At 29.4% G+C, this 144,179-nt stretch overlaps 2 protein-coding genes and 1 long non-coding RNA gene across 3 annotated transcripts; 1 reads left to right on the top strand and 2 right to left on the bottom strand.

The window, feature by feature from the left end:
- Positions 1 to 46,293: 46,293 nt before the first annotated feature.
- LOC129971667 (uncharacterized) lies at positions 46,294 to 61,783 on the bottom strand. The gene is made up of 7 exons (XR_008784819.1): positions 61,697 to 61,783; positions 60,210 to 60,373; positions 58,186 to 58,296; positions 53,296 to 53,468; positions 49,667 to 49,768; positions 49,415 to 49,570; positions 46,294 to 46,743 (listed from the first exon to the last, which is right to left on the bottom strand). It is a non-coding gene; the product is annotated as an uncharacterized LOC129971667 (long non-coding RNA).
- Positions 61,784 to 80,614: 18,831 nt separating this feature from the next.
- On the bottom strand, positions 80,615 to 88,766 carry LOC129971664 (techylectin-5A-like). Its single transcript, XM_056085635.1, has 7 exons — positions 88,685 to 88,766; positions 87,314 to 87,477; positions 85,889 to 85,999; positions 84,120 to 84,304; positions 83,328 to 83,430; positions 83,055 to 83,210; positions 80,615 to 80,966 (listed from the first exon to the last, which is right to left on the bottom strand). Coding segments are annotated over exons 1-7 (951 nt in total). The 5' UTR covers positions 88,687 to 88,766; the 3' UTR covers positions 80,615 to 80,736.
- A 25,560-nt stretch (positions 88,767 to 114,326) lies between these two features.
- LOC129971665 (techylectin-5A-like) lies at positions 114,327 to 124,903 on the top strand. The gene is made up of 7 exons (XM_056085636.1): positions 114,327 to 114,409; positions 117,409 to 117,572; positions 118,783 to 118,893; positions 121,590 to 121,774; positions 122,502 to 122,604; positions 122,723 to 122,878; positions 124,574 to 124,903. Coding segments are annotated over exons 1-7 (951 nt in total). The 5' UTR covers positions 114,327 to 114,407; the 3' UTR covers positions 124,804 to 124,903.
- Positions 124,904 to 144,179: the final 19,276 nt, after the last annotated feature.

The raw sequence follows: 144,179 nt of genomic DNA, 5'->3' as shown, positions 1-144,179 counted from the left end.
TTGTCATTAAATTTATTGTAATAAATTATTGTGAATATCGTAATTCTTGTCATTTTAAAAATAATGTGTGTAATCAATTATAATTTGAGATTTGAGAAATTGCTAATTGATACAATAGCACTATAGAATACAGTAAATGTTGTTTTTTATGTTCTTATCATAACTTTTAATATTGGTTTTTAATAGTAATAATATTAAGCAAAATCTTTATTCTCTTTATTTTTATAATCTTTATTAATCTTTTATTCCATACAACGTTGCCATTAAAATTATTGTAAATATCGTAATTTTTGTAATTATTGTAATTTTAAATTTAATTTCGTAATTTTGTAATTATTGTAATTTTAAAATCAATTATAAATTATGATAATTGAAAAGTTCCTAAATGTAAGAGTACTAAAGAATATAGTAAATGCTTTTTTATGTTATTATGCTATAATTTTTGACATTTGGTTTTAATAGTAATTATATTAAGATAAATCTTTAATTCCGTATAACTTTGCCAACATTCTGTACTGATTCAAAATATTCTTTTTAATTATCGTTATGATTTACGTATTCTTACTTTATTACTTCAGTTCCATGATTTTTATACTGACTTTATCAAAACTATAAAAGTTTATTCGTTGTTTGTTAAGATTTTTTTGTTAATAACAGTGTAAAAACAAAAATAGTAGCTTGAATCAAATTTATAGAACTGCAATTGTTACTGATTGAAATGCATGAATGATTATTTATGAATTATGAACATGTTTTGATGAGATAGAATAAAAATGCATTCCTGTAAATTTGGATTTGTTTCATTTATATCTCTTTAAATTTTATCAATTGCATGAATTTTCTTTTACTATTAAAGCATCGAAAAACAAATTCATCCAGTTAAAGAGAACTGAAAGGGATTTAGTGATAATTTATAAGTTTCAGTGATAATTATCAGGGATAATTATCAGATAAGTTATCAGTGATAATTTATAAGTTTAATCACATTGTATAATAAGTATATTTATAAAAACTCGGTTATTCTTTGAAAATTGTTTGATAGATCTTTTATATAAATAACGTAGTCAAAAAATATTTAATGTGATTTTTTATTATTAAAATGCAATTTAAGTCATTTCTGATAATTAATTCAAGATGATTAGGCTTCTAATAGTATTAAAGAATTAAATTTATTCACAAGAGAAATGTTATTTCATTCATCCAAATATTTCACATCTTCATTCATGCAATTATTATATGTTATATTCTTTTTAATATTTGATTATCTAAATATTTCTAAATGATAGAACGCTGAAAATTCATTGTGCATGATATTCTCATTATTCTTTTGTCAGTCATTTTCTATTTTTTTAAATTGCATTATGTACAATTCACATTACAATATTTGTTCTATTTCTTCTACTGACAAAACTATGAAAGCTTTTCTTCGATTAATAAACCGATAAAAAAATCTAACAGTATAAACGGAACTTCTTACTTGAATAGGAATTTAAGAATATAGAAACTAATGAAGGGGAAGACTTGTTAAACATTAAATCAGTAGTAATAATTCATTTGAATAAATTTTATTTTAATCTTTGATGAAGCCAAAATTATCGTTACTGAAAGCACGCTTGTAAAATATCGCCTTCTCTATCAATATATACAGCAGAGATAATCCGTAAAATACAACAATAAAAAATAATAATAATTAGAAGAAAAAAATAAATTTTTTATGTGAAATACTGAATAAAAATGTCATAAAATTTTTTTTACTAACAGCATCTTTGAAAATATAATTAAAATGCATCATACGAAGTGAAATTCTTTTTTAAATAGATAGTTTTATAATTTTCATTAATTAATTGCAAATTTTTATAAGTAATTTCAGATAGTTTTTTAAATTAAATTTTAAATATGAAAAATTGAGACACTTTTTGCAGTTCTTAAAATTTGGTGACAAATAATCACCACTCTTTAATTTTGGATCTATTGAAAATCTTTTAAAATGATCTCTTATCCATGGTTTTATCCGATTTTCTCCAATGATAAATTTAGAGTTTTAAAATATTTCGATTTGGAATTGTTTCTCTTCCTCAAAGTCATTGTTATAATGTAATTGATAAACGTATCGGTTATTTGATAAGTTGAATTGCGGATGAAATGAATATTTCTCGGATAGATTATTTAATTATTGATGCAATTCGATTTATTGAGTAATTAAAATTAAATTAAATAAGCCAAAATTTTGAATTTATTTGATAAACGGACACAGGCTGAATGTTTGTAAAGCAAGCTTTTTATTTTCCTGCTTCCCGTAGGACAATGATCAGCGGTTTCTAAAAATTTCTTTTCCAAAACCGATCATAGCATGAATCAAATGTAATAATGTACCGGAAATACACAGAGAAAGTTGATTGTCACATAATAAATATCAGCGAAAACGAAATTAGAATATCATTAAACAAAAATGTGAAAACATAATATATATAATAGTATTAGGTTTGAATGTTTATCTTTCTTCGAAATAGAGCTGCAAACGATAAAAATAAATAAATAAAAATAAAGAAATACAGTGGTGAGAATAAAAGGCAGAGCCAGCAAAAACACATTTGTAAATTTTAAACTATATGTTGTAGTGTATTTTAATTTTTAAAACAATGAGAGTATATATATATATATATATATATATATATATATATATATATATATATATATATATATATATATATATATATATATATATATATATATATATATATATATATATATATATATATATATATATATATATATATATATATATAAAGGTAATATTTGAAATTATTTCGAATAATATTTCATTTTAAAAAATTACAGCTTAAATCATATTTAACTTTTAAGCAGAAGGGAAATAAAATGGGGCCGGTGATAAATTTGGCTCTCAAAAAGTTAATCATTCCGAAATTTGCCCTCTTTTGTACGGTATACATTAATCGAGATGCCATAGAGGCCACAAGTCTTTCAAAAATTATTTTGATATTTTTTCCCACCAATTTTCGATCGAATATTGTAATGCATTTTTAGAATGCCCGCCTGCATAAATATCACAATACATTACGCCTTACAAATTTTTCATAAAGTTCAAGTCGGGGTTTTTTGTTGGGCAATTCAATAATTCTACTTCATTTGATGATAATGACACGTGGATAGAGTTATTATCTTGTTGTATAATATCCCACACCAAAATTTAAGAATTTATTAAATAGTGTTTTTCTAAAATTCAAAAATTTAATGTCTAAAATTATTGCAAGTTCTTTTTTTAAATATATACATTTTTAGAAGCTTTCTTTGATTGTATGTTTAATATCTTTGCATAAAAAAAAGTAAAAGCGTGTTTGTGTTTGCATATACTTGTGTTGGTGCTAAATATTTTACCTAGAACTGCCATACGTGGCACATATATACGTATTTCGGAGAGTAGGAATGCTCACCTGAAAGTAATTATTTTATATTTTAATTAGAATTCTATTTAATTAAAAATTAAAAGTAAATTTACATTTTTCGCAATATTTTCAAAAATATTTTAAAAAATAAAATTAAAAAAACGATTTTTGCTTCATTTTAAAGAGCAAAAAATTATTGCTTCAAGGATACCTATAAATTCTATCTAGCCTATTCTATACCTATAAATTCTATCTAGGTATAGCATTCTATCTATACCTAGTTTCTATCTTCAGTGATTTAAAAAAAACAATTAAATTTTATTTTCCGGCAATTTATTTCGTACAAAATCAAAAACTTTAATTTGCACTAGTATGTTGTTACACGTGCATTGAAAAAATTAACCTTTATCAAAGTGTTGCTATCGCTTTGACTAAATCACACGTTAAAAGATTTAATAAATTCTTACTGAAAGCTAAATCTAGAAAAGTATAATTTTCATCAAGTGTCTGAATGAAATGAAATAAATATGAAATGTGATATTTTATAAAAAAGTAAACGCAAGACACCTTTAAATTATCTATATCATTAATTCAATAATTCAGTTTCATTTAAGACATTTAAAATATTCAATCTAAACAGGACCCAACAGCTAAATTTTAAAAGTTTTATAATGGGAATATACATCTAATAGAAAAAACTATTTTAAATATAATAAATAATTATACAGGTATTTTATGTAGATTGAATCAATATTCCGCTGAATTAGGAATTTGAATATCTTATTCTTTAAAAACATACAATTTTGGACATCTGAATCAACCGTCTGAAAGAAAATGCGCTAATCAGAACCTGGAATTTCTGGAAGGCTTGCTGCCTAAAATAATAATATTCAAAGTTTATAACTCAGTTAGACTTGATTACAGAAAACTGAGATGTTAAATTGCAAAAATTATTTGACTGTATATGATTCATAGGACCAAAAGATAATAAGAAATTTAGACTTCTTAATTGTTTTAAGAAGTACTTCTTTTTGCTAAAATGAAATAGAATACTGCTTACAGGATTTAAAGCCTTTTGAAAATAAAATTGAATTTCAAGAAGAATTTGGAAATTTTTATTGAATAATTCCTTGAGATGTTGCATAAATTATAAAAAGTATTCTGTATTCATTTGACTTCAATGCTAAAGAATTCAAATTTTCGAATTGAAATTAAAAAAAAAGAAAAAGATTTTTGCTTTTATTGAAGTTTTATCACTTCTGCTTCCATTTCACGTTCAAATTTTGACAGAAAATTGGTGAGTTACATGGTAAAATGAACAGAATATCGCAAGACTTCCATAACAATATTTGTTATATGACTTTAAAATTTGAAGCTTATAAATATTTTCCTAAACAAACTTTTAAATTACCAAATTGTATAGAATTTGATTGAAAATTTTAGCAATGCTTTAATTTTGGTAAACCAGCTGGGCATCGAAGGCAGTTGACACTACTCAAAAAAGGGGGTTTCTTTTTACTGCCTGCATTAAATAATCACGTTAAATTTTTATTACTGAAAGCATACAAAATTCTCAAAAAATCACTAATTTTATTAATTACCAGTTAAAGTCAAAAAAATTACTACAAATATGATTGCTAATTCCATTTACAGTTTTATAAAACAGCATTTTTGAATATTCATATAAAATTTCTCACTTCTACATCAATTTTTGTAAATTCTTAGAGATGCGAAGAATAGTATATGAGCTAAAGTAGTGGAAAATAGGGAACGGAAGAGAAATAGATATTTTATTTAGACTTTTCGTCCCATGGTTAAAAGAGCGCAGTAAAATTGTTAAAACTAGACTTTCCAATTTCGTCCAATTAGTTGCCAGCGTTTTTCTGTACATACATCAGCATTTCCATGGAGGGTAAACAGACGCTTTCTTCAGACCATTTCATTCCATGGTTAAAAGAAGTCAGCAAAAATGTTACATTTTCAATTTCCAAATTTCATCCAGCAAGGTTCATGTAATCACTAAATTCCATTTTCTAAATTTCAACTTCTCTTAATAATGTAGTAATTTATTAAAAAATTTAGGTAGCATTTCAGTTGCTTCTAAAAATTTTCTTCGTTATTTGAGTGATGGATAGATGGCAGCACGAGTTGAGCATTCAAAATTTAATAATTTCAAAATTTTGAACCATCGTATTTTTTAAAATTTTTTGTTACTTTCTCGCATATAAAATGCATACAAAATCTTGCAGATGCCAAAAAAATTAGAACTTGAGACTGACACTGTCATCAAAATACCAGTGGGATTGGTCACGTCGAACAATCTCGCATTCACTCTAATATCAGCTATTAATACCCAAGGATATACATATAATTTTAGAAATAGGGAAAGTCGTGAAGATACTCAATACTCAGATTTTTATTTTCAGAGTCTTGTATATAAACATTCTGGACTTCTTAATATAATGAAGAAAATTTTGTATGCATTTTGGTTATTTTTATTACTTAGTGAAACTAATATTTGACAAACAATTACAAATTTAGTATAGTTAAATAACTATATTTTCGAATTATTTCATTTACATGCTTGAGAATGTAGAGACTGAGAGATGATCAATCACCAAAAGATTTAACTTAAAATTCTATACAAATCTACGTTTTGAAAATTAAAATTATATCCCAAATTTTACTTATCTGAAACATAGTGTGTATGAAATTATTGTATTTACATGCATTCGAAATACAGACCGAAAGCTGGCTAACCCATTTTGCTTTAATTCAAAATTTATTACAGATCTGTATTTTAGATGCTGAATATCTGTTCTAGTTCTATATGTTTGCAATAAATCCAGCTCTTTACGTTTGTAATAAATCCAGCTCTTTAATCACCTAGCTTTACGTTTTATAGATATCGTGTTCACATATTTTCGGATATATAGACAGAAATCTTATAAATGCATTTGTTTAAAAGTTTGATACCAATCTCCAAGTTTGTTGTAAAGAATATATATACCAAATTTAATTCGTCCTACTCAAAAAGTTTTTGATTTTATCGTGTTCAAAGACAGCAAAACAGGTATAATTCCAAAAATGAGCTTTTTGGACTCGGAACGATTTAAAACAACAATATTTGTTAAAGACTTAAATTCGAATATTTTGGCGATTGAAAGATTTTCTATGTTTGCATTTTGTATATTCGAGAAAGAAATTGAAAATAATAAATACAATAATTCAAAATACAATAATTAAATCATTAATTATGTTGACATCTGCTTTGTGCTGCCATCTATCCATCACTAAAACAGTAAAGAGTAATTCTATAAGCTATTGAAATTCTTCCTGAATTTTTGAACATTGGAGGATAGCAAATCAAATGCAGTAGCCACAAGTAACTAGATTGCTGAAATTAGGAAAGTACAAATTTAAAAATTTTAAATACTGCTTTTAATGATGGAATAAAATGGTCTAAAGAAATTATCTTCCAGCTATAATTCCGGGAAAATGTTGACATAAATATGGAAAAAAAAAAAAAAAAAGACTAACGGCTGGTCAGATAAAATTTGGAATTTTTAATAATTTTCTTACTTTTGATAACGAATGAAATGGTATAAAAAATGCATATATTTTCCTTTCTTAGAAATGAAAATGTGCCTGTGAAGAAGCTAAGCGAAATTTAATGCATGAATGAAGAAATTCAGAAAGTGTAGTTTTAACAAATTTTCTACTTTTATTCTTCGGATGAAGATGTCTGCTATCTTTCATCTCTCTATTTTCACTGTTTTAGTTCTTATACGATTCTTCGTATTCTTAAGAATTTTTAACAATTAAAGTAGTGATGTCAATTTTTTTTTTTTATGATTATTCAAGAATGCATGCGTTAGAGAATTGTGTATGGAATTAACTGTAAGATATGTAGAATTTTGTATTGATTTTTTGAGATTGATATGCGTATAATAATAAGAAATCAATAAAACTATTACATACAGGCAGAAGGAAGTTCAAAGGTTTCTAGCCGCCTTTGGCGATCCGCTGACTTACATATAAAGGGATGATTAGCCAGGATTAATGCCTCACTAAAAATTGCAATTAAATATTTTATGTAACATTGTATCTTAATAGATTCGTTAGGAAAAAAAAATAAGCATCAAATTTCTATAGACACATAACTGATATTATTGTAGAAAATTCTGCTAATTGTACTACATACCCCTCCAATTTCCTGTCAGCTCCTGTAAACTTTGAAGTTGAAATTAAAACAGAGGTGATAAAACTTCAATAAATGCAAAATCCATTTTTAGCTGAAATCAAATATTTAAAAAAAATATGATTATGAAAAATCAAATCCTTTAACATTGAAATCTTATGAGTACTACGGAATACTTTCTTTTATAATTTATGCAACATTTTAAAGAATTATTGAATAAAAATTCTTTGGTTCATCTTAAAATTTAGTTTTCAGTTTTACTTTTAAAAGGATTTGAATGGCGTTAGTAATATTAAATTTTATTTTAGTCAATAGATATACTTCTGAAAACAATTAAGAAGTCTAAAATAATTCCAGTAATATAATCTTGACAATTTAACACTCAGTCTTCTACAATGGAGTTATAAAGCTATAAAGCTTTGAATGTTATTATTGTGGTGACACACTGACGTCTTGAATGGAGAATTGCTCCTGCTCACCAACAAGTTTTACGGACTCGACCAGAGATAGAGGAGTTGGAAGAGAGACTTCATATAAGACGACGAGCGACGAAGACGCTTCTGAGAAAGAAATTAACTTTAATGACGATAAGCCTTGAGGAAATTCCAGGTTCTGATTATGGAATTTTTTTTTTCAGACGGTCGGTGCAGAGGTCCAACATTGCACATTTATAAAGAATAGAGATATTCAAATTTTCATAACTCAATCAGTTTTAGTTGCAAAAGAACGCAACTTTTTTCGTTTAAAATATTGATGTGTCAAGAGCATTGTATTAAATATGACTCATAAAACCTAAGATATGTATAAATTCATTGGTGATTCATTGGAATATTTATTGATTCAAATTGCATAAAATAATTGTATAATTATTTACTTCATGTAAAAAATTTTTCTGTTAGATGTATGTGAGGGATTTTCGGCGGCAATAATCACGATTATTAAATTGCAGATTTTTGACTGCTTTAATTGATTTTACAGATTTGGAGTTAGGAAATGAAATAAAAATAAAAATATTAGAAAATGAAAATACAGTTCGCCATCGTCATTAAAGTTAATTTCTTTTTCAGAAGCGTCTTCGTCGCTCGTCATCTTATATGAAGTCTCTCTTCCAACTCTCTATCTCTGGTCGAGTCCGTAAAAGTTGTGGGTGAGCAGGAGCAACTCTCCATTCAAGACGTCAGTGTGTCACCACAACTCGGCTCTTGGATTCGGTGGATTTCTCTTGGACTAGGCGGACCTCTAGACGACACTACAAATATACAAAACACCAAGCAGAAAAAAATAAAAAAATTGCAGAGTTCTGAAATAGAAGTATTCACGATATTAGAGCTCTGACGTTATGTTCCAAGTTTCAGGTATTTTACATATGCCGTTGTGCAGTTGGGTCCTTACTCTTTGAAAACGTCATACGTCTTTCTTCCTTTCAAGCTGGAGATCTTGTAGGATCCTAGATACTTCGGCTTTAGTTTTAGGTGGGATCCAAACTGAGTTTTTTGAATGGCAACGAAGACTCCAGCTGTAGAAGAATTTTAGTGCAGGCCCTCTTAAGTTGTATTTCTTATAGTTTTAATCTTGAGTCTTGAATATCTGCTTTTTCGTATTCTTTCTCAATTCGTATCTTCGAGATTAAAAATTGGTTTTAAATTCAGTTTCGATTATTTCTTTGAGCTAATCCAGGCCTCCAATATTCATCTTCGAACCAAAAAGCAATTCAAAGGGTGTGGTGCATTGATATGTAGAATTTATCGTTTGGTGGTTGGATTTTCCTATTATAATTTGAAAGAATTCATGTGATAGTCTTGTTAATTCTTACAATTTGTTCATTATCTCTTGGCAGGCAAGTAGTAATTAAATGTTTTATTCCTACTTTGGCGCAATGATCGGCAAAGTCGCTAAAGGCAAAAGCCGTTCCTATCTCTATTGGAGATGAGATTATTTGGGAAGAACTTCCAAACACCATATTTTGTATTTTCAATTTTGCTATTACTTCGGCAGATATTGCGCTTTTCGTAGGAAAAATCCATACAAACTTAGTAGATGCGTGAATGATTGCTAAAACATGCCTATAGATTTTAAAATTTTTGTCTAAAGGTCCAAGATTATCTATATGATTTGCGTGTTCGGCGTATATTCCTCATGTAGTGGGTACAACAGAGCCTTTTTCTCTTCTCTTTTATTATTTACGAGAATATAATAGATGCAGTTTGGTATGGCATTCCCTACTTTCTATCTCATTTTAGAAATGAAATAACAGTCTTGAAGGTGCTTCTCAGTGTATTTAATTCCAGTATGTCCTTTCCCATGTGTATTTAATTCGAATATGTCCTTTTCCATGTGTATTTTTATTAATTTTGGTTTGCATACTGTCATGTACAACCACTGACTGTCAACAAATTTATGCAAAATTCCGTTTCGATTGCAATAGCCCTCGTAATTAGGGCGCAATTATTAGTAATTCTAATTGCTTTATTCTTGATCAACGGTTGATTCTCATTTACTTCATTTTATTATCTTGGGCTGATTTTAATATTGGTAAGATGTTATTGCATGAGAAATACTTTTTGGGAGATCTAATCAGGGCGTCAACATGACTCATTCCTGCATCGGAGAGATGTTCAATGAGGTAACTGAATACTTGTAGCTATAGAGACCAATGTTCAACGCCAATGTCCACATGACTCATTCCTGCATCGGAGAGATGTTCAATGAGGTAACTGAATAATTGTAGCTATAGAGACCAATGTTCAACGCCAATGTCAACATGACTCATTCCTGCATCGGAGAGATGTTCAATGAGGTAACTGAATACTTGTAGCTATAGAGACCAATGTTCAACGCGAGTTGACAAATCTCTCTCCTGCATAGTTTGTTTGAGCGAGGTACATACAGTTTGTAATAATTTTTGTGATTTCAAATAAGTATGCACGAAATTTCTTTATTGCTTCTATAACGGCAAAGACTTCAAATTCATAATTAGAACACTTCTTTTCGGCATTTTTTGTTTTCTTACTCATAAAGTAGGTGGGGCGAAAGTTTTTGTAGTTAGAGAGTGTTTGTTTTAAAATAGCTCCGTATCCTTCCACACGTGCGTCGGTTTGTACTTCAGTTTCGTAACTAGAGTTGTAAATTCTTAATACAAGTTTTTCAGCTAATAGTGACTTTAAATGATTAAAAGAGCCTAGTTCCTCTTTGCAAGATTTATACTTTTGGTCTTATTTCAAGAGATCACTCAGCGGTTTAGCAGTAATGTAGTATTTCAGGATAAGCTTTCTGAAGTATCCAGTTAGTCTTTAGGAACTGTGAATTTGTATAAATTAGTTGGTTTAGAATAATTATGGAAGCCAGCTTTACTTCTTAGAGAAGATGGGAATATTTTACATTCTTATATGAAAATACCTAAAAATTCAATTCGGTTTTAAAAAAAAAATTGATTTTCCAAATCTGATCTGAAAGTTGATTTCAAAGTTGAGTCCGTATTCACTGGCAGTTTATAACTCGATCAATTCGTTCAATTCCATCTTAAAATAAGGAAGGAAAAATTATAATATTGTCCAAAAAAGACAAAACAATACCATCATTAATCAAAGGTCAAAAAATAGTGTTTATGTACCTTTGAAACACTGTTGGAAAAATACAGATTCCGAAAGGAACCTTCAGAAATTGGTAATGACCCTCATGAGTGACGAATTAGGTATATCTTCTACTATCTTTGCTTGCATCAACATGGAAGAATGCATTTTTAAAATCGATGGAACTAAAAATGCTCGATCCCTGCAATCTGACCAATATATCTTCAATTAGTGGAAGAGAAAATCTATCCTTCACAATGACTTTGTTTAATCTTCTATAATTGATGGAAAGGCTGATGACTTTGCTGAAATTCCTATAATTGATGGAGAGGCTGATGACTTTGCTGAAATTCCTATAATTGACGGAGAGGCGGATGACTTTGCTGAAACTCCTATAATTGATGGAGAGGCTGATGACTTTGCTGAAACTCCTATAATTGACGGAGAGGCTGATGACTTTGCTGAAACTCCTATAATTGACGGAGAGGCTGATGACTTTGCTGAAACTCCTATAATTGACGGAGAGGCTGATGACTTTGCTGAAACTCCTATAATTGACGGAGAGGCTGACGACTTTGCTGAAATTCCTATAATTGACGGAGAGGCTGACGACTTTGCTGAAACTCCTATAATTGACGGAGAGGCTGATGACTTTGCTGAAACTCCTATAATTGATGGGGAGGCTGATGACTTTGCTGAAACTCCTATAACTGACGGAGAGGCTGATGACTTTGCTGAAACTCTTATAATTGACTTAGAGGCTGATGACTTTGCTGACACTTCTATAATTGATGGAGAGGCTGATGACTTCGCTGAAACTCCTATAATTGATGGCAAATTCGAGGGGTTCCATCTTCTTTTGTTACGATTACAACTGGGTTACAGTTTTCTGAACAACTAGTTTCTACAGACCCTTGTTCTAGCATTCAGCAGCTTGAGCTGGGGCAATCTCATTTTTTGAAACATAGCTTGTGAAACATAGGTTTGTTATTTTTTTTTTACCAAAATATTTATTTTCAACATTTGTGCATTTTATTCAGTGTTTTCGCGGAATTTAAAATTGATTGGTATGCCTTATCTTTAAAAGTATTTGGAACGTCAGGTTCTATGATCGATTCATCTTCGTTAGGAGTCACCTCAATTTGTAGGACGGTTAATGTGTTAATTTCCTCTGCAAGCTGAAATTTATGTTTGATCATAATTCAATTTCATTGATGAACGTTTCACCCTGAATTATTAAATTAAGATCAACGATCACTTCATAAGATATAACATTATTTTCTTCAATGCGTATATCTAATTAAACTGAAAATCATCAATTTTAGATTACATTTAAAACAATCAATTTGAATGATCCCTTTAAATTAAGCCAATGGTTTTAACCTACACTTGCCCAGGTAGAGTTCAATGGGGACAAGTTCTTTACATTTATTATTATTTTTTTTTATCAAACATTGATTTACAAAGAAATATCGCTTAACTTCTGATATCGGTATTTGAATTAGTAGTTAAACTATCACTCATTATTTTATTATTAAATATTGGTTTGACCTTCACATCCAAGATGGCTACTTCTGGCTTAGGATTTGCTTTTGGGCAATCTGAAGCTTTATGGCGTTCTGTAAGAATATAAAAGAAGATAACTGCTAGATGAAGAGGGTTAGATAGATAAGATACGGTGTACAAATTTAACATCTTTAGTATAGACTTCTGTCAAAATTTGAGCCAAACCAGCAAAATGTTGACTATCTGCCGTTCTGCACTTTAAGAAACATGTTAGCATGATCATTCAAAATCGTATTTATTTAAATGTATCAAATTATTTATGGAATTTTATGACTACTAGGGCAGTTTTGTGTCAAATGTTTATTTCAATCGCTTGTGAAAAGCGAGTGCCTAAAACAAAAATTCGATTTTTGAATACTATTAGTTGCATGCGAGGGATTAATCGCCGGAAAACTCGCCAAGGATGGCAGGATAGATTCATTAAAAATGCTAAATTCATGCCAAAAGTTCGTACTTCATAGCTATTGTCCTCCAATGTCATGCAAAACATTTTCTAGCTTGACAAGTTTATTAAAGAGTGTGCGAGATTGCTTTGGGGAGACCCTAGTTCTGGTTTAATATATTAACAAACCTGAATTTCATCCATATTAAAATATGCGTTTTTATTTTTAGAAAAATGATGTTTTTTTTAATCGCAATATCGGCGAAACTCCAAAACTTTTTCTCGAGCCAGAATTTTTTTGATCACGTGACTATTGCATTGCGCAATCATTAATTTTTAGAAAAGCGAGGTTTTTTTTTTTTTTTTTCCCCATCTCAAAATCTTTTGAGCTCCAAAATGTTTTTTGTTAGGTAGAAAAATAGTAAATTAGAGCATAGCAAATTAGACCATAATTTAAATTAATTTAGACCATAGTAAAATTTTCTCTTATTTCGTGATCCAATTCCACTTTCGGTTTAATTAATTCCTCTGCAAAAAAATAATGCACCATCAGTACTACGTATCAAATGAAAATGATACTTCCGTTACTCTTCTCAAGGTCAACATATGTATTCCCTTGGAGTTTGGCCAGAAATCCAATGTTATATAAGACTAGTTCGCCCTTTTTTCCTTCTGCTTCTGTGCCGCGTTTGCCTTCTTGTAAATAATCAAGTTTGCCTCCCGAGAGAGAATAAAACGAAATTAAAACTACAAAGTCCCTTAACTTGGCAAATTCGAGGGGTTCCATCTTCTTTTGTTACGATTACAACTGGGTTACAGTTTTCTGAAGAACTAGTTTCTACAGACCCTTGTTCTAGCATTCAGCAGCTTGAGCTGGGGCAATCTCATTTTTTGAAACATAGCTTGTGAAACATAGGTTTGTTATTTTTTTTTACCAAAATATTTATTTTCAACATTTGTGCATTTTATTCAGTGCTTTCGCGGAATTTAAAATTGATTGGTATGCCTTATCTTTAAAAGTATTTGGAACGTCAGGTTCTATGATCGATTCATCTTCGTTAGGAGTCACCTCAATTTGTAGGACGGTTAATGTGTTAATTTCCTCTGCAAGCTGAAATTTATGTTTGATCATAATTCAATTTCATTGATGAACGTTTCACCCTGAATTATTAAATTAAGATCAACGATCACTTCATAAGATATAACATTATTTTCTTCAATGCGTATATCTAATTAAACTGAAAATCATCAATTTTAGATTACATTTAAAACAATCAATTTGAATGATCCCTTTAAATTAAGCCAATGGTTTTAACCTACACTTGCCCAGCTAGAGTTCAATGGGGACAAGTTCTTTAAATTTATTATTATTTTTTTTTTTATCAAACATTGATTTACAAAGAAATATCGCTTAACTTCTGATATCGGTATTTGAATTAGTAGTTAAACTATCACTCATTATTTTATTATTAAATATTGGTTTGACCTTCACATCCAAGATGGCTACTTCTGGCTTAGGATTTGCTTTTGGGCAATCTGAAGCTTTATGGCGTTCTGTAAGAATATAAAAGAAGATAACTGCTAGATGAAGAGGGTTAGATAGATAAGATACGGTGTACAAATTTAACATCTTTAGTATAGACTTCTGTCAAAATTTGAGCCAAAACCAGCAAAATGTTGACTATCTGCCGTTCTGCACTTTAAGAAACATGTTAGCATGATCATTCAAAATCGTATTTATTTAAATGTATCAAATTATTTATGGAATTTTATGACTACTAGGGCAGTTTTGTGTCAAATGTTTATTTCAATCGCTTGTGAAAAGCGAGTGCCTAAAACAAAAATTCGATTTTTGAATACTATTAGTTGCATGCGAGGGATTAATCGCCGGAAAACTCGCCAAGGATGGCAGGATAGATTCATTAAAAATGCTAAATTCATGCCAAAAGTTCGTACTTCATAGCTATTGTCCTCCAATGTCATGCAAAACATTTTCTAGCTTGACAAGTTTATTAAAGAGTGTGCGAGATTGCTTTGGGGAGACCCTAGTTCTGGTTTAATATATTAACAAACCTGAATTTCATCCATATTAAAATATGCGTTTTTATTTTTAGAAAAATGATGTTTTTTTTAATCGCAATATCGGCGAAACTCCAAAACTTTTTCTCGAGCCAGAATTTTTTTGATCACGTGACTATTGCATTGCGCAATCATTAATTTTTAGAAAAGCGAGGGTTTTTTTTTTTTCCCCATCTCAAAATCTTTTGAGCTCCAAAATGTTTTTTGTTAGGTAGAAAAATAGTAAATTAGAGCATAGCAAATTAGACCATAATAAATTAGACCATAATTTAAATTAATTTAGACCATAGTAAAATTTTCTCTTATTTCGTGATCCAATTCCACTTTCGGTTTAATTAATTCCTCTGCAAAAAAATAATGCACCATCAGTACTACGTATCAAATGAAAATGATACTTCCGTTACTCTTCTCAAGGTCAACATATGTATTCCCTTGGAGTTTGGCCAGAAATCCAATGTTATATAAGACTAGTTCGCCCTTTTTTCCTTCTGCTTCTGTGCCGCGTTTGCCTTCTTGTAAATAATCAAGTTTGCCTCCCGAGAGAGAATAAAACGAAATTAAAACTACAAAGTCCCTTAACTGTTTCGAACCTGCATTCTACTTAAACGAAAAATAATGTAACATATTATTTAGCCGACAGGATTCACAAATTATTACATATTATTTATTCCAAAAATCATTACACACACACACACACACACACACACACACACACACACACACACACACACACACACACACACACACACACACACACACACACACACACACACACACGCACGCACGCACGCGCACACGCACACACACACACACACATATGGTTTGAAAAAGCTCAGACCAAAACAACATACACCATAATACACTTCAAAATTTGAAGGAAAATACGATTTAAAAATATCGCAATTTTCAAATATACTGATAAGTGTAGTGTATCAGGGCTTTCCAAGATGCGAATACCTAAGGAAAAAAGATTCTAAAATTTCTCCTAAAATGGCGTATTTGCTTGAAAGAAGTAAATATTATTATTCGGAGAACTTAGGAACTAAGCACGGTGAAGTTATTCATTATGTGTATTCTGTAACTCGGGAAATATTCTTCTTCTTGGAAACATGCACGTTTTCTTGTGTTTCATGAGAACTCCATATTTCTTACTTTCTCTTATTCATAGTATAATTAAGGCATAGTAATCGTCGAAAAATTCGAATTCGTGATTTTGATGGATCTTCAATTTTTTAGACCTTCCAGAGCTCAAAAAACACATTTTTGGAAAGTGTCCATCTGCCCGTGACAAAGATAACACATAAATGGTTCAAGCTAGACAGTTGAAATTTAGTATACGGTTTTTACTCCTAATTTTCCGATTTTCAACAAATTTTGAGTAACATATATTCAAGATTTAATATCTATAATGTAGACAAACATCTATAATGCGAAATTTAATTTAACTCCATAATGCGAAATTTAATTTAACATCTATAATGCGAAATTTGGAGTCAAATTCAACTGCGGGATGACTGTCTGTCGGTCCGTGTTTCATAAGAAACATGTAAACGCATTAACTCAAAAAGGAAAAGACTTAAATATATTAAATTTGGTAAGTGATTTTGTGATGTGAATTTTGTGATGTTTGGATACCATAAATCGCACGACAGGGATTAATCGCCAAATTTCTCACCATGGATACAAGATAGATACAATGGAAGTGCTAAATTCACGCCAAAGTTTAATATTTCCTAACGTTTGTACGCCAATCCCATGTAAGGCGTTCTCTGGCATGACAAGTTTATTAGAGAGTATGCGAGAAAGTTTTGCGGAGACCATTCCCGTCGGTTCTTTCAAATGATTATCGTTAACGTAGCTAAAATGATATATTTCTTTTTATGCGATCTACAATTTACCTTTTTAATAGAATTCATTGAAAACTAACTAAGGTATGAATCGAATGTCTTCAAAAATTTTGTTCTATACTTTAAAGATCATAAATACACTTGTTTAATCTATATAAAAAAACTATATTTTAATATGTGATTTTATCAATGTTCTTTTTCCCCAAAAAACGAACGTATAAACAAGCTTTATAAACACTTTATGAAGTTTGTTTTGTTGTTGTACTGATCATATTTAAACAAATTTTATTAGCGTTTAGTGTACTAAGATATTTCTCTAAGATAATTAGAATATCAATAAAAATTTAAATTCTAATGAGGTTTCAGGAATTCCGTCATAATATTTGCTGTTGATTGGTTTTCGTTCAATATTATTTCAAAATCTCATTCCTTAGACATTTTATTGATTTTTCCACAATTTCCAGCAACATTAATCACTATTTATGTTCTTTTAAATATTTTTTTTTACAAAACACCGTATTTAATTATAACAATTTCTGCTTTTAATGTTTATTATATTTGTTTTATTATAAATAATTCTGAATCTGAAAATAATTATTTAAAGACAATAATTTCTGCTGGCTTCACTAAATAATAACATTATTGGAAACAAACATTTCATTAATGTTATATATTTATAATTAATTTTTGAAATAATTAAAATATTGTATTAACTACAAGAACACAACTGTAAAATAATTTCAGAAATCTAGCAGATCAAGAACGGAACGAAAATTTCAGTCTTTATAAATAAATCTTTCTCTTATAATTCTCTTATTTCATTTCAATCTCGAGCATAAAATGCTCTTATAATAGATTTAATGTTTGAAACAAATTATAGAAAATTATTGTAATTTTTATCCCTTTAATTTTCTGATAAATTTTTGATTAATTTATGTTACTGACAATACGAAATACAAAATTATAATGGAAAACCTTTTAAGGAACTTAAATCTTATTAACTGACAATAATAAAAATATTTTTAAAATATCTAATACGACATCTTTGGATATTCACACATTATACATTAGTTGAACACTGAGTATATAAATACATGTCTAAACCCTCATGATCTTCTTTCTAGTAAGTTATATAAAAGAAAAATATACATCAGACAAAACTTTCAATTCAAATGTATTAGAATACAAATTTTTAATAACCATACAGACCACTGGTACGAATAAGAGCTTGAGAAATGTATATTATTTCAAGCGGCAAGTGCTTTGAATATTTACTTTATCCACCAAAATTTTGCTATTGACACTGATTCCTTCTTACGTTTATCTTATAAGTACCTTTCGCATGACGAGTTATTTTTTTTATCAAGTTGTATCGTTGTAATATTGTGTATTTGTATTTCATTAAAAATGTGCTAAATATATCTTGTTTTTACTTAATACAATGCCGACGTCATGGCATAGGGGTAGCGCGTCTTCCCCGTGATCTGTGCGCCCTGGGTTCGAGTCCCGGTTTGGGGCGTGGTTGTTCTTCCGTTGTTCTAACTGTGAGATGTGTGAATGTGCCCTCCTGTAAAAAGGGGTTGTGCAAGCGAATGAGTGATGCGTGAGTAGCAAAGTCGCACTCTTGGCCCTAGTTGGCGCTACTAAAAAAAACAAGAGACGCCCCCCTCCCCCCGGCTTAAAATCGCTGTCTTCGTAACAGCGGGCTTGTCCATGGCAAGTGCCATAAGAAACAACAACTTAATCCAATAGCGAACATGCATTGAATATACTTTCTCAAAAAGTTTTAGAAGGATTCCCATTTTAATTCCAACCCTAAACTCTATTATTAAAAATGACAGTGTGCCTGAACTATACTCAAAGTATGTAAAAGCGTTCGAGGAATAACATGTATATTTTTTCAATAAAAAGTAAGATCATAGCATATAGTGATTAATCAATTTATTTTGCATAGCATTCTGCAATACAGAAATGTATTGATCGCTCAAACATAATAAGGATTCATCCCCCCCACAAAATTTCATTTATTTAGCTTACTACTTATTTCATTTATTTTATATATATGAACGTAATTGGATAAATAAGAGTGTAAAATATTATTTAAGCTAAATTTTTAATGCAAAAGAAGTCTATATATTAGCTTCTTAAGACAATCTGACGATTACATCATTTTACCAATGACTACTTAGCATGGGAAAAAAGATCTAAATAAATTATCACTCGAACAGATAAATTTTAGCATGGCGCAAGTCTGTTTGCGATAAAAGAGTATTTGAGAACTGCCGCTTCTAAAAAAAAAATGATGATAAGCATATCTTATCAGCATTTGCATGATGCGAACACTTCAGGAAAAGATATCCTGATATTTAAAACAAACAAGACTATTTACATGAAGATATGATATGATTCGCTATACATGAATTAAGCACTTTGAGATAATATTGCAAGTGTCGTCATCTGTACGTCATCTTACCCTTAAAACATGTAAGTTATATCGCTTTTTATTATAATTTCTCTGTTTTTAAAAAGAATCGCCATATTTCCTCTTCCCTTTTTTAAATATTCTAAGTTTTTATATTTATTTAATATTTTATGTATTGAATTCAGTGTTCGAAAGAACGTTAAAAACTTGAAACAATGCTTTGTTCAAGTATTTATCAATTTATATGCTGGTTTAACCCTTTAAAGGGCCATTTTTTTCTAGTCATATTATTTTAAAATATTTTTAGGCTTGAAATTAGAATAAGAAAAGGGATTCAGTTTGCTTATTAGATAAATTTAATTTGATTAATTAATTAATTTGGTTAATTAATAATTAAGAAAGAAATCAAGACACATCATTTTGTCTGAGATAAAAAACTGAAGCATCTAAGTTTCCGACTTACTAAAAAATTTTGTCAGAACTTAGGCCAACTTACAAAATTTCATACAAAGATTGATAAATTTGGTGGGAAGCATACTTCGCACTGACCTAGAAAGAGTTAAAGCTTTTACAGTATATTTTCTATAACTTTAAATTCACTACATTTGAATAGGAAAAATAGAATTAAGTATACATTATTGTTAATGAATTAAAAGTATAGAAACTTCTTATGTAACATGGTAACTTCCGGATAAATTTGTTAAAATCAATATGTTCCGGCATTTGAATAGGTAAAATATAATAAAATAAAATGTATATTATTGTTAAGTGATTAAAAGTATAGAAACTTCTTATTAAAACATGGTTATTTTAAGATAAATTTGTGAAGTTCAGTATGTTCAATCAAATTGGAATTTTAATAATGTTTATAAGGCATTTGAAATTTTAAGGAATGCTTATTATATTCCTTTATTTTGATATTCATTGTTTCATTTTCTTACTTTATTGTTAAGGAAATGAAAATAATGTCTAGACAAATTAACTATCTGGCTTTGATGTATTTTCTAGATAAAATGATTTTCTTTTTTTTTCATATACAAATAAAATTTTGGTTTATGAAGTTTTATATATTTTTTTTATTTTATGTTATCCAATACTTTATGTACTTTATAATTACATACTTTAAACACATTGGAACAGTGGAATAAATTATCTTTCCAGATCCATTAAATAATGATTTTGTTTTGTGAAGTATACAAATATTGCCTTGTCTTCTATGACACACAATTTTACAGAATTTCGTAACTGTAGCATTTCAGTGGGAATCAAAAGTTAATTTGTACAAATAAGTCAAGTCAAAGGAAATTGAAAGTCATTCAAATTTATTTGCGAAAGTAAAATGTGTCATGTATTGGATTTTAAAGAAGCAGTTTTAATGTTTACAATATTTTTTTAAAAAAATATCGAATCTCTAGTTGGAAACAACATATCTTGATAAAATTACAGGCTTTATGCACACACTTTAATTTTATGTTTATAAATTATTTTTAATAATGCAGAAATTATTGAGTGTACACTATGCTTTTAATATTTTCGTAAAATGTGTGCATATTAAAGCATTACAAAAATAGCGAGAGATTTGGTTGTGAAAATACTTACCTAAAAAAAAAATCTGAAAATTAATTGAAATTGGTGATAAAAATTGAAGTGAAAAATTATTAGTTTCATTGAAACATTTTAATTTTGAAAAATGATTTCTTGGCGACCGAAAAGCATTTTAAATATCTAATTTTACATTACGCTTTTCAAGTTTTCATACCCAATAGGGAAAATGTAAATTCGCCAACGATATATTAAATCACATATAATAATTTTTTTGAACTTAGAGGTTTTTTTTTGCTAGAATGGGCATTTAGTAAGAAAAATTAGCAAACCGAATCAATTTTATGATTTTGTACCATTTTCTTATTTAATAAAATATTAGATCTAAGTTTGGTAACGCTACATAATCCCTGGTAACACAATACAAATTGTTTCTATATTTTCTTTAATAATGTTTAAGTCATTCATATATTTATAAATATAAAAATTCGCGCTTGATACAGAATTTTGCTTAAGTCCTTTTTTCATTAATTTAACAATAAAAAATCATTTTTAAACCTATAAGTAATTCTTAACTTTTGGAAAGGAAAGTTCTCTTGAAATGTATGTGGTTATAGAATTGTAAAATCTATTATATGTATCAATCTTTTTTTCCTTTACTTAAAAAAAAAGAAATAAAATATCATAATATAAAGTACCATGGAAAGCTAATATTTGATTTCTGTTAAATTTTAGTTGTTTCTTGTTCTCAAGGATCCTTTTATAAAGTTGAATCCCCCCCCCCCCTAAATAAAAAACCAGTAAAAGTGGAAAGGCAGTTACTTTGAAGATTTTTGCTATTTCTACATATTGTTACAAACTTGTTATGTTGCTTCCCAGCACAGTAGGTTCAATCACGGAAAGACCGTTATATGATCAGCTCTGTTGGGTGTTGATCGGGAATTGCGTACGTGATCTCAGAGCATGGCTACTATTTTGCAACTTGGTAACGAATTTGGCGATTTTGGCGCCAAAATAGATATTATTGAAAATTTCCAGAATTTTAGCAACTAAGCCAATAGAAATCGAGTTACGCCTGATTGGTTCAGAACCTTCTCAGCCCGCCCCCGGGAACTATAAAAGGCCAGCAGTCTCAAGCCGAAATCAGTCGTAGTCGTGAAACGAGTCGTGTAATCAATCGAATAAGGAGTCTACTGCGAAATGGTTGGATCAGTCCAGCGAAGAGTTCAAGCGATTGGTGAATTGAGCCGTATGGCGAGTCCTGATGCTTATTGTGGAAGCAGCATTGAGTCGTCTGTGAAGTAGCAAGTCGTGTAGGTAGTGAGTCGGGAGTTGGAGACAGTGCAGAATTGCAAACGTTTGGAGAGTAAAGCTACGTAGATTCCTTCCTTCTGCTGAATTCTATTTGGCCGCTTTCTGAACTGTGGTCATTATCACTACCATTTACTACTTGCGGGCAGCTGTTTGTTGTAGGGTGCTGATGTGTGTTTCTTGTGTTCGTCTAGGCTCTTCGTGTTAATAAAAGTCGTCGTCTGTCCCTAAAAGACTATTTATTTCATCGACCTACAAATCGGTAAAAAGAAAGAACCCCGAAGGAGACTTCCGTAATAATATCTTTAAAATTATTTGATCGAAGTAAATTAATTATGGAACTATGATGTTTTAAGTCTTGCATTTTTGATTTCCAGAATGTTTGTGATTGTTTTAATTCAAAACTTTAATTTATGAATTTAAAAATTTTTAGAAACTATAAAACATATTTTCCTATTTTAAAAAATTCGTAATTTTTAAATGTAAAATAAGAATTATGGACACAATTAATTGTTTTTTTAATTTATAGAGAAAATTAGAATTTGAATTTAATATTAGGCTTTCATTTTCAATTCTTTATAATTTATCTATTGCTTACTAAAAATTTCAAAATGCTTTATGTTTTCTAATCCTTTTAATTGAGAATAAGGCATGCAATCGAAATAGAATGCTGTGATTTGAAAAAAAAAAGATCAATTTATGAAAAATCCAAGTATGCTGGCAACCCCCTACTTGATAAAATATTTCCTATAATTGCAGAAAATATATTTCTATAATGATGGGTGTTTATAATTTTATTGTAGAAAGTTTAGTTTAAGAATAATAAGTAGTGAATGGATATTTTTTGACGTATTGGGCCTCATAATACTCTACAAGATCCTTCCATTGTTGAGGTATTAGTATGTAGTAATTGTCATTTGCTTTTAAATTCATTTTTTAATTATCTTCTTCTGTTAAATATTTTTCAGGAGATTTTACTAAAATATTCTTGAAACCATCAGGTAAGATTTTGATATTTATCTTTATATGATAATTAAAACAAATATTTGTGACAATATTATTAGATTCTTTTATAGAAGTATGATGTATATTGAACAAAGAAGAATGAGGTAAAAATTAAGAAGATAAATGAACTTCTTTATTAAATTATATTAATGGATATGAGCACATAAGTCCTCCTGATACTTTCTAATTTATTTATTTATCACTATTATTCACTAATGACACAATTCCTTATGAGAACTGCTCTGGTAAGTAATCTTCGTTTACATTTACAAATATTTGTCTATTCTATAGCTTGAAATTGCTTTCACTAATTCTAGAAAGTAATTTATTAATTTTTAATTATAATGAAAATTTTTGGAACAAAATATATTTTGGCATTTTGCACAATTACTAAAGACTATTGTCTACGAGTAAAAAATTTCTTTATTTCTTTATTTTTATTATTTCTTCTTAATTTTTTTTATGCTCTGGTAAGTAAGCTACATTTACATTCATAAATATTTATCTATTCAATAGCTTGAAATCGCTTTCATGAATTCTAGAAGGCAATAATTAATTTTTAATTATAATGAACATATTTGGAACAAAATATATTTTGGCATTTTACATAATTACTAATGACTGTTGCCTACGAGTAAAACATTTCTTTATGAAAACTGCTCTGGTAAGTAAACTACATTTACATTCAGAAATATTTGTTTATTCAATAGCTTGAAATCGCTTTCACGAATTCTAGAAGGAAATTTATTAATTTTTAATTAGAATGAAAATATTTGGAAGAAAATATATTTTCGCATTTACTAGCAGACTATTGTCTACGAGTAAAAGATTTCTTTATGAGAACTGCTCTGATAAATAATCTTCTTTTACATTCACAAATATTTGTCTATTCAATAGCTTGAAATCGCTTTCATGAATTCTAGAAGGCAATTTATTAGTTTTTTAATTATAATGAAAATATTTGGAACAAAATATATTTTGGCATTTTGCATAATTACTTAAGACTATTTTCTACAATTCAAACATTTCTTTATGAGAACTGCTCTGGTAAGTAAACTACATTTACATTCATAAATATTTGTCTATTTAATAGCTTGAAATCGCTTTCATGAATTCTAGAAGGAAATTTATTAATTTTTAATTAGAATGAAAATATTTGGAACAAAATATATTTTCGCATTTACTAGCAGACTATTGTCTACGAGTAAAAGATTTCTTTATGAGAACTGCTCTGATAAATAATCTTCTTTTACATTCACAAATATTTGTCTATTCAATAGCTTGAAATCACTTTCATGAATTCTAGAAGGCAATTTATTAGTTTTTTAATTATAATGAAAATATTTGGAACAAAATATATTTTGGCATTTTGCATAATTACTTAAGACTATTTTCTATGAGTCAAACATTTCTTTATGAGAACTGTTCTGATAAGTAATCATTTACATTTACATATATTTCTCTACTTAATAGCTTGATAATCGCTTTCAAAAATGCGGAATTTTAAAAATTACAAAATTTTGGGAAGTAAACTTTTACGAAAGTGAAATGAACACGTTTTTGTAGAGAAGTACAGTTAGACTTTCAGGTCAAAAAAATACTTCAGAATTTGTCAAAAACCTACGTTTCTAAGAAATATCGCGTCTTTTAGATATACTTATAAGTAGATATTCTGCTAATTTATCAGCAGTTTTATAAGAGGTATTTTACAAAATTTTTCACGAATTTCTAATTTTTCACAGCGATATTAAATAGCATTTTCTGGATATATACATATACATATGAAAAGGAATTAAGCATATGGATCCCAGTGTTTGTCACCTTTTCTGCTTACTAGATGTATGTTTCTTGATTTTTTTCACTATGGTTCCGTACTTTTTCACTAAAGTTAATTGTTAAATGGACGAAATTATTTGAATTCTTTAAATGTTCTAATATGATTTGCAGAAATTTATGCATTAATATTGATAAATAATAATCAATGCTTTTTACCAAATTGCCACAGTTAAATGGTCAAAATTATTTGAGTTCTTTAAGTGTTCTAATAATTTTAAATATTATATAAAATAATTAATTTGAATAGTTTAAAAGAAATGATTAAAAAGTGTAAACTATATATTCATCAATATTTTAAATTCAATATTAGTTTAATATTCTAATAATAATCAAGATGTTCAATATGTTTAATATTTTTTAAATTTTATGTTTCACAAAATATAATGGATGAAGATTTAATATTAGTATAAATATAAATTATTCTTTTCTAAAACATGTACTTTAATTAGTGCTTGCCGTTTCCTTTTATTGAAAATACGAATGTCGAAACAAGCAAGTAGATGCTTAATACACTGATGCAAATATACTATTGAATAAATAATATAAATCACATTTTAATATATTTTAATTTTTTAAAACTGTTCAGGAATTTTTTTTATCATAATATTTGCTGTAACTCGATTGTATTATTTCAGCGTGTCATGTTTTCAGTATTTTAATGTTGTTGCCACAATTATAAGAGATTTTAACTTTTTTGTATTTATTAAAGATGGGTTTTAAAAACTTATTTATTTAGATAAATATTTACTTTTTAATATTTACTATACTTTGTATTATATTATTATAAATAATACTAAATTTGTAAATTTTTTTTTTCAAATTTACTAGTTAATAACTCTAACAACGTATAAATAAATTTAAGTAACACTACCTATTAATTTAGAATTAATTTTGAAAATAGTAAAATACTGTATTGAAAATCAAAGAACATTAAAAATGTACAAAATCATGAATGAATAGTAAATTTTGTTGTCTTTATTGCCAAATCTTTTTTTTCTATTTATAATTTTTGCAATGTATTTTAATGTAAAGAGCTAATTAAAACCTTCTGAAAAGAATTTGAATTTGGTGCCGAAAATAAAACATTCTTATAAGCATTTTATCTTGGGAATTTCGATGCTCGAATAAATGTAAAACATTTCTCCCTTATATTTTTTAATTATATCTTTCATTGAAGTATTATTATTTGTAATAAATAAATAAATATTAATTAATAATAATAATAATATAATAATATTGAAACTATTTCTTGGAACCGAAAAATTCTTAACTTATACATTAAAAAATATACCTAAAACGGTGTCAATTGATGCTTAGGCATTATGTATCAAATTGGTAGTATAAATTTAAGTTTGGAATGGTATCTAAATTTAGTTGGAATACTATACAATAAATTTTGTTTTGTCGAAAAAGATTTGGCTTGCTATCATATTATATTTTGAAAATTCTGTAGATTTTTTTGCATGGAATCCATAATAGAAAAATCTATCAAACCATTTTATTGTTGTTAGGAATTCAAAAACTCTGAAACTTAAATGGAAAATTTTTTCAAAATATTTTAATCGTTTAAATAGGTATAATATTATTAATTTTATTAAAAAATATGGCATAATTTTATTAAAAAATATTGTTATCCTTTAGTATTAACATATCTAAGCATTAGATGATGCTAACAATTTATGTTACCATAAATAGGGTATAATGTTGTCAATTTATTGCATAGGGCAATTAATTTATTACAAAATCATGTTGGGCTATAAAAATGTATCTGAACATAACACTACTGATTTGATGAGTATCAAATTTAGCGATACCTTTCAAAGGGTTATTTTAATGCATGTTTCCTCTAATGCAAATCCAATAAATTCAAATATTTAAATGAAATTTGAGATTTTTTATTTTCACGAAGATTTCGTAATAACGTCATATTTTACACCAAATTGCTGAAATATAATGTATCCAAAATACAATTCTTCGCATGATATGTGCCAGAAAAAGTATTAATGAGAAATTCGAAGAAGTTATTTTTCCTTTCATTATTTTATTGTTTCTCTGTGCAAATTTAAGAAAATTACTATCAAAAATAATTTTTCAAATGCTAAATCTAAAATTACTATCTAACATAATTTTTCAGATACTAAATCTAAAATTATTATCAAAAATAATTTTTCAGATACTAAATCTAAAATTATTATCAAAAATAGTATTTCAGATACTAAATCTAAAACTACTATCAAAAATAGGTTTTCAGATACTAAATCTAAAATTACTATCAAAAATAATTTTTCAGATACTAAATCTAAAATTATTATCAAAAATAGTATTTCAGATACTAAATCTAAAACTACTATCAAAAATAATTTTTCAGATACTAAATCTAAAATTATTATCAAAAATAGTATTTCAGATACTAAATCTAAAATTATTATCAAAAATAATTTTTCAGATACTAAATCTAAAATTATTATCAAAAATAGTATTTCAGATACTAAATCTAAAATTATTATCAAAAATAATTTTTCAGATACTAAATCTAAAATTACTATCAAAAATAATTTTTCAGATACTAAATCTAAAATTACTATCAAAAATAACTTTTCAGATAATAAATCTAAAATTACTATCAAAATAATTCTTTTTAATAGGCTTACTTTAGAACACATGAATATGTTCCCTATTTTCAATAAAGGGTATATGTAGGGGGAAAAAAAAATTAAAGTTGTATTTTTATTTTTCTAATGTAAATCGCTATGATTAGGAAAACAAACGAAGCAATTCACTTCTTATATATTCTTACTACAATAAATTCAATTATTCTTTATCCTCAAATGTAAAAAAAAATCAGTTGCACATCTCACATTCAGTTTAATTATCTCCGTTTTTTAATTATACTTATATTATAAGTATAATTAATTTTACATGGCTGTTTCAAAGATTTTCAAGCATTCTGAGCTTGTTTAGATACTATAATGAAATTCTTGATGACGCTTTGCAGTTTAGATTAAGATCAGGTTTTGTCTTGTTTGACACAATTTTTATTCGACATCAGATTTTTTTGGAGAGGCGAGGACTATGCAATTTTCAGTCATGTTTCGTTCAGTTTTCTGACTGTGCACTTTTCAGACATGGAAAGATAAAGGCCAATTCAATTAACAATATAGGCAACTTCTTAGAACTCCGGTATGTTTAGAAAAGTTTTTTTTACATTATTATCAATTGACTAGGTTACTTTACATTACAGTTGATATAATTTGATATAATCTTTCAGTTCCATCAAAGTGGCAGGAGAGCCCCGGTAGACACGAGACTTCAAGTATTACCACAACCAAAAGTCCGCTGGAGAAAGATCTGGCGATCGTGAGGGCCACTCATTTTTACATCCTCTGCTTATCACTCTGTCCTCACTGAATGTGTCTAGGAGGAACGTCTTAACGGAACTAGCAACGTGGGGCGGGGCACCATCCTGCATGAAGGTGACGGAAGTTAACGCATGTCTTTGCTGCAAAGCAGACATAACGTGGTCTCGCAAAAGCCTAAGATAAAGTTCTGCAGTGACGGAACAGGTTTTTCCAACCGGACACAGGACAACGCTCTTCAAAAATGAAAGGACCTAGAATGAAGGACGCAGTGAAACCGCACCAAACAGTCACATATGGAGAATGCAGTGGTTTGGTCTTGTACGCACGAGGGTTTGATGCTGCCCATATACGACTGTTTTGCGTATTGACGTCACCATGCAATGAAAAGTGGGCTTCATCTGTCCACATGATATTCAGTAACCATTGTGGGTCACGTTTCATTTGTGCTAGCGTCCATGTTGCAAAGGCTTGTCTTTGCTCGCAATATGCTGGCAACAATTGGTGAAATGCTCTATCTTGTACGGATGCAGCTTCAAGATTTCGTGCAATATGCATCGGATCGACCTTTCCGGAATTCCTGTTATATTACCTGCTTCACGTGCACTGGAACTCCCCATTGAAGTCTCGGCTGCCACATTTCTCATGACCCTTTGGACAACAGGGACGTGATCAGCGCTGACAGATGGTTTGCCACTTCGTGGACGATCCTCTAATCTTCCCGTTTCCTCAAAACGGCGAACTAAATTCAATATCCCAATCAATAAAATTGGGTTTTTCTTCGCATTAATTCCTTTCACCGTCTGTAACTGTCGCAATGCTTTAGTCACGGATTCACCGTTCTTATAGAACAGTTTTATCCCTAATGCTCGTTTCGGTAGCGATAGCATGCTACTGGCATCGAATAACAGATCTATTTCCAGCTTTGTGTTTTATAGCTATACTGATTTGCATAAACAGTCTCGGTATGACGTGTGAGCGCCATCTATCAGTCATTTTTTAAATACATTTTTTAAATGGAAATAACAAAATTCAAAGGTTCTCTGAACATATTCCCGCAAACCGCAATTTTTTTCTAGCATTACTTTTTTTATTTTGATTTTTTGAAGTTTGCACGAATTTATGCCGAACCCGGTATTTAAGAATAGTAATTGTTCTTATGAAATTGCATTGTACTACTAGACTATGTATCCTCGCAATTTGATTAGGTGAGGAATATTGAGATTTAATATGAAAGCTATAGAATTTAACGAATCTAAATATTTGATATTTGTTATTGAGAGATTTAATTTTTTTCTATTCCATACAGAATGAAAACAGATGTTTGTCATTTTATTAATATATTTAGGAATAGTAATTGTCCTTATAAAATTGCATTGTACTACTAAACAATGTACCCTCGCAATCTCATTGGGTGAGGAATATTGAGATTTAATCTGAAAACTATAGAATTTAACAAATATAAATATTTGATATCTGTTCTAGTGAGATTTAATTTTTTTTTATTTCATACAGAATGAAAACTTGTTTGTCATTTTATTAATATATTTAAGAATAGTAATTGTCCTTATAAAATTGCAATGTAATACTAAACAATGTATCCTTGCAATCTCATTGGGTGAGGAATATTGAGATTTAATCTGAAAGGTAGTAATTTTATGAATATAAACATTTTATATCTGTTATAAAAAGGTTTTAATTTTTTCTATTCCATACAGAATGGAAGCAGATGTTTGTCATTTTATTAATATATTTAGGAATAGTAATTATCCTTATAAAATTGCATTGTACTACTAAACAATGTATCCTCGCAATCTCATTGGATGAGGAATATTGAGATTTAATCTGAAAGGTAGTAATTTTATGAATATAATCATTTTATATCTGTTATAAGAAGGTTTTAATTTTTTCTATTCCATACCCAATGGAAGCAGATGTTTGTCATTTTATTAATATATTTAGGAATAGTAATTGTCCTTATAAAATTGCAATGTAATACTAAACAATGTATCCTCTCAATCTCATTGGGTGAGGAATATTGAGATTTAATCTGAAAGTTAGTAATTTTATGAATATAAACATTTTATATCTGTTCTAAGAAGGTTTTAATTTTTTCTATTTCATACAGAATGGAAGCAGATGTTTGTCATTTTATTAATATATTTAGGAATAGTAATTATCCTTATAAAATTGCATTGTACTACTAAACAATGTATCCTCGCAATCTCATTGGATGAGGAATATTGAGATTTAATCTGAAAGTTAGTAATTTTATGAATATAAACATTTTATATCTGTTCTAAGAAGGTTTTAATTTTTTCTATTCCATACAGAATGGAAGCAGATGTTTGTCATTTTATTAATATATTTAGGAATAGTAATTGTCCTTATAAAATTACAATGTAATACTAAACAATGTATCCTCTCAATCTTATTGGGTGAGGAATATTGAGATTTAATCTGAAAGCTGTAGAATTTAACGAATAAAAATATTTGATACCTGTTCTAGGGAGATTTAATTTTTTTTTTATTCCATACAGAATGAAAACTTGTTTGTCATTTTATTAATATATTTAAGAATAGTGATTATCCTTATAAAATTGCATTGTACTACTAAACAATGTATCCTTGCAATATCATTGGGTGAGGAATATTCAGATTTAATCTGAAAGTTAGTAATTTTATGAATATAAACTTTTTATATCTGTTCTAAGAAGATTTTAATTTTTTCTATTCCATACAGAATGGAAGCAGATGTTTGTCATTTTATTAATATATTTATCATGCCACATTTCTCATGACCCTTTGGACAACAGGGACGTGATCAGCGCTGACAGATGGTTTGCCACTTCCTGGACGATCCTCTAATTTTCCCGTTTCCTCAAAACGGCGAACTAAATTCAATATCCCAATCAATAAAATTGGGTTTTTCTTCGCATTAATTCCTTTCACCGTCTGTAACTGTCGCAATGCTTTAGTCGCGGATTCACCGTTCTTATAGAACAGTTTCATCCCTAATGCTCGTTTCGGTAGCGATAGCATGCTACTGGCATCGAATAACAGATCCATTTCCAGCTTTGTGTTTTATAGCTATACTGATTTGTATAAACAGTCTCGGTATGACGTGTGAGCGCCATCTATCAGTCATTTTTTAATATTTTTTAAATGGAAATAACAAAATTCAAAGGTTCTCTGAACATATTCCCGCAAACCGCAATTTTTTTCTAGCATTACTTTTTTTATTTTGATTTTTTGAAGTTTGCACGAATTTATGCCGAACCCGGTATTTAGGAATAGTAATAGTTCTTATGAAATTGCATTGTACTACTAGACTATGTATCCTCGCAATTTGATTAGGTGAGGAATATTGAGATTTAATATGAAAGCTATAGAATTTAACGAATCTAAATATTTGATATTTGTTATTTAGAGATTTAATTTTTTCTATTCCATACAGAATGGAAGCAGATGTTTGTCATTTTATTAATATATTTAGGAATAGTAATTATCCTTATAAAATTGCATTGTACTACTAAAAAATGTATCCTTGCAATCTCATTGGGTGAGGAATATTGAGATATAATCTGAAAACTATAGAATTTAACGAATATAAATATTTGATATTTGTTATTGAGAGATTTAATTTTTTTCTATTCCATATAGAATGAAAACAGATGTTTGTCATTTTATTAATATATTTAGGAATAGTAATTGCCCTTATAAAATTGCATTGTACTACTAAACAATGTACCCTCGCAATCTCATTGGGTGAGGAATATTGAGATTTAATCTGAAAACTATAGAATTTAACGAATATAAATATTTGATATCTGTTCTAGTGAGATTTAATTTTTTTTTATTCCATACAGAATGAAAACTTGTTTGTCATTTTATTAATATATTTCAGAATAGTGATTATCCTTATAAAATTGCATTGTACTACTAAACAATGTATCCTCGCAATCTCATTGGATGAGGAATATTGAGATTTAATCTGAACGTTAGTAATTTTATGAATATAAACATTTTATATCTGTTCTAAGAAGGTTTTAATTTTTTCTATTCCATACAGAATGAAAACAGATGTTTGTCATTTTATTAAAATATTTACGAATAGTAATTGTCCTTATAAAATTGCATTGTACTACTAAACAATGTATCCTCTCAATTTCATTGGATGAGGAATATTGAGATTTAATCTGAAAGTTAGTAATTTTATGAATATAAACATTTTATATCTGTTCTAAGAAGGTTTTAATTTTTTCTATTCCATACAGAATGAAAACAGATGTTTGTCATTTTATTAATATATTTAGGAATAGTAATTGTCCTTATAAAATTGCATTGTACAACTAAACAATGTATCCTCGCAATCTCATTGTATGAGGAATATTGAGATTTAATCTGAAAGTTAGTAATTTTATGAATATAAACATTTTATATCTGTTCTAAGAAGGTTTTAATTTTTTCTATTCCATACAGAATGGAAGCAGATGTTTGTCATTTTATTAATATATTTAGGAATAGTAATTATCCTTATAAAATTGCATTGTACTACTAAAAAATGTATCCTTGCAATCTCATTGGGTGAGGAATATTGAGATTTAATCTGAAAACTATAGAATTTAACGAATATAAATATTTGATATTTGTTATTGAGAGATTTAATTTTTTTCTATTCCATATAGAATGAAAACAGATGTTTGTCATTTTATTAATATATTTAGGAATAGTAAGTGCCCTTATAAAATTGCATTGTACTACTAAACAATGTACCCTCGCAATCTCATTGGGTGAGGAATATTGAGATTTAATCTGAAAACTATAGAATTTAACGAATATAAATATTTGATATGTGTTCTAGTGAGATTTAATTTTTTTTTATTCCATACAGAATGAAAACTTGTTTGTCATTTTATTAATATATTTAAGAATAGTGATTATCCTTATAAAATTGCATTGTACTACTAAACAATGTATCCTCGCAATCTGATTGGATGAGGAATATTGAGATTTAATCTGAACGTTAGTAATTTTATGAATATAAACATTTTATATCTGTTCTAAGAAGGTTTTAATTTTTTCTATTCCATACAGAATGAAAACAGATGTTTGTCATTTTATTAAAATATTTACGAATAGTAATTGTCCTTATAAAATTGCATTGTACTACTAAACAATGTATCCTCGCAATTTCATTGGATGAGGAATATTGAGATTTAATCTGAAAGTTAGTAATTTTATGAATATAAACATTTTATATCTGTTCTAAGAAGGTTTTAATTTTTTCTATTCCATACAGAATGAAAACAGATGTTTGTCATTTTATTAATATATTTAGGAATAGTAATTGTCCTTATAAAATTGCATTGTACAACTAAACAATGTATCCTCGCAATCTCATTGTATGAGGAATATTGAGATTTAATCTGAAAGTTAGTAATTTTATGAATATAAACATTTTATATCTGTTCTAAGAAGGTTTTAATTTTTTCTATTCCATACAGAATGGAAGCAGATGTTTGTCATTTTATTAATATATTTAGGAATAGTAATTATCCTTATAAAATTGCATTGTACTATTAAAAAAGTATCCTTGCAATCTCATTGGGTGAGGAATATTGAGATTTAATCTGAAAACTATAGAATTTAACGAATATAAATATTTGATATTTGTTATTGAGAGATTTAATTTTTTTCTATTCCATATAGAATGAAAACAGATGTTTGTCATTTTATTAATATATTTAGGAATAGTAAGTGCCCTTATAAAATTGCATTGTACTACTAAACAATGTACCCTCGCAATCTCATTGGGTGAGGAATATTGAGATTTAATCTGAAAACTATAGAATTTAACGAATATAAATATTTGATATCTGTTCTAGTGAGATTTAATTTTTTTTTATTCCATACAGAATGAAAACTTGTTTGTCATTTTATTAATATATTTAAGAATAGTGATTATCCTTATAAAATTGCATTGTACTACTAAACAATGTATCCTCGCAATCTGATTGGATGAGGAATATTGAGATTTAATCTGAACGTTAGTAATTTTATGAATATAAACATTTTATATCTGTTCTAAGAAGGTTTTAATTTTTTCTATTCCATACAGAATGAAAACAGATGTTTGTCATTTTATTAATATATTTAGGAATAGTAATTGTCCTTATAAAATTGCATTGTACTACTAAACAATGTATCCTCGCAATCTCATTGTATGAGGAATATTGAGATTTAATCTGAAAGTTAGTAATTTTATGAATATAAACATTTTATATCTGTTCTAAGAAGGTTTTAATTTTTTCTATTCCATACAGAATGGAAGCAGATGTTTGTCATTTTATTAATATATTTAGGAATAGTAATTATCCTTATAAAATTGCATTGTACTACTAAAAAATGTATCCTTGCAATCTCATTGGGTGAGGAATATTGGGATTTAATCTGAAAACTATAGAATTTAACGAATATAAATATTTGATATTTGTTATTGAGAGATTTAATTTTTTTCTATTCCATATAGAATGAAAACAGATGTTTGTCATTTTATGAATATATTTAGGAATAGTAATTATCCTTATAAAATTGCATTGTACTACTAAAAAATGTATCCTTGCAATCTCATTGGGTGAGGAATATTGAGATTTAATCTGAAAACTATAGAATTTAACGAATATAAATATTTGATATCTGTTCTAGTGAGATTTAATTTTTTTTAAATTCCGTACAGAATGAAAACTTGTTTGTCATTTTATTAATATATTTAAGAATAGTAATTGTCCTTATAAAATTGCAATGTAATACTAAACAATGTATCCTTGCAATCTCATTGGGTGAGGAATATTGAGATTTAATCTGAAAGGTAGTAATTTTATGAATATAAACATTTTATATCTGTTATAAGAAGGTTTTAATTTTTTCTATTCCATACAGAATGGAAGCAGATGTTTGTCATTTTATTAATATATTTAGGAATAGTAATTATCCTTATAAAATTGCATTGTACTACTAAACAATGTATCCTCGCAATCTCATTGGATGAGGAATATTGAGATTTAATCTGAAAGTTAGTAATTTTATGAATATAAACATTTTATATCTGTTCTAAGAAGGTTTTAATTTTTTCTATTCCATACAGAATGAAAACAGATGTTTGTCATTTTATTAATATATTTAGGAATAGTAATTGTCCTTATAAAATTGCATTGTACTACTAAACAATGTATCCTCGCAATTTCATTGGATGAGGAATATTGAGATTTAATATGAAAGTTAGTAATTTTATGAATATAAACATTTTATATCTGTTCTAAGAAGGTTTTAATTTTTTCTATTCCATACAGAATGAAAACAGATGTTTGTCATTTTATTAATATATTTAGGAATAGTAATTGTCCTTATAAAATTGCATTGTACAACTAAACAATGTATCCTCGCAATCTCATTGGATGAGGAATATTGAGATTTTATCTGAAAGTTAGTAATTTTATGAATATAAACATTTTATATCTGTTCTAAGAAGGTTTTAATTTTTTCTATTCCATACAGAATGGAAGCAGATGTTTGTCATTTTATTAATATATTTAGGAATAGTAATTATCCTTATAAAATTGCATTGTACTACTAAAAAATGTATCCTTGTAATCTCATTGGGTGAGGAATATTGAGATTTAATCTGAAAACTATAGAATTTAACGAATATAAATATTTGATATCTGTTCTAGTGAGATTTAATTTTTTTTAAATTCCGTACAGAATGAAAACTTGTTTGTCATTTTATTAATATATTTAAGAATAGTAATTGTCCTTATAAAATTGCAATGTAATACTAAACAATGTATCCTTGCAATCTCATTGGGTGAGGAATATTGAGATTTAATCTGAAAGGTAGTAATTTTATGAATATAAACATTTTATATCTGTTATAAGAAGGTTTTAATTTTTTCTATTCCATACAGAATGGAAGCAGATGTTTGTCATTTTATTAATATATTTAGGAATAGTAATTGTCCTTATAAAATTGCATTGTACAACTAAACAATGTATCCTCGCAATCTCATTGGATGAGGAATATTGAGATTTTATCTGAAAGTTAGTAATTTTATGAATATAAACATTTTATATCTGTTCTAAGAAGGTTTTAATTTTTTCTATTCCATACAGAATGAAAACAGATGTTTGTCATTTTATTAATATATTTAGGAATAGTAATTGTCCTTATAAAATTGCATTGTACTACTAAACAATGTATCCTCGCAATTTCATTGGATGAGGAATATTGAGATTTAATCTGAAAGTTAGTAATTTTATGAATATAAACATTTTATATCTGTTCTAAGAAGGTTTTAATTTTTTCTATTCCATACAGAATGAAAACAGATGTTTGTCATTTTATTAATATATTTAGGAATAGTAATTGTCCTTATAAAATTGCATTGTACAACTAAACAATGTATCCTCGCAATCTCATTGGATGAGGAATATTGAGATTTTATCTGAAAGTTAGTAATTTTATGAATATAAACATTTTATATCTGTTATAAGAAGGTTTTAATTTTTTCTATTCCATACAGAATGGAAGCAGATGTTTGTCATTTTATTAATATATTTAGGAATAGTAATTATCCTTATAAAATTGCATTGTACTACTAAACAATGTATCCTCGCAATCTCATTGGATGAGGAATATTGAGATTTAATCTGAACGTTAGTAATTTTATGAATATAAACATTTTATATCTGTTATAAGAAGGTTTTAATTTTTTCTATTCCATACCCAATGGAAGCAGATGTTTGTCATTTTATTAATATATTTAGGAATAGTAATTGTCATTATAAAATTGAATTGTACTACTAAACAAAGTATCCTCGCAATCTCATTGGATGAGGAATATTGAGATTTAATCTAAAAGTTAGTAATTTTATGAATATAAATATTTGATATCTGTTCTAGTAAGGTTTGAATTTTTTCTATTCCATACAGAATGGAAACAGATGTTTGTCGTTTTATTAATATATTTAGGAATGGTTATCGTCGTTATAAATTATTTCTTTGTAACATCTTATTTAATTTATTAGCTGACAGAAACTTTATTTTATATTAAATGGAAACGCTGAAAATGATTAACCGGAAATCAAAGACACTGAATTCTTAGCAAATTTGTTATATTTGCTAAGAACAAACAGAAATTACTACTAAAAACAAATCATCAATCAATCAAATTAGCCTGCAAATATATTTATTAATTTTTAAAGTTTCTTCTTCAAATACGTAAAACGCAAAAAGAAATTACTATTAGAAACAAATCATCAATAAATTAAATTTGCCTGCAGATATTTTTTTTTTATATTTTCTTCTACTAATACGAAATTACAAATTAAAATTACTGTTAATATAAATCAATAAATGAAATGTGCCTGCAAACATATTTATTAACTTTTTTCTTCTAATATGAAATAAAAAAAAAAAGAAATTACTATTAAAAAATCATCAAGCAATCAAATTTGCCTGCAAATGTAATTATTTCCTTTTAACTTTTTTCTTCTAACGCATAAATAACAAACAGAAATTACCATTAAAATAATCAATAAATCAAATTTGCTTGTAAATATGTTTATTATCTTTTAACTTTCTTCTTCTAATATTAAATCTGTTGGGATGAAGCGAGCGGACTATTTTTCTCGCGTAGGAATATCTGTGTGACTCCGCTTCTGGCGCTTCGTTCCGGCACCATTCCTCCCGCGAACAAGATGCTGTGTGCTTAATTGTAAATACCTGTGTTCTTTTCTTTTCGTTTTCTATGTCCAATAAATGTGCTGTCTTCAAAAACCATGCTGAGATTATTGAAAAGTAACAACAAATTGGTAGCAGAGGTCCGTGGTTCTGGTTCGTGGTAAATGTTTCGTTAAAATTTCTAAGTGAACTGTGTGACTGAAACGAAACTGTCAAAAACGAAATTGCAAGCATGGATAAAGTAAATGTCCCTGAGCTGAATGGAACTAATCATTTCATTTGGGCATTGAAAATACAGGCAGCGCTGAGTTTGAAAAGATTGGACTCTGTTATATCCGCGGTGAAACCAGATAATCTAAGTGAAAAAGATGCAGCAGAATGGAACCAGAAAAATTCTGACGCCGTTGCTTACATTAAGTTATCATTGTCAGACGAACAGGCCCTACAGTTCGCAGCAGAAGAAAATGCAAAAATTCTTTGGGATAAAATAAAGTCAACATTTACGGGTCAAGCAGAAGACCGCAAGATAGATGCCGGCAATGAATTGAAAAATCTTCAAATGAAAAATAATGAATCGGCAAACGATTATGTTGCCAGAGCAAGAGGAATTGCTATAAAATGTCATTCTTTAGGACTGAATGTCACACATAGGGAGCTCGTTTATTATACAGTGCGCGGGCTGAAAGGAAAATTCTCTAAAGTGCGAGAAATTCTCAAAACCCAACGTGACAAGTCAATGGAAGAAATATTAGAAATTTTACGTGAAGAAGAAAATACCTGTTATTCGCCGAAGAGTACTCGCGCTGAAGGAATCAGTGCGGAAGTGTTTTATTCTAGAGAAAACAAAAGTTCTGGTGTAAGGCTCTGTTACATCTGCAGACGCCCAAATCATATCGCCAAGGACTGTTTTTATAGGAATAAAAATGCTAGTAGAAGTGCTCCATGTAATGAAAAAAATCTCTGGAGAAATGCGCAACATCGTGCCAATTAATCAACAAAACGACGAAGTGTTAGTGATGTGTTTACTACTTCTCATCAAGAAGAAAGCCTAAGTGATAAAATATGGTTGCTGGACAGTGGAGCTTCTTGTCATATGGCCAAAGACAGTATGTGGTTTGAAAAAATAATCCCTGAAACAAGGGATATTTATTTAGCTGGTAAAGATTCTAAAATTTTGTGTGAGGGAATCGGAACAGTTAAAACAAAAACTGTAAGTATTAATCCTAGAAATTTAACAATTACTAATGTTAGCTATGTTCCTGAACTAAGATATAATTTATTGTCAGTAACTTGTTTGATGGATAAGGGTTGTAAAATTAAATCGAATAATAATTACATGTTGATTTTTGATAAAGATAATAATTTAGTTACTAAAGCCTTTAAAAATAACAATAGATTAGAATTATATTTGGAACCATTGTATAATTCAGAGTGTTATTTTTCTAAACAATCCACTAGTAATTATGAGATTTGGCATTACAGATTATGTCATTTAAATCATAAATATATGCTTAAAATGAAAGATTATATTGATATTAATGATATAAATGATTTTAGATGTGAAACTTGTGACATAAGTAAGATAACCAGAAAAACTCCTCCTAATATTGATGTAAATCAAAGTTCTGAAATTCTTGAATTGATTCATGCTGATCTGTGTGGTCCTATTAAACCTGAATCATTAGGTGGCGCAAAATATTTCATGATATTGGTGGATGATTTTTCTGGCATGTATTTTACTTCTTTCTTAAAAAATAAAAATGAAGTGTTTAATATATTTTCACAATTTAAAGCCAAATATGAAAATTTAACCGATAAAAGAATTAAAAAATTAAGAACTGACAATGGCTTAGAAATTGTAAATGAACAACTTGATACTTATCTTGCTAATTCAGGAATATTTCATGAAAAAACTATTCCGTACAATAGTGAAAGTAACGGTAAAGCTGAAAGGGCGAACCGCATTCTTTTAGAAAGGGCTAGATCTTTGTTATATGAAAGTGAGCTTCCATTAAACTTTTGGGCCGAAGCCATTAATTGTAGCACCCAAGTGTCTAATGTAACCCCACGTAAAGGAAAAGAAAAAATACCCCTTGATATTTGGACAGGTAGAAAACCGAAATTAAATTATCTTAAAAAATTCGGCTGTGTGGCTTATTTTCACGTTCCGAAAGTAATGAGAAATAAATTTGAAGTTCCAGGGAAACGTGGTATAATGCTAGGATACGCTAGAGAAAGAAAGGGTTATCGAATTTATGACATCAAAAGCAGAAAAATAATAGAAGAGAGATCAGTTAAATTCAATGAATCTTTAAAAGGTAGTACGTATTTGGGGAAAACGAAAGAAGAAACTTGGGATATTAATTCACTTCTTGAAACTTCTCCAGCGGCATGCGAGATAAATCAAAAAACAAAAAGTGAAATATCTAGTTTAGAAATTCCTGATGAATCGGCAGAGGATGAGAATAGTGATTCATCAATTCTATACCATAGTAGAACTTCGCGTCAGACAGACGCCGCTATAGGGGATGAAAACGAAACACCAGATATTGAATCAAGTAGTAATAATATCGTAAATCAGATTCCAGTCAGACGTTCGGAAAGGCTCAAATCTAAAATGTCAGCTAATGTAGTTTATAACATTCCGAATACATACTTAGAGGCAAAAAATAGTGCTGATTGGAAGAACTGGGAAAGAGCAATGAAAAATGAATTGGATTCGTTAAATAAACATGAAGTTTGGGAAATAGTAAATAAGCCTGCAAAAACAAAATTAATAAAAAGTAAATGGTTATATTCTTTAAAACAAGATAAGTCTGGTGAAACAAAATATAAAGCGAGACTTGTAGCAGCAGGTTTTAATCAAATAAAAAATAAAGATTTTTCCGAGTCTTATTCACCCGTTGTGAACATCGAATCTTTCAGAATGTTAATGGCACTTGCATCTAAATTAAATTTATTTTTTAAGTTCTTTGATGTTAAAACTGCATATTTATATAGTGATATTGAAGAAACTGTTTATATGTTACCTCCACCTGGTTATGAAAAATTAGTTGGAGATGAAAAAGTTTGTAAGTTGCAAAAGAGTGTCTATGGCTTACCACAATCTGGTAGAAACTGGTATATGACTATAAAAGGTGAATTAGAAAAATTAGGATTGATGCAACTGGCCTCTGACAATTGTGTATTCATTAAAACTGTTGGTAAAAATATTTTTATATTATGTATGTATGTAGATGATTTAGCAATTTTTTCTAATAATGATGAAATGTATCAAGAGATTGTAAATAGCATCAAAAGCATATTTGAATTACAAGAGAAGAAAACCGGTAAATTTTTAGGTATAGAAATTGTAAAACATGAAAATGGTATTGGTCTGTGTCAATGAATATATTGAATCATTATTGGTTAAACATAATCTAGAAAAATGTAAAAGTGTTAAAACTCCAATTGTAAAAGGAGAAGATAAGAGTTTCCCTTCCACAAATGAACTGGTTGACATCACAATGTATCAAGAATTAATTGGTGAACTTTTATATTTAGCTAATAGAACGCGGCCTGATTTATCATTTGTAACAACATATTTGTCACAATTTAATCATAAACCAGAAAAAAGGCACTATAATTTAGCTAAAAGAGTTCTAAGATATTTAATGGGTTCAAAAGATAAAAAATTGTTTTATGACAGTAAGTTTGGTTTTCTTAATGCAAGTTCTGATGCTAGTTGGGGGAATGCAGAAAATGGCAAATCATTTTCTGGTGGTGTAATTAAATTAGGTAATTCATTAATTTCATGGAAATGTCATAAACAAAAAAGTGTCAGTCTGTCAACATGTGAAGCTGAGTTATTTGCTATTTCTGAAATATGTAAAGACATTATTTGGACTGTAAACTTATTAACTGAGTTAAACTGTAAACAATTTATAAATAATGCTGTAACCTTAAATTCAGATAGTCAAGCAGCAATTCAGTGGATTAAGTGCACCAGGTCTTCAAATAAATCAAGACATATGAATTTACGTTTTCATTTTGTGAAAGATTTGTTGAAAGATAATGTAATTAAATTAGAATATGTTCAAACAGAATGTTTAATTGCAGATTTTTTTACAAAAGCTGTTAGTGAAGAAAAACTGGTATTCTGTGAAAAATATTTCGTTAATTTCTTAATTTTTGTATTTACATATAATTTTTTGTATTGTTGTGTGCATTTAATTTTTATGTGTATTATAAATGCTCGAAAAATGTCACTCGCAGGAGGGGTGTGTTGGGATGAAGCGAGCGGACTATTTTTCTCGCGTAGGAATATCTGTGTGACTCCGCTACTGGCGCTTCGTTCCGGCACCATACCTCCCGCGAACAAGATGCTGTGTGCTTAATTGTAAATACCTGTGTTCTTTTCTTTTCGTTTTCTATGCCCAATAAATGTGCTGTCTTCAAAAACCATGCTGAGATTATTGAAAAGTAACAACAAAATCACAAAAAGAAATTGCTATTAGAAACGAATCATCAATCAAACAGATATGCCTGCAAATATATTTTTTTCTTTCTTTTTCAAATATGAAATCACAAACGGAAATTACTATTAAAAACAAATCAAATTTGCCTGTAAATATATTTATTACCTTTTAACTTTCTTCTAATATGTAAATCAAAAACAGAAATTACTACTAAAAATAAATCTTCTACCAATCAAATTTGATTGCAAATATATTTATTCCCTTTTAGCTTTCTTCCTTTAATGTGTAAATCGCAAACAGAAATTAACATTAAAAACAAATAATCAATCAGTCAAATTTACCTGTAAATATGTTTTTTAATTTTTAACTTTCCTTCTTCTAATACTTAAATCTTCAATAGAAATTACTAATAAAAACAAAGCATTGTTTATGAATTAAATACATATTCATAAAAGCTGCTAGTATTGATTATTACTGAATTACCTGAATTGCTAGAATTCATTACTTCTTTTTTAGTTTCTTTAATCTTTCATATTAATAATGAGAACAGTATACGTTAACAAAGTTCCAATGATCGTCAGAAGCGTTCTTCTTTTAAATGAAATGATATCACATCCTGTGAAGCAGAACTCTGTAACTTCAAATAATTCCTTTCTTAGATGCAATAAACCTTTCTTCTGAAAAAAGTATAATCTTTGTCTTTCTTTTCTGTAAAATGCTTCCTTCAATTTATGCAATTGAATGGGAATTCCTCCAGCAAACCACAAGACCACAGCTAGACTACCGAAAGAATTGACTCCATTAAATACAGATCCGATTACTCCATGAGATCTATAACTTTTGGAATGATAATAAAGTTGCCAGCCAATTACTGTGGCACAGGATAAGAAATTCTTAGCGATTATCAATAACGATGGCACAGAGAAGATGTCCTGGATGTTGCTCAAAATGTCATCCAGCTCTGCTTTGCGTCTGAGTATTTCCATCTGTTGTGATGACCCAAAATCCTCGATTGGTATCTTTTGAATGCCATTTATCAGGTTGATTATTTTAGCACTACATCCTTTGCATAATGTGCAGTAGAGAAGTGCAATCAAGTCTGGGAAAATCATTTGGATAAAGAAGCGAAGAAAATACATGAGGCTTACTAGCAATATTTGAGCCAAAGGATTTTCTATTTCGTTATTATATGCATTCGATTTCGCTACTTTCTTTCTATTGCATGTAAGCGTTATTAAAATCGAATATACGACAGGCATGCAACAAAGTATAAATGTGAAAAAGTTAATTTTTTTCTGAAGAGAAGGTTGATAGATGTCTTTCAGTTTACTTAGGACCAACTTCAGACGCTTTCTTTTGTAGCGTATCGTAAAGTATATATATAAAATAAAGACATAGCAGATGAGATCTGGCAGCCTCATCATAAGTTCTTGAAATGAGAACAGAACTGCACACGTTATCCAGAAATTCAAGCTGAAGACAATCATAATAAAGCAAAAAATATAGCTCGTTATGCGATAGATGCGATTTCTGCCTGGATATTCGATCATTCCAGCAAAACGAAGGAATTTATATAAAATACTAGGAAAATTCCAATGAATTAATTTGTTATTCCGTGATAAAAGAATTCTTACTTGATATTTTGGATTACTACTTGATTTCAGAAGGTTCGTCATTTTAATGAGTTCATTATGTTTCGAAAGTATGATACAACGTTAGCTTTAGATTAATTTGTTGAAAAAGTGAAATTGATTATTCGAAACTAAAAAAATGAATGTAAATTTTTACTGATCTTATATTCCATTTAACTTTAGAAACAAAACAATGCAATGTTGTATTCTAAAGAATGGTTTCGTCAGTAAAATTTATCTGTTACTCACTTCTCTGTCTCCTTGTATAAGAATAAGAATTTTAATCTTTTTAGTACGTTGATCCAAATCCAAAAAAATGTAGAGGTAGGTTTTAAATATTTAATGAAAACAGAACTGAAATGCAACATCTCAAAAGAATTTCTGATAAAACATTCTGTTAAGGCCTATTGTCAAACGATATATTTATTATTAATTCAGTCATTAACAAAATCTTTCAAAACCGTTTTTTTATTTAGAATACCATTGTGATAAACATGTATTATAATTGAAATAGCTCTTTTGATAAATGCATCAATTGCATATTTTCCAATAACTCACATTTTATGGAGTTGACGTGCTACCAACAAAATCGATTCATGATTAATATTCTTTTGAAAGGACCATTTGGAATAGAATTCCAAATAAAATGTTTTTAGTTTTGGCATATGGCAATACTTTCCATTCTAAATATCTTTACAATAGAGAAATTAAATAAAGTACTGTTGCTTATTCTATTAACTCTTAGAATTATACCATTTAAAGTACAATAATTTTGAAACGTAATTCATATATTGCAATTCAAAGCGAAGAAATAGGTCTTTTAGAAGTTCTTTAGAGAATATAAAAAACATTTAATAACGTCATAAGTTTCCAATTCCTACAAGCAAGGTAAAAAACAACAACAACAACAACGAAACGGATAAATGTTTTGCTCAGTATACTTAGCATTCATATAGTAAAATGAAAGAAATTATTCGGAAAAAAGACGACGATGTTCTTCCTTTTCAATGACTATCTTTAAAAATTTCATCGTAGCCAGGAATTATTTCATTTGTATACCCATGAATTTATCGAATTCTGATATTTTAACTGCTCTTTTCTGTCTGTTTTATAAGAAAGAACATCATTACATTCCAACGAAAAGTTTTTCAAACATGTTTCTAGCTTGTTTCATTGCATTGTATGCTAGTTCCTTTTAAAATTTGCTTACAGCATATAAAATGATAACATGTAAAGAAAAATAAAGATATAAAATATAATTCATATATTGCAATATAAAAAATAAATTATATTTGAACATTTGAATTCTGTACGGTTAAATGATAGACCATCTAAAAATCCAGAGAGGTTATATATAGTGTGTTTCTTTCCCATCTTTCTGATTTTCTACTAATTGAAAGATTTCTGAGAGGTTATATATAGTAAGTGCCACAGATGGTCAACCACTGACCTTTCTTCTCGTCTTTTTCTACACTTGTCATCCTGTATTATGAGCAGCATGCCAACACTTTGAGAAAATCTTCTCAAAAATTCTCTGTAGTCCTCCAAATGTGCACTCCACATCAGAGGAAAGGCAAGCATTTTTAAACTTTTAAATAGTTGGAAAAAAAACCGTGTCAATTTTTAACATTATGTCTTTCAGTATCTTAAGATTCTCTGGCACCATTAGCAACTGAGCTTAAGTCATTATTTTCAACTTTTGATTCTTCCTAAGTTCTGAGATTTCTATTCTACCTTTGAATAATGGTAAACAGAAGAGATGCATTTATTTTCCAGTATTCTTCCAAATCTTTGGAAGTGTGCGGGAAATCTTCCATGTCCTGATATAATTTGGTATATTTTATATACTATACGGAAAATTCTAAGAATGATTACTTACAATTTTTCGTATAGCATAGCTGTATTGCAATTGTTTTTAAATAGTATCATGAATAAAAGAGAAGCAAGCTAGTTACTATTTTTATTTTTCAAAAAAAAATCACAATTCTTGATTACAATTCAATTTGAAGACAAATAAACACATTTGTATTACTTTACAGCTACGTTATAACACAAATCAAGACAAATAAACACATTTGGATTATTTTATAGCAATGTTTTAAAACAACAATAAGAGTCGTCAGAATCACAAAAGCATTTTAATTTTTCACGTATTTGGTATTGGATTTATTTTGGCCTGACTTTTATTTCCACGCTGGCCAAATTTTCATTTTGTCGCCAATTCGACCAGTGAACGGTTTTCTCGTTACTTTCGCCAGGTTGATAAACTCCATTTAGATTACAACGGTGGAGAACTCCATACCACCATCCTCCCTGATATTTCTTTGCATATTCCATTTCACCCTTGTCTTTCGTAGAGAAATTATCAGCATTATGATAATTCATTGCGTCACCTATAAATGGAAAAATTAAATTTTTAATATCAGTTGCTTAGCATAGACTTCAATTTGTAATAATCTGTCCTTTTCATTTTCGCGCCTTTTTTACTTTTTCGTAGTAATCATCAAAAAATTCGAACTCGCGATTTTGGCGACCTCTCTCAGTTGGATAAAAACATTTTTGGAATCTGTCCGTCTGTCTGTGACAAAGATAACTCAACAACGCTTTGATTTCGACGGCTGAAATTTAGTAAATGGTCTTTATTCAAATTTGTAGAATTCTGTCAAATTTTGAGAACAATCTGTTAAGAGAAGGTTCATCTGTTCCAATATAAGTTAACACGTTAATTACAAAAGGAAAAGAGCTATGTAGATAAAACTCGGTACACAGATCTAACATCTGTAGTGTAGACACTGTCAAATTGTGAACGAAATCCAAGTTCGGGGTGATTCTTTATCGGTCTGTACTTTCAGAAACATATAAAGCGATAACTCAAAGACTCAGTGACTTAAATGTAGCAAATTTGGTATGTGATTTTGTGATTACAAGTGCAGTTATGAATCAAATTTTTCTTTCAATTGGTTTGGAAAAACGCGTCTAAAAACGAATTTGATTTTCGGATACTATTGACAACATACCAAGGAATAATCGCCAAAACACTCGCCAAGGATCACACTATAGATTCAGCGAAAATACTAAATACATGTTTGAGGTTAATATTTCATAACTATTGCACGCCAATGCAACACAAAAACGTTCTCTGGGATAACATCTTTATTAGAGTGCATGCGAGAAAGTTTTGAGGAAACAACTATCGCTGGTTTTTGATTAAAACCGGAGGAAGTGCTCTCTCGAATACTTTCTTGAACACTTTCTAACAAAGGTGTTATCCTGGAGAACGTTTTGTATAGCATTGGCGTACAATTGTTTGTATACATTGGCGCACAATACAAAAAAATTTGAACTCTATATTTTGACGTATCTTTACATTTTAGACTTCACTGAGTTAGAAACACACATTTTTAGAAAATGCCTGTCTGTCTGTGACAAAGATAACTCAAAACCACTTTGAGGTAGACGAATGAAATATGGTATATGATCTTTACACCAAATTTGCAGATTTCTTTCGAACTTCGAGTGAAATTTTTTCAGAGGAATTCCGTCTGCCTGACTGTCGGAATATAATTTAATATAATAATTACAAGATGAAGAGGGCTAGATAGATAAAATTTGGTACACAGACTTAACATCTATAGTGTTGACATCAGTCAAATTTTGTATCAAATCTCGCTACGGGTTGGCTGTCTGTTGAACCCGATAAAAAATAAATAAATAAATAAAAAAGAACCGAAGAAAAAAAAGGCCTAAAAATATTAAGCTTGATATTAGATTTTGTAAATGTAGGTGCAGTTTCGTATCGGATTTTTGTTTCAGTCGGTTGAGAAAAACGTGTCTAAGACTCTAATTTGATTTTTGGATACTATTAACGTCAGGGATTAATCGCCAAATAGCTCGCCCAGGATAACCTGATAGATTGAAAATGCTAAATTCACGCCAAAGGTTAATATTTCGTAACTATTGTACTCCAGTGAAGTCGTTGTCTGGTGTGTCAAGTTCATTAGAGAATGTGCGAGAAAGTTTTGGAAAGACCACTCCTGCTGATTTAGTTTTAATTTCTTTTTCCTTTTGTAAAGCGGGAAGATGATTCTTTCTTTTTCAGCTTTCAACCATGTGTGAAAAATTGACAACAAAATACCATCTTCACAAAGATGAGACAAAACAAGTTCGATAAAAGTATATTGAATGAAGATGTAAAAGCTACTATGAGTTTTGAGACGAAACTTTTTGTAAATGCTTTCATGCTTTTAAATGTTTTTAAAATTAATTTTTTTTTAGGAATTGATTCTTATTTTTTAAAATTCTTGTTCTGTGATACGAAATGAACAATATATTTTAATCACAATAATTTCTAGAAATGGGATGTGATGGATATCAGATCAAGATAATAATAAAAAATTATTAATCTCGTCATTTTGCTATTAATAAAAATCTGCATATTGATATAAAATGATATTTTGTGCGTTGCAAGTTTAAATAACATGGAATTCATTCAAAAAATTAAATATTTCAAAATTTAAGGGTTTTGATTCTTTTTGGCTTTAAAAAGTCAACATATTTTCATCATCAATTTTTAGTATTGATTTGCTTGATGATCATATTTTCGTTTATAGCAGCTCATTTCTGATTTTAACAAAGCCGCAGTGGCGTGGTGGTAAGGACTCGGCTTCGCGGTCGGAGGGTTAAAGGCTCGAGATCCGATTCACCGAAGATCGTCATTTAAGTAAATATGTTGCACATTCAATCCGTCAGGGCCAAATGTTCTTCCGGTATTGTGGTGAGGCATTATGGGGAGAAGGTGCCAGCTCAGGTGTCATGCTCGTCATCTGATGGCGGTCCGAAATTAGGACCCGCCCCAAAATAGCCCCAGCACTATCTTAAATGAGGACGTTAAAATAACTATAGTTTAAATTTTCATTAAACCTTACAGTAACTGATGCGCATATCTATTTCTATTTTCACCATTTCTTCTGATTTTGAAATTACGTAAATTTATTCAAAAGAAAGAATTTAACATACAATTTCAAACAATTATGCAAAATTTCAAATTTCATTAAAATTGCTTACCCGCATTTCCTGTGTAATTTTGGATCAGAATGAGGTACTCATAGCTAGACAAGTAAAAACTCTTATAAGTTGCGAAGCTTTTCTCTCCATTTTTGTCTTGCAGATCGAAACGTATTTCACATTTTTCATAGCACAATATACGTATGTTCTCATTACCTAGCAGAAGTGGAGAAACAAGAAGTCAATGAGATGTGGGAATATTTTTTCATTATACTTTAGCATAAAAATTGTAATAGATTCAAAAGTACGTACCTAACCAAAACTCTTGTGTGATATTTCCGAAACCATCCTTGTAGCTTCCCAATCCCTATAGAAATCTTCTTGAACTGGGAATTTTCCTCTTCTTTGAATAACCTAGAAATCAAATCTGAGTTATTACGAATTGTGAACGCATTTCTATCCTTTTTCTACGCTATAATAATACAGTATAAAAGGTAAAATGAATATTTTTTTTTCCTTTGCTGCCTGATAGAATACTGCAAAATTATAATGCATTATAATAATTATATACAAAAAAGTAAAAAAAATAATCTTTAGTAATATGAAAAACATTTTTGTCTACTTCATTATAATATAATAAAAAGAATATTTCTTGTAATATAACAAATACATTTCCCCACATTCTATATATTGTACATTCTCTACATTATTGTAGCGTTTTCATGTAATTAACATATTTCTCTACTTTATAATAATCTAGTATATAAAATAAAAAGACATTTCCCTGCATTCTACATTTTGTACATTCTCTACATTTTGAGTGCAGCAATATAAAATAATTTCTGACTTATTATGACAAAAAAATTTTGACTATCATAAATGAAACCAGGGTAGTGGTCTTTCAAATTTTCTTCTGTAAAGGTCTTTTCTCGTTTCACAGCAAAAAACTGCAGATCTTGGGTAAGGACAAGAGTTCCTTACAACGGTAGACAAGAAATATAGATCATTAACATGAATCTGGTATATTTACTGAAGTTATAGCTAGTTATATTTTCGAAGCACCACTTTTGCCAACTGATTGACACCAAAATTTGACACAAAATTACAATTGTAGTCACGCGATAATATGACGAATTTCATTGATTTAAGTCATTCCGTTTATAAATTATTGCATTTATATTAATCTAAAAGTACTGACTAATCGACGGATTTGCTTCAAAATTTAACAAATACCAAAATTTATTTGCTAAACCTGAGTATGAAATTTTATCTGCTCTTCTGTTTGGGTTTTGTAGCTATCGAGTTCACGTGCATTCGAACAGCCGAGCAAGCAGATTTCCTATTCATGGAAATTTATACAAAATTTGACAGAAATCTACCGATTTCATAATAAATCCATAGTCCAAGTTTCAATCGTCTAGATCAAAGAATGTCTGAGTTATCGTGTTAAGAGATGACAGATTAACTGACAGGCAGAACAGAGAGAATGCCAAAGATATGCTTCAGGGAGATCTGAAACATAAAAATTCGTCAAAATATCAGGTTCGCTTTTTTTTGACAATTGCAATACTTTTTAAATACTTCGCATACGAGAAAGTAAAAATTGGCCTTTTATTAATAAAATTTTTATCTCTGTCTATTTTTCTTTATTTCTAATGTATTATTAAAAGTTTTATATACAATTTCTATCTGTGCTCCTTATCGTTATAATGAAATCTGAAACTTTTTTTCCATTAACAATTTTTTTCCCACTTGCGCTCTTTCATCAGTGTTAATTTTTCATTAAAAAATTGTTTTCTTGGGACACTAAATCCAAAATATTTTTTACGTTTTTATTTATGTAATAAGATTACCAATTTGTTTCTTTTAATAATTGATTGAATATTAGTAATGCAAAATCGATCCAGGACTGCAGAATGAAACGATTGATATAATAAAAATGAAAGAACATAACAGAAAAACCAAGTTTAAAACATTACAATGCTGTGGATACTTGAATTAGAAGTTCAGAATTAATGGGCATCTTTTTTTTCTCTTTAACTAGGGAATAATTAATAAAAATTGCATGTACTTGAATAAATTGCTAAACAAGACAAAGTACTTTACTTTTAGCATGATTACTGATCGAGTAATTTTGTCGTATTACTATACTACAATACGACGAATAAGTACATCTGCCTAAATGGTAATTAGATTACATATCGATAAGTTCTCCTTGAAGAATTAACCCTATTAATTTAATTTTGCAATATTATATCAGGAAAATTTTAAAATGCTAATTAAGTTTTGATTAATTCCACATCATATAAAATTTTTAAAAACTCCTTTCTTAATCATTAGCTACTATCGAAGCAATAATGAGATGAAGCAAATGGGTATGATATGTTATAGTTGATTTGCTTGGTTCAACTATACATCCTGTATTTCCTGCTTTTAAAGATCTTATCTTCCCTGAAATGGTTCATTATCCCTAGATTTTACTGGAGGCAGTTCGATTCTAAATCATCTGACTAAGAAGACGCAGATGACATTTGTTTCCCAAATAGCCATGTTTTTTCTGGCAGATACATGGCATGCTCTTTCTCTTCTTTTTGTTACAATGGTATTGCTCTTCTTGTGGTACGAAAATAACGATATGTAATGTGGTTTCTTTGCTGAAACAGTTCTATTTTACATCCCACAATTTTCTAAAACTATGCGAGCCGTACATTTCAATATTAAAATAAAATGTTTACAAATCGAAGTAACATAACACAAACTTACTCAGCAGTCTTGAAGGCTAGTTCTCTCTGAAAATATTATCATGGCTAACTAATAATTGTGTTTAAGTTTTTTTATAAATGGAATAAATATCTCATCGGATTCTATATCTTTGAACATTTCGAACCATTTTTTACAGCAACCACTTCCATTTTTGCTGGATCAGGGCATAAGGTCTGGTTTTTATAATAGTGATTTGTTCAGCTTCTGTTTGCATTTCTGCTGAATCTGGGCTTACGGTTTGGTTTCTGTAATAGCGATTTGTTCGGCTGTCATTTGCATTTCTGCTGCATGTGGGCTTAAGTGGTGATTTTTATAATAGCGATTTGTTCAGCTGCTATTCGCATTTCTGCCAGGATCTCGGCTTAAGATTTGGCTCCTACAATTACGAGTATCTTTTTTCATCTGTTATTAACAAACAATTTCCTACAATGTGAGTCTGACTACAACATTATTACAATCATCCAAATCTATTTGTTTTCAAGATAAGAAATTTCTTTCAATACATAAATAACTTAGACGTAATGTATATGTTTATACAAATGTATTTTACTTTTATGAATACGCATTTCTACAACATTCTTAAAACTGAAAATATTAGAACTGAATGAAAGATAAGGTTTTGTGAAAGTTTGAGTTCAAGAATGCCAGAACTTTTATCGTTCCAAATGGAAGATAAAAATTCTTGGTAATTATAGACACTTCCAAAATAATTAAAGATAACAAAGATAAATTTTTTGTCTTAAAAAAAAAAAGAAGAAACGCCTACCGGTTTAAAGATTTTTTTTGAGAATTTATCATCCGGATATATTAAATCCCCAGTCAGTTTCCGGATATTCTACAAGATCTTTGATACCTTTCGGCACATATTGTGATTCAGTTTTATCTTAAACCACAGATTAAGTCGAAATATAGCAATTATATATGACATTAAATTATATAAAACAAAAGAATTTACTGTCTACAAGTTGATTCCTAGAAAAAAAAACAATTCCAAAAACAAACAAACAATTCCAAAAACAAAATTCCATATAACAATTAAATATTTCTTCTTTTCTTATCAAATATACAGTGTGCTATTCAAAGTAAGATTTCACCTTTCTTTTTTGCAGCCAATCATTTATAAACCCATCCTAAAAAGAAAAATGTTAAAATTTAATATTCATTCCAATTATACTGACCGTCCAACCTCCATTATCTGTCTTCATATCACAATAGACTTTCAATGGTTTTTGAGTTGTTGAATGGGGTATACGCGGCCAAATTGTGTATACCCCATTCTCTTTACGTCCGCTTGCTAGAATTTCAGAGCAGTCTTTGGGCTTACAATATTGCACAACAATATTCTTGGAACCTAAAAGCATTTTCGAGTTTTAAATTCTATGTAAATTTAATAAAGAAAAATAGAAGAATTCCATTGTAAATGTTCTTTTGTAAATTTGATAGAATTCTATGCTCCACATCATACCACATGATATTTTCTGATAAATAGTATAATAACCTTTTAGAATATGTGCTAGTGGTCAGTCAGTTTATCTGTTCACGAATATGAGAAAATCATTATAAAAAATGTAACCAACTAAATAGAAACACTAATTTATATGATTTTACAACATAATCATAAGAATTTTATCAGAAAATTAAATTTTCCTTATTCCTACATTTTCACCTAATAAAATCAGGCTAGGCTACTTTAAAAATGTGGCTAAAACTTCCAGTCTCTGCAGAATAAATCTTTCATATTTCAAATTCAATGAAAATTAATCGGAAATTTCTAGAAATAATCTATCTAAAAATAATGAACAATTTTCTTCTTTGCTTTTCTTGATTTTTTTAAAAATAATAGCCGTAAATAAATTTAAAGGCAGTAATATTATATTATTATTCAGAAATCTGTATTGCTATATTATTAGAGTCAATGAATTGTTTTTGAAATATTACAATGTTTAAAATGCATAATGCTACTACTGAAAAGTAATTAATTTTTTTGTATACTTCAAACGAATAAAAAAAAAGCCAAGATGTATTCTTTTTTAATTTTATAGAGAAGACTTGGAAGTAAGAAGAATTTGAACTTCAATTCATAAATATTTTCTAATTCATTGAATGTCCGATTAATAGAGCACGATTGTCACGATGTTAAATGATTAAATATTTTGTTAGAAAAAAATTATTGAAAATATCTAATGTTTTTGAAGACATAAATATGACACAAATAAACTAAAGCAAAAACATACTGCAAAAAATAGAACAGTTATAGAGATGTGTATAGTGTTAAAAAAATATTAATTCATATTTTTGGAGCGAATAGATAATGATCATAAGAATTGGATTGCTATTTCTTTTATGAAACCTAACTAGGCCATTTTCCCATCTTTCATTTTAATGCAAGTATGGAATCAGTTATACATACTATTGACCCGATTTTGCTAGAAAATTTAATGCAAATTCTGCTACTTCTTTTTAAAAGCCACAGTAAATCCTTTTGGATCAAACGATATAAATTGTTTTCTGTCGCGCATTTATCAAGTTTATATCATAAATGTATTATGGAATTATAATTAGTTTAGTAAATTCCATTTCCTTCATTCTATGCAACCCTCATGACATTCAAATATTAGTCAGCACTCATCACAGTGTAAAGTCACTCATTATGATCGTTGGTGAAGGAATAATTTCCTTAATTGCAATTAAAACTGCATACATGAAGGGATACAATTTTCTGTTCATAATGATTATTTTATTCATTATTGTGATTTTTAAATTACGAGAGCCTGTTCAACATTCTGCCTGCATCAATTTTATCATCATCATCTCTATAATGGCAACTAACTAGATGTTGGTGAATGAACAGATAGTTTTAGATCCCCACTTTCGAGTGGGTTCAAAATATAAAAAACTAAGCATGAAACCTAATTAGCTTCTTTTTGCAAACAATACATTTTGTTCATTTGTCGTTAAACAAACTAAATTACATGTTAACAACACCAATTATTTATCATTCGTTTGTTAGAACTGTTTTGCTCATGATAGCTCACAAGCAATCATAAACAGCTATTTTGATCCGCTATGAAAGCATACGAAAAAACAAATGAATACCGCAGTAATAGCATCCTCGGAGATTAAGGTTGAACCCAAATGGCCATCACCGGTCACAGTACAACCCCTCCCATAAGAGGCACCTCCCGTCATCAGTAAGGAGCCAGTATCCTCACACTATTTTTATAATCATAGGGCTGCAAGAACCAACCAAAAATTACAACTAATCAACACAATTGTACTAGCTTAAGACTAAATAGCCAACCCTTTTAATATCTTTGTTTCAATTTGTTGTGACATTCAGTTACATGAGCTTATATGCATCCTTTGTGAATATTTGACAGCGGTTATCTGATTATCTCTTTTGCTAGTGATCTCTACATAATGATTTTCATATGCAGAAATTTTTGATCGGAGACCAAAACTGTAGCATGTAGTAAATATTCCAGTGTCATTAATTTTGTCCTTGGCCATGTATTTATGACTTTGACAATCCGAATTTACAAACGACATCTCTGGTTAACCATTCATTTAATTTATCCATAATAACTTCTTAAGGTAAAATCATCTACATGCCCTTTATGAGTCATATCTTTTGACATATTACAGGAAAGATTCGATATTCGAGATTTTCTTTCACATTGTACTACTTCAATTGCTAAAATTTTTGTGCATCATTGATGCCAAATGATTGAAAATAGTTGCAAATTCATCAAATTGTCAATATATCTTATTTTTAGAGACTAGAAATAATGCCGGTATAATTTGGTTTCTTACGTTTTATTTTTGTTTACGAAAAATCAGCATTTTATGTTAGTCTCTAAAATTACGGATACTGCAACAGATAGAAATATAGTCCTCTAGCGGGGATAGAGAGAAACATGCAGTCAGCCAGTAGCAGTCAGAAATGAAGCGCCATTAGAATTTGTCTAAAATGTTTTATGAGCTAATTGTGTTGTATCTGTAGCTCTTTGTATTGTATTTGTTCGTGACTGTAGCTCATTAGATCTTAAATGTAATTTTATTTGAATTAGCCGGACAAATGAGCCAAAACGAATGGAAGAAATGAAACCCCATTTCTTATACAGACTGTGGAATGCATGGAAAGATGAATTCAGCAGAAAAAAAATAGTGCTAACAGTTACTGATAGGTTAAATATTGGCACTGCAGTCACGTACAAACGAGGAGCACGCCTCACTTTTGCTTTAATGTTTCTTGTCCGAATGGAGATCGCCATAGACTGGCCTTCGAAAATATTGTGGGGAGTTGAACCTCATTATTATTGTAATGGGTCTATCAATACTCAGAATTACCGTATTGGGCACATGAACGTCCCACAGGGATCCAAGAAATGAGATTACATTCTTGGATCCACGCGGTCACATTTAGGAAGAATACGGGTTCACGGCCAGTTTCATAACAAGGACTGTACTTTTTGGAGAATATCACTCAAACAGGTATGATTACCTGCATCATCAATGGCGAAAAATATGGGCAAATGCTGAAAACGTTTGTTATTCCGGAACAGCAGCAAAGACAATGCTTAGATTCAATGATTTTACTTTATAATGGAAAACGGCCACATATTCATCGTCCAGGACAGAGCCTTTTACCACAGCATTTATGTACTGAGAAAGTTTTCAGTCAATATTTTCAGACAGAATGGCCTCCCCGTTCCCTGGACATCACCCATAACCCATTTTGGATGCGGGGGTACATGAAATCCATAGTGTATACTGGTGGCGTTCCGAGCCTAGATGTCTCGAAACAGAACATAAGACGCTTTGTAATGAAGTTTTCACAGTCTGTATATGAAATGTGGTTTCCTTCGTTTTGGCTGTAGAGGCCGCGAAATCGAAAATATTGTATTAATATGGAAAGTACTTTTAAAAATTCAATTGAAAAGACTGAAAAGCATGAATTTACGTAAATCAGTTCTACTATAAATTACAGCGATGGCGCATTGAAAAGCGAATATATCTGCAAAAAATAGAAGTAAAAATATTACTTACCTTGAGAATAAAAAAAAGCAATTTCTCTTAAAATTTGAATTTTAACTCTGGAAAAAGCACTGAACTGAATTGTTTGATTGGTGATATTGAATTCCATAATAATATTAAAAAAATACAGATTATCCATTTGAATTAAAAATATTCAAACGATGAATGAAATTATATGGAAATTTAACTGATGCTATTTAAAAGTTAATTTTTTAAGTTTGAGGATAATGAAAATTCTCTTTTATAAAATACATTTTTTTGGAAGAATTGAACATACATTTTCATAGGCAAATTACAGCGACTACTTATGTGTCGACGGTAAACATGTTCATGTCATGATTCCTGCCTGACACTCAGATTCATCCATTTGATTAGATGACCCTTAATATGCTATCTGTAATTAAAATAGAAAAGAAATAATCTAAATAAATGCATGTTTCGGTACAATTAGATAGCAGGTTAGAACGAAGGTGAGTAACAACCAATGTATTAAGCGAATTTGCTCAATTAAAATTATTTGACATCTATTTGTTATCTAAATTACTTTTATAACTCCTTTCCTCCGACTAAATGGAAATTCCATCGAGCTCTCTTCTGATCATTTCTTCTAATATTCTGTAGTTTCATTAATTAATGAATCAAAGCTTCAAATAAGTACAACTATAAGAACGTTCAATGAAGCAGTCTGAAATGTGCGTGCGACGTTTGTTTATATTTGACTGCTGCCATTCGACAGCAGGAAATAAGAAAAAATTTTTGTGTCATGCACATTAGCATTTTTATAAGTGTGTTTCTTTGTTTATTAAGAAAAGACGCATATTAAATTAAATTAAAAAAATTATAGGCATTTTCTTTCTTTTTTTTGTATTTATTCCTAGCTTTAGAGTCTCTATAATCGAATTTTTATATAGAAAAGAAATTTGATTAGAATTCATGCAATTATCCCATTACTTTTATATTAGATAAGTTATTCGAATTTGAACTTAATACCTATTTAAATACAAATACAAGATTCTGAAATTCTGACGCACATGTTGGAAAGATTTCTCTAACATCGGAAATCAACTTCTTGGAAATTTCAACATAAGCCAAGGACTTTTCACTTCCGCATCCTACCGGGTCTGTAGAATTTAGTTCCTTTTCTGAAAAATAAATTATTAAATGAAGATAGAAGATGAGTTGAAATACATATTCAAATATTTTAGAAATATTCAAATTTGAATAGTAGTTAAATTTTTAAATAACTTTAAAAATTAAAATTCGTATTGATTTATTTTAGAAATTAAGAGCGCATTTCAACACTTTAAATCGTAGTCTATTTGCAACACCTTAAATGTTCTGAAATTTCTTTCAGATTTTTTTCTGCTGTCAAGTCACTAAAGGGCATCTTCAAAATCAGACAGGTGGCTATTTATATAACCAAGAGCTCAAAATTTGCATCTGAATGAATAAAGACGCCAACGTAAATTTACAGTTCCCACACTTTAGATCATATTAACATATTAAGTTTCGAAAAAAATGACAGTCAGCTATTTATCTACATCATTTCAATAAAGAAAGTTCTGTAAGTAATTTAAGATCGAAACTAGAAAATCTCTAATCATTTTCGAAAAATGAGCACGCAAATATACTAGTTGAGAAGAAGTGGACTAATTTTAATATCAGTAGCCCATGAATTGAATGAGTGGGAAAGTGACTGAAAAATAATAAACTCAGCTGGATAGATGATCCTTCGAAGAATTACTAACCTTTACCAGAAGACAAAGTGGGCTTCTTTTGCACATTGAATCAACAAAATCCAGTGTTTTAAGAAGTATTATCAATGAGGAAGTTCAGTCAAAGGAATATAAATAATTACTAAGTAATTTCATTATCATGCTATTACTCTGCTCAACTGTTATGTCCGGAGGTTAAAACCCTTGAATTCAAGAACTCCATGACACTACCCTCAAATCGGCAATATGAACAATCTGCCAGATTCTAGACAGTTTATCAATTTAACTACCTTTCTATATACTTTCTCAAAAAGTAAATAAAATAGAATAAATAAATAAATAAAATAATCTGTTTGATCAGGATATTTAAAATATGCATCTCGATTTTTCGACGCATAAAAGTGACTTGGTAAATTCTCATTTGGGACATATTTGAAAGAGGTAATAAATCTGCCTTATACAACACCTAGAAAACTGTCAATATTGCAAGACTTTTCCTAAAAAGAAACCTCACAATTTAACTAAGAAAGAAAGAACAGGAAAATAGAGTAAAGAAAAAGAAAAACTCTGTATCCTCCTGCAATAAGTCCAGCCTCATGGGGAGAAGGTAGATATTATAATCTCAGCAGGAAATAAAAGTTTTAACTTCAGATTTAGTGACAATTGCGGCTCTTATTTTTGTTATTATTTTTAATATTTCATTTCTTTTCATAAAATTCACAAATATACTACACAAAAGAATTTCTTCAGGTCTTATATGTTTCCATATGTCTCTTAGTGCATATATGTCTTTGTAACTATATGTAACCTTTTCATTTTCAAACAAATCCGGAGCAAAAAAGCACATCTGTGACACTGTGGCCCAAAAATTTCGATATAAAATATTATATTATATTATATGTTGTTATATTATTATGTTATATGACATATTATATAATGGCTCTGACATTTTGGTCAGATTTAAGGCTGTTAATACCTCTCATTACAGCATAGACTATACAACGGATGAAGAAACTTAATGTTCCGAAATGGAAAATTAACTGTGCTACTGATTTATATAAGCATTTTAGTACAGTACAGAAGTATCATTATAATAAAATATAGAGCTAACAATGAATTAGGATTTTGGATCATACAATACTAGCCACCTTTGGTGACCAGTTTGTTTGCCAGATCATCGATATATATATATATATATATATATATATATATATATATAATTCTTTTTTGATGGTTTAATGAAAACATAAATCTTTATAGTATTCGAATATTTAAAAATCTGATTTCATTCAGTAATTAAATAATACGATAACTTTTAATGAAAAACTTTTCAAACTTACTGCAAGAAGGATAAGAGTCTTTTGCTTTAGAAAGAAAGGTTTCAGCTGTTTCAAGTAAAACAAGAGCTTTTTCCTTCAATAAGCAGTCAGATTTTACTGGTTCTGCAGCATGTCTTATTGCCAAGAAATTGAAGATGAAAACGCAAAATAAATAAAATTTTCTCCTAAAAATGTAAAGAAATTAGAAAAAATAAGATCAAAGATTAAATGAAATAATAAAAAAAATATTAAATTATGATTTCACCTATTTTGATATTAATTTTCATCAAAAATAAATTGCAAAAAATGTTTAAAAGCGCAAGTAATTTATAAACAATTGTAGGAAATTAGAATATTATCATATTTTTAATATAGTTTTCTGGAACGTTTAAAAATTTCCTGACCTTTATATCCATTATTTCTAAATTTCCTTATTTTTTTTTCAACTTCTTACAAATCAAAATCAAATCTCTTCAAAATCAATTGTATAAAATAATATATAATCGATTAATAATAATATATAAAATAATAAATACATAATACATAATGTATATATAAATATATAATAAATACTATGTTTTTTTTTTTGATTTTAGTACACTTAAGAAAATTTTTTTAAAATGTTAAATTATATATTTTTATACTCAATATATTTCCGAATTATAAAAACATCAATGAATAAAACATCGATTAAGACTTTTCATATGCATGAAAGAAATAAAAGTAATAAAACCATACGAAATTTGCTGATGTAGCCAAAAGAAAACAGATTTCTTCTGAGAACCATACTGTAATATAATAAAATCAAATTTCCTTTTTATTCTGTCGTTTAAAATATTGCAGCCGATACAAGTTCCTAAATGTATGATAGCATGAAATTACTACATATAATATTAAAAAGAAATGAAACATTATCAATTATTGTAGTAAATAACAATCATCAATTATTGTAGTAATAATATTATAATTGTATTCACTATTGTAGTAAATAAATATCCGTTTAACATGGCAGCACTGCATAAATATATTTTCAACTCAATTTCAGTTCGTTCAGATCAATTTATAATATCTAGCTTATGCTTATGATTTCGTTTAGCTGTTTAAAATCTTAATCAAAGAGTTATATATTTATTTTTTAGTTAAAAATGTTAAGTTATTTAGACTAATAAAAGCTTAGTTTTGTAAATTATTTTATTTATGTTATTCATTTGTCACTGTTTAAAAATCTTAATTCATATACATAAATATACTCCATATTCAAACCATTATAACGATAAATAATATATTAGTTACGTGGTTTCAGTTTTCAGTTAACCATTTTAAATTAATTACTTTTAATCTGGAAATATAAAAAATTATTATTTTAAATTTATTAATATTAAATTTATCGTATTTTTTAAAATTTTAAAATATCAGAATTTTTTTTTAAATAGACTATTTTAAACTTCTTAAGCCGAAAAATATTACGAAAACCTTACCAATGTAAAGGGAAAAATAAGACAACTTACATGTTTCCAGTAGGCGGAATTCAAATGCGCCTTGAGAAAAAGATTACAAATGATGAATAATTTCTAAGTGCTGCATTGATATTTAAATCTTCAGATGAAATTATCTATTACCTTTGCTCTAATAAGACTATCTGTGATAAATTTCAGAATCTCTTCTCCTGATGTATTTGAATGCTACAAAAAAAATGCTGATAGGTTGTACTTATCAGCATTTTTTTTAGTAATGCCTTTGTTCTTTGTTTTGTAGATATCTTGAAACCTCTAAAGTGTTATTTTTTATCTTAAATAGAGTGCCGACCTTTACTGCACTTCTAAGATAATATTGTTTCATTGCGAAAGTGCACTGTGCGTTGTTGAGAAAGCTCCTAAAGTGAAAGTATCCAAGTTTGTATGGGGTTTACCTACTGAACAATGATATCGCTCAAAATATCCCCATTGACTCATTTTTTGAATATTTAAAATTTCAAATGCAAATTTTTATGACTTTTCATTACATAATAATTGTTATAAATATTTTTTACAGTGCATCTTAATAAAATCATGCAAATTTTATGAACGTTATTCAATTATACTATAATAATCATGAGAATGTATTGTAAATATTTCAGAATAATATATCCATTTAGTGCTATTTGGCCAAAGAAAAAAATTTTATTTTCTCCTGTGATTTTTAAAAAAAATAACGATATGTTACAGGGACTAAAACTACACGATTAAAAAAAAAGATATTTAATTAAAAACATTTCCAAATTAAATTGTAATATTTTTATTGTTTAATTAAAATTAGATAACATCCTTTCCAGTGGCACATGAGTGACACATTAATTAATTATGGTGCAACTTGCAACATTTGCTGAGTTTTAATTATAAAATGTTCTGTCTGCACATTTTTAGCAAAATTAACCTCTAGTATAATATGCTTTCAAAGTAGATACACCAATCATTACTCTTATGTTTATAAAATTGGTAGTCGAGAGCGAAATTTTTCTCCCTTAGTATCGTGGGTTGAGTGATTGTATACTTCAATCATGCAACTAAACTTTTTTCAATTTTCGGGCATTGATTGTAACGGCTAGCTTAACTCAACAAACCTACCCGGGGGTGAGGTAAATCGGGTCTGATGATATTCGTTAGCTCTCTGGGAAGCACATATACTTTAACGCATTCCGACGGCCTGTGGCCTTTACGGTCATGGATGTAAATATAGCAACTGACCCATTGTTGGACCACCCCCGTCTGTGGACGTCGATCCGGAACGTCCCGCAAATTATCAGTAAAATGAACAGACATTAAAGGACCCTAAAAAACCACAAGAGGGAGGAAAAAGTGCAAAATTCGCCAGTCTCAAGGCGCGCACAAGTGATCGGAACTCGGACTCGGATGGGACAGAACCGAAGAGCTGCTGGCATGCGGGGTTAAATGTCACTTATCTCTGTTGATTCTTTAAAGACTTTAAACTCTAAATGGTGTAGCTTCTGTTAGCTTAGATATGTAGGCAGTCGTTTTAAATGTTATTGCATCGAATGTAACTGAAAATTAAAAACAAATTTTAAAACTTGCAATTTAAATCTGGTTACGAATTCATCTCAACAAGAATGCTAGAAATAACGATGTTCTTTGTAAACATTGAACATGGTAAATATTTGAAACCATCAATAAAGCAACGCAATAGCTCAATGAAATGCCTGAGGAATTCTCTTTCGTGAAAATATTTTGAGATTTGTGGGTTGAAATTTCATGGATCCTTAGAACATGTGGCCTATTCCAAGGTTCCAAATTTGAGGACCTGTTTCAATAAAGGGAAAGCGGAATGCGTTTTGATGGTTATTAATAATGTTTTTTTTAAGGGGGAGTTGCAAATTAAAAACTACAAACATCATTTGGTGGTTATGTGCTTCCGTATCAGACAGTCAGCTGTAATATTTTTTAAAAGATTCACTCACTGGATTCTGATAGAAATTTGTATTCTCCAAATAGCAATGACAGTAAGATGTATGCCGAGCGTTTTTTGGATGTGATTGTTAAGTAGCAATGATCTAAAGAAGAGTGGTTCAATTTCATGCTTTCAGTAATGGAGAGTTTTAAGGAAGGTATCTGAAGTGAAATATAGCCTAAAGACAAGGTATAGTAAATTTTCAAAAATCTATAAATTCTTGTCAAAGGTATGTTACGTAAAAGTGTTGCAGTTTTCTTTTCATTCGTGTTTGTAATTGGACATACGTACTTCTTTAGGTTAAAAATTCATTCAAAAATCTAACATATACAGGATGACCGCTAAATTCCTTTTAAGTCCGTTCAATTTAAAATGGCGACTCGTATAACTGCACCTATAATATAAGGACTCTATTAAAACAGGTTACAGCACACCTAGCGTCGAAATAAGAAAATTACAAAAAGTAACAAAAAAAAAGAAGATCAAACAAAATGTTTAGTTAGAAAAATGTACGCTGTATCATAATAAAAACACACACAAAAAAAAATTGAATAAAATTATTTGTAAAATTTTTGAACATATTTGAAATTAAAATTATGAATTTTCTGTAATTTGAAAAAGTATTCGTCCTAAAATTGAAAAATGTATGCATCAGTATCTTCATAGAGAATTTCGGCGCTAAGAAACAGAGGAATGACATTTAATCGAAGAAAAAAAGTAAAAATTAATAAGTAAAAAAAAAATATCTGAAAAACGCATTCGGGTAGGTGGATTTATCTGGGGATGCATTTCTCATTTTTAGAATGAACCCAAAGGAAAAGGAAAGTTCACAAATTTAATCGCAAATATATGTGCCGATTTTACATATAATTCCATAAAGCATTTTCTTGTTTTTAATGTGGTTAGTGTAGATTTTTCTTGCTAGAGTAATTGGCCAATCTCCCCTATTTTTTAAAATTTCCGTATTTCCCTACTAAGGGAACTGCACTTTTCTCAATAAATTCAGTATAGATACTTAGCAACAATGCACGTTACTTCCCTGGTTATAAAAGACACCGTTTAGAATTCAATGGGCCTTAAAAGGATTCTGCCGATCAGTCGTATGCACAAAAATGTTAAAATATTTAATTTTGATTTATCACGATTAAAGTTTTGAATTTGATCAATTGAAATATATTTAAATTCTAATAAAAATTTGATTATAAAATATTTTACGTAACTGTTAAATATTCGATGATTTTATGAAGGTATTTATGCATTCTTCTAGCAATAATTTTAAGAAAATACCTCATATTAAAATATTATTGTTATTATTATGGCAAATATAGATTTTTTTTCAGTCATATTAGTACTAACTCAGTACATCAAATACATTAAAAGTTGATATATCAGTATTCTGAAAATCGTTGATTTTTGCAGTATTCTCATTTGCTTTTTTTCTCTTAATCGAAGTATTCATAGTTAAAGTATTGCAATCTTCAAAAATATGGCCTTAAGAAATATAATATCTACTGAATTGGAAAGAATTTTTTTTTTTCGAATGAAGTCCCGGAATTCATGTACACCAAATATATTACACTCAACGACAAAAAAAAAAAAAAATCCTTTATTAAGCTTGAACAAATTTCAGAACTGCGTGGCATCTCTATAAGTAATTCGAATTTTTTTTTTATCATGTGAAAATCTCTTTTCTAAATGATGATATGTAAATTCTATGATACTATGATACTGATGATATTCTATGATGCTGTAAAATTACTGTGGCGATGATTTTTATATGTCGGGAATAATAAATCATACAAATAATAAATCAAAACGAATTATTTATGTATATATATGGCAAAACAAAATGAAAAAAATTTGCAGTGAGATTCTCATAATACGATAAACATCTTAGCTGGGACTGTAATGTATTACTGGAAAAAAATGCTGATGAAAAAACTTCTATTAAAAGCTATCTTTTTCGTCAAAACGAAATAAAATAATTTTGCAAAGAATATGGAATTCAAGGAAGTTCTAATTTTTGAAAGTAAGGCTTAAAAGATTAAACGAAAAAATAGAAACCTTACATAGAATATGAGAAATTGAGTAAAAGAAATTTATATTCTCAAGAATATAAAATGAATGATGGCAGCGCCATCTATTATGTTGAAATAAAAACTGAAGTGAAAAAATTAAAAGCTTATCTTCAGTTGTGAAAATATTATAATCAAAAGTAACTTCCAAAAAATTCAATAAAAAATAACACATTTGCATAAAATAGAAGAAATTTAATAAAGCCAAATTATATTTTCAAGAACATAAAATGATCTCAGCGCCATCTGTTATGTTGAAATAAAAACCGAAGTGAAAAAACAGAAAACTTATCTTCAGTTGTAAAAATATTAGAATCAAAAGTAATGTCCAAAAAATTTAAAGAAAAAATAACACATTTGCATAAAATATGAAAAGCTGAATAAAGAAAATTTATATTCTCAAGAAAACAACATGAATGATCTCAGCGACATCTACTAAATTGAAATAAAAACCAAAGTGAAGAAAATAGAATGCTTATCTTAAGTTGTGAAATTATTCGAAAATAGGTTAGAAAGTAAACAAACCTTCTCTTATTGAAATTTTAATTAATGCAACAGATTTTGGAAAAATCATTAAAATTTAAATTTTTAATAAGATTGTTTGCTGCTTCAATATAAAAAAAAATATTATTACAATTTCTTAATCCTTATAAGTTGAGAGAAAATAAAACTTTTGAAAGAAAATAAAACTTTTGAAAATTTTAGAAAAGTTATTACTAATGGAAACTACAAAGTTTAATTACATTGAAGTCAAATACATCCCTCTTATCATAAATAACTACGAAAGTTTTTCTATTAGAAATGCCTATTTTTATATCTAAAGAAGTAGCTTTGCCTTATTTTTCGTTCGTTTCAGTTAAGCTTAATACCGGGTGGACAAAAAGTTCGTAAAAACTTTAAAAATTCATTAAAACCCGTAAAATTAAGCAAGATAAAAAACGGTTTGCAGATTTGGCATCGATAAACCACGGGTGTTTTTTTAGGTAAATAATAATAATAATCCAAAAAATAGCCGATAGGTGGCGTTGGTATAAATTACTTAGTAGGGAATATGCAAATGAGGCAACCGTTTTTAAATACTTACGCTTTAGATCCATAATCAGTTTTCCGTTGCATGCTTTGTTAGTAAACAAGGATGCTAAGTGGAAAAGATAAAGCTTTGTTGGTGAAGCTGTTTTACCTGAACGAGGAATCAGCGACTGTTGCACGGCATAAATTCCGACTTCAGAAAAATATGAAGAATGGGAAAGAACCTTTAACCCTTAACTGGAAACGTGCGGTCTGTGAGACCGTTAGCGATGGATTTTTGGTCACCAGTATTCTATTTTTAGTTAGGTTGAGTGGATTGACCCTGTAGCTTCCTGTTTTGTGACCTTCAATACACGTGCACTTTTTCAATCGATTTCTGCGGATGCTTTTTAAATAATTCAGTTATTTCTTTGAGCGCAGTCTCTAAGACCGAACCTCCCTGTTAGTGTCCTAGTGATAAACAAGGCTTAGCAGATGGTGCTAAAACTTGGGCCCCGAAATATCCTCCATTTTACTGATCCAATTATGAAGCAGTGCTCCAGACACTTTTAAATGAAGCAGAAAGGGATTTTAGTGATAAGGATAATTGTACAGAGGAGTTTTTCGATGAAAGTTCGCATTCAACTGATTTTGATATGTATGTTCAAACACAATTGATTTTTCTAGTGATAATGTATTTTGAAAAATTTATAAAATATATTAATATACCAAGAGATACATATACATAATTTATAGGTTGATTTTTATACTAGTTCTTAACTTGTATGTTTAAAATGCCCTAGAAAACCGTGCTATGAAAGTCACACAAGCCGACAAAAAAAAAGGGTCAATATTTTTATTTTTCATATATTTGTTCAATTTTACATTATATCGTCTTCTATATACTTTCATATACTGTAAAAATAAATATGATTTAAAAAGTAAAAAGTAATATGTTTTTCAAGAATAATATTTATTGCAACATGTAATTTGAGAAGAAAATGTATGTTTCAATGCATTTACTTTTTTCAATGATCATATATTTTGATAAATTTCTAAAATATATCTATATATCAAGAAAAATATCGGCAAAATATATTGGCAATTTTTCACACTAATACATTCATTAGAAAACTTAATTTGAGTGTAAATGAAATGCGGTCTCATAGACCGCACCTCTTCAATTAAGCCCTAAAATTTCACCTCCACAGTTAAGGATTAATAGTGGCAGACCTCATAAAGCTTGTTCAGCAATTTGAAGAAACTGGATCGCTGGAAGATCTTGTAAAGTCCGGACGGCCATATCTAATGCAAACACGTTCGGCGCGCTTTGCAGCCAAAATGTAAGCATTAGCTTCCGAAACCACGGCAGGGACTCGCAGTGCATGGAATGCTGGCAGACGCTTGGAATTATCAAAATCCTTGATATGCAACATTCTTGATGGAGGTCTTAATCAGTATCCATACAATTACAGTCTTATCAAGAACTTTTAGTATTGGATATTGAAAGAGAGCAATATTTGCGAGGTGGGCTCTCTCCAATTTAGGATGTAGGGGATCCAATGTAGGACGTTCGGGGAAGAGAGAATCATTAGTAGACGTTACAAGTTTCCATGGCCTTCTCAGTCACCAGATAAGACACCAGAAGAATTTTGGTTATGGGGAAATTTAAAACCCGGATGTATCGATCCCGTCCATCAATCTATCGGAATTGAAAAATTCAATCTGCGGAGAGGTCACGTATACAGCAGGACATGCTGCACTCTGCTGCTGCTGGATTTATGACACGCCAGCAATGGGTAATCACTTGTGGTAATGGACATGTTGAGCCCATTTCCATCGTTGCAATAATAAATGATTTGATAACGTTATTTTTGTTATTTGCGTGTCTATTCTTTCACTTACGTGCTAAACTCCACCTATCGGCTGTTTTTTAATAAATTTGTTTTTCTTTCCTAAAAACAATTCCATGACTTATCGATGCTAAATCTGTAAACCGTTTTTAACTTTGCTTGATTTTACTAGTTTTAAGAATTTTTATAGTTTTTACGGTCTTTTTGCACACCCGGTGCTTTTGGATAACAAACAATAATGCATTAACATGATCTATGTTGACAAAATTAAATCCTTAATCTAACTAAAACTATTTTTTAAAATGTGTTTAGTTGTTTTCTCATAGTATTGTAGAAAAATATTAATTAAAGCACTTGAAAAAGTCTGTTCCCATAAGAATTTCCTTCACTTGAATACAAAAATTAATTCTGTTAAAAACATAATTTTCGAAAATGTTAAATTTATATAATTTAAGATAGTTATTTTTTATAATAAAAATGGTCCAAAATATTTGTTAGATACGATAATGCTAACATCTATTAATTTCTTGTGTGACAGATTTGAATACAAATTTTCAAAATCTTAATTATTAAGCTTATTAGTATTGTTATATTTAAGGAGATCAAGAATTTCGTTGTTGTAATTAATTATAAAGTTATCCTCACTTTACTCTGGATTATTAAATAGAGATTTTATTATTTTATTGATGTTTTTTGGTTTTATAGCTTAATAACTGGGTTGTAGGGATTTGATTTGATTCGATTTTGTTGTGGTTTTGCTTGGAAATTAATTTGGAAATAATTTTATACTAAATTAATATTTTGTTTATTATTGTCTAATTTTGACTTCATTGGACTGTTTATATTAATTCCTGTTTCCTATTTTTTAAACTGAATTACTTTTGATTTTTGGGTCTTGAAGAGTCAATACTTGGACGAAAGTCAAACCCCACACAGAAAACAAAGCCCTGGTTTGATTCGTTGCCTAAGCGTGACTTGATAAAGTTTTCAGACCATATACATCTTTTTCAATATTTTTTTTTTATAATTTGAGCTCCATAGTTATTTCTAACTTGATTAAATTGTGTTTTAGATGTAGCAGCATCTACATACAATATATCTTCTTTTAAATAGTTTTTGATCCAGGAAATATTTTCTTTATAATTTAGTTTCATATATGGTTTAATGTTATAGGTTATAGTTTTTTATTTGCATCCGAAGTTTCTTTTGTACTGATGGATTTGGCCTTTCAAAGTTATGGACCGATTTCTTGCAATTTATTTATTATAGCGTCTTTAAAAGTGTAGAATGCATTAATTGTTTGTAAGTGATTGTTATAAATAGACAAAAATGCGAGATAGTTATTCCTTGTATTAAAAGAATCATAAAGCTCTCTTTGAAGACTAATGAAAGCATATAATATTATTTTATTGCTATATACTGGAATTGCATATAACGAATTAGATTTGCATATTATTGAATCAAATCGTTTAGTTTTCTTTATGTGATTCTATGGTACGTGAAAGGAATTCACATTTGTGAACAGAAACAGAAAGTCGTATGTTTGGAAAGGTGACACAGAGATGAAGTTTACCCCAGAAGAAAGAGACAGTTGTAAATAAAACTGAATTACTGGATTTTTATCGCCAGTAGAGGAGTTGTTTTTCTAACGATTATTGGAACCAAGTAAAACAACACTTTCCCCATTACAGTAGACTCCCGATTATCCGCGGGCGGGTTATCCGCGGTGCGGATTATCCGCGCCTGTCGCACAAAGTTTTTTTTTTTTTTTTTTGACTGATTTTTTCAAAAAGGTGCAGTTTTACAGTTATGCTTTTGTAATTACATAATACATTACAGTATTAAAACAGTACATATGTATTCATTTTTCTGTGTATCCTTGCCGCCTCTCGTAAATACAAAACACTTTTCCGTTTTCATTAACAAAATGCATTTTAGGTTAGTTTTGAGTGATATAATAAAATATTAAGCGTTAGTTAAACATTTCCTGCTGTTTATTTTACGTTTTATTGTACATAAAATGATTTTTCAAAGTTGGAATGACTGTTTTCTTTTTTGCTATACCCGTTTTTAGCTTTTTTCGGATTATCCGCGATTTTTGTTATCCTCATCAGCCGCGCCAGCCAATTCCGCGGATAATCGGGAGTGTACTGTATTAATATAAGAAATTATGTTGTTGTTGTTGTTTATAATGGCACGTGCCCTGGACAAGCTCGCTGACGAAGCAGCGATTTTAAGCCAAGGGAGCGTCTGTTGTTTTAGTAGCGCCAACTAGGGCTAAAAGTACGTCTTAGCTACTCACGCATCACATTCGCTTGCACAACCCCTTTTTACAGGTGGGCTCATTCACACATCTCACAGATAGAACACATGAAGAACAACCATGCCCGAACCGGGACTCGAACCCAGGACGCCCAGATCACGCGCTACCCCTATGCCAGGACGCCGGCATAAGAAATTATAGGAACTAGAAGTGAATTGCATAAATTAAGACATAGTTATCAGTTCGAACATTGCTTACAATTTTCTTTTATAAATGTTCATTTAGATCGTATGAGCAGTTTACTTTCAATATGGAGCATGTCTAATTTTTATTATTCTAAGATATTTAAAGGTTTCCATTTCAATAATTTAAAAATTATTGGTAAGTATTAATAGATATATTTTTTGTATTTAGTGGTACCAGATAATGTAAGTTTATAATCCAATAGTGTTTACAGGGCTGACAAAATAAATAAAAGTTTCATTATAACTAAATGGACTTGCCTCACTTTCAAAATTAATGGAATTATTGTAAACATTAATTTGACTGGGGAATATTTCAGTTGCATCAGCCTTTTTTTAATAATAAAAGCAAAATACTATTCAAATTCTTATATATATTTAACCATTTGATAAGAAGTGAAACAAAACAAACAATATTATTGCAGAAAATATAACAAAAACAGTTCAGTTTTATTAAGAATTTCAATGAAATTATACATTTTCAGTTTATACGCTGGTATAATTAAATTGAATTTTATTCTGGATTTAACATTTTAAAATGTTCATGATAAACGGGTGGTTTATATGGTAATAAATACAACATGTCCTTGTATTTTTCAGATGTAATAAATCCTCAGTTTTTATACATAAAACATAATTTTATATTTCTGAAATTACTTGGTCTTCCTCGTTGTGGTAACAAATCGATAATTTTAAATTCAACATCTCGTTCTATCGAAGTTTTGCAGAATATTTTGTGTGGTGCATCCCTTGTAAATCAGATTCAGCATATAGTTAACAAATTCACGGTTTCTCCATCGGTATTTTTCTTTCTTTTTAAAACCGCTTTCTTCAGACGGTGGGTTGAAAATAAATTTCCGCGTTTCATTTCATGTACTAAACATTTATTATGTTTCCGACACTTTCGTATTAGTAATCCTGGGGAATATACAAGGAACTAGTTTTCCGGATTACCATTTCTATCACTCCAAAATAACGATCGCTCAGTAAAAATGAATGTCCTGACAATAAAAATTTGTGATCAATGATATTTATTTTATTGTCATTGGACTGAAGAATAGGTGTTGGAAGTAAACTTACTATGATCGAAACACAAAATTAAGATATTCTTTTTGTTTATTAAATACTGTACAACCACTGATTTTCAATATCAAAGATAGATAGATAGAAACACCTTAGATTACAGACATAATGTCAATTTTGCCGTAATATATTCGGTCAAATATAATTTCAATCTAAGAGGGACTTGTACATATTTCAAAATAAACACATTTTCAAACTTCCATCTGCCAAATACCATAATCTTAATTTTTTTTACTATAAATCGTTTACGCATAAAAACATCATAACAAGTTATATCTATAACAACTACTATTATCCCCATTTTTTTTCAAAAATGGACTTAATCCACTTTTAAAATAAATGGCTCATATATACTGTTATAATTTTTGATATTGATTTCCGCTTATGCATTGCATGTTAGACAAAGTAAATGGAAAACTGGTAGGCATGATTTTATGCAAATTTTTACATGATTTTTTACAGCAAATATGTTTTAATATCAATTCAATATTAATTGTCTTTTAAAAATAATATTAATTTGTAAGAAAGGTCTAAAAAGAAAGGGAAAATAAATATCTTTGTCTTACATCTTTTTGATCTGATAAATTTTATATTTAGATACTTCTTTTGTGTACAGGCGACCACCCAGCTACCATTAAACAAAGCATTATCGACAGGGTTTGTTGTAGCCGACTGCTCTCTTTATCATGATCCATCCGTATTACTGGAAAATTTTCATTTTGTCGCCAATACCACCAGTGAACCAGTACCACCGCCAATATCGCCAATACCACCAGCTTTTTTCGCTACTTTCGCCAGATTGATAAACTGGCATCCAATGACATCTATTTCGGTGCGGTTGGCTTTTAGCCACAGGTGGTCAATCACTGACCTTCCTTGTCATCTTTTCCTACACTTGTCATCCTGTTTTATGAGCAGCAAGCCGACACTTTGAGAAAACCTTTTCAAAAATTCTTTGTATTCCTCCAAATGTGCGCTCCACAACAGGAGAAAGGCAAACACTTTTAAATTATTGGCAAAAAAAAAAAAAAAATGTCAATTTTCAACATCAGGTTTTTCAGTATCGCAAGATTTTCTGGCACAATTAACACTGAGCTCAAGTCATTATTTTCAACTTTTGTATTTTTCCTTAGTTCTCACATTCTATATATTTCTTTAAATAATGGTAAACACCACAAATACATTTATTTTCAAGCATTTCTTCCAAATCTTTGGAAAAAATCAGGATATCCCTCATGTCCTGATATAATTTGGTATATTTTAGATCCTACACGAAAAAATTATAAATGATTATTTACAATTTTTCGTATAGCATCGCTGTATTGCAATTGTTTTTAAATAGTCATCATGAATAAAAAAGAAGCATGGCAGTTGCTATTTTTATTTTAAAAAAGTCACACTTCTTGATCACAATTTAATTTGAAGTCAAATAAACACATTTGAATTATTTTACAGTAAAGTTATAGCACATAAAAAAGCAGATAAACACATTAAATTTATTTTACAGATATCTATAACAACATTTAGAGTCGTAAGAATCACAAAGGTATTTCAATTTTTCACATATTTGGTATTGATTTTGGCCTTACTTTTATTTCTACGCTGGCCAAATTTTCATTTTGTCGCCAATTCGACCAGTGAACGCTTTTCTCGCTACTTTCGCCAGGTTGATAAACTCCATTTAGATTACAACGGTAGAAACTTCCATACCACCATCCTCCCTGATATTTCTTTGGATATTCCATTTCATCCTTGTCTTTCGTAGAAAAAGTATAATAATCATGATAATACATAGCGTCACCTATAAATGAAAAAAAAATAAGTTGCTTAGAATAGATTTCAATTTGTAACAATCTGTTGTTTCGTTTTCGCGCCTTTTTTTTACTTTCTCGTATATGTGCAATAGTATAGAGAAAATATATTTATCATCAAAAAAAATTCGAACTCCAGATTTTGACGAATCTTCACGATTTGGACCTAAATTAGTTTTATAAAAATCTTTTTGCGAACTGTGCGTTTATATGTGACAAAGTTAACACAAAAACGCTTTTGAGCTAGACGATTGAAAATTGGTACACGATATTTACACCAAATTTATAGATTTCTGTCAGATTCTGAGCAAAATCCATTTAGAATAAATCTGTCTATCAGGTTATTCGAATATAAGTGAATGCGATAACTACAAAACGAAGAGAGCTAGATAGAAAAAATTCGGTACACGTATTTAACATCTATAGAGTAGACATTTGTCAAATTGCGAGCGAAATTCAAGTAAAGGTTGATATTTTGTCTGTCTGTATCACCAGAAACATGAACACACAATAACTCAAAGATGCAAGGACTTAAATGTGTAAAGTTTGGTATATGATTTTGTGACTATGTGCAACTTTTTCTTTCAATCGGTTAGGAAAAGCGCGTCTAAAACAGGAATTTTATTTTCGGACATTATTAACAACATATCAAGGAATAATCGCCAAAAAACTCGCCAAAGTAACACTATAGATTCAGTGAAAATACTAAGTATATACCTAATATTATTATAACTATTGTATACCAATGCTACACAAAGCATTCTTTGGGATAACACCTTTAAAGAGTGCATGGGGGAATGTTTTGGGGAAACAACTATCGCTGGTTTTTGATTAAAACTGTAGGAAGTGCTCTCTCGAATACTTTCTTGAACACTTTCTAACAAAGGTGTTATCATGGAGAACGTGTTGTATAGCATTGGCGTATAATTGTTTGTATACATTGGCGCACAATACAAAAAAATTTGAACTCGATATTTTGACTTATCTTTACATTTTAGACTTCCCAGAGTTAGAAACACACATTTTTAGAAAATGCCTGCCTATCTGTGACAAAGATAACTGTAAACTGCAAATTTGAAAATTTCTAATGAAATTTGTTCAAAGGAAGTCCGCCTGCTCGGCTGTTTGAATATAATTTTTCATAATAATTACAATACGAGAAGAGATAGATAAATTTAATTCGGTACATAGATTTAACATCTATAGAGTAGACATCTGTCACATTTTGAATCAAATTCCGCTATTTTCTGTCGGTTGACCGTCTATCGGCCTGTGCTTTCAGAAGCAGATAAACCAGGTAATTCAAAAATATAATGGCTTGAAAATATCAAAATTGATATGGGATTTTGTAAATATAGGTGCAGTGTTTTTTTTCAAATTTTCTCTTCATTGGATTGAGATTGAATTTTGATTTTGGAAACTATTAAAGCATGCGAGAGATTAATCGCTAAATACCTCACCAAGTATGACTCAGTAAATTCAATAAAAAAGTTCATTTCACGCCAAAAGTTAATATTTCGTGAATAATGTACGCCAGTGCCATGTAAATCCATTTTGACATGTCAAGTTTATTAAAGAATATGCGAGAAAGTTTTGGGGAGCCGACTCCAACTGAATTAGCGTTAGTTTCTTATTCCTTTTGTAAAGTGGACAGATAATAAACATATTCTTTACTTTTCAGCTTTCAACAATGAGGGAAAAATTGACTACAAAATACCATCTTCACGAAGATAAAGCAAAGCAAGTTCAATAAAAGTATTTTGAGGGAAGAGATAAAAAAACTACTATGTACTTCGTGAGAGAATTTTTTAAAATGCTTTGATACTTTTAGAAATTTTTAAAATTAAAAAAAAAATTAGAAACTTATTCTTATTTTTCTTTAAATCTTATTCTGTGATCTTATCTTATTCAAGATTTCTCTAGAAATTGGATGTGATGGATATAAAATCAAGATTATAATATTAATAATGATAATAAACTGTTAATCTCGTCAATTTGCAATTAAAATAAAAGATGATAAAAATCTGCATATTGATATAAAATAATATTCTATTCTGTATTTTGATATTGTGCGTCGTTACAAGTTTAAATAACATCAAATTTCTTCAAAAAAATTCAAAATTTTTTTAAATCTTTTTATTTTTTTTATTTTTTTATTTACGTCTGAAGTTTCATTTCACTGATGGATTTTGACTTTCAAGGATGTGTACCGATTTCTTGCAATTTATTTCTTACAACGTCTTTAAAAGCGTAGAATGAATTAATTTTTTCAAGTGATAGTGATAAATAGACCAACAAGCGAGATAGTTATTCCTTTTATTAAATGAAACATAATGCTCTCTTTGAAGACGAAAAAAAAGCATTAATATTATTTTATTGCTGTATAAGAATAATTTTGTTTGCTTTATAAGTAAGCTTCATAAATGGTTTAATTTTATCGTTTGTAGTTTTTCTTTTTCTTTCGTCTGAAGTTTCTTTTGAACTGATGAATTACGCCTTTCAAGGTTGTGAACCGATTTCTTGCAATTTAATTATTATGCAATACAGTTTATTTGTTTTTTATGCAATTCATTGTGTCTTCAAAAGTGTAGAATGCCTTAATTGTTTTTAAGTGATAGTTATAAATAGACAAAAAAGCGAGACAATTATTCCTCTTATTAAATGAAACATAATACTCTGTTTGAACGAGAAAAATAATCATTAATATTATTTTATTGCTGTATAAGTATAATTTAGTTTGCTTTGTAAGCAAGTTTTATAAATGGTTTAATTTTATTGTTTGCAGTTTTTATTTACATTTTCCTCTGAAGTTTCTTTTGATCTGATGGATTTTACTTTTCAAGGTTTTGAACCGATTTTTGCATTTTAATTATTATTCAATAGAATGTGTTTATTTTTTAAGAAATTTATTTTGTTTTCAAAAGCGTACAATACATAAATTATTTTTACGTGATATTTATATATAGACAAAAAAGCGAGAGATTTATTCATTTTATTAAAAGAATCATAATGCTCTCTTTGAAGACGAAAAAGAGCATTAACATTATTTTATTGCCGCATAAGTATAATTTAGTTTACTTTATAATTAAGCTTCATCAATAGTTTAATTTTATCGTTTGTAGTTTTTCTTTTTATTTTCGCCTGAAGTTTATTTTGAACTCATGTATTTAACCTTTCAAGGTTGTGAACCGATTTCTTTCAATTTATTTATTATAGCGTACTCAAAAGCATAGAATACTTCAATTGTTTTTAAGTGAAAATTATAAATATAGAAAAAAGCGAGATAGTTATTCGTTTATTAAAAGAATGATAGTGCCTTCTTTGAAAAAGAAAAAAATCATTAATATTATTTTATTGCCGTATAATTTTATTTTACTTTGCTTTATAAGTAAGCTTCATAAATGGTTTAATTTTATTGTTTGTAGTTTATCTTTTTATTTTCGTATGAAGTTTCATTTCAACTGATGGATTTTGCCTTTCAAGGTTGTGAACCGATTTCTTGCAATTTATTTCTTACAGCGTCTTCAAAAGCGTAGAATGCATTGATTTTATTAAGTGATATAGATAAATAGACAAACACGAGATATAGTTGTTTCTTTTATTAGAAGAAACATAATGCTCTCTTTGAAGATGAAAAAAAGCATTAATATTATTTTATTGCTGTAAAAGTTTAATTTAGTTTGCTTTATAAGTAAGCTTCATAAATGGTTGAATTTTATCGTTTGTATTTTTTATTATTTTTTTTTGTCTGAAGTTTCTTTTGAACTGAAGGATTTTGCCTTTCATGGTAATTTCATTTCATTTTTAATTTTACTAGCTGACAAAGTTTTGAAGCACGACCGAAAACCCATCGTTTTTCTAAATATTGGCGCAGGCGTAATTTGAAGTCTCGTGATTGTTTAAAACCGGTTTAAACTGATTAATGACTTAAATTAATTAATACATTTCTTAAGAATTCAGAGAATGAATAGTTTGGAAATCATGTCATGTTATAATTTTTGTTGGCGAGAAATTTCCAAATGTGACAACTTTCTGCATTATTTTCTTATAAGCCTAAAAGCAAAAAATTGATGCCTTAAAAGCGATAAATCACCAATATGTTGCATATGCATTTTGAGGCTTCAGAAACCTCAAACCAAAACAACATCATGTTCTCACATGATAAAAAAAACAGACATCCAAGAGGTTATAGATTTAATCGAGGCATCATTTTTCAGTAATGCTAAGCCTCATGATTTTACTTAATGATTTTAAGATTTTTGCACATTTACGATAACAACTTGAAGATTGTGTGGTTTTCAAGTCTATTTCACACTTTGGAGAAATTTAGAAGAACGTTTAAGCATTTAACAAAACGCTTTTAACGAAATGTTTATTCCCACATAGAATTTACCTTTCCATGAAGTTATTAAATTTATAAAAAGAGTGATATTTAAAAGATATATCCCATAACACATATATCCTATTAAAAATATATCCCATATCCCATAACAAAAGAATTTGGGAACAAAATGTGTAAAATCGCAGATGTTTCAAGTCACACTAAAGATATGAGAGCAAATCTTGGTAAAGATCAATTAAAATAAAACCTTTCATCTTCTAAATCATACAAAATTATGTATACAATGTTAGATGTGTGTAAGACAAAGAATTGTATATGCAAAATAGCATATAGAGTGTTAGATGTACATAAAATAAATGTTTCTAGATACAAAATTGTATACACAGTGATAGATGCGTGTAAGATAAAGGATTGTATATACAAAATTGCATATATAAAGTTAAATGTGTGTAAGATAAAGGATTGTATACAGAACATTAGATGTGTGTAAGATAAAGGATTGTATATACAAAACTGTATATACAATGCTATATGCGTGTATGATAAAGTATTGCGTATACGATGTTAGTTGTGTGTAAGATAATGGGTTGTATATATAAAATTGCATATACAGTATTAGATGTACGTGAGATATAGATTTGTATATACAATGTAAGATGTGTGTAAGATAAAGGATTGTTTGTACAAAATTGCATATACAGTGTTAGATGTATGTAAGATAAAGAATTGTATACACAATGTTAGATTGCATGAGTTAAAGGGCCTAAGTGTTTTACAAGCAAATTCATTTCCTCCCAAAATCTTATCATTATGTTTCAAACGGAAAGAGATTAATTCTTATGAAATTATACGATAAAATAGGAAATATTTTTTGAAGGATTCAGTCTCATTCAAAAGGAATCAAAGCCATGTTGTGAAAATATACAAGAAAGGACAGTCTTATCCTAGTAAGATAAAAGAGAGGTTTATATGTTGAACAATATACACTGACCCAAGATAAAATTTATTGTTAAATGAGAAATAAAAAAATAAATGAAAATTTGAAGATGTAATAGCTGAATTTGGAAAAAGAAAAATTAATAGCCATAAAACCAAAAATAATGGGAAATTGCAACAAACACATATGACATGATGAATTACCGAACTATCTGGCTCCCTCCTATATTTTCACTCAGCAAACTAGAAAATGGACGAAAGAATTATCGGACTGTTTGGTCCTACTTACATTTTTACTCAGCGAACTAGAAAATGGATGAATAACCTACGATATGTTGAATTACCGAACTGTCTGGTCTCACATATTTTCACTCAGTAAACTAGAAAATAGAGGAAAAGTTTATGATATGTCGGATTAACCGGACTATCTAGTCCGACTTATATTTTCCCACAGCAAACTAAAAAAATGGACGAAAAATTTATTCTTTATACTTAGTTATGTTGATGTTTTGAATGGTTTCAGTTGATTAAGTCAAAACGAAATTTGATAAAATTTAGTTTAAACGAATTTGTAGCAACAATCATTAAACTAGGAAACCTTCAGTTATAACGAAATAAAAATAATGAAACCGCAAAATTTTCTTATTTGTCAATTGACTGAAAGCGGAAAAGAAGGAATACAGGTTGCGCTAAATAACATATACAAAAAAGTACCATTCTTATTTTTAAAGCATCCTGCTCAGCACTTAGTAATGGTCAGATATATTTTAGTGAATGTTCCTCAATTTATTCAAAAAATAACACAATAGGAAAACGAATGTAAAAAATAATCGATTAAAGCAATTTAAAGACAGACGCAATCTGAATGTGAATAGGAAGTAAATGATGAAATTAACAAGTAAAATAAGGCTCTAATAAGATACAAACAGTGAAAGTGAACAATGAAAACAGTTTAAAGTGAAGATCTCGAATTTTTAAAACAAGTCTTTATAAAATAATTCCATAAAAACAAATATTTCTAGAAAATATATTGTCGAAAAGGAAGATAAGAAGGTAAAGATAGGAAGATAAGAAGATTCTTTCCAACATCACATATTCTTATATTTTAAATTTTCTTTGAGTTTTATTGAGTCAAAATTTAATAATTATTTGTCATAGATGACTGCAACGGAAGAGAAAATTAATACTTTCGCCTTAAGAAATTGAAAACTGATGAATTTTACCTTATACTGCAACAGCATATATGCTCTAAAATTTCTTTGTATTGTACCTACAACTAAATTTACAGAATCGTTTGTTTCTTATGTAATAAAGATAAATAAAAAGTGGGGAATTATAATTATAATTTTTTTATTTAAAAATAATTATACTTTCTGTTTTAATACAAAAATACAAAATAAGACAGTTTTATTGATTTAAGAACATTATAGCATAACAATAAGCATCTACATGAATACAAACACATTGATGTTTTTCACATATTGCGGATTCGGTTTAGTTTGGCTTCACTTTTATCTCCACGGATGCCAAATTGTTATAATCACCGCTATATTTCCACCAGTAAACGTATTGTACGCCATTTCCACCTGGTTGGTAGATGCCGTTTAAGTTAGTAATGTAGGAATTTCCGAGCCACCATCCTGAATGATATGCCTTAGCTCTGCCACTGCTGTCTCTGTCTTTTGTGGAAAATTCATATTTATTATGATACTGCATTGCGTCAGCTACAAATGGAAAAAAAGAGAAATTTTTGAATAAATTGCTCGGCTCAATTTTCATCTCATTGGCATAAAATTTTAAATCATTCAGTTATTAAAAAATTCTTGTTTTGCTTTCTTTTTATCTGATGTAGTCTATATTTGTAATATTTTCATACAAATAATATTTAAATTTTGTCGGCGTATTTTATTTTTAAATCTTGGTACAAGATGTGGGTTCATGATTTTACCATCACTTCATAATCGTACGTATTCGGTAAACTTCAACCATATGGGGGTATTGTATCAAAAATACAGGCCGGGATAGCCTGGTCAGCCGAAGACTCTCCGTGTATACGTTGGCTAGTGCGCGTATAAATCTGTCGTGGTCCTCCACTAAGTCCTCCAATTCGAGGCAATATGACTGGACGTAGTGATTCAGAGGCGATCGTTCTTTGATTCAGGTCTAAATTATGATATGTGGTTGAGTGAATGAAGTCCGCTCCATAAAAAAGGGTTTTGACACGTGAGTAGCTAAGTCGCACTCTTGCCTCAAGATGGTGCTACTGAAACAAGAGACGTTATTTTGTCGGCTTAAAAACGCTGACTTCATCAGTGGGTTTGTCTGTGACAAGTGCCATAAGAAACAAAAACAACATATGAAAAATTCTGCTGATATGATAAAAGATATAAGCGATTAGTATTAACCATAAGAGATCAATATTTTACCATTGAATGATAAAATTATAAAACAAATGTAATTAAATTCAACAGAAAAATTAAAAAATCTATTGTCTTAAAAAATAATTCAATTTCTTCTCAAAAAAAATCACAGTGCTTCATAGGGTATAATCAAATAATTTTTAACAGGGGCATGTACGAACTGGAACATTTTGAGTAAATTTTTTTGTGGAAAAAAATAACTGAATTTTATCCCAAAATATCAAACTGCTTCATATGGAGTAAGTTAATAATCTTTAATCATCAGCAGGAACGATTTGGAATATTTTTTTTTAACTATTGTGTGAAAGAATAACTCAATTTCATCCCAAAAAATCCCAGTGCTTCTTAGAGAGGGAGTGAATAGTCTGTAAATATCAAAAGTAATCAATTGGAACATTTTGTGTAATGGTATGGGCAAAAAAAATTCAGTGCTAAATTTATTTCATGCAATCAATGCACAAAAATCTTTAAATAGGCTTATCGCATGTCGGCATTTAAGCTAATAAAAATGCACCCACATTTTTTGAAGTCGATTTCACAATGATGATACAGAATATATTTAATATAAAGACACAATTGCAGAATAGAAATAATAAAACCTCATTTCTAAATTAAAATTTAAAAAATGCATTTCAATTGAAACTATTGCTCTTCATATGCCTCAATATTACCAGAATATTTCGGCTGTCGAAAGTATCTGTTCAAATTAGAAAAACAAATGTTTCGAAAAATTTGACATTTAAATTTTCCGAAGTTTTGATCATGAAATTTAGTTTCATTCCTCTAGAATATTGGCATAACAACAGTTTGTTTTGTTTCATGATAATTCGTTAAATCACAAATTAATAATTTTTCGCAGATTTTTAGAAAAATCACTATCCATGTGATGGATCATCCACAATATTTGATTCTATCGAAATGCCTTGATTTCTAAAATAATAATAATAAATAATAATTTATATTTTATCCATACAAGCAATTCCAATAATGAATTAAAATAATTGTCAGATAACTCTAGAAAGTGCTTTGAAGTCACAGGAAAATGTTTTGAATATAAATGTAAAAAATATGTTTAATTCCCATTTTATTTTACATACAGTACACAAATTTATCTGTGATTTTTTTCCCTACCAAACACCCTCAATAGTAAAGAAAAGAGTACCAGTTTTTAAATTATTAGTAAACAAAAAAAAATAAATAAAAAATAAACATTTTCTACATATTCACCGATATATCGACGGCCAAATTATTGTATGCGTTTTAACTAAAATTAGCCTAATAGTTAAATATTTTCTTTTTTTTTGTAATTATTTCGATTTCGAAATCCCTTCCAATATTCGTAAGAATTTCAACAATATTAGCGAAAGTTTTGATTTCTTTTAAATTACTTACTTGTATTTCCTGAGTAACCACTGATATCAATGCGGTAATTGTTGGTAGCCAACTTAAAGTTCTGATAAACTGCGAAATAAACAGTACCTCCTTCATATTGGAGATCGAAACGTATTTTGCATCCTTTCAGACACAAAAGACGAATGTTTTCATTACCTGCAAATTGCCATAAATAAATAATTAAATATTAAATATAAAATAAATAAAAAAAACAAAGTTATTGTATTTTTTAAGGCTCATTTAAATAAATATTTACACACGTTAAATACACACCTAACCAAAACTCTTGCGTTAAGTTTCCGAAACCATTCCTATAGCTTTCCCAATCCAGATTGAAATCTTGTTGAACTGGGTATTTTCCTCTTCTTTGGATCACCTAGGAAATTAATTTTTGTCATTACTTATCGTAAAACAGCCCTTTAATTTTTATGATTATTTTTAGAGATTTGGAGAAATGTTTTAGATCTAAATCTATAAGAATTATCAGTTTTCCTGTTAATTGAATTACCGTATCCTTTATTTTATTCCTTTCTTTTATATTAGAGTAATAAGGGAATAAAAAGGTGAGATATCAAATTTCTTCCTGTATGTTGGTTATATATGTTCTACTTATCTAACTTTCTGTGGAATTTAAATACTAAAAGGTCTAATTGACCAATGCCACAAAAACGAACGATTTTTAATTCTCAATGGCACAAGAAAGACGATTTGGGAATTCGAGAATGAATTTTTAAAGACTATTTTCTTTTTTTAAGATTTCATCAACATATTATATTAGCGCATAATTCAGTTTCAAATTCCATCTTACCATGAATATTGAATTTTTATGGAAATCACTGATTGCAGTCCAACACTGCTTATGAGATTTCACAAAAATATGAGTAATTTATTTATCTACGGGCTGATTCGAAATTCAATAGGCGACGCTGGAATCACGTTGATTAGTGAAACTGTGATTTAACTGACCTCTACGCAGAAAAAAATCATTCTTATTTTCGTATAGATGGTACAACCTTTATAATCTATATAAGAAGAAAAACGAAAACCGAATTTCACTAAAATTACCGTCCATCCTCCACCCTCTGTCTCCATATCGCAATAGACTTTCAACGATTTTTCTGCCGGAAAATCCTTCGGCCATATTGTGTAGACTCCACTTTTTTTGCATCCATTTGCAAGAATTTCAGAGCAGTTAATGTATTTCTCCTCTTTTACGTCATCTTGATCGTCATCTACAGTAGGCTTGAAACCTAAACAATTATTACACCTTGTAAATCAATATATAAATTATGTTTGAATTTCATACTTCATGTATGCATATTTAATTATCGTGAAGAATGTTCGTAGATTTTGTAAATGCTATATTAAAAACTTCAAAACATTGATTAAAAGACAATATTACATACGCATTGTTTACAGAAACTCAGAATAATGCAATGCAGACGAAAATAATGGACTGAGTTAAAAACGTTTCTTACATAAGACCAGGTGCTTTAGTATTTCGTACACGAAGAACAGAAAGAAGCATCATTGTCCTAAAAATACTTCACTCTGAAATTTGATGTATTTTTATGTTTTGAGCTTTCCAAAAGCTTAAGCTGGAACTTATATCTACTTTTCAATGAAATAAGTAACATTCCTTGCATAAAAAGCATATGACACATTATTTTACGTTTAGAAATGTAAAATAATTTTGCATTACACACGAAATCCAACAAAAAACTAGGGGGCCGGGGTAGCCTGGTGGTAAGATCTCGGCTTCGGAACCGGAGGGTTTCAGGTTCGTGACCCGATTCCACCGAAGAACCGTCGTGTAAGGGGGTCTGTTGCTCGTTAAATCCGTCATGACCAAACGTCCTCCCGCTGGTGTGGTGTGGTGTGGAGAGGAGGGTGCCAGCTCAGGTGTCGTCCTCGTCATCTGACCGCGGTTCAAAATGACGAGGTCCGTCCCAAAATAGCCCTAGTGTTGCTTCAAACGGGAGGTTAATATAACCAAACCAACAAAAAGTTAACTGTTTTAAGACTTTGGAAATGAAAGTAATTGGCTGATTAAATCTGATAAATAGATCAAGATGCTTAATTTAAAAATATAATTTTATGTTTATATGTAATAAGATTTTGAGCCACAAATATTGATGATTATATGCATGGTAATTTTGGTTAATTTTTTTAGTTTGAATTTTTTATTTAATAGGATATTTTCTTACCCTTCAATGCCGTATTAGCATATTATTGAAAGAACTTTCGTGTTTCGAACTCATATTAGTTAAGTTGAAGCTAAACTAGACAACTGCAAAATGTTGACTTTTTTATAATTTGATTTGGATAATTAATTTACTTTCATATAAAACAACGAAAGTCTAATTTATGAAGACGATTAAGACAATGAATTATTTCAGCGAACTACAACGCCTTCAATGAAAACTCTAATGGGGAGTTGTTCAACATATAAAACATTTGTAAAAATATGTAAAATTTGACATTTAAATTGATTTCATAGTGCAATTTATTAATTCAATAAGCTACGTACTGCTTTTCCATAAAATTGCTTTCATGTTGAAATTACCAATTAAATTTACAGATTTTTTTTAAATTCAAAGTATCTTCACTTAATTCCATATATTTATTTAATTTTTATTTATGTTTCAGTTATTAGATCATTAAATTATATAGATATATATAAAATTTTTATTCATATTTTAGTCATTAGGTCGTTATATTTCTTTCCTAGTGAGGATCCGCCATCCATTTGTATTAGCCGAATTTCACTGTTTATTCACTGTTATTATTATTATTTTATTCAGTAACTTAAAGATACTGAAACTTTTACTTACATGATGGGAAGTTTTCTCTTACATCGGAAATCAGCTTCTTTGAAATTTCGATATAAGCCAAAGATTTCTCACTATCACAATCTGTTTCGTTTGTAGAATTTAAATTCTTTTCTGAAAAATAATCAATTACCATTAATAACATTGTAATTCTGTTAAAAAGATGTATTTATCTAACAGATAAAATACATATATTTATGGTTAAGTAAATGTAAAAGAAAACTGATTTACCTCTACCATTCTCAAATTGAATGCAAAAGCGAAATCAGTTATAAAAAATTTCTTTCTGTAAATGAATTGAAGCACTGCTCAAAAGAAATGAAAATTCGTATGCAGAGTATTACAGACTTTTCTTGCAGAAAATCAGTAAAAACAGTAAGAGGTAAAAATACAGAAAAGAAATGTAATAAATAATAAATATGATAAGATCAAAATCACAAAAAATGAAAATTAAGGCATATGATCTTTTGAGTCATTTTAGTTATTTCAGTAGAAGTAAAGCATAAATGTTCTATAAATAATTTCTTTGAGAATATTGAACATTTCTTTTGATTAGCATCCACAGATTTTCATAAAAACTTTTTTTTGTATGACTTTCAATTCTAAATCATATTTTCTCCTCAGTTAATAGAAATTCAACAAGAACATCTGTAAAACAAATGAAAAAATCATTAGGATTTCAAGAGCTTGAATTGGCGTCTACAAATATGATAAAAATAACCGTTATTGAGAAATTCCTTTTAAATCGGAACAAATTGTTATAAGAAATTCGTAAAAAATTAATAACAAATTTTTACAAATATAAATAGTACTTTTATTTTAAAAAAGCGGAGATTTCAAAAGAAATGGTGCAGGGGTTTAATATCTGCGTTTCAATTCATATAAACAATAAAGAGCGAAAAATAGAAAAATCAATAACAAGAAGGATTCTGAAGAAACATAAAATTTTTATCATAAAGAAACAATGGAGACTTAGAATAAATGGATAATCAATTTGAAAGCTTTCTTGAAATTGTAAATTTTAATTTCATGATTTATACCTATGAATTCAATGCAAAATATCAGATTTTTCTTCTGTTTTATTCTGCTCGAAATAAAAAAAATGACAGATAGAAAAAAATTTAAACTACGCAAATATTGCTCTTATTGAAGTTGCAGAAACTCGCAATAAGATTTTAATATATTATACATAAAATCATAAATCAGAGGATTGTATCTTATCCAAATTATAATTCACATTTAAACATTAAATTGCATAATAATGATGGCTATTAAAAGTTGGAATTTTATAAATACGATGTATTTCCAGTTTATCATTATAGATTTACTCAATGAAAAGTCAAATTTTTATATTTGAGCATTGAGAACTGTAATTTAATCCTGCAATTAAATATACGAAGATCGTTGAGAAATATTTTTTAAACTTACTGCAAGAAGGATAATTGTATCGTGCTTTCGTCAGAAAAGTTTCAGCTGTTTCGAGTAAAGCAAGAGCTTTTTCGTTTTCTAAGCAACCTGATTTTGCAGGCCCTACTGCATATAATATTACCAACAAATTGAAGAAGTAAGCGCAGAAAAAGTAAATATTTTTCCTGCAATCAAAATAAAAATTTCATCAAAATTAGTAGGTAATTAATCCAAATGAAAGAATTCTTTAAAATATGCTTTTACACATTTTATACAAATATTTATCAAACAGGAATATAATAATCACTCATACAAGATAAACAATAAAAGCAGAAAATGTGGATGGAATGGCTTTATATGCATTCTCAATATAATGTAATAATCGGTTTTGGCCACCACATAATTTTCAGGAAATAGTTGTTGTGTTTAAACAAAGCAAAGTTTCTTAGACATTTTTCGTACATGATTCTTTGAATAAATGAAGAAGTTGGTTATGAAATTTGGAATTGGCACACCGTTTCACTTTAAAATCTATAGTGCGACCAATTTCAAATATCAAATTATATTAAATTAAATTTCCTTTTAATATTCATTAAATGTAGATTTATTCATGTTGAACTTATGACGTTTCACAATTTTCTGAATATTGTAAATTTTGGTTTGCATTTGTCTGTGAATGTTGTAGAGTAATGGTAAAAAAGTTTAAAAAAAAACAGAATCTAATTTGATTACCATATTAAATATCTAAATGTCATTTCATATAGTCTATTTAATATTTTAATTTCTTAATTTTCGTTTTCATTTCACTACTGAAAATATCGACGAAGGAAATTAAATATAAGAAGAAAATGAGCCACGATAAATTTCAAAAGCCAATAAAACTATTAATATTTTTAAATATAAAATTAATAAAAATAGGCCTTATTTTCCACTTTACAGAGTATTTCTTTCAATGCGTCATTTTTTTAAACATTTTTTTTATTTATATAATATTGGTAAAAATAGTTATTTATTAAATGATTACAGCACTGATTAAGGTGGGATTTTGAAAAATTATTATTTTATATTATATTACACATAATTTATTACAGATATATCATTTCCAAATAAATTTTATATACCAAATAAATTCTATATACCAAACATTATTATATTACAGATATAAAAAATAAATTCTATAAAAAATTCCAATTCATCACAAGGATTCATAATATCATAACAATAAATCGATTTCAAACTCCATTTATTTCTTCAAATAAGATATTTTTCATTTTAAATACTAAAAGAAGATTAAAGCTGAAACTCTTAAAAAAGTCTAATATTTGAAATATACAGAAAATTGGAAAAATTACAAAAAACTGTGGGATTAAAAAGCAAAATATGATAACTTACATGTTTGCAGTGGGTGTAATGGGTGTCGAGCAAAAGATTACAAATGATAAGTAATTTCAAAGCACTGAAATCTTATTTATGTCTCCAGATAACATTATCTGTTACTTTTGCTCTGATAAGAATGTTTGTTATAAATTTCAGAATCTGCTTTCCTGATGTAATTTAATCCTACAAAAAAATGCTGATAAGTTCTACTTATCAGTATTTCTGAATAATGCCTTTGTTCTTTGTTTTGTAGGTATCTTTCAAATTCTAAAGAAATCTTCAATCTTAAACTCAGTGACGACCTTTAACATGCTTCTAAGATAATATTGTTTCAGTATGAAAGTGCACTGCGACACAATGGGAATTCTATTTAAATGAAAGTAGGTTATTCTATTTGGAACCATCACTAAACAATGATATCGCCCAAAAAAATCACAATATATCTTGTTTCGAAAACTCAAAACGCAATATCACATTAAAAAAAGTCTTACACTGTACCTACACTGTAGCAGCAATTTGTAAGTGTTTTTAACTTTCTATTAATAAAATCTCTATAAATGCTTTAAATTTAATAATGTTTTGTAAAAATGTATAAAAACTTAAAACTGAGTGTTTTTCGTTCGACTTTCTCGCTTATTTAGATCATAAAACATCTTATTGTTTTAAGGCGTTTTCTATCTTATTGTTAGGCATCTTATTGTTTTAATGCAAAGATAATAGCATTTCAAAAGTGTGATTGCTTATAAATCCTGTCTTTTGAATGGAATGACGCAGTAATGTATTGCTTTATTATTCGTAGTATAAAGATGAAAACTGAGCACCGATGAAAATTGCAGAAATGAAGAAAACTGAGCACCGAAACTGAACACTCTAATTTCATTTCATTCAAATGAAAATTCGACGTATATATCCAAATTTGTCACATCACCTCATACCAAATTTAATTATACAGGTCTGCATTTTTTAAGTTTCGAATGGGATGATGAAATAATGTGTTGTTTTATACTTCGTAGTATAATGATGAAAACCGAGAATGCATTTCGAACACTTTCATTCTAGTTCATTGAACCGAAAATTCGACCTACATATCCAAATTTGCCATATCACCGCATACCAAATTTCATTTGTATAAATCCGCGTTTTTTTATTTTTTTTTGCCCATTCACCGAAAAATACAGAGCGACAAATTGCACACCAGGCACTAATTTGCCCTGAAGGTTAATCGACTTGAATTTTGATTGCAAATTTGAATATCAAACATTTTGACAAAGAAGGAGTTGGCATTTTCGAGTTCCAATGCTTATGTTCTCTCAGAGAGAATTACCTTTAATAGAAATTTATAATTTATTTACTACGTATAAATATTGAACGTATACTTTTGCTACTCTTGTTTTGAATTATTTTTTGCCAGAAAAATAAATAAACATAATTCCGCCAGAAGTTCTAATTTTTTTTTCAGAATCTGACGCATGAGCGTTTTTTGCTTCGTATGATTGTGAAGAATGCACATTATTGAATTAAAACCTTCTTCATTATTTAATCAAATATATAAATGTTGTATTTCCTTGAAAACTAAGAAAGGTAGACTTTGTTACTTAAAAGAGCAGATTTCTTGAATAATCAGAAAGTGAAATTGCATTATCAGAAAACCCAACGTCTTATTTGAAATTGATCGCAGAATTTTATATTTTAAACAGTTTTGATGCTGCCAAATCTGTCTTCTATTTGCAATTTTTTCCTTTTATTGAGAGAGTCATGAAAAAAATAATTTATAAGAATTTTTGCTTAGATAAAACATAACCGATATTAATAGGAGAATTATCGAGTGGTAAAGAGCAGTTACTACAATATATTACGTTGAGATTACCTATAAAACCAATCCGTGCTTATATCTTAGTTTTATAGTTTTGTCCTCGTGGCTGTGAGCGTAATATTCTGGCTTTATAAATATATTTGTAAAAAAAATTATACAAAATTAGTCTTCCAAGAAGATTTTTTATTTAGTTTAATTACTTAATGATTTTGTTGAAATTCTCGTTTTGATTGCAGGAAAAATATTTCCTTTTCCTGCGCTTGTTTCTTCAATTTCTTGACAATATTATATACAGCAGGGCCTCCAAAATCAGGTTCCTTAGAAAAGGTAAAAGCTCTTGCTTTTCTCGAAACAGCTGAAAATGTTCTGACGAAAGCACGATACAATTATCCTTTTTGCAGTAAGTTTGAAAAATATTTCTTAAAGATATTTAAAATAATTTATTAATGCATTAAATTACAGTTCTCAATGCTCAAATTCAAAAATTGGACTATTCATTGAGTAAATCTATAATTATAAATTGGAAATACATTATATTTATAAAATTCTAACTTTTAATAAGTTATCCTCATCATGCAATTTATTTTTTAGGTCTGAATTATAATTTGGATAAGATATAAACTCTGATTTATCTTTTTATGTATAATATATTAAAACTTTTAACTGTGGGGGAAAATATGAATTAGAATTGAAAGTAATGAAAAAACGTTTATAAAAATCTATGGCTATTATTCAAAAGAAATGTTCAATATTATCACAGATATTATTTATAGAACATTTATGTTTTACTTCGACCAAAAAAACTGGAACACCTTAACAGGTCATAAGCTTTAATTTTTCTTCCGATTTTAGAATTTTTAAAATTATCATTTATTGCATTTCTTTTCTCAGTTGTTACCTTTTGCTGAAAGGTTTTTCCTGTTAGAGGTTCCAAGCGAATTTTCATTTCTTTTAATCAGTGATTCAAATCTTTTACAGAATTTTTTTTTTATAAAATCTTTTGCTTTTGCATTCATTTTGAGGATGGTAGCGTTAAGTTAGTTTTATTTTACTTTTACTTAACCTTAAATATAAGTCTTTTATCTATTAGATAAATACATATTTATTGCAGAATTACAATGTTCTTAATGTTAATTGATTGTTTTTCAGAAAAGAAATTAAATTCTATTGATGAGGCAGATTGTGATAGTGAGAAATCTTTGGCCTACATTGAAATTTCAAAGAAGCTGATTTCCGACGTAAGAGAAAACTTCCCATCCTGTACGTAAGCATATCAGTTTCTTTAAGTTGTATTTATATAAATGTTAATCATAAAGAGTGAAATTCGGCTAATAACAAAGTTGGAGGATTCTCAGTAGGAATAAAATATAACGACCTAATAACTAAAACATAAATAAAAATTAAATAAATATATGGAATGAAGTGAAAATAATTGGAATTTATAAAATCTCCAAATTTTAATGTTAATTTCAACATGAAAGCAATTTCTTAAAAAGGCTGTAATTAGTCTATTGAATCAAGAAATTGCACTATAAAATCAGTTTAAATATTATAACCTACAAATGGAAAAAATTTACATATATTTACAAATGTTTCATAAGCGGAATAATTTCTCATTTCAGGAAGTTTTTGAGGAAGCTGTAGCTCGCTGAATTCATTAATTTCTTAATGGATTTCATAAATTAATTTTTGATGGTCATTATGAACATAAATTAATTATCCAAATCAATCCAAGAATAAAAGCAATATTTTGCAGTTTTTTAGTTTAGCTTAACTTGTCTGAGTACGAATTACGAACATTGTTCCGATAATATGCTATTAAAGCATTCAAGGGCTAGAAAAATATACCAATTAATAAAAAAATTGAAACTAATCACCATATATATAATCTTCAAAATGTGTTGCTCAAAATCTTATTAATATAAACGTAAAATTGTATTTTTAAATTAAGAATTTTTGTATTATTTATCAGTTTTAATCAGCCAATTAGTCTCATGTCTGCTCCCTTAAACGCCTCTAATTTCTTGCAGGTTTTCGTAGATAATGTAAAATTATTTTACATTTCTAAACGTAAAATAATGTTTCATATGCTTTTTATGCAAGGATTGTTACTTATTTCATTTAAAAGAAGATATACGTTCCAGCTCGAGGTTTTGGAAATATCAAAACATAAAAATAGATCAAAATTTCAGAGTCGAATATTTTATAGGGCAAAGATTCTTCTTTCTGTTCTTCATGTACGAAAGACTAAAGCACCTTCTGTAAGAAACGCTTTTAACTCAGTGCATTATTTTGGTATGAATTGCATTATTCTGAGTTTCTGTAAAGTAATTCGTATGCAATATTGTCTTTTAATCAATGTTTTAAAGTTTTTAATATAGAATTTGCAAAATCTATGAACCTCGTTCACAATAATTAAATATGCATAAATGAAGTATGAAATTCAAATATAATTTATTCAAGGTTTATGATTTACAAGGTGTTATGATTACAAGGTCATGATTTACAAGGTGTAATAATTTTTTAGGTTCGAAGCCTACTGTAGATGACGATCAAGATGATGTAAAAGAAGAGAAACGAAGTGACTGCTCTGAAATTCTTGCAAATGGACGCAATAAAAGTGGAGTCTATACGATATGACCGAAGGATTTTCCAGCAGAAAAATCGTTGAAAGTTTATTGCGATATGGAGACAATGATGGAGGATGGACGGTAATTTTATTGACAAAAAAAATCACTTGTTCTTCTTTTCAAGGAGATTTCAATGTTTGCCCCTCTAAATGAAAATTAGAGTGATTTTTCTCTGTATAGAGGCCAGTAAAATCATAATATCTCTAAATTGTTAGATTCCTTTTTTGCATCTATTATTTAGGGTCAGTCCGTTGATAAATCAGTTACCTATATTTTTCTGAAAATGCATATGTCGTGTTGGATTTGATCAGTCATTTCAATAACAATTTAATGTACAGGTATTGCCGAATTAGAGACGAATTTAGAGGGGTGATAGTAGGCATCAGGAAGATAAAGAATCACCCTACAATGAAGAGTCCAAAACGAAGTTTAATTGGTGAAAATCGCAAAGATATATAGAGTCGGGAAACTTTTGCAAACTGTAAAAAATTAATAAAAAAATAAGAATTGGTGTTTCAACTACGAATTTTTTTGAAGTGAAAGCACATTCTTAAAAGATTTTTTCATGCTGGTAACATGCATATTTGATGATCTAGGGGATCGTAAATTACTGAAAACTAAAAAGTAGTTTAGAACTCATATTGTAAAAATAATAAAACTTGAAGAAAAATAAAAGCTTGAAAATGAAAGGAATTTTATAGTCTATAATTTGATATAAGTGTGTAGTGTGAGAACTGGGGAGTTTTAAAGATATCCAAAAAAAAATGAGAACCAGAGAACCTCGCTGCAACGTCAGTACCGATACCGATGAAAAATTATCAGAAAACATAGGGTCGCTGCTAATGTTTCTTCAGTGAAAATCACAAATCCGGTGCAGTTCGCACGCTCGATGCTTGATACCACAAATGAAAATGCACACTCTTCTGCTAGAGTTGTATTCTCAGATGAAGTCTGCTTTACGAGATACGGTGTCTTCAACACGAACAATGCGAATATTTGGTCATTCGAAAATTTCCCCATATCACTATCTCGTCGAACGTACAACGCAAATTTGATATTAACATCTGGGCAGAGTCATCTATTTGGACCATCTCTTTCGCCCGAACGAATCAGCTGCAAAAAGTACCTTGATTTCTTCCAGCACGTTCCTCCGGATTTACTGCAGGGGACAACGACAATTTGGTTAATGCATGATGGAGCATCAATACATTTTAGTTAACATTCGTGACATCTGACTTGTTGTTTGTGAGTGAAGTATAACGACCAGGAATTCTACAATGCTTATTAATGAATACTTACTCGCTTTTTTATTTTTCTCGAACGCATGAAAAATTTACATACGAGAAGGCTTCTCCTCGATTTTCTTGTTCCTAATCTTGGCCTTCATAGGTCCATTCTCTTGCCAGTCATTGTCTTTTCGACGTCTGTTTTTGCAATTTTCACTGAATAAACGCTACCCGATGTTTTCTGGTAATTTTTCATCTATTTATTGCTTATTATCCTTGCTCTGAATTTGTTTTTTGAAATTGATAACGCTCTCTGAGAACATCTATACTGATGTTGCAGCGATGTTTTCTGGTTCCCATTTTAGTTTTTCTTGAATATCTTTAAAACTCCCCAGTTCTCACACTACACGCTTATATCAAATTATAGACTATAAAATTCCTTACATTTTCGAGCTTTTATTTTCCTTCAAGTTTTATCATTTTTCCAAATATGGGTTCTAAACTACTTTTTCGTCTACAGTAATTTACGATCCCCTAGATCATCAAATCCGCATGTTACCAGCATGTAAAAAAAAAAAAAAATTGAAGAATGTGTTTTTACTTCCAAATTAATTCATAGTTGAAACACCATTTGTCATTTTTCTTAGTCATTTTTTACAGTTTCAAACAGTTCTCCGACTCTTTATATTTTTGCGATTTTCCCTAACTGAACGTCGTTTGAGACCCCGTGTTGTATGGTGATTCTTTATTCTCCTGATACCTACTATCATCCATCGGAATTTGTTGGTCGACTTCGACAACACCCTGTATATTCGTAAAACAGAACTTCAAATCTTACAGTAATTTTGAAACTGATTTATGCTCTACTATAATACGTGAACGAAATCTGAAAGAAAGAAAACTACCTTAAAAAAACATTCTCAAATTCCCAAATCGTCTTTCTTGTGCCATCGAGAATTAAAAATCGTTCGCTTTTTGTGGCATTGGGCAATGAGATCTTTTTGGTATTTAACATTCACAGAAGTTTAGATAAGAGTAACATTTATAACCTGTATACAGGGAGAAATTTGAACCCGGAACGTTTGATTCCATTATTACCCTAATATAAAAGAAATAAATAAAATAACTATACAAACAGGTAATCTGCCTATGAAACGATAATTCTTATAGATGTAGATCTAAAACATTTCTCCAAATCTCTAAAAATAATCATAAAAACTAAAGCATGTTTTAAGATAAGTAATGACACAAATTTATTTTCCATATGATCCAAAGAAGAGGAAAATACCCTGTTCAACAAGATTTCAATCTGGATTGGGAAAGCTACAAGAATGGTTTTGGGAATTTAACACAAAACTTTTGGTTAGGTGTGCATTTAACGTGAGTAAATATTTATTTAAATGAGCCTTAAAAATTACAATAAATTTGTTTTTTAAATTTATTTTATATTTAATATTTAATTATTTATTTTTGGCAAATTGCAGGAAATGAAAACATTCGCCTTTTGTGTCTGAAAGGATGCAAAATGCATTTCAATCTCCAAGATGAAGGTGGAATTGTATATTTTGCCTGTTTATCAGAATTTTAACTTGACTATTCAACAATTACCGCAATGATATCAGTGGCTACTCTGGAAATGCATGCAAGTAATGAAAAAGGAATCCGAAATTTCTCAAACAAATCTGAAATGTTTATGAATATTTAGAGTTAATTGTAAAATCGAAATAACTGCAGAAAAGAAAATACTATTAGGCTGTTCTTGTTAACACCACAAAATAAATTTGGACATCAATAATACATCGGTGAATATCGAGAAAATGCTTAAATTGTTTATAGGTTGTTTTATTAACTATTTATAAACTGCAACTCTTTTTAATACTACTGAGGGTGATGGTGAGGTAAAAATTACAGAAAAATTTAAGCACTGTAAATATAAAATAAAAGCCTTTTTTACTTATTTTTTTTTTACAAAACATTTACATTATTACAAAAACATTTTTACTTTATCCCAAATATTTTCCGCTGCTTTCAAAACAATGTTTTAGACTTGTGTGATAATTATATTATTTCATATTTTGAAACTGCTTGTATGGTCGAAATATCATTTATTTATTTATTATTATTATTATTCAGGAATCAAGACATTTCGAAAGAATCAAATGACGCGGATGATTCATCACATAGACAGTGACTTTTCAGAAAACAGAACAACTAAAAAAAATATTAATTTGTGATTGAAAGAAATATCAAGTTACTAAATTAACTGTTGTTATTTCGATGTTCTAGAAAAATGAGATGAAATATCACATACACAATAAAACGCTTGGAAACACTTAAATGATATTCTTTAGATATAATTTATCTAATTTGTACAGATACTTTGGAACAGCCGAAATATTGTCATAATTTTCGTAAATATAAAGAGCAATAATTCCATTTTGCTTGTATATTTCTTAATTTGTACAGATACTTTGGAACAGCCGAAATATTCTCATAATTTTGGTAAATATAAAGAGCAGTAATTCCATTTTGCTTGTATATTTCTTAATTTGTACAGATACTTTGGAACAGCCGAAATATTCTCATAATTTTGGTAAATATAAAGAGAAATGATTCCATTTTGCTTGTATATTTCTTAATTTGTACAGATACTTTGGAACAGTCGAAATATTCTCATAATTTTGGTAATATAAAGAGCAATAATTCCATTTTGCTTGTATATTTCTTAATTTGTACAAATACTTTGGAACAGCCGAAATATTGTCATAATTTTGGTAAATATAAAGAGCAATAATTCCATTTTGCCTGCATATTTCTTAATTTGTACAGATACTTTGGAACAGCCGAAGTATTCTAATGATTTTGGTAAATATAAAGAGCAATAATTCCATTTTGCTTGTATATTTCTTAATTTGTACAAATACTTTGGAACAGCCGAAATATTGTCATAATTTTCGTAAATATAAAGAGCAATAATTCCATTTTGCTTGTATATTTCTTAATTTGTACAGATACTTTGGAACAGCCGAAATATTCTCATAATTTTGGTAAATATAAAGAGCAATAATTCCATTTTGCTTGTATATTTCTTAATTTGTACAGATACTTTGGAACAGCCGAAATATTCTCATAATTTTGGTAAATATAAAGAGAAATAATTCCATTTTGCATGTATATTTCTTAATTCTTAAATTAGAATATTTATAGACTGTTGTTTAATGAATAAAATGCATACAACAAATTTCATTTTGAATATACCGTCAGAAATAAATGTTCTAACTCATTCCTGCTGATGTTCAAAGACTATTCACTTACTTCCAATGAAGCACTGTTTTTTTTCGATGAAACTGAATTATATTTTCACACAAAAGTTCACAAAAAATGTTTGAATTCTCCTGATTCTGATAAAGAATTATTTGCATATACCTTGAGAAGCATTGTGACTTTTTTTCGATGAAGGTAAATTTTTCATACAAAAATTCATACGAAATTTTCTTTGTTCCTGCTATTCTTTAAAGATTGATTGCTTACTCCATATGAAGCATTGAAATTGTTTACGAAGATACATTTTCTGAGTTTTGCATTGGACTTAATTACAGCGATTTTATAATTTTATTATTCAGCCTTTAAAATATTGATATCTAATGGTTAACTCTAATCTCTGATATCGTTTGAGTAAGTTCAACATATCTGCTAATTTTTTTTTCACATTATACAATTATATGGTTAAGATTTAACAAACACACACTGTTTATTAGTGATAGTAAAATCATGAGTCCACATCTTGTCATAGATGTAAAAATTCCTTCATAAATTATACACTGACAAAATTGGAATATTGTTTGTATGAAAATATTATATATATAGATTATATCACATAAAAAAATTAGGATGGAATTTCAGCTAAAAAATCTATGAAAAAACTTAATCTTGTTTTTTATATGAATTTTACACAAAGGATAGAGACCTCTTTGGAAAAGCTAAGGAATATCAGTCAGGATGGTGGCATGGAGGAAATTACTATTGCAATTTAAATGGCATCTACGAACCAGGAGAGCATGGCCTGCAATACGTTTACTGGTGGAAAACGTCAAACGACTATAACAATTTGGCATACGTGGAAATAAAAGTGAAGCCAAACTAAATCGAATCTGCAGTATGTGAAAAATATCAAAGCGTTTCTATTAATGTAGATGCTTATTGTAATGCTATAATATTCTTTAATCAATAAAATTGTCTTATTTTGTATTAAAGCAGAAATAATAATTTTTTCAATAAAAAGAATAATTATAGTACTCTGCTCATCTCAGTCCCTTAAGAAATCTACGATTCAATATATTTAGTTATAGGTGCAATATAAGAATATTTTAAAGCAGTTATAGTCTGTTGTAGTAGAAGATATAATTCATCAGCTCTCAATGTCTTAAGCTAAAAGTATTAATTTTCTCTTCTGCTGCAGTCATTTATAACGAATTATTATTAAATTTTGAAAGCTGAGTAAAATTTAAAATATAAGAATATGTGATGTCTGAAAGCATGTTAATTTAAGCTCTTCCTTTTTGACTTTAAATTTGAAAATGATTTGTTTTTAAGATATTTTTTTATAAGGTCAAGTTTTAAGAAATCGAGGTCTACACTTTAAAAAATTTGTCTCTTATTAGAGCCTTTTTTTACTTGTTAACTTCACCATTTACTTCCTATTCACATTCAGAAAGCCTCACTTTTTAAATTGCTTTAATCGATTTTTTTTATTTTACATTCGTTTCCCTATTATATTTTTTAAAAATAAATTGAGGAATATTAATTTAAGAATATTAGGCCATCACAAAATACTGTACAGTATGCTTTAAAAATTAGAATGGTGGTTGTTCGTGTATCTTTTTTAGCGAGCGCAACGTGAATTCCTTTTTCATTCCTTTCCCTCAGTTGAACAATAAGAAAATTTTGCATTATCATTTCTTTTTTTATTGTGTTATAATTGAAGATTTTGTAATTTTATGATTTATGCTACGAATTCAATAAAACTGAATTTTGTCGAAGCTCGTTTTCCCTTAAAGAACACAAACCATTCAAAACAGTATTATCACTTAGTATAGAGGATAAAGTTTTTGCACAATTCCTTGTTTGTTGAATGAAAATATAAGTGTGTGTGTGTGGGGCATACAATCCAATAATCCAACATATCATAAGTGTTTATTGCAATTTTCCACTATTTTTGGTTTGATGGCTATCAGTTTCTTTTTCCAAACTCGGTTAATTCATCTTCAAATTTCCATTTGTTTCTTCTTTTGCTAGTTTACAATAAATTCAGTCTTGGTACAGTTTATAGGGGTCAACATATACAATTGCCTTTTATCTTCCGAAGATAAGACTTTTCTTCCATTGTATATTTTCACAACACTTGCTTGATTCATTTTGGAATAGACAAAATAATTTGAAAAAATTTATTCTACTCCATCGTGCAGTTTCACCAGAAAAAATAATAAACAGAATTTCAGAGGAAATGAATAAAAAACTTATAAAATTTTGGTCGTTTGTCTTATACATGTCCAACATTCTTTATACACGCATCTAACATAATATATAAAATTTTTGTATGTACAATCCTTTATTTTACACATATATAACATTGTAAATACAGTCCTTTATCTGTCATACATCTAGCATTATATATATAACCCTTTATCTACCACATGCTAACATTGTAAATATAATCTTTTATCTTACACATAATAACATTGCATATACAATCCTTTGTCATACATACACATCATTATAAATACAAATTTGTATATACAATCCTTTATCTTACACAGATCTAACAATGTATATACCTACAATCCTTTATCTTGCACACATCTAACATTGTATATGTAATCCCTTATCTTACACAAATCTAACATTGTGTATATAATACTTTATCTTATACACATCTAACATTGTATATACAGTTTCTTTATCTTACGCACATCTAACGTTGCATATACAGTCCCCTATCATACACATATCTTACATTCTTTATGCAAATTTGTATAAACAATCCTTTATTTTACATACATGTAACATTGTATGTACAATCCTTTATCTGACACAGATCTGACATTGTACATACATTTTTATATGATGCATAAAGTGAAAGGTCTTATTTTCCATGATTTGCTGTCATATCTTATTTGTGACTTCAGGCATCTGCAATTATATACATTTTGATTCAAAACGATTTACACTGATATTGGATATATTTTGTAAATATCATTTTTCTTATAAATTTAATAACTTCATGGAAAGATAAATTTTCATTGGGATCATGTAATTCATTAAAAACACTTTATTAAATGCTCAAACCTTCTTCTAAATTTCTTCCATGTGTGTCGTAGAAGGTAATTCTCTACATTATTTCAAGCTGTTATCGTAAAAGTGCGAAAATTTAAAATCTTCATAAAAAAACAATTGTGAGGCTTAGCATCAGTGAAAACTGATGTCTCGATTAAATTAATAAACCTGTTGGATGTCTTTGTTTTGTCTCCCAAAAGTAACATGAACAAAGAAAGTGTTAAAAGTTATTGCTTTCAATTGATTTCCATGAAGTACATGTTTTGTTTTATCAGATATTTCTCCATGCATGTTAAATATACAAGGTGGCTATAAAATAACTTTCCCTGTTTGGAGGTTTCGACGACTAAACCGAAAGAAACTAAATTTCATATACAGACTGTAGAAGGCATGGGGAGATGAATTCAGCAGGAAAAAAGTATTAAAATTGCCGATAGGGTAAATATTAGCGCTGATGTTACTTACGAAAGAGGAAATTTGCATATCGAGATGGATGTTGTAAAATTTCTAGTGCGTGCATGACAGCAGCGCCATGCATTCCATGTAAAATTAAAGAGCAAACGATCTGTTAGAAGCTCGTTTTTGACTATATATTTGTTCTTGACTGTTGTTTGTGATTGATTGTTAAAATGTGCTTAATATGGGTCCTACCTTACTGATAAAATTGTTCTACATTAGGCAGTGCAATGCTGTGGCTTCTCTTAAGCGAACCTGCATATCTTGAAACAGAACCTAAGAAGGGCTGTTATGAATATCGAAAGTGGCAGTTTACACTCAGCAGTAGAGAAGTTCATACACCTTATGTAATATGTTGTATACAGGGAAGTACAGAATATTGAAAATGTTTCGCGGCATCCAGGGGACCTTAAAGTCAATGAATCAAAGACCAGTTTCTGCGTGTTTCCTGAATGCTTTCATAACTGTACTCCCACGCGCCAGTGTTTTTCCCAAGGCCGACTTTTGGTACAAGATATTTTCGGCAGGATTTATTTTCCCACGCCTCCCACAGCCTGTATATGAAATGTAGTTTTATTTCGTTCATTCGTTTTAACTGCAGATACCATCAAACAAAGAAAGTCATTTTATAACCACCCTGTATCTGAAACATGCGTATTGGTTTTATCGTCTAAACAAGTAACATATGAAGCGAGAAAAATAGATTGAAAAAAACAAACAACAACAACATATTTCTTTTTATAATTAATACTATTAAATTTGAACGAGAGTTTGTTTTGTGGGAATATTTATTCCTTCAGGTCCTCCTGCCTTAATTTTTCCAAAAAAATAAGCGTTAAATAAAATTCCTGATGCATCGACTTCACCCTCACTATATTATATTAATTTTCAATTCTGTTAGATAATTATTATTTTCTAATTCTCATCCATAAGCTGAATCAGCACCAACAAATTACTTGCTCTAAATCCTTCATTAATTTCTCAATCTGCATTTGCATGGGAAATATCTAAAGCATTCTTTAAAAAATATTAGAAACAATCAGAAAAAAAAAATCCAACTATTTTGAAGCTGCATGTTTATACAAATGGAATATTGCTTTTCGTTATGGGAATGTGCTGTTCTTTTTAATTATTTGGACAATTATTTGAATACCGAAAATACATTGTTCTTTTTAACTATCACCAATTACATGGAATTAGAATACAGATAATAAAATTGGTAAAATAACAGCTCGAGCAATTTTTTTTTTATGTATTCATTTTATTTTAAAAATGCCTCGATTTTTTGCCTGCAATGAATTGAAGCTTCTAACTAATGTAAGAACGAACCCAAGTGGTTTATTTCTGGGTGGTCATATTTGTGGACATCGCCAGTATAGGACATCTGTCTCTTCTTTCGCTTATCTTCTGTTTTGCTGTCTCTCGTATTTGTGGGAAAGCTATACTTGATATTTTTTAGAGAAGGGAGCGATGTAGATTTTTTGTTCGAGTGGGGGAGGGGATTTTTATTGTCTTTGGAGAAAGACCACCCATATTTGAAATTAAAAAACATTTCACATTTCAGATTTGCCTTTCATTCCAAGCGGTCTCTTATTTTTAACGCTCATCCTGTCTTTAAATTTTTCTGATTCTTTATTGTAAATTTCTATAGACTTAAGTTTTATTAAAATTTTTTGTAATTATTATTATTGTATTATGTATTTGAAAATTAAGAAAAAAATGCCAAACGATATCGAAGATGAGCTTTTTGCAGTCCCAAAGGAAATGTGCATAAAACACGAACAATATGTAAACCATGCATGTTTCGAAAGATTTCATTCTTAATTTTTTTTATTACCATTTGATATCTATCAATTTAAATGTTATTGTGAATACATATTTATAGCATTTAAGTTAGATAGTTCTTATTCTTAAATGAGCCGCTCAGAAGCCAATGCGGTTAAGTCCATTTTTTGATATTTTCTGATTTTTGGAAATTTTGATGAAATAAATAATAATCTTCTTAGTTATTAAAGGATTTACTCGTTGGTTACTTTTTTCTAGGTTAGACAGCCCTTTTTTTAATAGCTTCTGAATATATTGTATAATAATTTCAGAAGCCATTGTGAATAAGTCCACCTTTTACCAATATTTTTTTACATAAACTTTGAAATAAAAATTAAATTCTTCTTCTTCTTTCGATATTTTTTTGGTAACGCTGAAAAACAAGAAATTCATAGTAACTGTAACCGTTACTTCTAATTAGAATTGTTTGAGTTTTATGCACGGGCGTCAAAACACAAAAATATTACGTTGAAGTGTTTGCGAAAATTAATTAAACACGACTTTTACAGGACATTAAGGACAAAACGTGGAGATCAAGATTTACATTTAAATAACTCAGAAGATGATGATGTTTGTTATGATGAATAAACATAAAAAACATGACAATAAATGTTATTTTATTATTTTTACATAAATTTCTTATCTTTTTCAGCTGCCAAAAGGTATAAGTCTTAAAATTTTTAAGATGCTGTCATTATTTCAATAAATACTTACGTTTTTATTTACACATCCTGTACATATCTTGTTTTTTTGCAGAGTTTACACCTCGAAAAAAGACTTTATACACTTTTCTAATTAAATTAATGAACCAAGAATTTTAAAAACTAATGTATCAAAAAACATTAATTTTCTCAATTTCTGTGTTTTGGACTTAACCGCATTGGCTTCTGAGCGGCTCAAATGATATATTGTATTAAATTGCAATGGTTTCTTTTTTTATTATTTGTAAAAATAAAATTTCGAAATAAATATGCCAAAAAACTGCATTTTAAATGTTTAAAAATTTTCAAATTACTTAGGGCATGAATAAAAATGCTTGTTTAATTAAAATATTCTTAATTACTGCTATTATTATAAGAAATTTGGGCAATTATTTCGAAAGATTTTCTTTCGCATAGAATGCTCTAGACGGGTGGTATTCTAGAATCAGGACACTACTTCCTTGTGGAAGAAGGGAAGATATTAAAAAAAGATTTTGATTGAAAAATATATGTCTATACAACATAGTAATCACTATGATTGTGTCTTGTTTTCATCATATTCTAAAAATTTTAAGTACCCACTCTCTTTAAATTTGATTCTAAATGTGAATATCAAACATTTTAAACATAGATGTTGGCCTTTTTAAGTTCCAGTGCTTAATTTTATTTATTAAATATTGATCCATGACTATATTTAATTTAATCTATCAAATGTCTAGTATTTTGTCGGTGATTAAATTTTCATGTTTCAATGCACATACATCTATCCATATGCATCGAAATCCGAAAATTCAGTCTCACACAGATTTAAATAAATGAATTTTGATTTGTGATTAAAGTTGTAGTTTTGTATCAAATTTTGGGTTGGTTTGGTTTGGTAATCCAAAATTTCGTACGAAACAGCAATTTCGTCAAGATCATATTTTATATATCTAAGTGTTTTGATTATTGAATATGGAGTATTCAAGAATGCGAAAATGTAGACTGGCAGAAAATAGGATTTGCTTAGAAATTAAATGCAAATCTACCATTTAGATAGGCTGTGTACCATATATCATCTGTCTAGTATTTTGATTTTCATTGTTTATCATATTCATTTGCAATTGCATAAGTTTACAGATAAGATGCTTTCTAAGAATGAATTTCGTTCAATTGCTAGTGAGATGCATTGTTAAAGATATCAAACAAAATTTTATCATCGAATTTAATTTTTAAATCGAACTGAACTTGGAAAACTGAACTCAACTCAATTTTCATAATCCTATTCATTTGCATTTGCATACAGATAGGAGGCTTTCTAAGAATGAATTTCGTTCAATTGCTAGTGAGATGCATTGCTAAAGATATCAAACAAAATTTTATCATCGAATTTAATTTTTAAATCGAACTGAACTTGGAAAACTGAACTCAACTCAATTTTCATAATCCTATTCATTTGCATTTGCATACAGATAGGAGGCTTTCTAAGAATGAATTTCGTTCAATTGCTAGTGAGATGCATTGCTAAAGATATCAAACAAAATTTTATCATCGAATTTAATTTTTAAATCGAACTGAACTTGGAAAACTGAACTCAACTCAATTTTCATAATCCTATTCATTTGCATTTGCATACAGATAGGAGGCTTTCTAAGAATGAATTTCGTTCAATTGCTAGTGAGATGCATTGTTAAAGATATCAAACAAAATTTTATCATCGAATTTAATTTTTAAATCGAACTGAACTTGGAAAACTGAACTCAACTCAATTTTCATAATCCTATTCATTTGCATTTGCATACAGATAGGAGGCTTTCTAAGAATGAATTTCGTTCAATTGCTAGTGAGATGCATTGTTAAAGATATCAAACAAAATTTTATCATCGAATTTAATTTTTAAATCGAACTGAACTTGGAAAACTGAACTCAACTCAATTTTCATAATCCTATTCATTTGCATTTGCATACAGATAGGAGGCTTTCTAAGAATGAATTTCGTTCAATTGCTAGTGAGATGCATTGTTAAAGATATCAAACAAAATTTTATCATCGAATTTAATTTTTAAATCGAACTGAACTTGGGAAACTGAACTCAACTCAATTTTCATAATCCTATTCATTTGCATTTGCATACAGATAGGAGGCTTTCTAAGAATGAATTTCGTTCAATTGCTAGTGAGATGCATTGTTAAAGATATCAAACAAAATTTTATCATCGAATTTAATTTTTAAATCGAACTGAACTTGGGAAACTGAACTCAACTCAATTTTCATAATCCTATTCATTTGCATTTGCATACAGATAGGAGGCTTTCTAAGAATGAATTTCGTTCAATTGCTAGTGAGATGCATTGTTAAAGATATCAAACAAAATTTTATCATCGAATTTAATTTTTAAATCGAACTGAACTTGGGAAACTGAACTCAACTCAATTTTCATAATCCTATTCATTTGCATTTGCATACAGATAGGAGGCTTTCTAAGAATGAATTTCGTTCAATTGCTTGTGAGATGCATTGTTAAAGATATCAAACAAAGTTTTATCATCGAATTTAATTTTTAAATCGAACTGAACTTGGGAAACTGAACTCAACTCAATTTTCATAATCCTATTCATTTGCATTTGCATACAGATAGGAGGCTTTCTAAGAATGGATTTCTTTCAATTGCTAGTGAGATGCATTGTTAAAGATATCAAACAAAATTTTATCATCGAATTTAATTTTTAAATCGAACTGAACTTGGGAAACTGAACTCAACTCAATTTTCATAATCCTATTCATTTGCATTTGCATACAGATAGGAAGCTTTCTAAGAATGAATTTCGTTCAATTGCTAGTGAGATGCATTGTTAAAGATATCAAACAAAATTTTATCATCGAATTTAATTTTTAAATCGAACTGAACTTGGGAAACTGAACTCAACTCAATTTTCATAATCCTATTCATTTGCATTTGCATACAGATAGGAGGCTTTCTAAGAATGAATTTCGTTCAATTGCTAGTGAGATGCATTGTTAAAGATATCAAACAAAATTTTATCATCGAATTTAATTTTTAAATCGAACTGAACTTGGGAAACTGAACTCAACTCAATTTTCATAATCCTATTCATTTGCATTTGCATACAGATAGGAGGCTTTCTAAGAATGAATTTCGTTCAATTGCTAGTGAGATGCATTGTTAAAGATATCAAACAAAATTTTATCATCGAATTTAATTTTTAAATCGAACTGAACTTGGGAAACTGAACTGAACTCAATTTTCATAATCCTATTCATTTGCATTTGCATACAGATAGGAGGCTTTCTAAGAATGAATTTCGTTCAATTGCTTGTGAGATGCATTGTTAAAGATATCAAACAAAGTTTTATCATCGAATTTAATTTTTAAATCGAACTGAACTTGGGAAACTGAACTCAACTCAATTTTCATAATCCTATTCATTTGCATTTGCATACAGATAGGAGGCTTTCTAAGAATGGATTTCTTTCAATTGGTAGAGAAATACAAAATTAAATATAACAAGCCAAATTTTATCAACAAAATCAAGAAGTAGATATTTTTGTGGTTATTAAACTTAATATGCATATACAGTGGTGGCCAAAATTGTGGACACTTTTGAAAATCGTTATGTTTTGTAACTTTGTATGCTTATAGAAAATGTTACATTTCCCAAAATCCAAACTCTTGCATATATTTTTAAAGAGAATTAAATGCTGACTTCCAGTACCAAAAGCAAAATTCAAATATTTGCGATACAAAAAAAGTTATCCTTCAACTGAATAACAAACACAGGGATGAAGTGGATTGTAATTTCTAATTTTCCTGACAAATCACTGTTCCTGTTCTGGGAACCTTTCAAATGTTACTAACTGCTAGCAGAAGCTGATATCATGTTCAAATTTGGAACAAGTCATTATTTGGCTTTTCTCTGTAAGAGGAAGACTGTTTTTATGTAATTAAATTGCAAGTTAGAAATTTCGTTAAATATTTTAATGTATAGTTGGAATTTTTGTAATTATTTCTAATATTTAATCAAGAAACAATGACATCAAATAAAAGAATGGATTGGACACCTAAAAAGAGAACTATGATAATTGCGTTACATGAATGTGGTAATTCCTATGCTGAAATTGCAAGACAGGTATGTGGATCAGTGACTACATCTGGAATCCGAAAGTTTTGTTTACGATATCATTAGACATCCTGGGGGGCACCTCGAAATGAGGATGAGATGATGCTTCCGGCATGGTGGTTGGATCTCGCCACCCGGGAGGGTACACTAATTGGTGGGGGATCTGACTCCTCCCATTGATGACGGGACGTACTTCCTTCGGAGAGGGTTGTACCGTGGCCGGTGACGGCCCTTAGGACTCAACTACAGTTTCCGCCAATGTTGCTGTTGCGGCGGTCCTGTCATTCTGTTTTTATGGTTTAAATCCGTGTGCCTTCGTGGCGGGTCGGAGAGTTAGATGGCTGACTTAAGATATCAGGAGATAAATTCAAGAAAAAGCCAATCAGTAAATGGCTGAAAAAAGGTACACCACATCTTCTGATGACAGAAGAATAAAAAGACAATGGCTTCAAGATAGAAGAATATCATCAACGACCATCAGGAATCAATTGAATGATGCTGGTATTTATGTCAGTTCAAGAACAACCAGGAGAAGATTATTTGATGTTGGACTAAGAGGTAGAATTCAACGAGAAAATCCTTATCTCAATTTACAGTAGCTTATAAAAATATTACAGTGGGCAAAGGAATACATTAATTGGACAAATGGTCAGTGGTCATAAGTTATACGGCGAGATGAAACAAAGATATTGTTATTTGGTAGTGATGGGTATATAAGACATAGGATAGGCGAAGATCTACATCCTGACTGCATTCACACAACTATCAAGAGTTCAGTTAGTGTTATGAATTGGTCCTGCATGTCAGCAGACGGTATTGGTCTCCTTTAAGTTATCGATGATATATTAAATGCTAGAAAATACATTGCCACTATTCTAGAGCCAAAACTTACACCTTCCATCAGTGATCTCTTTCCCAAGGACGCATCATTTATTTTTCAGCAATATTCAGCTCCTTGCCACACAGCAAAAATATCGAAAGAGTGGTTTAGTACAAAGAGCATTGAATTGTTATCATTGCCAGGAAACAATCCTAACCTCAAACTTATTGAGAACTTATGACGTACTCTTGAACATATGACGTTAATCTCTTGTATATATGAAGCGTTCATCAAATAAAAGAGAATTACTTGAGGCTATAATTGTTTCCTGGCATCATGCAATAACGAAAGAAGAGCTTAAAACTCGCGTCAGCTCAATGAAACATCAGTGTGAAGCTGTAATAAAAACGGCTATCCTACTGAGTACAGATTACTCACTGCAGTCATCAGCATCTAAAGTATCTCGATAATTATTGCTACTCAACTTTTTTTGTTTTGCAAATATTGGAATTGTGCTTTTTGTATTGAAATCAGCATTAAGTTCTCTTTAAAATGGCATGTAAGAGTTTGCATTTTGTGAAACATTGCATTTTCTATAAGTCAGTGTTGGTGTTTTCTATAAGCATAGAAAACATAAAACTTTTCAAAAGTGTCCACAATTTTGGCCACCACTGTATATCGTACATGATAATGTAAATATAGAAAACTACTTCAAATTTGTATGGTTTTTTCCCCCTCCTAAAATAACATCATTTTGTTCTTATTTCAATGAAGACGGCAAAATGTAGACACACGGAGATGAATTTTATTTATTTCTGGACTCTTTTAAAATCCTCCGTTATGTAGTTTCTCGCATTATGGAAATGAGATATCAGTCATTTCTATATTATACATCATCATACATCAAAGAAAATTACAATAATCTTCAACATCTATTGGACAGTAATTTTTTTTAAAAATCTATTATTGCCACATTTGTCTTGACTTTACCAATATTGGACACTTTACTAAAAAAAACACATGAAAAAATTTGAATTTTTTAAGACGTGATCAATGCAAGGTTCTTACACATATAAAAAAAAGATTTAAATATTTTTAATATTTTTTAAATACAGACTGACCTATAAATAGTACAAAGGTCCGATACACTACTACAGATGGAAATCCGAAAAATAGTCTCTACAAAATCTAGCATTACACATTTGTGATGACCATCTAGGTTTTTTTATTGCTAAATTATCTAAATTTAGGAGACGGAGTTTTTATTATTCTGCAGCATTCTTCTAATGTTGTTTCTCGGTTTCTATCTACCATATTAGTTTTTATTATGCCGGCGTCCTGGCATAGGGGTAGCGCGTCTTCCCCGTGGTCTGGGCGTCCCGGGTTCGAGTCCCGGTTTGGGCATGGTTGTTCTTCTGTTGTTCTATCTGTGAGATGTGTGAATGTGCCCTCCTGTAAAAAGGGGTTGTGCAAGCGAAGGAATGATGCGTGAGTAGCAAAGTCGTACTCTTGGCCCTAGTTGGCGCTGCTATAAAAAATAAGAGACGTCCCCCTCAGGCTTAAATCGCTGTATTCGTAACAGCGGGCTTGTCAGTGGCAAGTGCCATAAGAAACAAACAAACAGTTTTTATTATTCTGCTAATGTTGTTTCTCGGAATTATTTCACCAAGGTGACTTATTGTTACTGATCTGAGAAATGTTAATATTACCCATGTAAAGTAAAAAAGTTATCCATATATATCCTGTGAAACATAGGATTTATCACAACATACAGCAAAGATTTAACAACATATTGAGAAAGTGGCTCTGTAAACTTTTCTTGATAACCTTGATATGGAATATCCATTATAAGATGTCAACATCCATAACTTGTATACAAATTTCACAAGGTTACTTTTCATGTATATCTTACAATCGTGTTTGTCAAAATACCATACCATCCTTTCATCGATTGTTAGATTTTTCTGAAAATATTCCGAATTGTTGCAGTGCAATATTAAATTTTTATGAAAGTGGACGAATTTTATAGTAACGATCCTCTTCGATAATTGCCGAATTATCATTCAAATGTAGGTATTTTTTATGTCACTCTATTGTTTCCTGGAAAATAAATTCCTTGTTTCCTGGAATATGACATAATGTCAGTCTCGGACCATTTTCCCAATACATTTTCTCATGTTGCAAAATGACTGTAACTACTGAAAAAAAGATTGCGGATAAACTTTTCGATGTCACTTTCGTTGACTTCAAAAGAATGATTTTTCTTCTCCGCTGTAATTGATTAATCTCTATAACTACATGCGATATCATATCATTAGTCATCATGTGAAAAAAATTCAACTAGAGTTTTCTTAATATTGCATCCGCAATATTGTTCCGTTGTTAATTGTCATTTTAAGATCATCAAATTCTTCCTCGGATAAAGAATTCATATATTCAAGAGCTCCCTCCGCTGTTCGAAATTTTGTGGCAATTTTTCAACAAAAATGGGCAGGAAACTCTCAGCAACAAAATAAAGCAGCAACTGAACTGATAGAAAGACAAAAAAAGATCTAACAACAAGTTTTCACAAGCATATGTGCAATAGCATGCACGAAAGAACTTGTTTAAAAAGGGGGACTAATACCATGGAAGATCTTAACTTTTTATTGATCTCGGTCTCCTAGCATAAGAAGATAAAAAGATATATTGTTTTCCCTGAATTAAAGGAATGCCATCTACAAGTTTGAGTGATTCTAAAAAAGGGGGGTATCGGACCGTTGTCCTATTTATTGGATGGCTGGGTAACAGATATTAAATTCCTGTATTATTTTTTTCATTGTGTTTTAATGTTTTGAACAATACTGATGATCTGTTAAAAATCAATGTATATTTGTTTAAGAAAAATAATAATTTTATTATTAATTAAGGGATTATAACTTTGACATCATTTAAGGGTAATAAAGCAATTTATTTTAATTAATTTTTTCTGATTAATATTCTAAATGTTAGTCCATTTACAATAATGTGCGAAAAATTTTATATAGATTTTTATTGTGTCTTTTGTTTTAATTACATTGATTTAACTGTTTTATAAATATTGCAACGGTCAATATGGGTTAAAATGTATCGCAGAATTTTTCATACTGTCGAGCACGGAATCTTCAACTCACGCGACACCGATCGAGCATTTGCTAAATAATAGATGAAACTGGAGGCTATTTCAACGTAGCTGTAGCGACTTCTTCGACAGTTTCATTCGCAACCGATTTCCACTCTGTTTCTGGCAGTACATTCTAGTCACCAGTGACAATAAATTTCATAATCATCTTCTTCAAACCATTCTTTGATAAGGGCCATTCTCACAATTTCTTTAAACGACGACATTCAAGCAGTGCATCTAAGCCATTGCTACCGTTTTGAAGAAAGCGGTCTTCTGTAAGGGCAAACTGAAAACTGAGTTTAAAGCAACACTAGGGATATTTTGGGACGGACCTCATAATCTCGATCCGCAGTCAGATGACGAAGACGTCACTTCAGCTGGCAGTTATATTTAAGTTTGTATATTATTATCAATTGAAGGAAATCCATTCGAAGAAAGAATTTTATTTGTATACTTGTGCAACTTCAAGTGAATATGATAAATTATGGAAATCCAAATGCTAGATAGATGAAATATGGTAAACAGCCTATTTAAAGGATAGACCTGCATAAAATTTCCAAGCAAATCCTACTGTCTATTAGTTTGCCTTTTCACATTCATGTATACATCGTATCCAAAAAATAAAATACTTAGATACATAAAAAAAAAGATCTTGTTGAAATTGCAGTTTCGTATCAAATTTTGGATTAAATCAGGTAAAAATTTTTTTCATGTGCACCAAAATATTATGAAGAATGTTAAACATACATTTTGGACGTGTATTTTTACACGAAAATTTAAATAAATTTTGATACAAAACTGCAATTTTTGTTAAAAAATCACAAACAAAAATTCATTTATTTGAATCTGAGTGTGACTGAAAGTTCACATTTAGATGCATATAAGTGTATATGCAGTTAAACATGAAAATTCAGCCAAGAGTAGACAAATAACCATTACATGGAACAAAACCATACACAGTCTTATATGCTGAAAATGAGCACCACATTTTAATTATCTAGTTCATTATCTTTTGGCATTTATCACATTCATTAATTTCAGAAGGAAAAAAAAACTGATAACACGCTTTTTAGAAATTTTTAATTCTTTGTAAAATAAAAAGAATGCACTAAATTTCATCATCAAACTAAAAATGTTTTTCAGTAGCTGTTTTCAGTGATCATACCATACTGTAATTTTTTTTTCGCGTTCAAAAAATTCTAAAACATAAAAATTTTGAATTCTTTATTTTCAATAATGGCAAATTTTTTTGTGCACATCGTAAATGAAAAAAAAAAAAAAAAAAATAGAACGATCCATATTTTAATAATTTGCATTCTTCACAATCAACCAAGCAGAAAAAGCTCTTGAGTCAGATTCTGAAAAAAAAAAGGAGAACATTTGGCGGAGTTATGTTTATCTATTTTTCAGGCGAAAAATAATTCAAAACACGAGTAGCAAAAGTCCTAAATTTCAGTATTTAGAAGTAGTAAATAAATTATAAATTTATATTAAAGATAAGTCAATCAGAGAGAACATAGGCATTGTAACTCAAAAATACCAACTTCATCTTTGTCGGTCGAAAAAGTTTTATATTCCAATTTACATTCAAAATTCTAGAACAAATGAAACTTCACGGCAAATTAGTGCCTGGTAATGAAATTTGTGCTCTGTATTTTCGGGCGAATGGGAAAATAATAAATAAAAAAACGCAGATTTATACAAATGAAATTTGGTATGAGGTAATAAGGCAAATTTGGATTTTTTATTCAATGAAATGGAATGAAAGTGTTCGAAATGCATTCTCAGTTTTCATCATTATACTACGAAACATAAAACAACACATTTCTGAGTCATTCCATTCGGAAGTCAGGACATACAATCAATCACACTTTTGTAATGCCATTTTCTTCGTCGGCATGCCTTTTCTATCACTGCAACACCGCTTAGCGTTTAGAAAATGCCATAAAAAAATAAGATTCTTTATAATATAAATTTGCGGGGAAATCGGAGGAAAAATACGCTGTTAGCTTTTAACACTTCTACAAAACAGTTTAAAATTTATACGATTTACACGAATTCATTAATAGAATACTAAAAGCACTTACGCATGGTAGCAACAATATAAGAAAAAGAATTATTTTAAATATGACATTGCATTTTACTTGTCCGAAACAAGAGATATTTATTAGCGATATCATTGTTTAGCGGTGAAATTCCAAACAAATTCACCTAGTTTCACTTTAGTAGATTTCCCATTGTGGCGCAGTGCACTTTCATATTGAAACAATATTATCTTAGAGGCGCGTTAAAGGTCGCCACTCAGTTTAAGATTAAAGATTGCTTTAGAATTAGACAGATACCTACAAAACAAAGAACAAAGGAATTATTCAAAAATGGTGATAAGTTTAACCTATCAACATTTTTTTCTTTTGTATTATTTAAGTACATCAGGAGAGCAGATTCTGAAATTTATCACAATATCAAAGGTAATAGATAGTATTATTATACAATTATATCAAAGATATAATTGATATAAAGGTATAAAGATATAAAGATATAAAGGTAATAGATAAATACAATTATATCAAAGGTAATAGATAGTATTATCTGAAGATTTAAATATCAATGCTGCACTTTGAAGTTATTCATCATTTGTAATCTTTTCCTCAAGACGCATTCCACCCAATGGAAACATGTAAGTTACCGTATTTTGCTCTTTAATTCCTCAGTTGCTTGTTTTTTTTCCTTCCATATGTTTCAAACATTCGACATTTTCAGAGTGGCAACTATTCTTTAGTATATAAAATTAAAGGTAATTTATTTGAAAGAAATAATTGCATTTTGAAACCACTTTATTGTTATGATATTGTGAATATTTACAATGATTTTCAATTTTTGTAGAATATAATTCTGCGTATTGAGATAATTTTTAAGAATGGTATTATGTATAGTAAAAATATAATAATCTTTCGAAATCACGCATTATTTAGTGCTGTAATTGTTTAATAACTAACTTTTTTTTTTCAAGGTTATATACATAATCAGGAAAAATTTTCATATTAACAGAAATAAACGATAAAACTGAAAATTAGACATGCTTTAATTGATATTAAATTTGAAAATATTAATAGTTTTATTGCTTTTGAAATTTTATCGCAACTCATTTTCTTCTTATATTTAATTTACTTGGTCGATATTTTCAGTAATGAAATCAAAATGAAAATTAATAAATTAAAATATTAAATAGAATATATGAAATGACATTTAGATATTGAACATGCTAATCAAAATATCAAAATGGATTGTGCTTTTTTAAACTTTAAAACTATTTTACCATTACTCTACCATATTTACAGACAAATGCAAACGAAAATTTACAATATTCAGAAAATTGTATGTGTTGATTTTACAAACATTTTGAAATTTTTTTCCATTTGATGATGTTTATCTTACGAACTTTTATCTAACTAGACTTTTTTCAGTTATGTACACTTGTTATTTTACATGGAATTTTTTGCATACTGCCTGAATTCGAAAGTGAAAATCCTCGCGAATTTTTAAAAACTTAGTTAGAAATAAAATTAAAGAAAAATTAAGCTGGAATTGGTTTTCTTTTCTTGATAAATTTCTGTAATATCTTGGCATAAAAAAGGTTTACTATATTGTAAGATACCAAAAATATCATTTCTTAATGTCACTTCAATTATACTGCATTTTTTTTTTAATTTAAGAAATATCATGAATACATCTTCACAAAATTTTGAACATTAGGTAGCATTTTTGTGATGATACTCTAATAATTCACATTATTATGTTAAATATTTTATTCCATGATTTCCAAAGGTTGAAGCTACGAGATAATGAATCTGTGAAATTACTTGTGATGTCAGAATAGAATAATATAATAACTAAGAAAAAAACTGCAGTTGTTTTTTAACGACGTTATGATATTACTAGTTGAGACACAATTTGTAATATTTATTTTTATAATAACCAAAAAAGGTAGAAATCCAATAAAAGAACACATCTCTAATACCTTAACAGAATTTGACAGTGAAAAACAGAAAATTAAGAAAATCCGCAATTAAAGTAAATAAACGACTTAAATGAAAGTAGACACTACCAATATTCCCTGCATATCTAGTTAGCTACGAAATGTGACGAGCATTTAGTAAAAATCTATTTTCATAAAATGAATTGTTTGTTCTTTGTTCGTGTTTGAATATGGAAGTTTCGGAAAGTATATCTCTACAATAAACTAGCTGATCTGAGGTTAGCAGAGCAGGAGATGTAAATTTTGAAAGGTGACCACATGCTGCTTAAACCTATATTTTAAAACTTTATTTTGAAATTTGAATTATTAAAATTTAGGCTAAGTATTGAGGTTGTTACACTAAAATATTTCGATATAATACATATTCGGATGTTGAATCCTTTTAAAATTTACAAAATATTACTTTAATGATACAATTTCATTGCCATGCTTATTTCTCACTGATTTTTAATATTTTTCTGACAATTTTATTTGATGTGAGTAAAATGATGGAAGTATTGCGATGATATACAAAGGGTGTCCAAATGAAAAGATACGAAACGTCGTAACAACGTAACCGTTAACATATTTGTCTACGGCACTATGGGTGAACTTAACGAGACATCTAGGTTTGTGATTGGAGTCTCCGCCATCGATAGGAGCAGGTGTTTGCACCCGCATGCGCAGGAGAGAGAAGAAGATCTTATGAAGAGCACCGCCCAGTTGACTTTATTTTTGAATTTCTCGAGCACAGAAGAACCATTAAGTCGGATGTGTACTGTGACACACTCCGCAGACTACGCAGGTCCATCAAAAATAAAAAACCAGGTTCTGTTTCATGACAATGAGCGTCCCAAAGCCTCTAAGGTCACAAACGCAGAACTGGTCAATTTCAAGTGGGAGCAGCTCGACGATCCACCCTACAGACTGGACATGCCGCCCTGCGATTTTCATGTGTTTGGTCCCCTGAAAAAAACATTTAAAAGAGAAGCGCTTCAGCTCCGAGGCGAACTCAGGACCGCTGAGAAGGACGGAACGGTCACAGGAATTCTGGGAACAAGGAATCCTTCGGGTCGTTAATCAATGGGATTGTTGTGAACAGGCCTATGGTGCTTGCTTTCAATCAAGTCTTCATTTATACCCACAGTATAGTTTCGTACCTTTTCATTTAAACACCCCTTGTACAAACCGTCTCTATAATTCGTATGATATTCTTCCATTCGTGAAAGCTCAGGAATAAAGATTCTGCTTTTCATGAGAGCAAACGTTTTGAAAAATCAGAAAATAAAATTGCATTACAAGAAAACACAACGTGATAGTGCCACCAATTCTGACTTTCGTAAGCATCATTTTCATTTATTCATAGAATCTGAACGAATTATTGTACGAATATTTTCTAAGAAACTTTGCTTAAATTAAACACAACAAATATTTCCTGAAGATTATGTAATCGTCAAACGCGATTATTACATTATATTGAGAATGCATATAAAGCCATTCCGCCCATATTTTCTGCTTTTATAGTTTATCTTGTGTGTTTGATTATAACATTCCTGATTAATTAATATTGGTATAAAATGTATAAAAGCATATTTTAAAGAATTTTTTTCTCTTCGATTAATTGCCTTTTTATTTTGTTGAAATTCTCATTACGATTGCAGGAAAAATAATTACTTTTTCTGCGCCTGCTTCTTCAGCTTCTTCATAGTATTATATGCAGCAGGGCCTGCCAAATCAGGTTGCTTAGAAAAAGAGAAAGCTCTTGCCTTACTTGAAACAGCTGAAAATTTTCTGACGAAAGCGAGATACGCTTATCCTTCTTGCAGTAAGTTTGAAAAGTAGTTCATAACGATACTTCATATATTGAATTGGTGGATTAAATTACAGTTCTCAATGCTCAAATATAAAAATTTGACTATTCATTGAGTAAGTCTATAGTGAAAAATTGGAAATAATCATATATGTAAAATTTTAATTTTTATTAAGTCATAATCATTCTTCAATTTATTTTTTATGTGTTAATTATATTTTAAACAAAATATAAACCTCTGATTTATTTTATTATGTACAATGTATTCAAACTTCTTTCCACATAGAAAATTTCTGCACCTTCAATAAGGGCAATATTCGCCTAGTTTTAATTTTTTCTGTAAGTCGCTTCTTTCACTACGAGAGGTATAAAAACACAGAAAAATCTGATATTTTGTTTTGATTCATAGGTATAAATCATAAAATTAAAATTTATGTACATTGAAATGCAGATATAAATTCCTGCATAACATCTTTTGAAATTGTTTCTTTTTTACAATAAAAGTAATGTTTAAATATGTAAAAAAATTGCTATTAATTTTTTAGGAAGTTCTAGTAAGAATTTTTCCCCGTTTAAAAGGAATTTCTCAATAATGGTTATTTTTCACACATTTGTGGACGCCTATTGAAGCTCTTGAAATCTTAATGATTTTTTTCATTAGTTTTATAGATTTTCTTGTTAAAACTTTTATTAACTGAAGAGCAAGAATATGAATTAGAATTGAAAGTCATACAAAAAACTTTTATGAAAATCTGTGACTTTTAATTAAAATAAATGTTCAATATTCTCAAAGATATTATTTATCGAACATTAATGCTTTACTTCGACTGAAATAATTAGAATACCTTAAAAGGTCATGCTCTAATTTTTATTTCTTAAATTTATTTATTTATTTTGTGATTTTGGCTTTATAAAAATTATTATTTATTACATTTCTTTTCTCTATTTTTAACTCTTGCTGAAAAGTTTTTACTGTTCTTCTGTAGGAAAAGTCTGTAAGGCATTGCATACGAATTTTCATTTCTTTTAAACAGTGCTTCAAATTATTTACAGAAAGAAATTTTTTTATAACATCTTTCTCTTTTGCATTCACTTTGAGGATGGTAGCATTAAGTTAGTTTTATTTTACTTTTACACAACCTTAAATATATGTATTTTATATATTAGATAAATACATCTTTATTACAGAATTACGATTCCCTAATACTAACTAATTGTTTTTCAGAAAATAATTTAAATTCTACAGATGAAACAGATTGCGATAATGAAAAATCTTTGGCCTACATTGAAATATCAAAGAAGCTGATTTCCGATGTAAGGGAAAACTTTCCATCATGTAAGTAAGCGTTTCAGTTTCTTTAAGTTGCACTTATATAAATGTTAATCATAAATAGTGAAATTCGGCTAGTACAAAGCTGGCAGATCCTTAGTATGAATATATATATATATATATATATATATATATATATATATATATATATATATATATATATATATATATATATATATATATATATATATATATATATATATATATATATATATATATACATTCAGTGTTTTAATCGCTTTCATAAATGGTCTTTGTTAGTTATTATGTAAGTAAATTAACTATCCAAATCGATCCATAAATAAAAGCAATTTTTTGCAGTTTTCTAGTTTAGCTACAAATTATTTAATATGAGTTGTAATTAGGAACATTGTTTCTATAATATGTTATTACAATATTCAAATGCTAAACAAATATTCCAATGAATAAAAAATTGCAACAAAAACAATTAACTAAAATCACCATACACAGTGGTGGCCAAAAGTGTGGACATTTTTTGAAAGTTTCATGTTTTTCAACTTTGTGTGCTTGTAGAATATATTAATTTTCACTTAAATACAGATGTTTATATATGAAATTAAAGGTAATTTAATGTAGAACTTAATAACAAAAACAGTATTACAATATCTGTATTACAAAAAAGTTACGCTCATTTTAGTAAGATCTATCTTAGATTTGCATTTTTTTAAAGTCATACTTACACAATCAATACTTAGTAGGATAACCCTTATTTTTTAAGACAGCTTCACAGCGTCTTTTCATCGAGTGAACGAGTGTTTGGAGTTCATCTTTCGTAATCACATGGTGCCAAGAATCAATTATAGATTCAATAAGTTGTCTTTTATTGGATGGACGTTTTTTTCGTACAAGAATTTTCAAACGTTACACAAATTTTCAACTGGATTGAGATCAGGGCTGTTCCCTGGCCATGGTAATACATCTATGCCTTTATTTTGAAACCATGCTTTGCATACTTTTGCTGTGTGGCATGGAGCTGAATCCTGCTGAAAAATAAATGGTGCTTTGTTTGTGAAGAAATCCCTGATGGAAGGTATCAATTTTGGTTCCAGGACAGTTTCGATGTATTTTTTGGCATTCAGGATGCCATCAATCACTTGAATTCGGCCCACACCATCTACAGATATACATGCCCAAATCCTGGCATTTGTTGTTGTTTTTATAGTTGCTTCAATGCAATCAGGATGAAGCGCTTCACCTACTCTACGTCTCATGTATTTTCTACCATCACTACCAAAGAGAGTTATTTTAGTCTCATCGCTGAAGATTACTGCTTCCATTGATTTTCTGACCATTTAATGTGTTCTTTTGCCCACTTAACTCGGTTTTCGCGTTGCTTTTATTTTAAATATGGTTTTTTCCTTGGAATTCTAGCTTGAAGTCCAAATCCTGATAACCTTCTTCTTATTGTTCTTGAACTTACTGCAATACCCGCTGCATTCATTTCACATCTAATGGCATCTGATGAAATTTTTCTATCTTGGAGGCATAGCCGTTTAAATTTTCTATAGGCAGTAGCACTTGTGCATTTTTTTTCGGCCTGAAGTGGCCTTATTTTCCACTGATTTCGTTTTTTCATAACGTAAACAGAACTTTCGTACACCAGAACAAGCCACTGAACCACCAACTTGTCTTGCAATTTCAGCATAAGAGAGGCTATTTTCTCTCAATATGCAAATTCGGCTTCTTTTTGTAGATGTCCAATCAGTTCTTCTTGTTGGTGACATTGTTTAAAATTAGTTTAGTTAAAAAAAAGGACTTAAAATATTCAAAAACAGCAATACTCTATTTAATTGTATTAGTATGCATCATTCCGCAAAATATTTTCAAAACAATAACTCTTTTACCATCCAAATAACCTAAACTATAGTTACAGACATTTGATGGGTCCTGAGAACAGTGTTTGTGATTGGCTAGTACGCTTTTATTACAAAACACGTCATTATTCAAAACGATTTGTGTTTGTTTTTTCTACTAAAATATGCATAACAATTTTTGTACTACATATATAGTAATACTGTTTTTGTTATTAAATTTTACATTAAATCACCTTCAATTTGATATATAAACATTTGCATTTAAGTGAAAATTAATATATTCTACAATCACGCAAAGTTGAAAAACTTGAAACTTTCAAAAAATGTCCACACTTTTGGCCACTACTGTACATATAATAATCAATATTTAAGGGCCAAAATTTCAACGCTTCTAATTTCTTGCAGAATTTCGCGGGTAATATAAAATTATTTTACATTTCTAAACATAAAACTATGTGTCATATGCTTTTTATCCAAAGACTGTTGCTTATTTCATTTAAAAGTAGACATAATGTACAGCTCAAGCTTTTGGAAATCTCAAAACATAAAAATAGTTCAAAATTACACAGTCGAATATTTTGATGACAATGATTCTGTTTTCTGTTTTACTTGCACGAGAGTGTAGAGCACCTGGACTTCTGCAAGAAAAATCTGTAACGCATTGAATTTTCTTCTTCTGTATTGCATTATTCTAATCTTCTATAACACGTTGCACTATAATGACTAGAAATCAATTCTTTAAAGTTTTTAATATTAAATTTAATAAATTCTGTGACCATTCTTCATGATAATTAAATAAGCATATACGAAGTATGAAATTCAAACAGAATTTATCTATTAATTTACAAGTAATAATAATGTTTTTAGGTTCCAAGCTTATTGTAGATGACGATCAAGATGACGTAAAAGAAGAGAAATACAGTGACTGCTCTGAAATTCTGGCAAATGGACATAATATAAGTAGAGTCTACACAATATGGCCGAGAGAGTTCCCAGCGAAAAAGCAACTGAAAGTTTTCTGCGATATGGAGAAAAATGGTGGAGGATGGACGGTAAATTTACTTATAAAGAAATTCAAATTTTGTTGTTGTTCTTCAAAATATTTCAAAAGTTGCCCCATCTAAATGAAAATAATAGTAATTTTTCTTTATACAAAGTCTAGTAATATCAAAGCATCATTGAACTATGAATTTTTTTTTTTTGCATTTTGAATTTCTAATCAGCGATTAGAAAAATCAGTTGTCAAAATTCTTGTAAAACTACATATGTAGTGTTGGATTCGATCAGTGATTTGAATAATAATTTAACATACATTCGTGAAATAGGACTTCAAATCTTACAGTTGTCTTGAAACTGATTTATGCGCTAATATGATATGTTGATAAAATCTGAAATAAAGAAAACAGACTTTCAAAAAAGTCTCCCCAATTCACAAATCGCTTTTCTTGTGCAACTGAGAAAAAAATCATTCGGTTTTTTTTTAGCAAAGGTCAATTAAATTTTCTGGTATTTAACATCCACCGAAGTATAAATAAATAGTAATATTTATAACCAGCATACAGGTAGAAATTTGATATCCCAACTTTGTATTCCATTATTACTCTAATTTAAAAGAAGGGAAGGAAATAAAGGATACGGTAACTAGATAAACAGGAAATCTGTCTATGAAATGATAATTCTTATAGATTTAGATCTAAAACATTTCTCCAAATCTCCAAAAATAATCATAAAAACTAAAATATGTTTCACGATAAGTAATGACACAAATATATTTTCCAGATGATCCAAAGAAGAGGAAAATATCCTGTTCAACAAGATTTCAATCTGGATTGGGAAAGCTACAAGAATGGTTTCGGGAACTTAACACAAGAGTTTTGGTTAGGTGTGTATTTACCGCGTGTAAATATTTATTTAAATGAGCGTTAAAAATTACTATAAATTTGCTTTTTAATTTATTTTTTTATTCAATATTTAATTATTTATTTTTTATTAATTTGCAGGTAATGAAAACATTCGCCTTTTGTGTCTGAAGGGATGTAAAATACGTTTCGATCTCCAAGATGAAAGAGGAATTGTGTATTTTGCTGTTTATCAGAACTTTAACTTAACAGCCAACAATTACCGCATTGATATCAGTGGCTACTCAGGAAATGCAAGTAAGTAGTTTTAAAAAAATCGAAATTTCTCAAACAAATCTGAAATGTTTATGAATATTCAGAGTTAATTGTAAAATCGAAATAACTGCAGAAAAGAAAAATACTATTAGGCTATTCTTGTTAACACCACAAAACAAATTTGACCATGGTGCAATCACCGGTGAGTGTCGAGAAAGTGCAACTCGTTTTATTACTACTGAGGGTGATGGTGAGGTAAAAATGACAGATAAATTTAAGCACTGTAAATGTAAAATAAAAGCATTTTTTACATTTACAATTTTTTTTTTACAAAACATTTACATTATTACAAAAAATTTTTTACTTTATCCCAAATATTTCCCTCTGACTTTTAAAACAATTTTTTTGACTTATGTGATAATTATATTATTTCATATTTTGAAACTGCTTGTATGGTCGAAATATCATTTATTTATTTATTATTATTATTATTCAGAAATCAAGAAATTTCGAAAGAGTCAAATATCGCGGTTGATTCATCATATAGACAGTGACTTTTCAAAAAACAGGCATCTAAAAAAAATTATTCATTTGTGATCGAACGAAATATCACGTTACTAAATAATCTGCAGTTATTTCGATATTCTAGAGGAATGAGACGAAATTTCACAATAAAACGCTTCGAAACATTTAAATGATATTCTTTAGATATAATTCATCTAATTTGAACAGATACTTTGGAACAGCCGAAATATTCTCATAATTTTGTTTAATATAAAGAGTAATAATTTCATTTTGCATGTATTTTTTCATGTATTTTTTTGCATGTATTTTTAATTTAAAAATTAATTTTTTTATTTTTATTTTGCACTTTGCGATTTTATATTACATATATTAGGTACCATTATTTAAGAAATCAATTTTAAGTAATTTCGGGAAATTTTTATTAGATAAAATGACTTCATACTATAAGAATATTTATAGACTAATGTTTATTGATTAAAATGTATATAACAAATTTAGCACTGGATTTTATTTTGCCTATACCGTCACACAAAATGCTCCAATACGTTCCTATTGATTTTCAAAGACTATTCACTTACTTCCTACGAAACGTTGTGATTTTTTTTGGGAGGAAACTGAAATATATTTTCACACAAAATGTTTACATAAAATGTTCCAATTCTGCTGATAATTATAAATTATTTGTTTACATCTTATGAAACATTTGTGATTTTTTTCAGTGCAATTGGTTATTGTTTTCATTCATAAAAAATTTTGCAATTCGTTTTTGCTGATGTCTAAATATTTTTTTCTTACTCCGTATGAAGCATTGGTATTTTTAGCGATGAAATTGAGTAATTTTTTACGACGATACATTTTCTAAGTTTTGCATTGGATTTAATTACAGCGATTTTATAATTTTATTATTCAGCATTTAAATTATTGACATCTAATGGTTAATTCTAATCTCTGATATCGTTTTAATAAGTGTAACATATCTGTTGATTTTTTTTCACATTATACAAACACCCAAGGTTTAGTAGTGATAGTAAAATTATGAGTCCACGTGTTGTCACAGATGTAAAAATTCCTTCATAAATTATACACTGACAAAATCGAAATATTATTTGTATGAAAATATTATATATATAGATTATATCACATAAAAAAATTTAGGATGAAATTTCAGCTAAACAATCTATGAAAAAACTTAATATTGTTTTTTATTTGTAGCTGATGCCATGAAGTACCATAATAAATATGAATTTTACACTAAGGATAGAGACACCTTTGGAAAAGCTAAGGAATATCAGTCAGGATGGTGGCATGGAGGAAATTACTATTGCAATTTAAATGGCATCTACCAACCAGGGAAAAATGGCAAACAATACGTTTACTGGTGGAAAACGTCAAATGACTATAACAATTTGGCATCCGTGGAAATAAAAGTGAAGTCAAACTAAACCGAATCTGCAATATGTGAAGAATATCAATGTGTTTGTATTCATGTAGATGCTTATTGCAATACTATAATATTCTCAAACCAATAAAACTTATTTTGTATTAAAATAGAAAGAATAATTTTTTCAATAAAAAGAATAATTATAGTACTCTGTTCATCTCAGTCCCTTAAGAAACCCACGACTCAATAAATTTAGTTGCAGGTACAACATAAGAATATTTTAAGCAGTTAGTCTGTAGTAGTAGAAGGTATAATTCATCAGCTCTCAATGTCTTAAGCTGAAAGTATTAATTTTCTCATCTGGTGTGGTTATTTATAACGAATTATGATTAAATTTTGAAAACTAATTAAAATTTAAATAATAAGAATATGTGATGTCTGAAAGAATGTTTATTTATCACAAAAAAAAATTTCTTTTTTGAATTTAAATTTAAAAAAAAAAAGATTTTATTTTAAGAAATGTTTTATAAGGCTATGTTTTAAAAAATAGAGGTCTAGATTTTAAAATGTTTGTCTCTTATTTGAGCTTTTTTTTTTACTTGTTAATTTCATCTTTTACTTCCTATTCACATAAAGAATTCCTCACTTTTTAAATTGCTTTAATTGATTTATTTTTTATTTAACATTCGTTTCCCTATTATATTATTTTTCAATACATTGAGGAATATTCACTGAAGAATATCAGGCCATCACAAAGTGCTGCACCGTGTGCTTTAAAAATAAGAATGTTACTTTTTTGCATATGTTATTTCGAGCAACGTATAAAGTATAAAGAATAAATGTTTTGAACATTTCCTAGTTTGCTGAGGGAAATTATAAGTGAGGAGGGGCATACAATCCAATCTTTCAACATATCAAGTGTGTTTGTTGCAATTTCACTCTATTTTTGGTTTGTTGGCTATTAATTTTTCTTTTACTCACTTAGCTAATTCATCTTCAAATTCACATTTGTTTATTCTTTTACTATTTTATTATAAATTATATTTTGGTGAAGCGAGATTGGTCAACATACAATTGGTCATATACAATTGCCTTTTGTCTTCCGAGAATAAGACTGTCCTTCCATTGTATATTTTCACAACATCGTCTTGATTCATTTTGGAAGAGGCTAAATACTTTGATAAAATTATTCTATTCTATCGTACAGTTTCAAAAGAATTAATCTCTTTCCGTTTAAAAAATAGTGAGCATATTCTCGGAGTGAATGAATAAGAAATTCATAAAATTTAGGTCCCTTTTTTTATACACGTCATACATTGTATATACACGCATTTATCATTGCATATACAATTTTTTATGTACAATCCCTTATCTTACACATATCTAACATTATATATACAATCCTTTATCATACACAGTATTGTAAATACAAATTTGTATATACAATCCTTTATTTTATACAATTATCACATTCTATACACAATTCTTCATCTTACCCACATCTACCATTGTATATACTATTATATATATACAATACTTTATATCTACACATATCTAAAATTGTATAAACAATTCTTTATAATACACACATCTGCATTGTCTGTTATTGTATATGTAATCCTTATCTTACGCACCTCTGACATTGTATATATAATCCCTTATCTTACACACATCCAATATTGTATATGTTACGGCCAAAGCCCGAAGTACTGCCAGTTCACGAATTGGCTGGCCAAGAGGTTTGGCCAAAGTTCGAAATACTTGCAATTATTACTGACAGGACATTTGAGAAAGTAGTACAATGAACAGAAGGCCTACATAAGTTTAAGCTCTACATAAAAGTATGACTGAATCATATAACTATCAAAATATGAAGCTCAAAAATATTTTGCAGAAAACGCTACTAAGAGAACAAATTACATTAATTGAAAATTTTAGCGATCATTAATACTGGCGAACCGGCTGGTCGCCAAAGGTGGCTAGTGGTAAATAAGTATAATGATATTTATGTATAAAATATAAATAAGGTCATGTTGTAGGTGGAATTCGACAGATGGCGCTAACAAATAAATGTCTTTAAATGATATTAATAACAAAACTATATTTCCTTCATATATGTTTTAAGTAGCCCTTATATTTGCTATTTGTCTTTGCAAAAAATTTCCTATTTTTTGAAGCGATATTTCGGGAGGCAATGTGATCTGGGATCTTTAACAGTATGTCCATGGAGCAGAAAAAGACTAAAGATCACCCTTAAAGGTAATTGAAAACTAAATACTCAATTTGCCTTTGTATTCATACACGATACGCAACGCCTTTGCTCAAGATATAATTCGTTCATTTTGACGGGCGCAAATCTAATCTTCACGCTATCACGTTGTTACAGCATATACGTTCACTGAATAATTTCTATTATGGCTTTAATATGAGAACAGAATAACACGAGATCATACTTTTATATATTACAAGCTTATTTTTAATTCAGAGGTGTTACTTATATTGGAACTCGTTTCTGAAACAATTGTACTTTAAAAAAAAACAGTACACAGAAGTACTCATTTTTAAATACTTCATTTTTAACAGAGTGTAAAACAATCTGCTCTTGATTCCTTTCTTCCTACTTTGGCCGATCGTTCCAAGCCACTTCGCGAATTGGCCGGCCAAAGCCCGAAATTCAGAAAAGATCGGACATTGGCCGGTAAGTTTACAAAAATGTTGGCCAGTTCGCGAATTGGCCAGCCAATTCGCGAACATTGTATATACAGTTTCTTTATTTTACACAAATCTAACATTGTATATACAGTTTCTTTATCTTACACACATCTAACATTGCATATAAAATTCTTTATGATACACACATCTAACATAATTTATGCAAATTTGTACATACAATCTTTTTTTTACATACATCTTACATTGAATGTACAATTCTTATCTGACACAGATCTTACATTCTACGTACAATTTTGTATTATGCATAAAGTAAAAGGTTTTCTTTTAGTTCTTCTTTGCCAACATTTGCTCTCATATCTTATGTGTGATTTGGGGCATCTACAATTTTATACATTTTGATTCCAACCGATTTACGCTCATACTGGATATTACGCTTTTTACAAATTTAATTACTTAATCTAAAGATAAATTCTCAGTGGGATCATACAATTCATTAAAAGCACTTTTTTAATTGCTTAAACCTTCTTCTAAATAATAAGAAAACGAATAAAATGTAGGTCCTTTATCTTATACACGTCCAACACGTTGTATATACACACATTTAACATTGTATATAAGTCCCTTATCTTACACACATCTAAAATAGTATATGCAATTTTGTATATACAAATTGGTACATTCAGTCCTATATCTTAAACACATCAACACTGTGTACAAAATCCTTTATCTTACACACATCTAACAATGTATACACAATGCTTTATATTACACACATCGAACATTGCATATATAATCCTTTATCATATATGCATCTAACATATGATAAATGAAACTGTATATACAAATTTGTTTACACCATTATTTGTCTTACATACATCTAACATTGTATATACAATCCCTTATCTCTCGCACATCTAACATTGTACATACAATGTTGTGTAATGCAGAAAGTGAAAGGCTTTATTTTAATTCATCTTTACCAAGATTTGCTCTCATATCTTATGCACGATTTGAGGCATCTACAATTTTATGCGTTTTGATCTCAAACATTTTACATTGCTATTGGATATATTTTTAAAAAAGGACACTTCTTAGAAATTTAATAACTTTATGGAAAGATAAATTCTCAGTGGGATCATACAATTCATTAAAAGCACTTTATGAATTGCTTAAACCTTCTTCTAAATAATGAGGAAACAAATAAAAAACTTATAAAATTTATGTCCTTTATCTTATACACGTCCAACATTGTATTGCGCACATCTAACATTGCATATACAGTCCTTTATCTTATACACGTCCAACATTGTATATGCGCACATCTAACATTGCATATACAGTCCTTTATCTTACACACATTTAACATTGTATATGCAATTTTGTATATACAATCCTTATCCATACACATCATTGTATATACAAATTGGTACATTCAATCTGGTATCTTAAATACATCAACACTGTGTACACAATCCTTTATCTTACACACATCTAACATTGTATACACAATACTTTATCTTACACACATCTAATATTGCATATATAATCTTTTATCATATATGCAACTCTCCTCAGGGGCTCACCTACTATAGGTGAGTACGGGTGTCCCGATCCCGAGATTCTCAGGGATCTTTACTCCCTTTATGTTTATTCTCCACTGCGCCTTCTGCTTTCTCCTTTTTTCTTCTTTCCCTCGAGGGTAGGCGAGGGAGTTCTACCCCCACGTGTACAGCTAATACCCCCCCGTATTGGCCGTGCTTTAAACGGGTGGTGCACTGTGGTCCTCGGTGAATCAATCGGCTGGTACCTAGTCACCTGAGTGGCTCGTCTGCTAGCGATCAAGCGAAGGGGTTACTCCTTGGGCTTAACGTTAAGAGTGGTCACTGTCTCCTGGGGTAAATCCGAACATATAGGTAACCGATTAGCACTATGGTAAGTACTGAGGCCCGTAGTGCCCAGAGCCAGTAGCTGCCATCCCTTGTTGCCATCCCTTAGATTCAATCTGGTATCTTAAATACATCAACACTGTGTACACAAACCTTTATTTTACACACATCTAACATTGTATACACAATGCTTTATCTTACACACATCTAATATTGCATATATAATCTTTTATCATACTTGGGCTTGGCGTTAAGGGTGGTCACTGCCCCCTGGGGTAACTCCGAGCATATACACTCAAGAGCCAAAACATTATGACTACTCCTATATTTTGTAATGAACTCGCCTGGATGACGTGGAAGGCACGTGATCAGGTGGAAGTGGTATTTAACTACTGCCGGAGAGTCTGAAGAATCATTCTTTCAATTACTTATGTGTGTGATGGGAAAGGCTGCGGATCTAAGCGACTTTGATAGAGGGCAGATTGTAATGGCTCGAAGGCTCGGAACAAGTATTTCCGAAACTGCACGACTCGTGGATTGTGCGCGATCTACAGTTGTTAGTACTTATGCAAAGTGGATGAATGACGGTGAAAGCAGCAGTAGACGACATGGTGGTGGACTTCCACACGCTATCAAAGAAAAAGGTCGTTGGAGACTGTCTTACATGGTAAAGCAAAACCGGAGCCAGACAGTGGCTCAGCTGACAGCCCAATACGATGCAGGGCCAAGTAGAATAGTATCGGAGCACACTGTTCAGCTGACACTGTTGGGTATGGGGCTACGCAGCAAACGTGCCACTCGTGTGCCTTTGCTGACCAAGCGTCATCGCCAACTGCGCCTGCGCTGGGCCCGGGAACATCGCGACTGGTCCATGTATCAGTGGGAGAGAGTTGCCTGGTCAGATGAATCACGGTTTGTCATGCATCACGCCGATGGTCGTGTCAGGATACGCTGTCTTCCAGGCGAACAGTTGCTCTCTCAATGTACAGTAGGTCATACATAGGCCGGTGGTGGCGATATTATGCTTTGGGGGACGTTCTCTTGGGCGTCTCTGGGACCCTTGGTTGTGGTAGAGCATACCATGAATGCTACAGGGTATCTGAACATCATTGCGGACCAGTTGCACCTTTACATGGCCTCTGTTTTTCCAGCTGGAAATGGAATGTTCCAACAGGACAACGCCCCGTGTCACAAGGCTAAAATTGTGTTGGAGTGGTTCCAGGAACATGATGCTGAATTCCAGTTAATGTCCTAGCCGCCAAACTCACCGGATCCCAATCTGATAGAACACCTTTGGGATGACATGGGACGGCAGCTCAGAGTTCAAAGACCACCAATTCGCAATATCTCGGATTTGCGTGACCGTTGCTTAAACATTTGGTACAATCTGTCTCCGGCCATCTACCAAGGACTTGTGGCATCCATGCCAAGGCATGTCGAAGCTGTGTTGCGCGCCAAAGGTGGGCCAACTCGTTATTGACAGGTGGTCATAATAGTTTGGCTCTTGAGTGTAGGTAACCGATTAGCACTAAGGTAAGTACTGAGGCCCGTAGTGCCTTGAGCCAGTGGCTGCCATCCCTTGTTGGGGTCCGTGGTGGGCGCTGCCGTCGGGCCCGAATCATTGTTAATGTTGCATGGGCGCCAAAACCAAATCTCCCTTCAGTGGGCATCGCAAAATACCTAATCTCATTACCAACCTTCCACATTTTGACCGCTTTTTTATACTGAAGCGAATTACAGATAAAAACAAAAACTTTAATTCTGTATCACATTTTCTAGTGCAGAAGGCAATCACTGTAACCATTGGGGAAGTCTCTGCCATACGTAAAATGCATTCCGGCGACATGCTGATAGAAGTCTCCAGCAAAAAGCAAGCACAGCAACTATTGAAAATTAAAGCTTTAGTTAACATCCCTGTAACCGCTATCTCTCATACATCGTTAAAATTTTCCAAAGGTGTAATTACATGTGGCGAACTGTTCAATGTTCCCCTTGAGGAGATCATTGCGGAACTGAAACCCCAAGGAGTGACCCATGTACGCCAAATTAATATTAAGCGGAATGAACAACTCCTTCCCACAAAGCATTACATCCTTCCATGCAGCATAAAGACGAGTGCGACCCGTCTAAACATTCATCTCGATGAATAGAGTCGAATGACATTGTTACCGAAACTCGATCTCGAAACTTACAAATTGGAGTACATTCATATCTTTGGATAGCACTCGTCGAAATGCACGTAACGATAAGAGTTTCACGTTGCTACTCAGAGTGATTCGTGAGATCCGGGCTCACAAAGTTACAAAAATTTGAATTTTCGAGCAAAGTTTCCAACCTCGTTTTTCCATAAAATCTCTTTAAAACTGGCATTGATACATTTTACTTGATGTCCTCTATCGAACATAAGTGACCACATTTACGTCACTTATGTTATTAGGAGCCGAGAAACGGAAACGAGAACGGAAAAAGACTATGACGTTGTTTTGGTTAGAGGAGTTTGAAGCTCGAAATAGCGTAGGCAATGAATAAAGTATAAATGGGGCGTCCTAAGCTTTCTCCCGATGAAGCCCTGAAAAGAATGAGAAAGGGAACGAAACAGCAAACAGAGGCCGGAGCAAAACCTTCAATCAAACCTTCAGAGACAAAACCTTCAATAAACAAAAACGAATGATGAAAATTTAAAATTATTAGCTGATCGAATTAAACATGAGCATAAAATAGCTTTTCAACGGAAACGAAGAAAACGGAAACTTTTGCAGTGTATTGTAAATTCTCAATCGCAACACTCAACTTCAAACACAGAACGGCCCCATTTGGATTCTGAATCACAACCGTCAATGTTTAACGCAAAACGCTCCGTTTCGATTCTGAGTTTCAAATATCGCTTTCCAGCTTTAACCAATTCATCGAAAAAATGTTCTTACATGATAACTTGAAATTTGTGATCGTATATTTCATTAAAAATTTTTTCCAATTTTTTTTCTTGAATATTTTCAAGAAAGAAATATTGTGACCGGCTTTAGTTTCATATTAACATTTATACTTTTGAAATTGTTATGGTTTTTCTGTAAACCTTTTAATTTATGAACTCGATCAGTTGCACAGGCAGAGTATGGAATATAATTTTATGAATGAAATCGTAGAATTTTCAGAAAATTCTGCTAAGTCCTAAAACATGTTGTTTTTCATTTGGTTTAATTATTTATATGGGTGTTAAAGCGATAGTTCAAAAATTTTACGAACTAGATAGATGTATTATTTAGCCTTTCTGTAATAGTTTGCTTACATTCAAACAATTGGTAAAATGAAATTTTGCTTTACAATAATTTATATTCATTAATTCGTACAGATAAGAATAAAATGAATGAAAAAAAATAATCAATATAACTATTTTTTTTATAAATGAAACTATATTACTAAACATTTGATTTATATATATTCTATTTTCTTCTGTTGTTGTTGTTACTTATGACATTTTACAAGCCAGCTGACAGATCTGTCAGCGATTTAAACCGAGTTGCTTTTTCAGTAGCGCCAATTAGGGCCAAGAGTAGGACTTAGCTACATCATGAGTCACATTCGTTTGCACAATCCCTTCGTGCAGGGAGGGGGGTCACATTCCCACACCTCACAGATAAAGCACGGAAGAACAACAATGCCCGTACCGGGACTCACACCCGGGATGCCCAGATAACGGGGAATACGCGCTACCGTTATGCCAGGACGCCGGATCAATTTTATTCTGAAATAATAATTTCAAATTTCAATAAAAATTTATTTTATTTCAGAATATGCTTTAAAATAGAGTTTTTACATGTTGCAAATACATATAAAACCAAAATATTTGTTTCAAACCGTGCAGAGGGCAAATTGAAGAACAAAAATATTGTGACACATACATATACACGAAGCCAAATCTGCGGATCATTCTATGATAAGAATAATTACTGAACTAAGGAAGACAACTCTTCCCCTTATGTCATTCTAAAACCAAAAATTAACGATAACTTATTGGAGAAAAATTGTCAATGGCTTTACTATAAGGAGTTGGGGAGATTATTTTTTCGGTTGAAAAAGCCATCGAGCGGAAGGCATATTTTTGGTTAAACCTCTGACTATTTTTAAAGACTGAGGGGCAATCAGGGTTTGATGTAAAATCGGAAGCGAGCGACAGTACAACAGAACTGAAATGGACATAATACTTTTATCATGAAACTGGGCAAGAAACTCTTTGCCAAAAGCCAAATCAAAAGTTAAAATAATTCGCTAGCTCAAATTTCACTCATAGAAGAGCATATATCCAAAGAAGGTAGGGTACTTACAAGGATGATTTTAAAATAGACCAAAAGACAAGAAATACATTTTTCATTTTCAAATATTATAAAATGAATTTATGGCCAGGTAAACTGAATCTATGCAATTATTCGGGACGCCTAAGAGTGACTGGAGTCTGCTGTGTAAAAGATTCCTCTTGAGAGACAATAGACTTAACTGAATCACAATTGGGGAAGTATTTTCTGGATCTAACCTAAAAACGATGAATAATAATAATGTTCTGACACGATAACTTGAAATTTGCGATCGTATATATGTACAGTGGCTCAAAAAATTGAGAGTACACCTTACGTTTACTTGATAAATGCGACTTTCAATATAAATAACACATTACCGGGAAGTGCAAACTTGTTTTTATTTTTACACATAACAAATGGTTTAATTTAGAGTAAAAATAATGAAAAATCAACGAAAAATATCTAAATTTAAAATTTTAAGAAGCATTTTAAATAAACATACGCAGAATTTTGCCTCAAAAAATTGAGAATACACCAATGAAATTTTTGCAATATCACGCATAGAAACAAAGTGTCACTATTAAATTGCATGTCTTCTTTATATGGGTGTTAAAGCGATAGTTCAAAAATTTTACGGACTAGATAGATGTATTATTTAGCCTTTCTGTAATAGTTTGCTTACATTCAAACAATTGGTAAAATGAAATTTTGCTTTATAATAATTTATATTCATTAATTCGTACAGATAAGAATAAAATGAATGAAAAAAAATAATCAATATAACTATTTTTTTTATAAATGAAACTATATTACTAAACATTTGATTTATATATATTCTATTTTCTTCTGTTGTTGTTGTTACTTATGACATTTTACAAGCCAGCTGACAGATCTGTCAGCGATTTAAACCGAGTTGCTTTTTCAGTAGCGCCAATTAGGGCCAAGAGTAGGACTTAGCTACATCATGAGTCACATTCGTTTGCACAATCCCTTCGTGCAGGGAGGGGGGTCACATTCCCACACCTCACAGATAAAGCACGGAAGAACAACAATGCCCGTACCGGGACTCACACCCGGGATGCCCAGATAACGGGGAATACGCGCTACCGTTATGCCAGGACGCCGGATCAATTTTATTCTGAAATAATAATTTCAAATTTCAATAAAAATTTATTTTATTTCAGAATATGCTTTAAAATAGAGTTTTTACATGTTGCAAATACATATAAAACCAAAATATTTGTTTCAAACCGTGCAGAGGGCAAATTGAAGAACAAAAATATTGTGACACATACATATACACGAAGCCAAATCTGCGGATCATTCTATGATAAGAATAATTACTGAACTAAGGAAGACAACTCTTCCCCTTATGTCATTCTAAAACCAAAAATTAACGATAACTTATTGGAGAAAAATTGTCAATGGCTTTACTATAAGGAGTTGGGGAGATTATTTTTTCGGTTGAAAAAGCCATCGAGCGGAAGGCATATTTTTGGTTAAACCTCTGACTATTTTTAAAGACTGAGGGGCAATCAGGGTTTGATGTAAAATCGGAAGCGAGCGACAGTACAACAGAACTGAAATGGACATAATACTTTTATCATGAAACTGGGCAAGAAACTCTTTGCCAAAAGCCAAATCAAAAGTTAAAATAATTCGCTAGCTCAAATTTCACTCATAGAAGAGCATATATCCAAAGAAGGTAGGGTACTTACAAGGATGATTTTAAAATAGACCAAAAGACAAGAAATACATTTTTCATTTTCAAATATTATAAAATGAATTTATGGCCAGGTAAACTGAATCTATGCAATTATTCGGGACGCCTAAGAGTGACTGGAGTCTGCTGTGTAAAAGATTCCTCTTGAGAGACAATAGACTTAACTGAATCACAATTGGGGAAGTATTTTCTGGATCTAACCTAAAAACGATGAATAATAATAATGTTCTGACACGATAACTTGAAATTTGCGATCGTATATATGTACAGTGGCTCAAAAAATTGAGAGTACACCTTACGTTTACTTGATAAATGCGACTTTCAATATAAATAACACATTACCGGGAAGTGCAAACTTGTTTTTATTTTTACACATAACAAATGGTTTAATTTAGAGTAAAAATAATGAAAAATCAACGAAAAATATCTAAATTTAAAATTTTAAGAAGCATTTTAAATAAACATACGCAGAATTTTGCCTCAAAAAATTGAGAATACACCAATAAAATTCTTGTAATATTTCGCATAGAAATGCTTCCAAATTAATTAATCCAAATTAATTCCCAAAACCTTACCTTAATTTTAATCCCTTTGTAAAAATAATGCGCCATCAAGAACTACGTTTCAAATGAGAGTGATACTTCGGTACCCTTGAACAGGTGCCAAAGATCATTCCCTCGGCGCGTGGCCAGAAATCCTATGTTATATAAGGCAAGTCATCATCTGTTCGTCCCTTTTTTCCCTTTTCTTACTTCTCTTTGGGCCGCCCTGCGTTTTCTTGTATATAATCATGCCTGCCACTCGGAATAGAATAAAACGTAATTAAAAATACCAAGTCTCTTCACTGTTTCGAACCTGCATTCATTCTATTTCAATCAAAATATGTTACGCCAATCCATGGAGGACTGTATACTCAGTAAATAAATAACGATTTTTTTTGTTTCAAATTATACGTACTTTTCGTTTTTATTAGATATTGAAGCATTTCCATTAATTTTTAAACCAATTCATCATTCACCCATTTTAATAGATCACACCCTAAGAAATTAAAAGCTATCTTCAATTTTGATGAAAGAAATATGTTCTTTAATCCATTTTTTAATAATAAAAATATTATTCTTTTGGTTTTTACATATAATTTTATAATATTTTATTTATTTCAATACTCTACGCAAATTTTAAATTTTTAAATTTAATTAATGTTATGAAAATGAAAGTTAATTAGTGTAAAGAAATTCCTCTTATCTAGTTAAAGTTAAATTTCGGGTTAATTACACGAGGGTAATGTTTGTGGTCAAAATCCAATATTTCGTGTAAACAATTTTTATTTGCCCGTAATTATACAGACAAATTTGGTAGGAAATTATACATAATTATACAGACAAAGTGCTACAAAATTCAAATAAATGGAACACTACCTTCCAGAGAATTTTCACATTTTGGGCCACTCTGAACCCGAAAAAAATGCAAGTTTGTATATAAACAGATATGCATCCATATACAACGCTATCTCAAAAGTGTAAGGAGTTACAAGTTAGTTATGTTTTAAAATTATTTTAAAAACATTGATTTGGATGAAATTTTAGATGAAATTCATCTAAAAGGAGTACATTAGCACATAAATTTGCGTTAACATAATAAATAAAAGAAATGCTGTATGCATGAAAGTTTTACAGGCTTAATCATTAGACTTGTATGTCCATGTGAAATTTTAAAATTCCAGTTCTATTAGAAGATAGTGCCTCGCAGTCAGTCTATTTCTAGATATTGAAACGCGATTAATTATAAACACAACAAAGTAGAACTGTGAAATTGAGTTTACATTCTTGAGATCTGAGCTGTTCTGTATAGAAATATAGATTTGACCACACGATGAGAAAAGAAATTAAATAATATATAGGATTGATTGTACGCTCTAAATGCAGAAACTTAATAAAAGCATATTCTTGAGATCTGAGCTGTTCTGTATAGAAATATAGATTTGACCACACGATGAGAAAAGAAATTAAATAATATATAGGATTGTACGCTCTAAATGCAGAAACTTAATAAAAGCATATTCTTGAGATCTGAGCTGTTCTGTATAGAAATATAGATTTGACCACACGATGAGAAAAGAAATTAAATAATATATAGGATTGTACGCTCTAAATGCAGAAACTTAATAAAAGCATATTCTTGAGATCTGAGCTGTTCTGTATAGAAATATAGATTTGACCACACGAGGAGAAAAGAAATTAAATAATATATAGGATTGTACGCTCTAAATGCAGAAACTTAATAAAAGCATATTCTTGAGATCTGAGCTGTTCTGTATAGAAATATAGATTTGACCACACGATGAGAAAAGAAATTAAATAATATATAGGATTGTACGCTCTAAATGCAGAAACTTAATAAAAGCATATTCTTGAGATCTGAGCTGTTCTGTATAGAAATATAGATTTGACCACACGATGAGAAAAGAAATTAAATAATATATAGGATTGTACGCTCTAAATGCAGAAACTTAATAAAAGCATATTCTTGAGATCTGAGCTGTTCTGTATAGAAATATAGATTTGACCACACGATGAGAAAAGAAATTAAATAATATATAGGATTGTACGCTCTAAATGCAGAAACTTAATAAAAGCATATTCTTGAGATCTGAGCTGTTCTGTATAGAAATATAGATTTGACCACACGATGAGAAAAGAAATTAAATACTATATAGGATTGTACGCTCTAAATGCAGAAACTTAATAAAAGCATATTCTTGAGATCTGAGCTGTTCTGTATAGAAATATAGATTTGACCACACGATGAGAAAAGAAATTAAATAATATATAGGATTGTACGCTCTAAATGCAGAAACTTAATAAAAGCATATTCTTGAGATCTGAGCTGTTCTGTATAGAAATATAGATTTGACCACACGATGAGAAAAGAAATTAAATAATATATAGGATTGTACGCTCTAAATGCAGAAACTTAATAAAAGCATATTCTTGAGATCTGAGCTGTTCTGTATAGAAATATAGATTTGACCACACGATGAGAAAAGAAATTAAATAATATATAGGATTGTACGCTCTAAATGCAGAAACTTAATAAAAGCATATTCTTGAGATCTGAGCTGTTCTGTATAGAAATATAGATTTGACCACACGATGAGAAAAGAAATTAAATAATATATAGGATTGTACGCTCTAAATGCAGAAACTTAATAAAAGCATATTCTTGAGATCTGAGCTGTTCTGTATAGAAATATAGATTTGACCACACGATGAGAAAAGAAATTAAATAATATATAGGATTGTACGCTCTAAATGCAGAAACTTAATAAAAGCATATTCTTGAGATCTGAGCTGTTCTGTATAGAAATATAGATTTGACCACACGATGAGAAAAGAAATTAAATAATATATAGGATTGTACGCTCTAAATGCAGAAACTTAATAAAAGCATATTCTTGAGATCTGAGCTGTTCTGTATAGAAATATAGATTTGACCACACGATGAGAATAGAAATTAAATAATATATAGGATTGTACGCTCTAAATGCAGAAACTTAATAAAAGCATATTCTTGAGATCTGAGCTGTTCTGTATAGAAATATAGATTTGACCACACGATGAGAAAAGAAATTAAATAATATATAGGATTGTACGCTCTAAATGCAGAAACTTAATAAAAGCATATTCTTGAGATCTGAGCTGTTCTGTATAGAAATATAGATTTGACCACACGATGAGAAAAGAAATTAAATAATATATAGGATTGTACGCTCTAAATGCAGAAACTTAATAAAAGCATATTCTTGAGATCTGAGCTGTTCTGTATAGAAATATAGATTTGACCACACGATGAGAAAAGAAATTAAATAATATATAGGATTGTACGCTCTAAATGCAGAAACTTAATAAAAGCATATTCTTGAGATCTGAGCTGTTCTGTATAGAAATATAGATTTGACCACACGATGAGAAAAGAAATTAAATAATATATAGGATTGTACGCTCTAAATGCAGAAACTTAATAAAAGCATATTCTTGAGATCTGAGCTGTTCTGTATAGAAATATAGATTTGACCACACGATGAGAAAAGAAATTAAATAATATATAGGATTGTACGCTCTAAATGCAGAAACTTAATAAAAGCATATTCTTGAGATCTGAGCTGTTCTGTATAGAAATATAGATTTGACCACACGATGAGAAAAGAAATTAAATAATATATAGGATTGTACGCTCTAAATGCAGAAACTTAATAAAAGCATATTCTTGAGATCTGAGCTGTTCTGTATAGAAATATAGATTTGACCACACGATGAGAAAAGAAATTAAATAATATATAGGATTGTACGCTCTAAATGCAGAAACTTAATAAAAGCATATTCTTGAGATCTGAGCTGTTCTGTATAGAAATATAGATTTGACCACACGATGAGAAAAGAAATTAAATACTATATAGGATTGTACGCTCTAAATGCAGAAAATAAAAGCATATTCTTGAGATCTGAGCTGTTCTGTATAGAAATATAGATTTGACCACACGATGAGAAAAGAAATTAAATAATATATAGGATTGTACGCTCTAAATGCAGAAACTTAATAAAAGCATATTCTTGAGATCTGAGCTGTTCTGTATAGAAATATAGATTTGACCACACGATGAGAAAAGAAATTAAATAATATATAGGATTGTACGCTCTAAATGCAGAAACTTAATAAAAGCATATTCTTGAGATCTGAGCTGTTCTGTATAGAAATATAGATTTGACCACACGATGAGAAAAGAAATTAAATAATATATAGCATTGTACGCTCTAAATGCAGAAACGTAATAAAAGCATATTCTTGAGATCTGAGCTGTTCTGTATAGAAATATAGATTTGACCACACGATGAGAAAAGAAATTAAATAATATATAGGATTGTACGCTCTAAATGCAGAAACTTAATAAAAGCATATTCTTGAGATCTGAGCTGTTCTGTATAGAAATATAGATTTGACCACACGATGAGAAAAGAAATTAAATAATATATAGGATTGTACGCTCTACATGCAGAAACTTAATAAAAGCATATTTTCGCAACATACAAAAAATTGTGATCTTTTATCGTGAATTGGCTGAAATTTCTTGATGGCAAACATGATACTTTTAAGCACATATTTAAACTTGGTAATATATGTTGTCTGATATGATAACTATAAAGCATGGGATGAGATGTGCGAATCGCACTAATTGAAATGAAGGGAAATGAATATAAATGTGAAGAGCTACCGTAGAATGATAAAGCGATGAGCTTTCTTTCAATTACGCAATGGTTGATGCAATAAAGACAAATAAAAATGAATCGAACCTGACACATCATTATACAAGTTTTAGAGTTAGAAGTTAATTTTTTTTACGCCAACGCAAAATCAAAGAGGAGATTACTTAGAATGTTAATAAAATCATTTGAAAGATATTCTGAAAATATCATCTGCCTAATCAAAGAACGGGTGGAATTTAAGAATGAGTGCTCAATATTAAGTCATCCAGTATTTGAAATATCTAGAAAATCAAGCTTCGCTCGATAAGTTTTTTTTTTTTTTTTTGTAAAATCGTGTTTGTTTGGAGGAACAATTTAGATACGAATCACATACCGATTACATATAAATATTTTTTCATCTTACCTACAAATGAGCTGATCATTTAAATAAGAAAATCATGAATGCACTTAATTAAACATTTTATTTAAAACAATCTGCTTTTTTACAATATTCATTTTACAGTTAACCTATCATTACTTATATTTTTAAACTTACATTCAGTATTACCATGGTGAAATCTGGTTCGAGATGAGGCTATATGACATTGTCAGCATGAAAGCAGATAGAAAAAGCTAACTCTACATATACATTCATCGGCTAACTCTATACAAGGCTACTGATTAGGGTTTATACAAAAACCGAATTTTTGAAAAATCGGTTTTCGAATTCGATATTTCCAAAATAACCAATTTTAGCCGGTTTTCGAATTTTTGTCAAAAAAATTTGAATAGGAAAAATAAAATATTTTTCTCTATTCTATTTTTTTTAAAAAAATTTATATAAAATAACAAAAAACGAAATCACTATCAAAGTTAAAAAATAAAAAAACAAAATTAAAGATTACATATACATATTACTTACTCAAAATAACGAAAACTCAGACAAAAATTTCAAATAATATTTATATTATTTTCACTCATTTTAATTTCTCCTAAAAAAATAGGATTTTAAAAAACATAAAACATCTACTGAACGGAGGATAAGTCTCGTTCTTACTTTGGACACAATATTGCCTGAAATTGAAAATACTCGTTCGCTAGTTATTGAGTTTTGTATCAAATTACAAATCTAAGTTTTTTGTTCTTTTATTCGTTTGTTCAAATAATAAAAATTCAGCTTTCATTGTCTTTGGATTTCTAATTTTTCTTCAGGGTCTTCAAGAAACTAAACAATTATATTATTTCCGACAATTATTTTATGAACTATTTTCAAATGATTATGTAGATTGCTCGTAGATGATCCTTTGCAGCTCAACATTTTATTATAATGATTTCAGATTGCCTTGTCTTGAACTTTTTGAATCTATCCCAAACTACCGACTTACTCATTTTTATCTAAAAATGAAATTTAAGTTATTGAATAAATATTTTTGACGTTTATTTTACAATTTTATTATTTTAACTATTAATATTAATGCAATTTAAAATAAACTAATCTACACATTTTCTAGGAATTTTGAAAAAAAAAAAACACACTTCTTAATCTAATTCCGATGCTTGCTAAAGACATAATTTATGTTAAAACGTTACGAAAGAAAATATGGAATATTTTAACACCCTGTTTTTTATTTAAAATTCCATTAAACAGAAGCCAGAACTTCTTATTTTACACTGATTTTTGATAGAAGAAATTCATATAATCAAATTTAAATTTTAAAGTGTAAAATAGAAAATATAAACATAAAAATTAAACATACTTAATACTTACGTTATTTTTACCAAATATAACAACTTTATATTTTTGTTTCCAGGTTTCACCTTCACAATATTAAGTAAACCTGTCGTGACTCGAGACGGATCGGATTCTGAGACCACATTTCGACAATTCTATTTCATTAAGGGGTTAGACGTGGAACGATGAGCACATTTGACCTTGGATTTCTCGCATTAGATACCTTTTTAGTTTTATTTTTTTCCACGTGAGTGTTATGTCATTTCTGACAGCATTTTATTTTAACTGAATATTTCGTATTTATATGGCTAGTTCAAGTGGCGTAAAAAAACTTTCAGGAGTGGTAGGAAGAAAATTTTATATGATATCATTAAATACTGTGATCAAGAAGCAGAAAACGGGGAATTATTTATTCCTTTCACACGTTTTTCGAAACGAACCAGTCAAATTGCTGACGTTTCTATTACCACCGATTTCATACCGATAGACTAAACTTCCAACGAGAAGCAAGAGATGAACTTTATCAAACTTTTGTTTCGCCTAGAAAAAAAAGTGAAAAGGGATGTTCATGAAAAACATAAATTGACGAATTCGAGGCGCAACTATGCAGTGCACAAGCACTGGCCAACGCAACTTGCAACGTTGAAAAAATGTATTTGCTGCCCTTTGCATACAATGAAGAGCAAATCAAATAAGTTCAAAACTAATTTTTACATAATAATATGAATTCTTAAAACCGGTTTTCTTAATTTAAAAACCGGTTTTCGAATATGACATATTTACTTTAAAAAACCGGTTTTTTAAAACCTGATTTGAAATCCGTCAAATCCTACTACTGATCATATTTTTATGTAGTGAACCCTACTACTGATCATATTTTTATGTAGTGAACCCTACTACTGATCATATTTTTATGTAGTGAACCCTACTACTGATCATATTATTTTTATGTAGTGAACCCTACTACTGATCATATTTTTATGTAGTGAACCCTACTACTGATCATATTTTTATGTAGTGAACCCTACTACTGATCATATTATTTTTATGTAGTGAACCCTACTACTGATCATATTTTTATGTAGTGAACCCTACTACTGATCATATTTTTATGTAGTGAACCCTACTACTGATCATATTTTTATGTAGTGAACCCTACTACTGATCATATTATTTTTATGTAGTGAACCCTACTACTGATCATATTTTTATGTAGTGAACCCTACTACTGATCATATTTTTATGTAGTGAACCCTACTACTGATCATATTATTTTTATGTAGTGAACCCTACTACTGATCATATTTTTATGTAGTGAACCCTACTACTGATCATATTTTTATGTAGTGAACCCTACTACTGATCATATTTTTATGTAGTGAACCCTACTACTGATCATATTTTTATGTAGTGAACCCTACTACTGATCATATTATTTTTATGTAGTGAACCCTACTACTGATCATATTTTTATGTAGTGAACCCTACTACTGATCATATTTTTATGTAGTGAACCCTACTACTGATCATATTTTTATGTAGTGAACCCTACTACTGATCATATTATTTTTATGTAGTGAACCCTACTACTGATCATATTTTTATGTAGTGAACCCTACTACTGATCATATTTTTATGTAGTGAACCCTACTACTGATCATATTTTTATGTAGTGAACCCTACTACTGATCATATTTTTATGTAGTGAACCCTACTACTGATCATATTATTTTTATGTAGTGAACCCTACTACTGATCATATTTTTATGTAGTGAACCCTACTACTGATCATATTTTTATGTAGTGAACCCTACTACTGATCATATTATTTTTATGTAGTGAACCCTACTACTGATCATATTTTTATGTAGTGAACCCTACTACTGATCAT

Source organism: Argiope bruennichi, chromosome 6 (genome assembly GCF_947563725.1).
Source record: "Argiope bruennichi chromosome 6, qqArgBrue1.1, whole genome shotgun sequence".
NCBI lineage: Eukaryota > Metazoa > Arthropoda > Arachnida > Araneae > Araneidae > Argiope > Argiope bruennichi.
This window is presented reverse-complemented; position numbering and strand designations above follow the sequence as displayed.

Excerpts from the sequence above, each read along its gene's own strand:
- LOC129971664 (XM_056085635.1), bottom strand. Across the intron at positions 86,000-87,313 it reads ATACAATTATCCTTCTTGCA|AAAAGAATTTAAATTCTACA; the intron begins GTAAGTTTAAAA and ends ATTATTTTTCAG. Across the intron at positions 83,211-83,327 it reads AACGCAAGAGTTTTGGTTAG|GTAATGAAAACATTCGTCTT; the intron begins GTGTGTATTTAA and ends GGCAATTTGCAG.
- LOC129971665 (XM_056085636.1), top strand. Across the intron at positions 118,894-121,589 it reads AAGGGAAAACTTTCCATCAT|GTTCCAAGCTTATTGTAGAT; the intron begins GTAAGTAAGCGT and ends TAATGTTTTTAG. Across the intron at positions 122,605-122,722 it reads AACACAAGAGTTTTGGTTAG|GTAATGAAAACATTCGCCTT; the intron begins GTGTGTATTTAC and ends ATTAATTTGCAG.